The 106,083-nt window shown below is 24.7% G+C and overlaps 14 protein-coding genes across 14 annotated transcripts; 5 read left to right on the top strand and 9 right to left on the bottom strand.

The window, feature by feature from the left end:
* Positions 1-2,641: 2,641 nt before the first annotated feature.
* LOC134837882 (uncharacterized) lies at positions 2,642-15,715 on the top strand. Its single transcript, XM_063853274.1, has 16 exons — positions 2,642-2,721; positions 3,161-3,270; positions 3,331-3,585; positions 5,228-5,395; positions 5,669-5,804; positions 12,423-12,440; positions 12,499-12,613; positions 13,284-13,387; positions 13,442-13,467; positions 13,522-13,776; positions 13,833-13,934; positions 14,144-14,234; positions 14,297-14,352; positions 14,411-14,662; positions 15,301-15,468; positions 15,530-15,715. Exons 2-16 carry the CDS (start codon positions 3,181-3,183, stop codon positions 15,698-15,700), a joined length of 2,007 nt encoding a protein of 668 aa, XP_063709344.1. The 5' UTR covers positions 2,642-2,721; positions 3,161-3,180; the 3' UTR covers positions 15,701-15,715.
* LOC134827912 (glutathione S-transferase 1-1-like) lies at positions 15,691-16,934 on the bottom strand. Its single transcript, XM_063840802.1, has 4 exons — positions 16,770-16,934; positions 16,457-16,711; positions 15,960-16,127; positions 15,691-15,909 (listed from the first exon to the last, which is right to left on the bottom strand). The coding sequence occupies exons 1-4, from the start codon at positions 16,857-16,859 to the stop codon at positions 15,760-15,762; spliced, it is 663 nt and encodes a 220-aa protein (XP_063696872.1). The 5' UTR covers positions 16,860-16,934; the 3' UTR covers positions 15,691-15,759.
* Positions 16,935-18,131: 1,197 nt separating this feature from the next.
* Positions 18,132-19,350, top strand: LOC134827243 (glutathione S-transferase D6-like). The gene is made up of 4 exons (XM_063839828.1): positions 18,132-18,226; positions 18,280-18,534; positions 18,866-19,030; positions 19,086-19,350. Exons 1-4 carry the CDS (start codon positions 18,137-18,139, stop codon positions 19,230-19,232), a joined length of 657 nt encoding a protein of 218 aa, XP_063695898.1. The 5' UTR covers positions 18,132-18,136; the 3' UTR covers positions 19,233-19,350.
* Positions 19,351-25,043: 5,693 nt separating this feature from the next.
* Positions 25,044-26,525, top strand: LOC134837881 (gustatory receptor for sugar taste 64a-like). The gene is made up of 4 exons (XM_063853273.1): positions 25,044-25,832; positions 25,884-26,038; positions 26,101-26,263; positions 26,328-26,525. Exons 1-4 carry the CDS (start codon positions 25,044-25,046, stop codon positions 26,523-26,525), a joined length of 1,305 nt encoding a protein of 434 aa, XP_063709343.1.
* A 1,316-nt stretch (positions 26,526-27,841) lies between these two features.
* On the top strand, positions 27,842-28,618 carry LOC134837879 (glutathione S-transferase 1-1-like). The gene is made up of 3 exons (XM_063853270.1): positions 27,842-27,931; positions 27,983-28,405; positions 28,472-28,618. Exons 1-3 carry the CDS (start codon positions 27,842-27,844, stop codon positions 28,616-28,618), a joined length of 660 nt encoding a protein of 219 aa, XP_063709340.1.
* Positions 28,619-29,556: 938 nt separating this feature from the next.
* Positions 29,557-31,321, top strand: LOC134828018 (glutathione S-transferase 1-1-like). The gene is made up of 3 exons (XM_063840960.1): positions 29,557-29,707; positions 29,765-30,187; positions 31,175-31,321. Exons 1-3 carry the CDS (start codon positions 29,618-29,620, stop codon positions 31,319-31,321), a joined length of 660 nt encoding a protein of 219 aa, XP_063697030.1. The 5' UTR covers positions 29,557-29,617.
* Positions 31,313-32,922, bottom strand: LOC134828017 (alcohol dehydrogenase class-3). Its single transcript, XM_063840959.1, has 2 exons — positions 32,837-32,922; positions 31,313-32,490 (listed from the first exon to the last, which is right to left on the bottom strand). The coding sequence occupies exons 1-2, from the start codon at positions 32,912-32,914 to the stop codon at positions 31,375-31,377; spliced, it is 1,194 nt and encodes a 397-aa protein (XP_063697029.1). The 5' UTR covers positions 32,915-32,922; the 3' UTR covers positions 31,313-31,374.
* A 2,877-nt stretch (positions 32,923-35,799) lies between these two features.
* On the bottom strand, positions 35,800-36,605 carry LOC134834019 (glutathione S-transferase 1-1-like). Its single transcript, XM_063848535.1, has 2 exons — positions 36,045-36,605; positions 35,800-35,984 (listed from the first exon to the last, which is right to left on the bottom strand). Exons 1-2 carry the CDS (start codon positions 36,549-36,551, stop codon positions 35,850-35,852), a joined length of 642 nt encoding a protein of 213 aa, XP_063704605.1. The 5' UTR covers positions 36,552-36,605; the 3' UTR covers positions 35,800-35,849.
* A 1,316-nt stretch (positions 36,606-37,921) lies between these two features.
* Positions 37,922-40,344, bottom strand: LOC134837878 (glutathione S-transferase D4-like). The gene is made up of 3 exons (XM_063853269.1): positions 40,310-40,344; positions 38,293-38,902; positions 37,922-38,173 (listed from the first exon to the last, which is right to left on the bottom strand). The coding sequence occupies exons 1-3, from the start codon at positions 40,342-40,344 to the stop codon at positions 38,039-38,041; spliced, it is 780 nt and encodes a 259-aa protein (XP_063709339.1). The 3' UTR covers positions 37,922-38,038.
* Positions 40,345-53,067: 12,723 nt separating this feature from the next.
* LOC134837877 (odorant receptor 7a-like) lies at positions 53,068-54,195 on the bottom strand. Its single transcript, XM_063853268.1, has one exon. It carries the CDS (start codon positions 54,193-54,195, stop codon positions 53,068-53,070), a length of 1,128 nt encoding a protein of 375 aa, XP_063709338.1.
* A 1,873-nt stretch (positions 54,196-56,068) lies between these two features.
* On the bottom strand, positions 56,069-58,791 carry LOC134838060 (5'-AMP-activated protein kinase catalytic subunit alpha-2). The gene is made up of 3 exons (XM_063853505.1): positions 58,552-58,791; positions 58,340-58,483; positions 56,069-57,550 (listed from the first exon to the last, which is right to left on the bottom strand). Exons 1-3 carry the CDS (start codon positions 58,687-58,689, stop codon positions 56,231-56,233), a joined length of 1,602 nt encoding a protein of 533 aa, XP_063709575.1. The 5' UTR covers positions 58,690-58,791; the 3' UTR covers positions 56,069-56,230.
* Positions 58,792-59,538: 747 nt separating this feature from the next.
* Positions 59,539-67,471, bottom strand: LOC134837098 (tyrosine-protein phosphatase non-receptor type 23). Its single transcript, XM_063852415.1, is given in 12 exon segments — positions 59,539-59,821; positions 59,877-59,996; positions 60,053-60,237; positions 60,872-61,053; positions 61,115-61,243; positions 61,355-61,375; positions 61,447-61,590; positions 61,647-62,287; positions 62,341-62,557; positions 63,858-64,426; positions 64,428-67,221; positions 67,316-67,471. Coding segments are annotated over 12 exon segments (5,208 nt in total). The 5' UTR covers positions 67,400-67,471; the 3' UTR covers positions 59,539-59,699.
* Positions 67,472-68,330: 859 nt separating this feature from the next.
* On the bottom strand, positions 68,331-69,343 carry LOC134837875 (glutathione S-transferase D7-like). The gene is made up of 4 exons (XM_063853267.1): positions 69,254-69,343; positions 68,943-69,197; positions 68,534-68,702; positions 68,331-68,467 (listed from the first exon to the last, which is right to left on the bottom strand). Exons 1-4 carry the CDS (start codon positions 69,341-69,343, stop codon positions 68,331-68,333), a joined length of 651 nt encoding a protein of 216 aa, XP_063709337.1.
* A 4,003-nt stretch (positions 69,344-73,346) lies between these two features.
* On the bottom strand, positions 73,347-74,556 carry LOC134838449 (rhythmically expressed gene 2 protein). Its single transcript, XM_063853979.1, has one exon. It carries the CDS (start codon positions 74,493-74,495, stop codon positions 73,731-73,733), a length of 765 nt encoding a protein of 254 aa, XP_063710049.1. The 5' UTR covers positions 74,496-74,556; the 3' UTR covers positions 73,347-73,730.
* Positions 74,557-106,083: the final 31,527 nt, after the last annotated feature.

Raw genomic sequence — 106,083 nt, 5'->3', positions numbered from 1 at the left:
TTTTATTTTGTTAAGCATAAATTTTTTTAAAAAAATTATTTATATTTTATTTTGATTATTTATTTTAATTTAAAATTATTTTTTTTTATTATTAAGAAGCAAATTAAAAATATAAAAAAATAAGCGTAAAAAATTATTTTTTTTTAAATATTTTAATTTTTTTAATATAAAAATTAATAAATATAAATAAATAAAATTAAATTTTAAAAAATTATTAGTTTAATTTAATTAATAATGAAAAAATAATTAATTTAACTAATTAATTAGATTAATTTAATTTTTAATTATTTTTAATTAAAATTTATTTCAATAAAATGTAAATTTAATGATAAAATTTTTGTTTGACTAAATAACTAAAATTATAAAAATGTTAAAATATAAAAAAAAATTTAAATAATTTTTTTTATTTTTTTTCTTAAATTCTATATGATTGAAATTAAAAAAAAAAATTATTATTTTTTGTGAAATTTTCAAAATAACAATATTAAAAAATTAAGAATTATTTCTCAAAAAATTTATTTTTTTTTATGAATTTAATTATTAATTTTATTTTTGTTTATGAAATATATTTCAAATATTAACTCTTTATAAAAATTAATTAAAAAAAAATTTTTTTTAATAAAATTTTAAAATTATTTATTAAATATTTTTATGTTATATATAAAGCATGATTTTTTTCAATGAAAAAAAATTAAAAATTTTGAATATAGAATTTTAAAATTAAAATAAAAAAAAATGTTAAAGTTAGAAAAAAACATTTGAAAATTTACCTCTTTTTGACTCACAGAATAAATTTTTTCCGAGAATAATCAGACACAGAAAAGCATCTCCTGAATGAAAAAACGAAAAACGAGGGAAAAATCGTAATGAAATTCAAAATCTCACGTCTTTACTGCCGAAACAATTTACACAAAATAAGTATCTGCATGCGAATGTTGTTGTTGATGCGGTGTTACGTAACAAAGAACGAACATACCTTTTTCCAACACAACTATTTTATTTTGTCGCGCGCGCGACTAAAGCGAAAATAAACAAGCATCACGTTACCACGATGAATCTAGTCTTTATTTTATATCTCCTCGTGAGTTGTTACGGCATGGCAACAACGTCGTCGTCGTCGTCGAAGGTAAATAACTTACGAGTATAAAACACATTTATATTCAAAGCAAAAAAAAAAAAAAGCGAAGGAGCACACAAAAAAAAAATTGAGCATTGACATTTTCTGTATAAAGTCATAAGATGCCATTTATTTACGATAGAAATGCTCGGTAAATAATGATAAATAGGCAGAGTTAATGTTAAGTTGTTAAAGCCAAAGTGTGTGTACGACGAAGTGAAATAATGTCAAATGGTGTGAAGAATTTTCTTTTTTCGGTTGTGTCATAAATTCACGGAAAGGTGATGCAATAGAGCGAAGCTAATGTGACAGTCACGTGGTTACTTAAAAAAAATGAAAGGAAAAAGAAGAAGGAGAGAAATGATAAAGCGACGAAGAGGATTTAAAATATATTTTTTTGATAAAAAGATGAATGGAATGAATACAAAAGTAAGGCATTCAAAGGAAGGTAATGGAGAAGTCTGGTTGATTGTATGACGCAAAATTGAATGAAAGATGGATTTGCTTTCACTTGAAATGGTTTCTTTTGGAAATAATATAAGGTAATTTTTTTACATTTTTTTAATTTTTTTTATTAATTCGCTTTAATTTTTTTATCTTAAAATATTTATTTAAAATCAAAATAATTAAATTGAATGAATAAAATTAAATTAAATATAAATTATTTTTTTTATTTAAATTTAATTATTTAGGTATTTATTTTTTTAATTATTTTATTTATTTGAATTGAAATAACTTATTTTAACATTTTTAAGTTAATTATTATTTTATAATTTCGATTTTTTTCTATACATTAATTTAAACAATTTTGATAATTAATATTTAATTTAATTAATGATTTTTAATTTAAAAAAAGTTTAAATTAAAAAAAAATATTTAATCAAAATAACTTTTAAAAAATGTAATTTAATAAAATAAATTCAACAAATTTAATTTAATTTTATAATAAAAATATTTTTAATTTTGAAAATTAATATTGAATTAAATTAAAAGATTTCTGAATTAAAAAATAAAAAAATCAATTTGATCAAAATAATTTTAAAAAAATAAAAAAAATAATTAATTTTTATCAAATATTTGAAAATTTAATTTAATAAAATTAATTCAATAAATTTAATTTAATTTTAATAAAAATATTTTTAATTTTAAACAATTTAATAAACAAAATAATTAATAATTATTTAAAAATTAATTTTTATAAAATTATTTAATTTATTTATTTTTTTAATTATTTAATTTTGAAAAATTAAAAAAAAATATTAAACTTTTATTTTCATAAAATTATTTTTTTAAATTAAAAATAAATTATTAAATTTAACGACCATTTAGTAATAAATAATTTTGAATTTGTTTACTCACAAATCGTTACTAACGAAACTACTTAACCCTCTCTTACTTTTTTTTATTCTCTCTCATTCTCTTTCGTTACCGGCTGAATGCGTGTCATAATTAACATACACACATAAATACTATTTTTTTTTTGTTATTTTTGGGTTATTGTTAGTATTTATTAACCTTGAGAGATTTGAGAGTTGTTTAGTATTTTTGCAACTTTTGCTCCGTTCAGAAGTTTTTTTATAGAATTTTTTTTTGTGAATTAATTGGTAAATATTTCAAAAAATTTCTTAAAAATACTAAAAAGTTAAACCAAATCAATTGATTAAAAATTATTTAAAAGTGAAAACGATTGAAATTAAATTAAAATCAAACAAAAAACGAATCAAGGAGAAATATTAAAACAAATACTGATATTTTACTAAATAAATTTGCACTGAATCTCATCGTTATCGCCTAAAATCATTAAAATTTAAAGTTTGAAGCGAATGCAATGATAGAAAAGTTAATTAAATTGTGATTTGATGTCGGCTTCGGTTATGAAAATATTCCAGAAATTAATAACTTGTTTCAATTTTTCTCTTTTTTTTTAGTTTTTTTTTAATAAATGAGAGAGACAAATTTTTAAAGAGAGACTTCGTTAAAAATTTATTTTTTAAGTTTAAGTCGCTTACCTTTCAAATTTAATCCATTTCCTCTCATTCACAGATTTTTTTCGTCAAACCATCATGACTAAGTTAGTTTTGTATCATTGTGCTCCGTCACCGCCATCCCGTGCTGCCTTATTCACGATTCGTTATCTCGGATTGGAAGCTGAGGTAAGTTCATGCAAAACCGAAAATTTTTGCCATTTCATTCACGAAAAAAATCCCCCACAGGTCAAAAATATCAATTTATTCGCCAAGGAGCAACTTGAGCCGTGGTTCGTGGCAATTAATCCGCAACACACGACGCCAACGTTAGACGACAATGGCTTTTACCTTTGGGAGTCTCGTGCGATTTGCGCTTATTTGGCCAATAAATATGCACCGGGCAGCGATATTTATCCGAATGACGCCAATTTGCGTGCTGTCGTCGATCAACGACTCTATTTCGATGCAACGACGCTCTTTCCACGAACACGTCAAATTGCCGTAAGTGCCTGATGCAAAAATCGATACTTGATCAGATTACCTCGTTCATGCAGATTCTTTCAAATATTTTCTTTTTTGCCATTTTTGCTGTGATGCAAAAAATTTGAATGCCATGAAAGAAATTGAAAATTGTATCAATTTCATGTTTTGTGCATGTGTGATGGGAATGTAAGACGTCGTCGTCGTCATCATCAGCGAACAATGAAAATTCAATCTAAAAAGTGTTTGTGCATGGCAAGATATTGATCCTTCAGCTTTCTATCGATAATTTTCTTACGAGAGTTTCAGTCGATTAACAGAGGCGGGTTTAGATTTTTTTGTAAAAATTATTAATTTTCTTCATTTTGATAATTATTTCGAAATTATTTCTGAAATTATTTTTAATTTTATTTTAATTTTTTTATTTTTTCGAATTTTAAAGTAATTTCTAAAATAATTAGATTTTTGAAAAATTATTTTAAGAATTAATTTCAATTTTTTTTTTTATGAAAAATATTATTTTTTTTTAAATTTTAATTATTTTATTTAAAAGAGGAAAATTTTAAAAATTAAAATAAATTCGTTAATATTTATTTAAAAATAATTTACAAAATAAAATCATAAAAAATTATTTTAATTTTATTAATTTTTTAAAAATAAATATAAAAAAATATTTTAGGAATATTTCGAAAATTAATTTAATTTGTTGAATAATTCCATATAATTCTATAATAAGTCATATTTTTTAAAAATTTATTTTAATTTATTTAAATAAAAAATAATAATTTTTATAAAATTTTAATTTTTTATTTTATTTTTTAATTCAAATTAATATTTATTTCGATTTATTTTAAGAATAAAAAAAAATTAAAATTTAGAAAAAATAGTTCATAAAAAATTATTTTAATGTTTAAAATTAAAAAAAAAATAATTAAATTTTATTTTAAAAAATTTGCATTGAGATAATGCTCAAAATGTGCTTCAACATGATTATCTCAATAAAAAATTTTTAAATCGATTTTTTTTTTAAATTTTAATTTAAAATATTCAAATTGAAATTAAAATGTATCTTGGGACTCAATTTTTAAGAATAAGCTATTTTTTATTTTTTAATATTTTTTTTTTTAATTGAAAAATATGAAATAAAATTTTATTAAAAAAATTATGTGAAAAGCATAAAAAAAATAATGTTGATAAAAAAATCAAATTTTTTGAAGAAAAATTCAAATGTGCATTGGGTCAAAATTTTAAAATGCACATAAAAGTATAAAAAATTAAATAACTATTTAGAACAAAGTTTCAAATAGACTTAAAATTATTTTAGAAATGCATCTTGGGACTCAAATTTTGAAAAACAGCTCTATAGACATTTCAAAATGTGCATTGGGCTTTTGTGTAATTTTAAATTTTCTACTTCTCTGAAACATCAAGCCATCAACTTATCTCAAACTTTTTTTTTGTATCACTTTCTTGGCACAAATTTCCCAATACAAAGCACATCTCTCGACAATTCTTATCTCTTTTGCATCAATGCAAACTCATTTTACTCCAATTGTTACAAAACATACCTCTCAATCTGTAAAAAAACGAAGTGCTAAAATATAATGAGCTTATTTTTGGCACTTGACTTACTTACGGAATTGAAATTTTTTCTTTCTTGCAGTTTAATGCATTATTCCTCGGCGAATCGGTCATCACGGAGGAGAAGAAACGTGTTCTTTTCGAGGCATTTGCTTGGCTAAATGGCTTCCTACAAAAAACTAAATTTGTCGCTGGAGATAAGCCAACAATTGCTGACTTGAGCATCGTTGCAACAATGTCCGGAATGATTGTGAGTTCAAAATTTTTTGTTAGGATTTTTACAATTTTTATATTGACTTTGCTCTACAAAATTTGTTCCTGAGAGATAATCTCGAAAACTATACGTCTCAGAGCATATGTTTAATGGAAAAAAATGTTAGTTATAACGTGCTCGAAGTTTTTCGCGAAAAAAAATTGAAGAATTTTTTTTTGAAAAATATAAAAATTATTGTAGAAGTTAAAATGTCAAAAATGTTTTTTTTATAATTTTTTTAAATATTTTTTTTAAATAAATTTTTTTTAGCATCTTGGAGCTCCTTTGAAAGATTATCCGAACATCGAACGTTGGTGGCAAGATTGCAAATCCTTCCCCGGCTTCGAAGAAAATGATGAGGGGGCGAAATTCTTCGCTTCGAAGATTAAGGAGAAACTTACTCAAGGCTTCTGAGAGAAAATTGGAAGAAAAAAAATGGAAAAAATCGCCTCGAATAAAATTAATATCAAACATAATGCAATAATAAAAAGGAACGTTTCGTTCATTATTTTTTTCTTTTTTTTCTGAATATCCAATAATATTCAGTGTGAATCCGCACTGCGTGTGCTTTCTTTTAATACAAACATTAAATATAACTGCTACCTCCATTCGTGTATTGATCACGTCTTTTAATGAATGATAACCACTTAACTTAATGGTCTAACATCGTTTCTTTTTTCTCCGTTTTTTTTTTTAGCCAAGCACATTCACCCAGAATTAACTTTTCATGTAATGACACGACACACGAAGGAAAAAAATATAAAATGTTCCATTTCGATGTTGGATATTCGATATTTCTTCATCATCATCATCTCCATGATTTTTTCGCCTCTCACTCGCAAAACGCCTTCTTTGGCAGCAAATTCGTTGATTGTTTGTCTGTTTATCGAATTCGGCTTTTTTTTGTTGTGGTTTGCACCGAAAACACAGGATTATGAAAACAAATTGAATCCAGATGGAAGAATTTTTATGGGTTGTCAGTCAGTTATTTATAAAGATAAGAAACAATATCATTGATTAAAAGACGTGTACGGTACGGGATTCTTATATAGGGGATGAAAGGGTAAAATACTTAAGAAATTTTTTTTTTTTGCATGAGCGCTTTTTATTTTAATTTAACAATTTTGCTGAAAAAAAACAAAATATTATAATTAATATTAAAATTATTTTTTTTAAAAAAATATTGATTTATTTTAAATTTCTATTTGAAATAAATTTCATCATTAATTAATATTGATAATTTTACTTCAATAATTTTGTCGAGATAAAAAATATTTTTTAAATTAAAAAAAAAATAAATTTTAATTATTTTTTTAATTTAAAAAATCAGTTTTAAAAATTAATTGAATTATATTTTCTAAAAATATCCGGTAGATGGCGTTATATATATTTAATTAATTTATTATTTATTTAACATAAAATTTGAAGTCTGAAATAAAAATTAAATTTTAGCAAATATTTTTTTTTTTTTAATTTTTTAATCATTTTTTTAATACTTTAGAGGAAATAACTTAAAAATTTTTAAAAATTGAAATTTTAAGAATTAAGTATTTAAAAAAATCTGCAGAGGGCGCAAAATTATCTTTTAATTTAATTTAAATTTTTTAATGCACTTTTATTAATTTTGATTTAACTTGAAGAGAAATTTATTTTTGAAAGAAGACGAAAATGAAAATTATTAATTTTTTTCCAATTTCGAATCAAAAAATTAAAAAAAAAATATATACCTATTTAAAGATTTTTAATTTTTTTAAATTTTTATATTTTTAAAAATAAAAAAATTATCAAAATTAAAAAAAATCTTTTTAAAAATAAAAAAATTCAAACTTCTGATTTATATTAATTTAAATGAAAAAAATAAAATTTTATTCCATTTAAAAAAATAAATAAAATTTTTAATTTAAATTTTTCCATAAAAATCCATCAGAGGGCGCCAAAAAAGATCTTCAATGATCTTTTAAAAATTTTACGCCCTCTACCGGATTTTTTATTTTCAATAAAAAAATTATTTAAGTTTTCAAAAAAGTTCACAGACAAAAACAAAACCCACAAAAACCAAAATTTCATTTGAATCTCCTTTCAAAGGGTTGCAATTTGTTCTTGTCTTCTCCGAAAATCACAATTTTCCCGCCTAATGATGTCTGTCAAAACACTACAAATATTATTACGGTACCCGAGACGTCTCTGCATCGCTTTCGGACTGCCATAACTAATAAATAAATGATCCTACAACCTTTTTCAAGAAAGATTCTGTTTACTCGACAAAAAATGCAATATTTACACTTGATTCGTCGAAGGTTCACAATAATCCGGATTTGATCATCTCGAAGAAAAAAAGGTAAGAATTTAATCAATGAAATGGACTTTAGCTCAAAAAAAATTTTTTTTTTTCATAATTTTACTAAAAACACTAATTAGTGCATTATGTAGAAAAAATCATTCCTCAGTTTCTGCTCAAGCACGTGAAAAATTAAATGAATGACTCAACAAAAAAAAGAAAAGCCTTTTGTTAAATGTTTGTTATGCAACTTGTGGATTGAAGAGCTTACTTGCGTTCCCTTTGTGGCTTCACATATTTTTTGTTCCCTTTTTCTCTAATGTTATAACGCTGAAACACAAAGCTTGTTTACAAAACGGATATTGCTTGAATTTTTTTCTCCATTCAAAACTGGAAAAAATTTACGACAAGCTTCGTTCATTATTACAGAAAAAAATCTGCTCGAAGCGAAATATTATTTAAAGCTCTCGTAAAATCAATGTGTCCTTAAGATAGATTGAATAGATAATAATTATTGTGTCAATATGTGTGAATTACAGGAAATAAGCCGCACAGCGAGTGTCAATATCATTTTTTTTCTTGCTTTTGATTTTCAATTTCCCCCTTTTTCGAGATGAGTTTCAAAGAAAAAACGTTTTTTCGTTAAAAATTCATCTCGCGTAATTTTGTTCAACACTTTTCAAGAAACGGAGATTCTTCTTACATCATCACGACTTGTCATGAAACTTTTACGACATTCCTTAACTGAAAAAATATTGCGAAAGATCATATTCCGTTTTTTTTTTTGAACCAAAAAAAAAATAATGTGAAGGAACGTAAAATCATCAATTTTTAGAAGTTTTCCTTTTGAAGTATCATGTTTCGCGTTTTTCATGAGTTGACAGGAAATGTCGAGCACTTGATGATTGACTGTCGTCTTCTTCTTTTTTTTATATTTATTACTGGGACGAGGAGAAATTTCAGTTGCTTCATTTTTTTTTTGGTAGTTGAATTAAAATGGATTTTTTTTTGGCTTGGAGGCAAACAAGTTTAGCTTAAAATGTGAATTTTATTACGAAACAAACAAGGGAACTTGATACCCTTTTTGCTGTTATTATTCTTTAAAAGCTTCGTAATTGAAGGAAAAAAAAATATTTCGCTTCAATTTTGTTGTAATTATTTTGCAGTAAAAGTTTTCTTTGGCTCGTATCTGATTTCAATTTTTTTTAGTTTTAATTTTCTTACAGCTTCTTTAAAATTTAAAAAATGAAATTATTGAAGAAGAAACGAATTTTTTAGAAATTTAGTAGAAATTCATTGAAGAGAATTAAAAAAATTAAATTTTTTAAATAAATTTTATTTATTTTTTTTTACATTAAGAAAAATTTTAATTATTTTTTTTAAATAAAAAAAAATAAAATAAAAAATTTAAAAAAAAATAAATTTTTAAAAACTAAAAAAAAAATAATTTTAAAAAAATAAAGTTTCAAAAAATAAAATAAATTTGAATTTAATTTTTGAAAATTTTTTTAAAATTAAATTATTTTTAAATTTATTATTTTTTAAATTAATTTTTTTAATAAATTATCTTTAAATTAAATTAAATTTTCTAAATTTTCTCTATTTTAAGAAAACATAAAAAATACTTCGAAAATATTAAATAAATAATATCTGAATTAATTTAAAAAAAATAGTTTAAAATAAAAAAAAAAATAAAATAAATAAAAAATAAACTTATATCAAATTTCTAAAATTTTTTTAAATAATTTTTCAGATAAAATTAAATTAATAATTAAAAAAAAAAAAAAAAAATTAAAAAAAAATCACAACAAAAAAAATAAAAAAATAAAAAATAAAAAAAAAATTTTAATTTTTTTTATGATTTGTTCAAAATGTGTTTTTTTTTTAAATTTAATTATTTTTTCAAAATTATTTTAAAAAATTTAAATTTGAAAATTTAAAATAAAAATTTAAAAAAAATAAAAAAATATTTTAAAAATGTTGAATAAATAATAACTGAATTAATTAAAAATAATAATTGAAAATATATTTAAAATGAAAAAAAAATTAATATAAAAAAATGTGAAAAATCAATATAATTCACAATTTTCATATCCATTACATTACAAAAAAAAAAAAAAAAAAATACAGACCCATGCACTTATTTCAGTGCAACTGATTTTTATTGTTGTCTGTACATCGTCGTTAACTTGTCTACAAAGGAAATTGTCGAGAATTGCGATAAAAGTAAATGTTCCTCTATGAATGAAAAAGTTCCTTTTGTGCCACAGAATCTTACGAACCGTTGCCTCGAGCGATTTGTTAGTTGCTGTACCGTTAATGATGAACAAAGAAATTTCTCTCGTTTTTTTTTTTCATTTTTAAATGAGGCCTGCAAGAAAATAAATTTATTATGACAGAAGCACGTGTTCCAAGACAAACACCTTGATTATAAAGAAAAATAACGAATAATCTAGTCACGCTTCGGACACGATTAACTCTGTTTTAATTTCATTAGAAATGTTTTTTTTTGCATCCTTTGAAAAAAAAAATCATCACGTATTATAATTTTCTCTAAATAAAATTGATTTATGAGACGAAAAAAAATCTTACCTTCATTTAAATCCTCGAGAAATCTCTCGTTTCCGTCCTCAACAAATGAATTTTCATCTCACGTTCCTTTTTTCCAAGAAATGGTCGTTAGAGTAAACTAACTAAGATAAAGAGAGATGAATAATGATCAATAATGCCACGGAGGAGCATCGCTGAAGATAAACTTTTTTGCTGGACAACAAACTTCATGAATTTCTTCTTTTTTTGTTGATTCCGAGAAAAGGCAAACAAAAAACTTCCCTGACCGAAATACAATATTTGTCTTTGCTTTTTTATTGTTTTAGGACTTTTTTGTTCTTCTTTTGTGTTTGTTGGTCAATAAAGTTCGCCGAAAACATCGAACAAATATGGCACACAGGTGAGTTGACCTAAAAACAAAAAATAAGCAACTTCTTTAATGGGATTTTTATAATTTATGAGGAAAAAACTGTCAATATTGAAGTTTTGATGAGGTTTACTGCATTTCGTTGAAAATTTAGAAGTTTTTATGTTCAAAAAAATTTATATAATAAAAAAATATTTGAATGAATTTAAAAAAAAAAAATTTTAAAAAAAAAAAATATTATTCAAAAAAAAAAAAAAAAAAAATATTTTTTTTAAAACTATTTTTGCATTTTAAACAATTTTAAAAATTTAATAAATAAATTCTTCAATAATTAAAAATTAAAAATAAATTAAAAATTGTAAAAAAATGACAAAATACTTCAAAAGTTTTCGTAAATTAATAAATTTTTATTTTTTAAGTTTTGAGAAAAAAAATTATTTATTTTTTTTTTTTTTGATAATTTAATAAAAAAATTGAATTTTGCTTTAAAAAAAAATTTTTCAAAAAAATTAAAATATTTTTTTTTATTATTTTTGAATATAAAAAATTATAAAAATTAAATAAATTAATTCTTCAATAGTTAAAAAATTGTAAAAAAAATAAATAATTAAAATAAAATAAAAACTGACAAAATACTTAAAAAATTTTCGAAAATTAATAAAAATATTATTTTTAAATTTTTATTTTTTTTTTAATTTTTATTTTTTTATTTTTTAAGTTTTGAGAAAAAAATATTTTATTATTTTTTTTTATAATTTACAAATTTTAAAATTAATATTTTTTTTTTGTTTATTTTTTAAAAGAAAATATCAATTTTTTCACGTCACGTGGTTAAATTTAATTAAAAATTTACATTGAAGCGAAATTTTTTAATTAAACACAGTATCGAACATTCAAAATTTGCATTGGGATAAAATTGCAAAATATGCATTGGGACATAAATTTTATATTTTAACCAGAATTTTATTTTAAAATGTACTTTGGTCACGTGGTTAAAAATTAAAATGACAACTTTATAAAATAATTCTTACTTGGAGCTCATTTAGCAAAAGCAACAAAGTGCAAAAATTTCTTTGAAACGTCAAACAAGCGTATCTAAAATGAAATCTCAAGAGACTGAAAGAAAACTTCATCGAGTTCTCCGATGACGACAAACTTGTTTGCTTTGTTTTTCCGACTGAACGAGGTTCTTAACCTTCTTTTTCACACGATTATTCGCTCATTACGCTGATGAAAAAGAATCCTTATACCTTTTCTATTTCCCTTTTGTGGTTCACTCAGTAACATGCGTTCACTTTTCTCACAATTATTTCCTCTTCGTACAATTAAATTTTATGGAAATTCCTCCCGCAAGAAGCGAGCAATTTGCGCCGTCTGGCTCAGTAATTGTTAGAAAACACCACTTAATACCCGAAAGCTGAGACGGAAGAAAAAATTACAGGAAGGATACAATCATGTGTGAGAATGTAGCAAAAAAAAAAAAAAAAGAAATGGGGAGAAACCATGTAATTGCATCCATATTTTGCCATAATTAGAGAGCTCGTTTATTACTTTAATGGTAAGAGTCTTTGCTCAGAGAAATTATTCCACTTAAGTATGTTTAATTGTTATTTTATTTCTCTCTTTTTGGGCTTCTAATGCAAGAGACGCGTGTTTCAAATTCAAGTTCGGGACAAATCTTATCAACTCAAGATAAGATTATCATCGAATTATTGCGAATTTATTGAAAAAAGTTCAGTTTATTGACAAATTTTCATTAAAAATGAAGCAAAAATTGTATTTTTATTTCATATTTTTAATTTTAAATTTTAATTTTATTTCTTTTACAGTCGGAGGAGTAGCTGAAAGTAAGTTTTTTAAGTAAAAAAAAACGAGGAAATGTCATTCAAAAGAACTAAATTTCAGTCGTCAATAAGGAAAAATATAAAGAAAAGTTGATAGAAGGCATCGTTCGTGAGTTGGAGCAAAAAGGAGTGACGGGAAATGCCTTTAAATTGAATGATTTTGCAACAAATATAACGTAAGTTTTTTTTTCTGTGATTTTATAAAATAATTTTTAAAAATAAAAATTTTATTTTGTGATATTTTTAACATAAAATTTAAAAAATAAAAAAAAATCAATCAATTTTGAAAAGAAAAAAATTTTTTTTGTTTGAAATAGTTTTAAATTTGAAATTAAAAATTTTATTAATTTTGAAAATTAAAAAAATTTTTTGAATAATAAAATTTTTTTTTTAATTTAAAAAAAAAAATTAAATTATTAAATTTTAAATTAAATAAAATTTTTAAATAATTAAATAATATTTTTTGAAAATAATTTAAAAAAAATTTTTTTTTTTTTTTTAATTTTTAAAAATTTTTTTTTAAATATTTAAAAAAAATAAAATCTAAATTTTAAATAATTTTTTTAAAAATAAAAAAAATTTTTATTTTTTTTTAAATAATATTTAAATAAATATAATTTTTTTAAATAATAAAATAATAATTTTTAAAAAATTAATAAAATTAAATTTTTAAAATAAAAAAAAAATTAATAAAACCCTAAATAATAAATAAATAATTTTAATAAAAATAAATAATTAAATAATTTTAAAAAAATTATTTTTAAAAATATTTTTTAAAATAAATTAAAAATTTAAAAAAAAATTATTTAATTAAATTTTTAAAAAAATTATTTAATTTTTTTACAGCAAAGAATATCACGGGTACTTATTTGACGGAAATTGCACCTTTTACGATGGATTTGTGCCTAGAATTGAGGAAATCACAGGTCCTCATTACGAAAGTCACCTCAGTAAGTCTTAAAAACATTTTTTTCTTCAAAATTTAATTTTTTTAATTATTTTAGATTATGACAACATCAACCAAACGCATGTAAACCCCTTAAAAATCAATAAAATTTCCAAAAATTAAATAATTTCTTCACAGGCAATTCTCGGATTCAACTTCCGATTAGCAAAACTCCACACAATTTACTTCATCGAATGCGCTTTCACGGATTTAAGTGACGCAGGAACCATTGAACTCGTTTTCGACGAAGTTCATTTCAGCGTTCTTGTGATCAAAAATTTAGAAACTAACGAAATTGTGGATTCTGTAAAGTTTTACAACACGGGCTCGGATTATCAGATGGGAGTGAGAGCTCATCCGTATCACGAACACATGCAAGTTGTCGCTTCTCAGGTAATTTTTTGCTTTAAAAATTAAAATTTAAAAAAATTTATTAAAAATTTTTTTAGAAAGCGAAATACAAACCGATGATCATCGAGTCTTTTGGGCAATGGAATCCAACTTTTGAAGAATTTCTCTCAAAATCCGTGACAAAAGTGACGTTTCCTGAAGTTTGTTACAATTGCCAAGCAGAAATGTGACAAAAAACCGAAAAAATTATTGAGAAATAAATCAAAAAACTCTCTTTTTGTGCAAATTCTCTTCGTATGGCTTCGATTTTTGCTCATTAACGTTGACATTATCACTCCAGCAACACGAAACAATTAAATTTTTATATCTTTAGTTTGATTATTTCGGTCGACGAACGTTGTCGTTGTAGTCAAAACATTCATCGACCGACTTTTTTTTCGTTTTAATCGCCCGTAGCATGTCACAGAAGATGATTCCCAAACTTTGGTACATGTTAGAAGGTAATTATTTTTCACATTTTTTCTAAAATACGAAATTTTAATGCGAAAAATCGCTTTTTTAGGTCCTCCGTCACGCGCCGTACTTTTAACCATCCGCAATTTGCGATTGAATGTCAAGGTCAGTAAATTTTTATTTCGCACGTAGGCGAATTTTTGTGAATTTTTCGTGTTTGTAGTTGAAGCTGTGTCGCACATATTTGAAAGAACACTTGGATCCGCTGTTCACTCGTCGAAATCCGCTTAAAACGGTGCCATTTTTGGATGATAACGGATTTTATTTGACAGACTCGCATGCCATAACACAGTATCTGGTCGAGACAAAAGCGCCGGCGAGCACGTTAATAGGTCATTCGCCGCAACAAAAGGCAACGTTGAACGACAGACTGTACTTTGATAACCTACTGTTCCATAAAACGCGGGCCATTATTGTGAGAATTTTGATTTTTTATGATTTTTTATTTGAATTTTAATATTTTTAAAATTTTTTAAACATTATATTAAAAAAATTCAAATATAAAAAAATTTAAAAAAAATTAAAAAAAAAATATAAAAAAAATAAATTTAAATAAATTGCATTAAATTAAAATAATTAATTTATTAAATTAAATTAATAAAAAATTTTTTTAATAATTAAATTATTTAATTAAATAATTAATTTTACAAATTTTTTAAAAAAATTATTTTTTTTAAAAAAATTTCTTTTTAATTAATTTAATTTTTAAATTTTTAATAATTAATTTTTTAAAATTATTAATTATTTTTTAAAAATTATTAAATTTTTTTAAATAAAAAAAATTAAATTTTAATTTTTAATTAATTTTTTTTTGCCAATTAAAATTTTTTAAATTTTTTCATTAAAATAAATTTTAATTATTTTTTTTTTTTAATTTATTTTAATTTTCTTTAATATTCTTTTTTATTTTAAAAAATATTTTACCTAAAATTTTTTAAAAATTTATTTTTTAGTTTAATAATTTTTTATTATTTTTTTTTATTATAAAAAAATATTTTTAGTTTAATTTAATTTAATATTTTTAATTAATTAATTTTTTTTTTAATTTTTCAGGTTCCCGTTCTCCGTGGCTACACAAAAGAAGTTCCCGCAGGCAAGGCGGAGGATTTGCACGATACCTTAAGCGTTCTCGACACATATTTAAACAACGGAAAATGGGTAGCTGCTGACCATTACACAATCGCCGACTTCCATGTACTGCCAACAGTGACGAATATTCAAGTGAATTAAATTTATTTTATCGATTTCGCATTGAAAATTCAAATTTTTGAATATTTTATAGGCAATCGGCATGAAAATGGATCAATATTCGAACATTATGGAATGGTTGGAGCGATGCAAAGCTATTCCCGGCTACGACGAGAACATGGAGGGGGCAAAACTCATGGGAGAGCGCTTCGCCAAAGCACTTGAGGGCACAAACAAAGATGAATTTGTCGAGAATGTCGCTTGAAATGGACTTTATTTGAGCAAATCTTGAATAAAAATTAACTACAATCAGCGTGAAATGTTTTAAAAAGCTGTATCTCCTTCGACTTTTTCGTTAATGACATCAGCTAAAGCCTTTGCGCCGTCTTCATTTTCATCAAAACCGGGCAATTCCTTGCATTGTTCGTACCAACGTTGAATTTCGGGGTAATCTTCGATATTTACTCCCATGAACTAAAAAAAAATATTTTTTTTAAGAAAATAATTTTTTTATGAAAACTTACAAAAAGAGCAGAAATTGTAGCAATAACGGCAAAATCAGCAATACTGAGATCATCTCCTGCTACAAAATTTCTTTTCGATAAAAGATCGTTTAAATAATTCAAAGAGTCAAAAATCTTCGTTTTAGCGTTTTCTGGTACTTCAGTTGCTTCTCCAAAAACAACATCTTGCTGAAAAAAAAAATTAATTTTTTTTTATAATTTTTTTTATAATTTTTTTCTACAAATTTTTTTATATAAATTTTAAAAACTTTTTTAAAATTTTTTTTTAAAAAAAAATTTTATAAATTTTTTTTTTTAAAATTTAAAAAATTTTTAATTTTATAAAAATTTTAATTTTTTTTTTTTATAAATTTTAATTTTTTTATAAATTTTTTTTTTTAATTTTTTTTTATAATTTTTATTTTTTTTTCAAGGGATAATTTTTTTTTTTTATAATTTTAATTTTTAAAATAATTTTTTTTTATTTTTTTTTTTTTTTATTTTTTCTTAAATCTTACCATTGCAGCAATCAATCGTTGAAATAAAGTTCCCGAATCGTAATTCAATTGCTCATCAATTAGCGCTCTTTTCTTCGGATTCAAGGGATACAAAGTACTTCCGCTAATTCTCGAGTTCGCCAAATAGCACAAAATCGCTTTCGACTCTGTCAAAATGAATCCATTGTCATCCAAAACTGGCACCTGATGCTTTGGATTCACTTTCAAAAAAGATTCCTCGAGATGTTCTCCCGCAAATAAATCAATGTCGATTTTCTGTGAACGAAAAAAAATATTTTTTATTGATTTTTCACACTTCTAATTTTTTATTTACTTCAAATTCGATTTCTAAATAATGAATTAACAACAAGACGGCACGCGATGGCGGCGAACGAAAGTAGTAGTAAAGTTTAACGGGAGCCATATCCGGATTGCGGATCCCAAGGATATTGAATTTAGTATCAATTTTTACAAAGATTACAAAAAACGATTGACCTTTAATGGGTTAATGCTGAGACAAGCGCAGAAAATTGAATGGAACTATTTGCGTTATTGCATGACGGTTTTTATGAAGTTTTATTGGATAAATAATCGAAAATGTTGAATTTTTTATGGGTTTTATGCTTTTAGTTGATTTTGTATGATGGGAAATTTTCGCAGGAAATAAACATTTGTTTAGATGACGTGTGTTGATGGAAAATTTTTATTTTTTTAAGATTAATTTTTTTTTCTAAAGTTTTTTTGATTTTTAAAAAAGTTTTTTTTTTTTTAATTTTTCCAATTTTTTTTTACTTTTCAATTTTAAGCTTAAAAACCATCAAATGGACCTTCAAAATAAAAATTACGTATTTTTTACGTAAAAATTACGTAAATTTTTACGTATTTTTTATTTATCAATTTTTAAACTTGAGAACCATCCAAAAGGCGTCCAAAGACATTTTCTATGACTTTTGTTCAATTTGAAGCTTAAAAACCATCAAATGGACCTTCAAAATAAAAATTACGTATTTTTTATTTATCAATTTTTAAACTTGAGAACCATCCAAAAGGCATCCAAAGACATTTTCGTAATTTTTGATGAGTTTCAAGCTTAAAAAGAAAGTTAAAAAAATAAAGTCAATTAACTGTTAAAAATTGACTAGAAGTGATTGCAGCGCCCTCTACAGAACAATGAGAAAACTGATAGTAAAAAGACGCCTACATTTTTGAAATTTAGATCTTTTTCGTCAATAAGATCCTTTGATAATTTATTTCACTCAAAAACGCCCGCTTTGAAAACTTTCCATATTCTTTAAATAACCAATGTATTTTAAAATTCCACACGTCATCATTTAAATTTAAAATTCTCACATGAATTGATATCCTAAGTAAACTAAAAGTTGAGGTAAAAAAAAGTAAATAAATCGATTTCCATTAAACAAACATAAAATTCCAAACTGTCCTTGAATTTGATAAATTTTTCATTCACATCATCGCCTCTGTGTACATAATTTCTCCGTAGTTCATTTAACAAGTCAACTTTGTTGTATCTATCGAGTAACCATGGCGTTGAATAGAAAAATGTGTACACGTATGCGTTTATCCTTTCCGTTGAAAGGCCATTTAAATTTTATGTCTAGACTCTTCCATTCTGTTTCTATAAAGGACAATGACAACTTTAAACTCGTCTCAGTCTATTTCCGACTTTAAATTTCAACAGATATGGATCCCATCATTCTTTATCACTTTCCATTCTCGCCAGTTTCTCGTGCAGTTTTACTAACTGCACGTAGCCTTGACATTGAATTAGAGGTAATTCAAGCGAATAAATGTGACTTGCATTTTTTCAATTTTTTCGAAATTAGATCAAGGAAGTAAATTTGATTAAACGAGAGAATCTTGAGCCATGGTATCTTGAAATCAATCCGCAACATACTGTGCCTGTCATTAACGACAATGGGCATATTTTGACAGAGTCTCGAGCTATTTCGAGATATTTGGTGAACTCGAGAGCTCCGGGAAGTTCGTTATATCCTGAAGATCCGAAACTTCGTTCGATAGTTGATCAACGTTTGTGTTTCGATGAAGGAACAGTTTTTTCTCGAATGGCAAAAGTTTTTGTAAGTTGATAAATCTTTTGACTTAAGAAAAAACTTCAACTTAAGAATCTAAAATTTTTTGACTTAACTTTAAGTTGTAAAAGAAGTTGATTGTTTTTGATCTTTTAAATCAAATTTGGAAAAAAATATCTTTGGATTCTTGAAAATTTTTATAACTTAAGCTTTTCAATTTGACTTAAGTCATAAAATTTAAGCTTAAGTCATAAAACTTAAGCTTAAGTCATAAAACTTAAGCTTAAGTCATAAAACTTAAGCTTAAGTCATAAAACTTAAGCTTAAGTCATAAAACTTAAGCTTAAGTCAAAGTTAAAGTTTTTTTTTTCAAATTAAGGAAAACATCAAGAAAGGAGGAACTGAAATCACAGACGAACATATCGAAAGCATCTACGAGGTCTTTAAATGGCTCAACGACATCCTTTCTTCAAGCAAATGGATGGCTGGCGATGAAATCACAATCGCTGATACAACTTTATTGGCAACTCTTTCAACATTATTCGTAACGAACTAATTTTTCATCCAAAGTTCATAAAACCTTCTAACATTTTTTTCAGGAGCTTGGAGCCAAATTGAATGACTATCCCGAGCTTCAACGATGGTTCGATCAATGCAAAGACGAGTTACCTGGCTTTGAAGAAAATGCAAAAGCTGTCGAGGAAATTGCTAATGTCATAAAATCCAAATTAACTAAAGGCTTCTAATTTGAGATATTTCAATTGAATTGATGTTGTTTGATGATCGAAAACCATTTCTACCTCACCATTTTGCTTTTATATAGATGTTTTCGCACAAAGCTTTGAATTTTCCAATTACTTACGAATAAATAGATCTCTTGGAACACAATTCTATGTCTGTATTCCCAAACAAAGCAACATTTTGGTTTCATCTTTCGAGTATGAGTAATGGATCGACGACTAGACAGGTGATTTACATGAAATTGAAAACTTTTGAAGCTTCCCTCAAAGCGAATGGCAAAAATCAATAAACCATAGAGTGAGAAATGTTTTGATAAAAACAAACGGAGACGTCTGGTTTTGGCTTGGCTTGAATCAATCAGGAAGTAATTGAGTAGCTAAAATTAAAATTAATGACGTGTCGATGCGTGATACTTGATGAATCCCCTTCCAGTGTGACCTTGAACTTTCATTATTCGAAAATTATCGAAAAAATGATCGATTTGTCTTCTTTTATGCGATTCTTTTATACAACCCTCAGTTGTGTCTCTCAGAACAAGTGTTTCGCCGAAAATTCAATAAAAGCGATCCAATCAATCTTCTCCGCAAGTGTGTATCTCGAGCAGCAATTCAATATAATGTAACAATAACATATCGTACCCTGAGGGAGGAAAATTGTCATATCACATAAATGAATCAAGTTTTCTTATCATCGTTCTCATATCGATACGAGACGTATTACATTTTGTTGCCATTTCTCCACGGTAAACATGCTTGATGAATGTTATTACACAAAATCAACTTTGTTATGGCAGAAATCCGTCGTGTGGCATGTTGAGCTTTAGACAAACTGGAGCAAATCATCATTATATATTACACGGTTGTTTACCTTTGCAAAATATTTATCTACATACATCAAATTTCTATTCTATTAATGCAAATTATTCGGTTGTAAAACACGAATCAGTATCAACAAGGATGTTAATGACAGTTTACATGGAACAATTTTTGTTCATTGTCTTTGTGACACAATATGTAGGTCAAATTGTACCTTTTTTTGTTTATTTACAGGTAAATGTTATAATATAATTGACTGCAATTGATGGAAAGAGAATGATTGTCAATTATCGCATAATTTGGTTGATCAAAATTCTTTGTATGGGAATTTTGCGAGGAATTTCGATGGAATGCGAGTTTAACTGAAGTTTTCGACGAACTTATTAATTTTTCAATTTTTATCAAGTTAAGTATAAATTTTAAGAATTTTTTCTTTTTATTGAACTTTTTTATTTATTTTTACCGCATTTCGAAGAAAAAATGCGGTATTAAACTCGACTTGTCGTGTGTGTGTGTGTGTGTTCCGGTGTGCCCTTAAAATTTTTGTAAGTAATTCTTAGTCTTTGGGCATAAAAAAATGAAATTGAAAAAAATTTTTCCTTTGACATAGTTTTGATTTGAAAACTTTCAAAAAACTGTGTCAAAAACTATGTCAAAAACTGTGTCAAAGCCATTTTTGTCAAATTTGCTCCAAATGGATTGAACTTTTTTCAAAAACTGTGTCAAAGCCATTTTTGTCAAATCTTGCTCCAAATGGATAAAAATTTGTCAGAGAGCTCTAATTTATCATTTTTAATCATTTTTTAACTCAAAACTGCTAAAAAATTGAAACTGAAAAAAAAAATTTTCCTTTGACATAGTTTTGATTTGAAAACTAAATCAAGGCAAAAAACTGTGTCAAAAACTATGTCAAAAACTGTGTCAAAGCCATTTTTGTCAAATCTTGCTCCAAATGGATAAAAATTTGTCAGAGAGCTCTAATTTATCATTTTTAATCATTTTTTAAATCAAAACTGCTAAAAATTTGAAACTGAAAAAAAAATTTTCCTTTGACATAGTTTTGATTTGAAAACTAAATCAAGGCAAAAAACTGTGTCAAAAACTATGTCAAAAACTGTGTCAAAGCCATTTTTGTCAAATCTTGCTCCAAATGGATAAAAATTTGTCAGAGAGCTCTAATTTATCATTTTTAATCATTTTTTAACTCAAAACTGCTAAAAATTTGAAACTGAAAAAAAAAATTTTCCTTTGACATAGTTTTGATTTGAAAACTAAATCAAGGCAAAAAACTGTGTCAAAAACTATGTCAAAAACTGTGTCAAAGCCATTTTTGTCAAATCTTGCTCCAAATGGATAAAAATTTGTCAGAGAGCTCTAATTTATCATTTTTAATCATTTTTTAACTCAAAACTGCTAAAAATTTGAAACTGAAAAAAAAATTTTCCTTTGACATAGTTTTGATTTGAAAACTAAATCAAGGCAAAAAACTGTGTCAAAAACTATGTCAAAAACTGTGTCAAAGCCATTTTTGTCAAATCTTGCTCCAAATGGATAAAAATTTGTCAGAGAGCTCTAATTTATCATTTTTAATCATTTTTTAACTCAAAACTGCTAAAAATTTGAAACTGAAAAAAAAATTTTCCTTTGACATAGTTTTGATTTGAAAACTAAATCAAGGCAAAAAACTGTGTCAAAAACTATGTCAAAAACTGTGTCAAAGCCATTTTTGTCAAATCTTGCTCCAAATGGATAAAAATTTGTCAGAGAGCTCTAATTTATCATTTTTAATCATTTTTTAACTCAAAACTGCTAAAAATTTGAAACTGAATAAAAATTTTCCTTTGACATAGTTTTGATTTGAAAACTAAATCAAGGCAAAAAACTGTGTCAAAAACTGTGTCAAAGCCATTTTTGTCAAATCTTGCTCCAAATGGATAAAAATTTGTCAGAGAGCTCTAATTTATCATTTTTAATCATTTTTTAACTCAAAACTGCTAAAAATTTGAAACTGAAAAAAAAATTTTCCTTTGACATAGTTTTGATTTGAAAACTAAATCAAGGCAAAAAACTGTGTCAAAAACTATGTCAAAAACTGTGTCAAAGCCATTTTTGTCAAATCTTGCTCCAAATGGATAAAAATTTGTCAGAGAGCTCTAATTTATCATTTTTAATCATTTTTTAACTCAAAACTGCTAAAAATTTGAAACTGAAAAAAAAATTTTCCTTTGACATAGTTTTGATTTGAAAACTAAATCAAGGCAAAAAACTGTGTCAAAAACTGTGTCAAAAACTGTGTCAAAGCCATTTTTGTCAAATCTTGCTCCAAATGGATAAAAATTTGTCAGAGAGCTCTAATTTATCATTTTTAATCATTTTTTAACTCAAAACTGCTAAAAATTTGAAACTGAAAAAAAAATTTTCCTTTGACATAGTTTTGATTTGAAAACTAAATCAAGGCAAAAAACTGTGTCAAAAACTATGTCAAAAACTGTGTCAAAGCCATTTTTGTCAAATCTTGCTCCAAATGGATAAAAATTTGTCAGAGAGCTCTAATTTATCATTTTTAATCATTTTTTAACTCAAAACTGCTAAAAATTTGAAACTGAAAAAAAAACTTTGACTAAATGTGTCAAAGCCATTTTTGTCAAATCTTGCTCCAAATGGATAAAAATTTGTCAGAGAGCTCTAATTTATCATTTTTAATCATTTTTTAACTCAAAACTGAAAAAAATTGAAACTGAAAAAAAAATTTTCCTTTGACATAGTTTTGATTTGAAAACTAAATCAAGGCAAAAAACTGTGTCAAAAACTATGTCAAAAACTGTGTCAAAGCCATTTTTGTCAAATCTTGCTCCAAATGGATAAAAATTTGTCAGAGAGCTCTAATTTATCATTTTTAATCATTTTTTAACTCAAAACTGCTAAAAATTTGAAACTGAAAAAAAAATTTTCCTTTGACATAGTTTTGATTTGAAAACTAAATCAAGGCAAAAAACTGTGTCAAAAACTATGTCAAAAACTGTGTCAAAGCCATTTTTGTCAAATCTTGCTCCAAATGGATAAAAATTTGTCAGAGAGCTCTAATTTATCATTTTTAATCATTTTTTAACTCAAAACTGCTAAAAATTTGAAACTGAAAAAAAAATTTTCCTTTGACATAGTTTTGATTTGAAAACTAAATCAAGGCAAAAAACTGTGTCAAAAACTATGTCAAAAACTGTGTCAAAGCCATTTTTGTCAAATCTTGCTCCAAATGGATAAAAATTTGTCAGAGAGCTCTAATTTATCATTTTTAATCATTTTTTAACTCAAAACTGCTAAAAATTTGAAACTGAAAAAAAAATTTTCCTTTGACATAGTTTTGATTTGAAAACTAAATCAAGGCAAAAAACTGTGTCAAAAACTATGTCAAAAACTGTGTCAAAGCCATTTTTGTCAAATCTTGCTCCAAATGGATAAAAATTTGTCAGAGAGCTCTAATTTATCATTTTTAATCATTTTTTAACTCAAAACTGCTAAAAAATTGAAACTGAAAAAAAAAATTTCCTTTGACATAGTTTTGTTTTGAAAGTGTATGAAATTGCAAAAGGGTCATGAGGAGTACGAAAATGTGACTTGAGGAGTACGAAATTGTAAAATGAGGAATACAAAAAAGCGTATAACATCAAAATGCGGTATAGTATGTCGTTCTTTAGACGACTACTTTCTCTATTTTTTCTATTTTTAATTCCTTTTAGGTTTTTAAGCTCAAGTTAAAAATAAATAAATTTTTGAAGATGAATCCTTTAAAATTATATATATAAAGAAAAAGCGATATCAAATCCAAAACAAAATAATGAATTATTCTTTCGAATTTAACAATACTAAAACTTCACATTTCAATAAGATCATAAGATACAAATAATGCATCTTTGGTTTAAATTGGTAATTGCATCTTCAAATAGAAAAAAAATCAGTTTATCTTCAACGGAATTGTACAAATTTGAGCACTTGAGCACATATATCGAATATCTGAAAGGGATGAATAACTTGGTAACTTAAGAGGTTTTTTTTAAAGCACATAAATATCTTGACTACTTGAAAGGTTGTCGTATACTACTGATATGTCATAATAAAAACAAAGCTCAATGTAATAACAAGCACAAATCCAGTAAGCCTTGTCATTTTTTTGAAGATGATCCATTAACAATTTTCGGATGATGTTCGTGTATAAAAAGAACAACAATACAGAGAATAATAACCATAAACTTGCTGAAGGCAATACAAAACCTGAAACAAAAGCATAAACGAAAAAAGAATCAACTTGAAACCTTGAACAAAATAATTCGCCACAAATTAAAGTCTATTTGAGATAAAATCATAATTTTTTAAAAAGTTGAATTTAGAAATTCTCAAATAAAAAAAGAAGATTTATAATAGAATATAGCGAATTTCATATCTTTTCATAAAAAAAATTTCTTAACAAATCCCGTTGATAAGTTCGTTGAAAACTCCTTAACCTCTAATAAATTAATCAAAAAGTTAAGATTCTCAAATTAAATTTATTTTGATGACTTTGAAGTTAATTGGTAACACATGAAATTTATGTGATACACACCTTTTTGAGCATAATTGATTACCGTTTGATAGATTTGCTTTTTCAGCATGAACGATAACAAACATATTCAAGTATGTGAAAGCGATACATGTGCTTTAACTTGTGGTTGTTGAATTTAATTACAACGTCATGTATCGTGGAAAAATACCTGTGAGCGAACATCTGTTCGAATTTTCACTTTGTTTGTTCATCGTAAATTTATGAAAGGCTTTTTCTGTCTGTTTTGTACAAGAACGTTTAAAGCGCTTTGGTTCTTTTAACCTTTCCAACTACTTTAATTGTTTTCACTTTTCCACACTTTTCCTTATCAAGTTGATCATGAAATTGAGTACAAACATGATTCAAGCCTGCTTTGTAAAATAAACCGCAAATTTAGTTCAGTTTTTAATCAATCAGTGTTCGCAATGAACCTTGCCAATAAATTTAGATCTTTTGCGATTTTAGCAAAACCGAATCAAACGCAAATTTCTCGTCCTTCACGAAACTCGTTTCATCGCGTAATTTTTCCCATACTTTTCGTTACTCAATGTTTCGGTTTGTTTCCCGTTCAAGGGATTTCGGGGAGTCACACTTATCATTTGCGCTTCAAATGGCTCTCGTTTCGGACCTTTTTTAGTTTCGTCACGGCTTTGATAGGATGTTTGATGGCATTTTTAGAGGTGCAGCGATTAGAACGACAAAAAGTGTCAGCGAAAAATGTTTCGGGAGTACTTTTTATGCTCATAGCTATCATGATTGCCATCATATTTATTTTTGTAGCTAAAAAATGGCGTTTAATCATGATGTTTTGGGAGAAGAACGAAAATATCTTCTTGAAAGCACCTTATAAGCAAACAAATAAGCTGCGACGAAAGATTTCCATGAGTGCGATGACAATGTTACTCCTTGCCGGAGTCGAACATGCTTTGGCAAAGGCTTCTGCTGTGTATGGGTATGAAGCGGAGGCAGTTCATTGTAATGATACCGTTATAAATCGCTTTCGATATTACGCTACGAGGGAGTATCATCATGTTTTTACGCGATATGGGTATCATCCGGCTGTGGCGATCGCTTTTTGGACATTTTCTGTCTTTTTGACGTACGCATGGAGTTTTGTGGATTTTTTCATTATCATGATTAGCATGGGAATTGCAGAACGTTTCAGCCAAATTAACGAATTAATGAACGAAACTTACCAAAAATCCTCTTCAAAGGTAATTTTTTGGAAAATTTTTAGAAAATTCATATTTTTTAAAAATTTTCAGCTTGGAGCTCCTGATTTTTGGCGCATGATTCGAAGTCATTTCAACTCGGCTTGTGAAATTTTGGAACATGTCGACGACAATATCTCATCCATCATTATTTTATCGTGTCTCAGCAATCTCTATTTTATCTGCTTACAAGTTTTGAACATTACAGTGTAAGAATTTTCCCTTTTTTACGAAGCCAAGGACCTTTAATTCATTTTTTTTATTTCGTCAGAAAATTACCGTACATGATAAACTCCATTTATTTCTGGTTTTCATTGTTTTTCCTCATCTTTCGTACTTGTGCTGTGTTTTTGAGTGCTGCCGAGATCAACGAGCAAGCTGAGGGTCCTCTCGAAATAATACGACACTTGCCCAACTCCGTGTGGAATGTCGATGTAAATAATGTCTCTCGAGACAAGTTCAACAAAATTATTTTTTTCCTTCTTCGTAAAATTCCAGATTGAACGTCTCGCAGATCAAATTCGCACCCAAACAATCGCTTTGAGTGGCATGAAATTCTTCTTTATGACACGCCGACTGCTTTTTGGGATGATTGGCACGATTATCACTTACGAGATTGTCATGATGCAAAATGATCAGAGTTCGAAGAGTCCGTATAAAATCGACTGTTCGTTGGTTTATGATATTGAGGCATGAAAAAAAATAAGGATTTAAAGTTGTCGAGATTTTTTTTAACTTTAAATTGTTTTTTTTTTGTTTATTTTTGTCAATACGAGGTTTCTGAGAAAAACGAGGGGATTGACTAATTTGTAAATAATTTCGTACCTTTTTTGGTTCAGAAGAAAACATGAGATGTGTTTTCATTGGAAAAATTCTCGCACGTGGCAGACAATTGTCTGTTGTGGCTTCTTATGTTTTCATCAGAAATTCTTCGTTTGTGTCTCGGTAAGTTTATAATAATTCAAATTTATGATAATGGAAATTTTTGTGTATTAAATTTAAGCATTTGAATATTTTTAAAGTTAATATTTTCTAATGAAACATATTTAATTAATTGAAAATTCTTCTTAAATTGATATAAAAAAAATTTTCTGAATTTTTAAAATAAATTAAATTTAGAAAAAAAAACTAAAAAATTCTTTGATAATTTTTTTTTTTTATTAAAATTTTAAAAAATAAATAAAATTATGAAATAAAATAATTAAAATAATTTAAAAAAAAATAATTTTAAAAAAAATAAATTTGATGAAAAAAAAAGAAATAATTAATTTTAATTAATATTTAAAAATTAAAAAAAAAATAATTAAAAAAATAAAAAATTCTTTGATAATTTTTTTTATTAAAATTTAAAAAAAAATTAAATTTACAAAAAAAAATGATTAAAAAATTAAATGGGTAATGTTAAGATAAAAAGATATGTATAAGAAAATTATTTATATTTTTTTATTTTTTTTATTCATATATTTTTTTATTTTTTGATAAATTTTTTTCGATTTTTAAATATTTTAATTTTTAAAAAATTTTTTTATGAAAATTTATGTTTAACTTTTTTCTTTTATTTTTTTTCGTTTTAATAATTTTCAATGTCTAAATTCATACAAAACGTGATTTTTACTAAAACTGCCAATTTTGAAAAAATACGCCCACGTATCGCAAAGAAAAACTTCAAAGGCTTAAGCACAATCGTTCGTTAACATTTTTTTTGCATATTTACGTTTCCAAGTAAAACAAAGGGGTAGATTTTGGTACACACACGTGCTTGAACTTTTTTGTTTGTTTCTCGTTTTTCTTTCGAATTTGATTCAATCAAAAACAAATAAACCTTTAAAAAAATGATATTTTGATAAAATTCAAAACTCATGATGATATGTTACGTTTTATAGCATAATCTCCCGACTTTTTGTTGAGTAACTGATAAAAAAATATCTTTGGTTTTAATTTATTTTTTTTAAAGCCAATCAGTTGATATTTGTTCGTCTTTTGTTGAAGACTTGAAAATTTCTTGCTAAAAAATGCCTTGCACTTTGTACTATTTGCCTGAAGGACCTCCATCGAGAGCTGTCATATTGCTCATTAAATATTTGGAGTTGAATGACATTCAGGTAACTATTTTTAAAATGAAATCTTAATTTTTTATTAAAATTTCTTTTCAGCTCAAAGTTTGTAGTCCAATTACGGGCGACACTTCCGATCCAGAGTTCGTCAAAATGAATCCACAAAAAACGGTTCCTTTTCTCGACGACAACGGATTTTATTTGTCTGAATCGCGTGCCATCATGATGTATCTTATCCATTCGCGGAAACCTGAATGCAATTTACTCGGAAGATTTCCGAAAAAAATCGGGTTAATTCAACAACGAATGCATTTCGAGATGGGATCAATTTCAGGAATGGCGGCATTAATTATTCGCCCTGTACTTTTCGGGGAAACGACAGTTCCTCCTGCTGCTCCAACGGAAAAAGTTTACAATAGTTTGGCGATTGTTGATGGATTTTTGGCAAAAACAGCTTTTATTGCGGATAATGTCGTCACGATTGCGGATTTTTGTTATCTTGCGATAATAGCTTCGTTTGTCGTAAGTTATTTTTTTTTGTTCGTATTTGTGAAATTTTTTAATTATTTTTTTTATTTAATTTTTAAGCATTGTGGAATGCCGATTGAAGAAAAATTTCCAAACATTTGGAAATGGTACCAAAAATGCAAAAATTTGCCTGGATATGATATGAACGAAGAAGCATCCATGAGACTTGGAGATATGTTCAAAAGTAAACTAACCGAAGGATTCTAAATATTATATTTTCGTTAAAGCAGAAATGAAAACTTTTTGATGAAAAAAATAATTAAAAATAAAAAAAAATATTTAACAAAAAATTAAAAAAAATAAAATTTTTAAAATCAAATTAATCATTTTTAAAAATAATTTTATAATTAATTTTAAGTAAAATCAAATTTTTATAAATTAATTAATTTTATTTTTTAATACAAATAATTTTTGATGATTACAAATTCTTTAATTTTTTTTTTTTATTAAAATTTTAAAAAATAAATAAAATTTAGAAAAAATATAATTAATAAATAATAAAAAATAAATAAAAAAAAATAAAAAAATTAAATAAATAAAAAAAATAAAATAAAAATATTTTTTATTTAAATTTTTATTAATTTATTATTTATTTTATTATTTTTTATTAATTTTTTTTATTATTTTTTTTATTTTAATTTTTAAAAATTTGGTTATGAAGTCATTAAAATTATTTAAAAATTAAATAATAAAATAAATTTAATTTAATTCAAATTTTAATTAAAATTTTATTTTTTTTTTGCAAACATTTTTAATTAATTTTTTAGAATTTTATTAAGTGTTTAACTATATATTGTAAATTTAAACTAATTTAATTCATTAATTAATTAAATTAAATTTATTTTCTAATTTAATTTTTAAAAATTATTAAAAAAAAAATATTTTAAAAATATTTTTTACTTTATTACTTAAAATTTTTTAAAATTAATTTTATGTTATTTTTTTTTTATCAAAAAATATTATTTCCTAATTTTTTCTGATTCATCGATCAAAAATTTGACAATAAAAACAATTTTTGGTAAAATAAAACACATTCTTAATCTATTTTCACGTCATATGGCGTCATTATGTGCATTCACGAACGATACATAGATAAGTAACTTATCAGAGATTATAAAAAATTGATATCAGTGAAGTCAGAAATTTAGTACATATTTGTCATTTGAGCTGAAAACTGTGCAAAAATTAAATTTTCTGCAAGCAAAAATGGCTCCCGTCTTATATTACATGCCTGAAGGTCCTCCATCGCGAGCAGTTGTCATGTGCATTCGTTATTTAGAATTGCGCGACATTGAGGTTTTTATTAAAATTTTCGTTTTTTAAAAAAAAAAATTTTTTATTTTAATTTTTCAGCTAAAATTATGCCGCACTTATATGGGAGAAACATCCGAACCTGATTTCATCAAAATGAATCCACAAAAAACGGTTCCCTTTTTGGATGACAATGGCTTTTATTTGGCAGAGTCTCGTGCCATCATGCTCTATCTCGTTCATTCTCGTGCCCCTGAGAGCGTTTTGCTTGGTCGTTTTCCGAAAAAGCGTGCAATGATTCAACATCGTCTGGATTTTGAGCTGGGAACAATTGCGCCGATTGCAGGAAAAATTATTCGTGACGTCATGATGGGAGACATGACAGTAATTCCGCCTGAATTGAAGGAGAAGTTGTACAAGGCGTTGGAAATTACGAATAGTTGGCTTACGAAGACGGCTTATATTGCCGACAATTTCATCAGTATTGCGGACTTTTCTTATCTTGCAACCATATCAACATTTTTCGTAAGTCATTTATTGCCAATATTTTTTATTTGGAGATTATTTTTTTTTTGTTTTTACCGCAATTCGAAAATTTTCTAAATGTGCATTGGAATTAAAATTAAAAATTTGCATTGGAAAAAATTTTTAAATTGTGCTTTGGGTTAAAAATTCATAAAATTTAAAGAAAAAAAAATAATTTATTAAAAACTTTGAAATTTGCTTTGGTAATTTAAAAATTAAAATATTTTTTTTTTATGAATGTGCTCTGGGATAAAAACTAAAAGATTTTAATTAACTAAAAAATTAAAAAAAATGCGTATTTAATTTTAAAAAGTTAAATATTGTGCATTGGGATAAAATTGTAAAATGTACTTTAGGAGAAAATTTAAATTATTCATTGGGAGGAAAATTTTAGAAAAAGTTTTAATTTGTTCAATTTATAATGTGCTTTGGGTCAAAAATTAAAATTTTTAAATAAATGAAAAATTTTCAGTTTCAATGTATTAAAATGTTTATTCGAATAAAAATGGAAAATGTGCATCGGGTTAAATTTTTTGAATTTGCTTTGGGATAAAAATTCAAACAATTTTAATTATCTAAAAGTCAAAATGTGCATTGGGTTAAAAATTTTATAAAAATAATTAAAATTATTTCAAAATTAAAAAAAAAATTTTAAATATTTAATTTTTTTATAATTTTTTTTTAAATGTGCCATGGGAAAAAAAAAAAATTTTGAATATACTAAAAACTTTAACAATTTTAGATTTTTAATGTAAATTAGTAGAAATGTGCAATGGGATAAAAATTAAAAATGTTCTTTGGGTTAAAAATTTTAATTTAAAAATTTAAATGAATTTGTTTTCGAAATTTGCTTTGGGAAAAAATTGAATAAAAATTAAAAAAAATAATTAAATAATAAAAAAAATATTAATTAAAATATGCATTGGGCAAAAAAAATAGTTTGATTTTTTTTTTTTGAGAATTTTTAAATTTTTTCTTAATTTTTAGCACTGTGGCGTTCCAATCGAAGAAAAATTCCCAAACATCTGGGCATGGTATCAACGAAGCAAATCTCTCGCTGGCTACGAAGAAAACGAAGAAGGAGCTCGAACCTTAGGACACATGTTCAAACAAAAACTCGCAGAACCCTTTTAAATTTCATGCAAAAAAATGAACTTTTTATTGAAAAATAAAAATAAAAAATGCGATTAGTTCAACGTAACAATCGCCCGAATGCTCTTGCCAGCGTGCATCAAATCGAAAGCTTCATTAACTTTCTCCAAGGGCAACGTATGCGTAATAAACTCATCAATCATCAGCTCTCCTTTCAAATATTGATCGACTAATTTCGGAACACTTTCGACACTTTTCCATCCTCCGAAAGCAGTTCCTTTCCAAACGCGTCCCGTTACAAGTTGAAATGGGCGCGTTGCGATTTCTTGTCCTGACGCCGCAACTCCAATTATTGTCGAAACGCCCCATCCTTTGTGACAAGCTTCCAATGCGGCACGCATCGTATTGACATTTCCCACACATTCGAAGGTAAAATCGCATCCGCCGTCAGTTTTCTCGACGACAACTTCTTGAATGGGTTTTTGATGGTCTTTGGGATTAATAAAGTCAGTACATCCGAATTTCTTGGCAACTTCAAATTTATCGGGATTTACATCGATTCCAATAATTTTACTTGCTCCCGCTTTTTTACAGCCATAAATTGCCGCAAGACCCACAGCTCCAAGTCCCCAAACGCCGCAAACGCTTCCCGGCTCGACTTTTGCCGTATTTAAAGCTGCTCCGTATCCCGTCGAAATTCCGCATCCCAACAAACCAACTTTATCCAGCGGGGCTTTGTCATCAACTTTGCACAAGGAAATTTCCGCAACGACAGTATATTCGGAAAAAGTGCTCGTTCCCATGAAATGATACAAAGTCTTGCCGTTGCACGTAAAACGACTCGTTCCATCGGGCATCACTCCATTTCCCTGCGTCACGCGGATTTTTTGACACAAATTCGTCTTTGAACTTTTGCAGAATTTGCATTCGAAGCATTGCGGGATGTAAAGCGGAATAACGTGATCGCCAGGTTTGAATTTCGTAACGCCGGGACCGACACTTTCGACGATGCCAGCTCCTTCGTGTCCCAAAATGACGGGAAATTTGCCCTCGGGATCGCATCCGCCGAGAGTATAAGCGTCGGTGTGACAAACGCCCGTTGCGTGAACACGGAGACGCACTTCGCCGGCTTTTGGAGGAGCTACTTCGATAGTTTCCAAGGTAAGAGGTTGCTTTTCGGCCCATGCGACAGCGGCACGACACTTGATTACCTGAAAAATTAAGAAAAAATCGAAAAATTATTTTTTTTATTGAAAAATGAGAATGAGAGAGTAAGAAACGTCATGAAAACATGCCTTCAAAAAAAAAAATAATTAAAAAAAATTTAATCAAGTAAATTTTTAATACATAATACGCCGGAATGACCTTGAATTCGTACAAAACACACCCGAGAATCGATTATAAATTTATTTTTTGACACATTTTTGGTTCTTATCAATTTTTTTTACTCTCATAAATCCAAAATTCTTTCAAAAAATTATTTTTTTTATAGAAATTTTGTAATTTTGAACACTAAAGAAGACTTTCGTCAACAAAAATTCTCAAAAAATTACTTACTTTTCCAGCTGTTTCCATTTTTTCAGAAATATCCGGCTTTGTGATGTCTCTGATGAAGGTCTGCTTTTGTACTGACATGTAACAAAGTCCCCTCTCTTTATTTCTGTACACACTTTTCGTTGTCGTGGTCAATGATCGAGAGCAACTTACACGTTTAACGACTTCATAAACGAGAGAGAACATGATCGCGAATAAAAATTTTTTTTTTTGTTTATTTTTCGTTCGATAGATGTCACTGACGTTCTTTTAAAAACCTACTTTGATGATTGAAATTCACTTGAATATTTAATTTCATTTTTTTTTTTTAAATTTTTTTAAATTTTTATTTAATTTTTTTTTCATTTTTTTTTTAAATTTTTTTTTTAATTTTTTATTTAATTTTTTTTATATTTTTATATTTTTTTTTAATTTTTTTTTTTTTTTTTTTTTAAATTTTTTTTTTCATTTTTTTTTATTTTTTTTTTAATTTTTTTTTTTATTTTTTTTTTAATTTTACAAAAAAAAAATTAACACAAAAAAATTATTCTTATCCTATCAAAACATTTGTTATCGCATAAATATCCCTTTTTTCAGGCAATAAAATAAATAATTTGTTATTTAAATTCGAAAATTGTCTCGGCTGATTAGCAAATCTTCTGAGAAAAAGGGATAGCTACCCTGAAAAATATTTTTTTTTTTGGGATCAAGAGTTTTAATAGTTCACAAGAGAATAAATTAAGACGGAAAATTAAAGGAAAATTAAGAAAATATTCAAATGTTGTTTCTTCGAGGCTTGTAGTAGGAGCAAAAAAATAATGTTTCATGATTTTTTCTTTTTTTTATGAATAAATAATAAAGTTTTTTTTTCTGTACTAATCTTTATCTTGTTAGTGCAGGCGAGACGACGTAACGATGACAACCGACGACAAATGTAACCAAAAAGCTTGCCTTTAATAATATAAACTTTATAATCCTTTTAAGATAAATATTCTTTTTTTTATCTGGAATGGTAAAGTAAGGAGGGTAGAATTTATAAAAAAATTTATTATTTATGAAAAATTTTATATAAAAAAAATTGTCAAAATTTTAGGTAACCTTGTTTTGTTTTTTAAATATTTTTTTAAATTTAATATAATTTTTTAATTTTTTTTTTAATTATTTAAAAATTAAAAATTAGAATGATGATTTAAAAATAAAGTGTAAAAATTGAAAAATTGTATAAAATAATTTTTTTCTGATTAAAAAAATATGAAAAAAAAATTATTTAATTTTTAAATTTTATTTTTTTGATTATCAAAATATGAATTAAAAATTAATATAAATATTCAACAAATAAAAAATTAATTTAATTAATTTTTTTTTTATTTTAATTAATTTTATTATTTAATTAAAATTTTGAATTTTTTGTATTTCATGAAAAATTTTATTATTTTTTTTTTAATTTTTTTAATATTATTTTTTTTCTAATTTTTTAGAATTTCATATAGAAAAAAAATCTTCGAATCTAATATACAGAGAAAAACTTCATTAAAAATACGGAGAAAAAAAGTTATGGATTGCATAAGCTGCTTACTTAGTTACAAAGTCAACTACAGCTCTTGGTAAAAAAAAAATTCAACAAGGAAAAAAATCAAACGGACAGACTTACTTTTAACTAACATCATTAAAAAAAATCTAAAAGTATGCGGCAACAACTTCTTCCGAGAGCTTTTGAATCATTTATGCATCCCCTTCATTACTTGAAATGCAAAAAAAAAAATTAAAAAGAAGAAGCAACAAACAAAATGCAAATTAAATTTATGGAGAACACCGAGGAAACTTAATCCATGAATATTCTCTTTTTCGCCTTTTTCTTCATGAATGGAAAATTTTCGCTTCGACAGAGGAGGACTGAAGAGTGAAATGGCATCAAATGACGGTACAAGTTTCGAACAATTATCTCATTAATTGAAACAAAAGTGTTTGTGACAAACTAAGAAATTAATTTATTCACGATACAAGAGACAAACAAAAGTTGCTGTTTATTTTGGATTTTCGACAAAATTTATTTTTAGATTTGAATTTAGTGATTTGGAAGAAAAGGATTTTTGGTACAATGAACTTGTGAAATTTGACTTATTCGGTGAGTTGAAGAAAATTCATTTTAAAATTAAATTAATTAAAAAAAAAATATTTTTAATTTTAAAAATAAAATTGAATTTTTAAAAAATGTTTAAAAAAATTTAATTAGGAATTTACAAAAAAAAAAAATAATAATTTTAAAAAAAAATTAAAATCAATATAAAATTCAATTAAAGGAAATAAAAAAATAAATGAATTTTCAATAGAATTTTTTTCACTTTTAATATAATAAAATTAATAAAATAATTAATTTAATTTCATAATAAATTTAAAAATTAAGTTAAATTAAATTTTTAAAAAATTAAAAAAAATATATTTTAATGGTTAAAATTTTTTTAAAACAAAATTTAATAAAAGTGCAAAAAAATGAATAAAAATTAAATAAATTAAAATGAAAAATAAAAAATTTTAAAAAAATTAGAGAAACCTAAAAAAATCATTTTTAAAGTGAAATAAAAAAAATTATTATCATTCCAAAAGAGATTAAATTAAATTTTAATCCATCAAAACAAGTCAGTTTCTTATCAATTTATCAATAATTTTTTTTCTTGATATTATTTTTATTCTAAATTTATAAAAAAAAAATATTTTTTTTTTATAAGATAAAATTTTCAAAGAATTATTATTTAATTAAAAATTTATTAAATTAAATTAATTAATTAAAATTAATTTTTTAACGAATATTCTGAATTTTAAAACTCCTCGAAATAACATAAATATTCTCTCCAAACAACATTTCAGAGAGCGAGATAAGTTTTCATAACATTATGTTTGTGTTCAATTGAATACCGGCTTACCCACACAAAAACACAATTTAACAAGCGGAGATAAGAGACACAAATTCAAAACAGTGACGCTGCAAATTCCAAACAATTAAGAAATTAATTTATTCTGAATACAAATTTAATTCTGTTTATTGCAACTTGGGCAACACCAACTTCGAAAGCGCTATTGCTCCATCATCGCATTCCTTGAATCCCGTCAATGGTCTCATGCGATCGACCCAAGCAAGGATTTTCTTGAATTTACTGAAGTCGAATCCCAAGTGCTATGAAAAAAAATTTTTTTTATTAAAATTTAAATTTTTTCATGAGAAAAAAAATTTTACCAAAAAGCTCAAAATATTGTTGACCAAATACATGTCGGCAACAGTGACTTTATCCAAAGCGATAAAAGTCGATTTTTCCAAAAACGTTTCCATAAATCCAATCATTTCCATGACTTTGGCAAGTTGCTTGTCATCCAACTTCTTTTGACCTTCGTAGATGATCGGAGCGACCAAATGTTTGACTTCATCGAACAAATTCGAGTTGAAGAAAAGTCGTTGGTTGATCAAAGCTCGTTCTTTGACATCAGCTCCGAACAAATTCGATTTCGAGCCATATTGTTCGATCAAATAGATTCCGATGGCTTGCGAATCAATTAAAACAAGGTCACCATCAACGAGAACGGGCACCGTATGACACGGATTCATTTTCATGTAATTGGGGTCTTTGTGCTCTTCCATGTACGTTCGGCAAAGTTTCAGTTCGACATCGAGATTCAAATAACGGATGAGGAACAAGACGCCGCGAGATGGAGGTCCTTCAGGCAAATAGTACAAAGTCAAGCCCATTTTTGTTGAAATTTTTACGTGAACAGGTTTCGATCAAAGTTGAGTTGAAACTGAGAGACGTTATCGTTGGTTCTCAGTATTTATTTTGAAAAAAAAAATCTCAAATTCTCTCATTTTAAACAAATTTGTACTGCAGAGAACGAGATAAAGAGCCGTTGTTTGTTTATCATTGTCTCTGTTTGTTATGTATTTATTAAACCTCTGTTTGATTAAAAAAAAAATATCAACTGGAGACGATTTTGGAACGAGTGATTATGTAATCAACACGAATATTCTCGAAGAGTTGCTTTTAGAATTCGCAACTTGTCGTGAATATGCAACAATATTTATTTTAAAAAAAATTGAATAAACGAAAAAAAATTGAAATGAGTATATTTTTTTATTATCTATTTTAAACATATTTTTAAATTAATTTATAAATTAAAAAAAAAAGTTAATAAATTTTATGAAATTTTTAAAATTTTAAATTAAAAAAATTAAAATAAATTTTCAAAATAAATAAAATTTTAAAAAATTATTGAGTTCATACTTTTAAAGTAAATTAAATAATTAAAATTAAAATAATTAATTTAAAAAAATATTTTAATTTAAATTATAATTTTATTACTCAATTTTAAAAATTATTTTTTTAAATTAAAAAAAATAATTAATGTAAAAAATTTAGATTTTTATACCATTTTATTCATTTTATTAAAAAAATTAAAATGTTTCGAGTTAAAAAGATAATTGAAAAAAAAAACACAAAATTCAAGCAAAATTTTTAATAAAAAATATTTACCAAAATCTAAAAAAAAAAATAATTAAAAATTTTGACTTTTGAAAAATATTTTTTTTGATTTTCATTAAATTTTAAGGTTTTAGATTTTTAAAAAAATTTTAAAAAATATTTTTTTAAAGAAGTTTTCCTTTTTACTGTGGCTTTAATATTTTTTTTCGAAAAATAAAAAAAAAATTAAACTGAATTAAAAAAATACAATTAATTTTAATAATTGAAAAAAATCTTAGCTTAAATTAATTTTTTTTAATAAAAAATATTAGTTAAAAAAAATTAAAAAAAAATAAATAAAGACAAAAAAATTAAGAAAAGTTTTTAATTAAAAAAAAAATAAAAAATATTTTAATCTTTAAAAAATTAATTTTGAATTTTAAATTTTTAAAGAAAAAATTAAATATTTAAGCCTTAAAATTTAAAAATTTTTTTTTTATCAAAATTTAAAGATTTCAGGTTTTTTTTAATTTTATAAATATTTTTTTTTACTTTTTTCAACCAATTTTTTTTTAAATTTTAATAATAATTTTTTCGAAAAATAAAATAATTTTCAAAAAAAAATTTTTGAAAGCTAAATTTGAAAAAATTACTAAAAAGTGAACCAAAAACAATATAGAACATTAACGAAAAAAAATAAAACAATGAAATGCAATTTTTAATCTTATCAGATTCTTTTGAATCTACTCAGTCATTTATTGAATTGACATTTTTTTGAGATTTACTTCAATTTTGGAAGGACCAAATTGGCACAAGCGACAGCTCCTTGATCGCATTCTTGGAAGCCAGTCAAAGTCTTCATGCGAACAATCCATTCGTTGACGTGCTTGAAGGTGCTCAAGTCCATATTGAGACGCTTTTTGATAAAAAAAATTATTTTTAAATTTATAAAATTAAATTAAAATTAAAATTAAATTAAATTAAAATTTAATTAAAATTATTTAATTTATTTTTTTTTTTATTTTTAGAACTTACCATCATTGTAATAATGTTGTTAACGATGAAAAAGTCAGCGACAGTCACGTATTTGCCCGCGACAAAATCTTGATCCTTCAAGTAGATTTCCAAAAGTTCGACAGTTTCGAACAACTTTTTCAAGGTCGTTTGATCGTACTTTTGCACGGCGCCAGTGATGATCGGAGCACAGAGACTTTTGAACTCATGGAAGATCGTGGCGTTGAAGAAGAGACGTTGCAACACCAAAGCACGTTCCTTGACAGAGTTCCCAAAGAGATTTGTCTTCGTGGCATATTGTTCGATCAAGTAGACGGCAATTGCCTGCGAATCGACCAAAACTAAGCCGTTGTCCTCCAAAACGGGCACCGTATGAGCCGGATTCAACTTGAGGAAGGCGGGATCTTTGTGCTCATCTTTGTACGTGCGCACGACCTTGAGCTGCACATCGAGATTCAAGTAACGAACGAGGAACAAGACACCGCGAGATGGTGCTCCTTCGGGCATGTAGTACAAAATGGGCGACATAACTGACGACTGACTCTGTTGCGTTTCACAATTGACAGCAAACTGAGGAGAAAGTTGCTGCCGACACGGAGATTTATAGTGCCTGTCGCGATGCGCTGCGTTTCTAGAAGAATGTTTGGCGAGATAAACTTTTTTTTATTGCATAACGAAATACCGTGCATTGATTGCATCGGTTGTCCTTCAAATGTATTGTTCAAAGTTGTTCATCCTAAGAAGACGAATCATCTGTTTTTCTTAATTGCTTTTTAATGAAAATTTTTATTAAATAAAAAAAAATTAAAATATTTAAAATTATTTTAAATTTTTAAAAATTTCTTTGAAATTAGAAAAATTTTATAGGTAAAAAAATATTAAAATTAATAAAAATATTAAAAAATATAAAAAAAGTTCAAAAAAAATCTTTTAAAAAAAATATTAAAAAAAAAAATAATTAAAAAAATTATTTAAAAAAAATATTTAAAAAAATAATAAAATTATATTAATATATACATAGGTATTTGAAAATATCTCATAAAAAAATTAATAATTTTTAAAAAGCAACAGTTTTAATTTTTTTTGTTAAATTTAAAAAGCTGAAAATTTAAAGAATTATTTTTTACTTTTTTAATTTCATGAATTATTTTTTTTTTTAATTTGGATAATTATTTTAATAAAAAAATAATTTAAAATTTTCAGAAAATTTTGAACAATAAATTAAATATGTTTTTCAAAAAAAAAGTTATTCAGATTATTTGTTTCTTATAAAATACTAAATTAATTGCAAAATATTAGGAGAAATTTTTGATTTATAAATTAAAATAATTTTAAATATTTTTTTTGGAAAATTAAATTTTTTAAACTAATTTTTTTAATTAAATTTTATTTTAAAAAATTTTTTAAAATTTAAATTTAAATATAAGGTAAAATTAATTTAATTTTTTTTTTAATTCAATTTTTAATTAATTTTAAATAAATTAAATTTCAAGATTTTAATTAATTAAAAAAATTAAATTTTAAAGAATTTTGTTTTTTAAATTATTTTAAAAAAAAATATTTTTTTTAATTAATTTAATTAAATAATTTATATGAATTATTAATTTTTTTAAATTTATTTTAATTAATTTATTTATTTAATTTTTTTTATTTATTTTTAAAATTATTTTTTTTTTAAATCATGCCGATAAAGAAGAAAGTCTGACCTCTACGTGAACCGTTTTGCCGTCAACGACCGAGAAAGAAAGCTCTCGCACAAACAAACCATTAAAACAGGTGATAGTCAGAGACGATGACACACGAAATTTATTCCAATTAAATTGACATACATTCGCATACACACACAGAGAGAGAGACACACTTAATCATCGGCACATGCCAATTTCTCGATATGGGAAATAAATCATTTATGTTATAAATTTATGGCAAATATGCAGCAAAGCAACGTTTATTTAATTTCGCTGCAGTGCAGAATGTCGTCTTCCTTGAAATGACATCGCACACATATTTGTTCCTAATTATGTTTCATTAAACATGCCTTGTATCCATATCCGAGAGACCCGTCCCGAACATATTTGCACAGGTTTCGTATTAATAATGAATTTGCGAAATGTGTTACTTTGCCCGACATCCATTCGAGAAACAACATTTCAATTAATCCCCCCAGAAAATTTCACCAAAATTTAAGATTCACGATAAAATCGAGCTTTACAAGCCACAAAGCGAGCGAAAATTAAAACTCGGATTTTATTGCCTCGACTAAAGGATTTGCGGAACAGCGACGACCTTTGTCATTGGTTTACAATAAATTTATCTCTTAATCCGTGTTACGTCGGTTTTTCTTCGTACCCATCGAAGGGCATTACAGACACGACGACGAACAGCAGCAAAGGGAATTCGAGCAATTTTTCCCTCGATCTGAATGTCAATGAGCGACAAACAGACGAAGCAAAACAATAAAAGGGAAATGGCAAAGAGACGCCGGCTGACACTTTGACAGTTTGAATATTAGCTTAAAATCGTTTTGTTTGTTGGGAAATTCGAGCATATCGCCACAAATGTGCGGCTTTCGAGGCGAAGAAAGATTTTGTATCGCATTTGAGGTCTTTGACTTTGTTGGCAATATGTCGATTTGGGAAAAATTTTTTATGCAAAAAAAATTGTATCCTTTGAAAGTTTTTCATGTGTTGACATTTTAATAAATTTTTATTTAAATAAGAAAATATTTTTTTTTTATCAAAAATTAAAAAAAATAAAAAAAAAAATTTTTTGGTTATTTAATGATTTTTTTTTCATTAATTTTTAATAAATTTATTTTTGATTATTTAACTTTTTAAATTTAATTTAAATTTTATAAATGTCCAAAGAAAATTAAAATTAAATTAAATTATTAAATAATTTAAAAAAAAAAATTTTAAAAATTAAAAAAATATATTTTTTAATTTAAAAAATTTTTATTAAATTTAAAAAAAAATTATTTGAAAAAAAAAATATAATTTTTATTTCTCTTTTAATTAAAAAAGTAAATAAATAAAAAAAAAATATTAATAAAAATAAAAAAAATAAAATTAAATAAATTTGTAATAAAAAAAATATTTGAAAAAAAAAATTAATTTATTTAATAAAATAAAAATTCAATTTTTATTTAAAAATAAATAAATTTTGAATTAAAAAAATTAAAAATTAAAAAAAATTAATTTAATTTTTAATAAAAATAATTAAATAAAAAAAATATTTTTTTAAATTAAAAATTATTATTTATTTTTAATTTTAAAAAAAAAAAAAAAAAATTAAATTATTTGTTAAAGCAAAATTAAATTGATAATTAAAAAAAAATTTAAAATTATATTAAATTTAAAAAAAATTTTTTTTTTAAATAAAAATTTTTAAAAAAATTTCAATTGAAAAAAAAAAATATTTTTTAAATGAAAAATAAATTAAATTAATATTTAAAAATAATTTATAAAAATTTTTAAATTAATCATTTAAATAATTTTTCTTAAAGTAACTTAAAGAAACCTTAAGCTTACGAAAAAACGAAAAAAAAAGTTAAATTCTGTGACATTATTAAAACATATTTTTTCATTATTATACTTTCCTTTTTTATTCTTTCAATACCTGATCACAATCCCTTTGGGATATTTAAATATGGAAAATTTTTCATTTTCTTCCATTTTCCATAAATATTGAATGCGACCTGATTATCAGAGAAAGAAAAAAAAGAAGAAATAAAAACGAATGGCAATAACTTCATGCAAATAAATTTGAAAAGGAACCAGCAATAAATCAAAAATGATCATTAAACTAAAAAATTTGACACACACACAGAAAGAGAAAAAGCCATAAACCATGAAAAGTGAAAGCAAAACCGAAAAAGAGGCTGTCAGTTAATCCGAAAATCCATTTAGATTAGATTTCTGTTTTTCTTTCATTTTCCTGACTTTGAGTTTGTGACAAGCAAGCGCGAAAAAAAAAATTTCGAATTGAAAATTCCGAGTTGTTTATCATTTTGGCAAGCAACCTTGAATTTTCAAGGACATTTTTTCACCTCATATTTTCGAGAGGCAACAAAAAAATTAATAAATATGCGAGAAAGAGTTATAAATTGTGAACATTGTTTGCTTTGCTTGTGTGCCTTCCAGTTATGGCACTGAATCAAAAATTTTCGACTTTCACATAAAAAAATGTAGAAAATAGTTTATTACAGTTTGTTACACAAAAACTTATGGATGCTTGATTATTATGAGAAAATCCGGATAAAATGTAGTTTTTTTTTCACACGCATGAAAATATTCTTGGCATATTTTGCGAATGAAATTGTTTGCAGATGTTATCTTGAATTATTATCCGAATGGCACGTGTTAAGATGGAGTTATTAACTTTTTCGACATGAATTTTTAATTTTTTGGGTAAATTATTCAGATAACTGATTTTGTTGGTCAAGTACTCTGCAAAAAAATTATTTTTTAAACAATTGAGCAATTTAAAAAAAAATAAAAATTTCTGATTTTTTGATAAAAAAAAAAATATTTTTTTTTTTGTTTCTTTTGAAGCAATTTAATTTAAAAAAAATTGTTGAATGAAAAAACATTATTTTGGCATATTTTCAAAAATTCTTTTATTATTTTAAAATTTATTGATAAATCTTCAAAAAATATTTTTTTTATATTTTGCTTACATTTTTAAATTTTTAAGCAAAAAAGAAAATTTTATATGTTTAAAAAATTAAAATTTTATAAATATTTAGGTATGTAAACCAAATTAATCAATTAATTAATAAAAAAATAATTCATTAATTAATATTATCAATAATATTTTTATTATTTTTATTTATTTTCATTAATTAATATTTTCAATAACTTTTTTATTTGAAAATTTTTTTTAAAACTATTTATTTATTATTTTAATCATTATAAGAAAGACATAAAAATTTAAAAATATAATTTTGAAATAAAATTTTGAAATAAAATTTTGAAATAAAATTTGTATTTTTACTTAAAATTAATTAATTTATTTTTTAAAATTTTAACAATTTTTTTTTTAATTTTTAAAAGTTAATTAAAAAAAATATTAAAAATTAAATATTATTTTTAAAATTTTACGTATAGATTTAAAAAAAAATAAAACCAAAATAAATTACTAAATTGATGTTTTCCTCTTCAATTCCAATTAATAAATTATAAATTCCATCCGACAATTTAAATAATTATTTTTGAGGAAATAACCAAATTTTTACTTACAAACCGTAAAAAACTGTTCATTTTTGCTTAAAAATTCATAGAACAAACATGTTAAAACAAATTTTACTTTTTTTGATACTTATTTGTATCTTTTTTACCACAATTAATGCTGTAAGTTTATTTAAATATTTTTGATTAAAATAATTTTTAAAAAATATTTTAAATATTTACCTAATTTAAAAAAAATAAATAAACAAAATGAAAAAAAGTTGATTAAAATACAAAAAAAATTAAAAAAAAAAAAATTTCAGGCACAGTTTGACGTTTTCACAAAAGCAGTAAAATGCTCAGAAATCAATAAAAACATCATTACAAACCACACTTGCAAAATAAAGCTTTCAAGAGGACTTCCCGGAGGTCTTTTATTCATGGCCTTCCAAATTAATAAAATTGAAAAAATGTGGATTCATTTCGAAATGTTCTTCAAATACGGAACCATTTATCGATCATATTTGATAAAATATGAATTAGATCTTTGTGAATTTGGCAAAAAAGTGTCGGATGATAAACTTTTACAAAGATTTAAGGAAATGTTAATTGTTGGGTTTCCACAAATATTAAAAGGATGTCCTTTTGAGGTAAGAAATTAATTTTTTTCTAATTTTTTATTCATTTTTAATTTTTTTTAGAATTCGTTGGAAACAAACATGGTTGATTTGAACAAAACTATTAGTCCATTGTTGCCGCCATTTGTACCAACGGGAGTCTTCAAAGTAAATTTCAAAGCTTATCTTCCGACAAATTCAACAACAATTGTTAACATCGACATCGAATTCATGCTAAAAGCAAGAAAAGAATTTCGTGCAATAGATTTCTCAATGATGCAAATGGGATGATAGTATTTGTAATATTTTTCAATAATTCAATAAAACAGGAAAATTTAAAGAGAATTAATAACAAAAGAGAAAAACAACGGACAATGAAATAATTTTTTTATCAATAAAATAATGATCGCTTCAGGATTTTCCTTTGACAAGACACGGAAAGAAAAAAATTGTTTAAAAGGCATTTTTTGTTGTTATTAATAGAATTTTCCTTTGATCCAATTCTGTATTTTTTTAATCAAAGGCGATGTCAGTGATTGAACTGGCAAAGCAGAAAATTAAACTCAACAATGGCGATATCGATGATGCAAAACATTTGTCGTCAAAGGAAATGACAAATTAATGAAAATTACGGAAATCCATCAACTGGGGTGCAATTAAAGAGAAAGTCAATTGAGACAACGAAGACATCATTTTAATCTGTGTTTGCTCTAATTATGCCCATGTGAATTCTTGAGAAATTGAAACTTGATTACTTTGTGGAGACGCCTATTTGTTTTTAATTGAATGACGTTTTTTGATAAATTTCTTTAATGGTGAGTAAAAAATTTTTAAAATCTTTTATTAAATCAAATTTTAATTTTTTTGAAAATTTTAAACAAAATTTTGAGGTTTACTTTTAAAAACATATTAAATTTTTAATTTAATTATTTTGTTTTAATAATTTAAGTAATATTTTTTTAATTATATAAATAATTAATTAATAATATTTAATATTAATTAAAAATGGAAAAAAATTTTTTTTTAAATTTAAAAATATTTTTATTAATTTAATATTAAAAAATTAATTAAAAATTAAATTTTTTTTTTTTGCAAAATTTTTAAAATTTTAATAATTTTTTTTAATTTAATTTTATCAAAAATTAAATAAAATTTTTCGTTTTAATTTTATTTAAGAGTTAAAATTTTTAAAATTTAAGTTTAATTTTTTTAAAAAAAATTAATACAATGATTTGTTTTTAAAAATGAATATTTAATTTAAAAAAATTATATATATATTTTAAAAAAAATTAGAATTTTATATTTATATAATTATAAAAATTAATAATTTTATTTTATAAAAAAAAAATTTAAAAAAAATTAATTTAGAATTAAAAATTAATTTGATTAAAATTTTATTTTTTTTTTATTTAATTTAATTCAATTTTATTTTTTTTTAATAATTTCAATTTTTTTTTCAATTTTTCAATTTCCTTTTCTATTTTATAATATTATTATTTAAATTAATTAATTATATAATTAAAATTTATTAATTTTGATCTTTATTTTATTTTTATATGATGTTACTTGATAAAAATTATAATTCATAAAATATAAGAAAAAATAAAACACACGAATTTTCCGTATCTTTCAAAACTAAAACAAAAGTAAAAAAATAAATCAGAAATAAATTAACAAATAATTGAAAACTACCTGTCAAACTGCAACATCTGTTCCTGAAATGATTTATTTCAACATAGATTTTTTTTTTATAAATTTATTTAAAATCTCACCTTTTTCTCAAGTCAATAACCGAACTCTCCCCCATTCTCAACATTTTATGCCTTAACACGTCTCGACGCCATCAAAACTTTTCACTCCTAATCTAAACATTCAAATTTTATCCGTTATAATCCATGGCATTTACGAATTATGACAATTTAATGTCGTCATCGTCACTGGAGCCTCGACCAAACCGTTGGTTGTCGGAAGGAGAATCAAGATAAATGTCACACACAACGTCAGCCAAAAAAAAAGACAATAGCAAAAAATTATGGCAGGCAATTTGTTTTTAGAGACAGAAGCACGGTAGAGATGACAAAGATATGCAAAATGATGAGTTTCTTCTCCTTCTTCTTATTTTTTGATGGAAATGTTTTTTTGATCCATCGTAATTTTTCAACAAAAGAGGTTAATAAATTGCGAGAGGTTGTCCTCCGGATCAAGATTAAAAAGTGATTGCTCAGTTATGGTCAATTTATTTCTTGATGATTTGACAAACAATACTTTTGTGTTCGGAGCTTTTGAGCGAAATAAAGAAAAGGAAGCGAAAATAAAAGGAAACAGTAGAAAAATTTTCTACCTTTCAGTTGCAACAATCTCGTAAAAACATGATTTTTGCATTACACTGACACACTTTTCCTATTTGTTTTTCATTTTCTTGGCTGACGATTTCGCTACAAAGAACGACGAAGGAAAATCGAAGTGCATTGAGTGACTTTTTTTTCGAAAAGTTGAAATATTGTATTCGCATAAGTACCTTAACGTGCCTCTTTTCATTGAATGTTTCCATTTTTGAAATAAATACAATATATTTTTAAAGTTATTTTCTCGAAGCCAAGTTGCCGAGAAGAAAAATATTTTTGCAAAGGTAGACGAGAAAAAAAAAAAAAACAAAAGGAAATACGAGAAAAACTTCCATTGTGTTAAAATGTGCAAACAATTGGGAGTAAATTAAATTTCTTTTTTGGTCTTTCAGGTGTTGATGGCACTTTATGGACAGCAAATGAAAATTAATAATGAAACAAAAATACGGAGCAAAAGTATCGCAGATGTCCCCGAACGGAAAATGGTTTGAGTTGGTAAGCGGATTTCTGTTAATTAACGCGTTTTTAGGAGAACAAGAGATGAGCCTCAAGTCTTTTTTGAGGGCTCTTATGATAATTTTGACAGGTAGAAATTATCGCGAGATGCTTTGTAACGCAATAACTCAGGAATTACTTCACGAATCGTTTTGTGGTTTTATGAAAAGTTTTTCTATTCGATGTCAGAATGTTTACGTGCCAAAAAAATTAAAAAACTAAAAAACTAAAAAACTAAAAAACTAAAAAACTAAAAAACTAAAAAACTAAAAAACTAAAAAACTAAAAAACTAAAAAACTAAAAAACTAAAAAACTAAATAAACTAAAAAACTAAAAAACTTAATAAACTAAAAAACTAAAAAACTAAAAAACTAAAAAACTAAAAAACTAAAAAACTAAAAAACTAAAAAACTAAAAAACTAAAAAACTAAAAAACTAAAAAACTAAAAAACTAAAAAACTAAAAAACTAAAAAACTAAAAAACTAAAAAACTAAAAAACTAAAAAACTAAAAAACTAAAAAACTAAAAAACTAAAAAACTAAAAAACTAAAAAACTAAAAAACTAAAAAACTAAAAAACTAAAAAAATAAAAAACTAAAAAACTAAAAAACTAAAAAACTAAAAAACTAAAAAACTAAAAAACTAAAAAACTAAAAAACTAAAAAACTAAAAAACTAAAAAACTAAAAAACTAAAAAACTAAAAAATTAAAATTAAAATTGAAATTAAAATTAATAAATTAAAATTAATAAATTAAAATTAATAAATTAAAATTAAAATTAAAATTAAAATTAAAATTAAAATTAAAATTAAAATTAAAATTAAAATTAAAATTAAAATTAAAATTAAAATTAAAATTAAAATTAAAATTAAAATTAAAATTAAAATTAAAATTAAAATTAAAATTAAAATTAAAATTAAAATTAAAATTAAAATTAAAATTAAAATTAAAATTAAAATTAAAATTAAAATTAAAATTAAAATTAAAATTAAAATTAAAATTAAAATTAAAATTAAAATTAAAATTAAAATTAAAATTAAAATTAAAATTAAAATTAAAATTAAAATTAAAATTAAAATTAAAATTAAAATTAAAATTAAAATTAAAATTAAAATTAAAATTAAAATTAAAATTAAAATTAAAATTAAAATTAAAATTAAAATTAAAATTAAAATTAAAATTAAAATTAAAATTAAAATTAAAGTTAAAATTAAAATTAAAATTAAAATTAAAATTAAAATTAAAATTAAAATTAAAATTAAAATTAAAATTAAAATTAAAATTAAAATTAAAATTAAAATTAAAATTAAAATTAAAATTAAAATTAAAATTAAAATTAAAATTAAAATTATAATTAAAGTTCAATGAAACTCCTTGAAATATTTCTTTTCATATTTTTTTTTTCGATCAACTACTTACACAAAAAAAAACTTTTTCCATGCCAAATTTTTTTATAATAAAATTCTCAATTTAAATATTCAAAAGAAAACATCAACAAGAAACTCGTCTCAACTCTTTAATATAGAACATAATAACAAAACTAACTTTGTTAAAAAGAAATAATTTTTTTTTTGCATCATACATGTTTGCACTTCATTACATTGAAATTTATCAACATGAGCGCATTCATTCTTTTACTACAAAAAAAAAAAAATCTTTTTAATTTTATCTCGTAATTTATTTTATTATTTGCAATTTTTTAAATGACTTATTTTCTAATTATCTCACTTTTTATGAAGTCTTTTCAAGCACAGATCCACAAAACTACACATCAAAAGGGAAAACTTTTTCATCTAACATGCAATTTTATTACAAAAATTCATGGAAGCTGTTACTGTTACTACTAACAAAAGGCTTTGTAACGTTTTTTAAAAAAAAAAAAAAATGCAGACTGAAAGTTTTATACAGAAATTCTGTAATACTTTTTCACACGACATTAACAAGGTGCAAGTTTTATGTGAGAAATTTAGCACACTTCATCCCAAATGTGAAGCCGTGTAACGAAAAAGTTCCCGTGTAATACAATTTGATTTTAAAAAGTTTTTAAATGTGTGCGAGAGATTCTTCTTATCTCCCATTTTTGCTCTTTTGAAAACTTTTTTAAATGTTCCAAGCAAAAAAATGAGCAAAATTGAGCTCACAATTAGTTTCACAATATCAAAAGTTGCGAAATATTTGCTCCTCAGTCGAAAAGAGAGAGACAGCAGCGACAAACGCCGCATAAAGCAAAGAAGATTATCCCATTTGACAAATGATTGATTAAGGAAATAAAACATTTTGGTCGTTCCGTTCCCGCTTTTTCGAGCAAATACATTTGTCGGGACTTATCTTCTCGCTGTCGTTCGAAAAATTCGTCACAATTTGCCACAACGACAAATTTTCTGTTGGCGGACAATATTTTTTTATGTAAAATATTTTCATTTCAATTTGAGGCTATTGAAGCGCAGACAAAAGAAAAACGAGAGACAAAGGACATGAATGACATTGAATCGATTAAATGTTGTCTCTACTCGCCAATTATTTCATTATCGTTCTGCTTCTCGTTCTTGTTCTCTTCAGTGTTTGATGTAATAATATTTTTTCTGTTGTGGGTAGCAAAATAATAAAATTTCCTTTATCTCTAAATATTTTTATGGGCAATAAAGTCAAATTGGTTATAATTAAATGCAAAGCGGTTGTATGGAGAAGTGACTGTCATTTCCGATGGTTGTAAAAGAACCAATTAGAATATTTTTTTCAACATTTTTTCAAGCGGAATGAAAAAAAAGCCAATTAAACGAAATTTATTTTAGGGAAGTTGAATTAAATTGATTTAAATGGATGATTTTTGAAGTATTTAATTAATTATTTATTTTTTTCTTTTTTTTCAAGATCGTCAACAAAAAGTTCTGTTAGAAGGTAAAATTAAATGAAATGTCAATATTTTTATTTAGAAGATTTTTTTTAGTTTTCTTTTTAAATTAATCAAATTAAATATTGAAATTAAATTTAAAAAAAAAAAAATTAAAAAAAATAATTTATTAAATTTAAATTAAATTAAATTAAATATTGAAATTAAATTTATTTATTTAAAATAAAAAAATAATTTATTAAATTTAAAAAAAATTAAAATATATTAAATAAAAAAAAATAATTCATTAAATTTCTATTGAATGAAATTAAATATTAAAATTAAAATTTATTAAAAAATAATTGAAAAAATTTTAATTAAATTAAATTAAATATTGAAATTAAAATTTATTAAAAAAATTTTAAAAAAATAATTTATTAAATTTTAAATAAATTAAATTAAATATTGAAATTAAAATTTATTAAAAAAAATAATTTATTAAATTTTAATTAAATTAAATTAAATATTGAAATTAAAATTTATTAAAAAAATTAAAAAAAATAATTTATTTAATTTTAATTAAATTAAATTAAATATTGAAATTAAAATTTATTTGAAAAAAAAATAAATTTATAAACTTTTTTTAAAATTTAATTTAAATTATTTCGAGAGGACAATTTAAAAATAATTTTTTTTATTAAATTCAGGAATTTTTGAAGCTATAATATTAAAGCTTTGCTAAAAAAAATAAATAGAGCAAAAAACGCATTTGTCCCAAATTTCATTCCTCCGATAAGCAGACGAACACTAAATGAGGAAATACCTGACATTTTTAATAAATTTTTTCCTCTAACCCGTATTTTCTCTTGCTCTCTAAATTATTTACTTCAACAGACTCCGAAGCATGTAACGTCACACAGTAGAAAAATATCTGCAGTCAGTAGCGTTGCAATATCCAAAGAGCGAGAGACAGCAAGAAATATATAATTTAAAAAAAAATTATCATTTAAAATTCCAAGTCACGTTGCCCTATATCGGCTATCCTCGACGCGACGTACAGGGGAGTCTCATAACCACACAATTCTTTTCTCACTTTTTTCCGTTTCCTCCATACATAAATCCTTGTTGTTTCGTGTGCGAATGCTCGTACGACTTCATCTAATTATCACGTTGTTGTCACATTGAATAGACTTTTGTACATTTACCGTCGCACTTTTTTATCTGTGAAAGACTAAAAGTGAGTGTTTTTTGTGCGACAGCCTCCATAATAATAATAAAAGATTTTTGCAATTGCATTCGTGGGCAAGGCATCGCAGGATACATGGAAGAAAAATTATGTTGGGAAAATACGCAGACAATGAACTCGCAGTGAACGTAGATGAAGGAGTATGTGGGACAATTTATTATTGTAGCTTAGAATGTCGCTTATTTCAAGAAATGTAAAGAGCATAAAAAGGGAAAATATATCGGTTAATGGAGAGAAGCGAGGAAAATGTAGGTCAAGCACTCTCGATGGGCAGTCGATAGAAAGATTTTTCATGTATCAGAATTAATTTGAACTTTGTGGGTTGGCAATGTAAATATTTTACAACGAAATTATTCCGATCGAGTGAATTTATTTTCGAAAAGGGTTTTAAGTTTAACTTCACAAATCATTTTTTTTTAATTTGGACTTTAAAAATTTTAAGATAATTCAAAACGTTATGAAATTTAACTACCTTGAGTTCGAAAAAAATATTTTTTGAACCAAAATTTTTATTCAAAATTATTTTTAATTTTTTTTATCAAATTGTGATTTAATTGATTATTTTATTTGATTTTATTTAAATTTCATTTTAATTTTAATTTAATTTTGTTTAAAAAAAATTAAAGAATTAAATTATTATTTAATGGTTTTTAATGAGAATTTCGCATCAAAAAATATTTTTGTCAATTTTTTTTTGTTTAAATAAAATAAAATTAAATAATATTAAATATAAAAATTAATGAAAGATAAATAAATAAAAAATAATTAATTGATTGAAAATTTATTTTTAATTAAATTAATTATTTTTTTTTAATTAATTTATTTTTCATTAATTTTTGTATTTTATTTAAAAAAATTGAATTCGAAAAAAAATTTTTTTTGATGCTAAATTCTTATTAAAATTTATTTTTTTCATCAAATTATAATTTAATTAAAATAAAAAAATAAATTTAAATAATTAATTAAAATATAATTTGATAAAAAAATATTTTTAATGAGAATTTTGAATCAAAAAAAATTTTTTTTTTTCGAATTCAATTTTTTTAATAAAATAAAACTAAATAATATTAAATATCTTTTTAAAAAAATATAAACATTAATGAAAAAATTAATAAATAAAAAACAATAAATTGGTTGAAATTTTATTTTTGAATTTAATTAATTTATTTTTTTTATTTAATTATTTTTTCGTTAATTTTATTTTAATTTCATTTAAAAAATTAAATAAAATATAAAATTTTCCAAAAATTCAATATCACTCCTTGTCATTAACAAAATGCTCTTCATCTAATTTAAATGTACAAAAATAAAGCAATTATTGCCAAATTTCCTTTTTTTTTGTGCCTTCCAAAATGTCAAAAACACTCATTAAAATCATTAGCATTTATTGAGTCATTTAATGTTTTTTTTTTAAATAGCAAATGACCAACAATTTTTGAATTAACAAAACAAAATTTCGGATAAAAACGAAAAACTTGATCAATAAGAATAAAATTTTGTTCCATAAAATTTTATTGAACTACTTCAAAGCAACGTTTTCGGTGTTAGAATCTACATTTGGTTTGCATATCACGACAACAATAAACAACGATAGAAAGTAAAATTTTGTTTAGAACAATTTTCGCGCATTTTTCTCCAACTCTAAAGGCAAAAAGCGTGAATGGGGATAAAAGAGGGGAAATATTTCTCCTCTTATAGCATCTACCGGGCGTCGATCAGCTGATTTTGTGTGGGAAAAATTGTAAACAAAGATCTTGATGTCTCTTTTCTACGTTTTGCCGGCAAAAATTGTGCGCGTGCTTGAGAATTTGCTGTCTTTCTTTACTGTTGAAGAAGAAAAAGGATGAAAAATAGAACTTTGTGTAAAAGAGAAATTTGATGATTTTTAAAAACGAAAAATAATTTCTATAAAGAAAATAATTTTTAAAAGTTTTTTTTTAGGGAAAAGGAAATCTTACATTTTTTAAACTTCCATTTCTATTAAAAACATCAAATACGAATAAATTGATTTGTAGATCTGGAAAAAAAAATTAAATTAAAAGTTTCAGTAAAAATTTGAAAATCGCCATCTTGCTAATTCAAATTTAAAATTTTTACAGGTTTTTAAGACTTACTTTTGTAAATGTTTCCAAATTCAATGGAAGTAATCCGCCATAAGTCAACAATTTCGGGTTTTGAGCCGCTTGTAAAAATACGATCATTAATTTTTTCTCATTTTCAGACAAAAGATACCACTGAATATCATAGATGGCGTTAATAAGTTGATCAGACTTGATCTCAACTGCAACTCCATAAAGGCACGGGATCATGAGAAGGTAAGAATTTATCAAAACTGACAAATATCCGATTATCCAAACCTCCTTGGCGCATACGAATAATGTTATGACAAGCATTACCGAGTAGAAAAACATGCTGTTGCCAAGTTCAAAATTGTAAATGTTTTCAAAATTTGTCAAGAATTTGATCAAGTTTTGATGTAACTTCAATATTTCAGAAAATTTGACTTTTTTTCTGAAAGTTTCTCGACAAGGATCTTCTACTGTACTTAATTGTTCATCAATTTTCTTCAACTTGATCATAATTTGGTCAATTTGGAAACAAGCACATAACGTGAACAAAAGTTGAGCATGCAAAAATCCAATTAAAGCTGGAAGTGTCAAAAATATTTGCATATTTTGGTAAAAATAATTCACCCAAAATCCATTTTTAGTCGATCCATCAATGCCGGGTATGAAAAACCCAAAGGTAAGTTGGTATGTTCCTTTTATAACCAAAAATAAGCAAGGAAAAATAGTTGCACAGAAACCACAGCCAAGTGTTATCGATGTTCCAATGCCTCCAAGAATTTTTGAAACTCTGCCATACTTGAGGTACATTTCACGTTCATCCGATTCATCATCAACATCAAAATTAAAAGCCAATAAGACTTGTTTGAGCTGTTGAATGTCCGTTAAATGCGTATAAACATTCACAACCCTTCCGATGCACAAAAATCCATAGCCATAAGTAACCATGCAAAAACAGGTACTTTTCAGATTCTCCGAAACCAGATAAATGTCGATGCCGTTTATGACAAGATACGAAAAAATGTTCAAGTTGATGATCCATGTCAAAAAATTTGGTTGGAAATCGTCGTCTAAAAAGTTGTAACCAACCATTCGCATGGGAATGTTCACAAAAATTTCAATATAGTCCAAAAAGTCTTGATTTATATTTTCCATGTTGGGGTTTTGTGTTGCTTCTTTAACTTGCAGAGCTTAACTGATGGAAATTTAAAAAAAATTGTATAAAGTTCTGGAATCTTTAACATGAAAAATCCGCCCGTTTGTGGAATCAGGGTTGGACTTTTACAGAATTCGTGGCTTCTGGTTAAGGAAAGTAGAGCAACCTCGGGAACATTGCTTTGGATAAAATATTTTGTTGCTTATATGTTGCTATGTCAAAGGAAACTTTTTTTTTCAGTTTAAATTTTTTTGCAGTTTTGAGTTACAAAATGATTAAAAATGATAAATTAGAGTCCTCTGACAAATTTTTATCCGTTTGGAGCAAGATTTGACAAAAATTGCTTTGACACAGTTTTTGACACAGTTTTTTTGCTCTTGATTTAGTTTTCAAAACAAAACTATGTCAAAGAAAAAATTTTTTTTCAGTTTCAATTTTTTGCAGTTTTGAGTTATAAAATGATTAAAAATGTTAAATTAGAGCCCTCTGACAAATTTCAATCCATTTGGAGCAAGATTTGACAAAAATTGCTTTGACACAGTTTTTGACACAGTTTTTTTGCTCTTGATTTAGTTTTTAAAACAAAACTATGTCAAAGAAATTTTTTTTTTTCAGTTTCAATTTTTTTGCAGTTTTGAGTTATAAAATGATTAAAAATGATAAATTAGAGCCCTCTGACAAATTTCTATCCATTTGGAGCAAGATTTGACAAAAATTGCTTTGACAAAGTTTTTGACACAGTTTTTTTGCTCTTGATTTAGTTTTTAAAACAAAACTATGTCAAAGAAAAAATTTTTTTTCAGTTTCAATTTTTTTGTAGTTTTGGGTTATAAAATGATTAAAAATGATAAATTAGAGCCCTCTGACAAATTTTTATCCGTTTGGAGCAAGATTTGACAAAAATTGCTTTGACACAGTTTTTGACACAGTTTTTTGCTCTTGATTTAGTTTTTAAAACAAAACTATGTCAAAGAAAAAATTTTTTTTCAGTTTCAATTTTTTTGCAGTTTTGAGTTATAAAATGATTAAAAATGATAAATTAGAGCCCTCTGACAAATTTTTATCCGTTTGGAGCAAGATTTGACAAAAATTGCTTTGACACAGTTTTTGACACAGTTTTTTTGCTCTTGATTTAGTTTTTAAAACAAAACTATGTCAAAGAAAAAATTTTTTTTCAGTTTCAATTTTTTTGCAGTTTTGAGTTATAAAATGATTAAAAATGATAAATTAGAGTCCTCTGACAAATTTTTATCCATTTGACAAAAATTGAGCTCGAAAATTGATAACTCGAAATAATTGATGAAAAATAGAGCAAATTCAATATGTAATGTTTAAAAAAATAAATTTAGCTATTCTTATATAATTTTAATATTTCAATTAATTCAAACCAAAAAAAAATTAATTATTTTTGTATTTAAAAAAAATTATCAGGGCTTAAACTAAAGCAAAAGCAATAGCAAAAGCAAAAAAAAGCAATATAGAAGCACATTATTTTCTAAAAGTTTTTATGGTTTTTTATATAAAAAATGAAAAAAATAATCTAAAATAATTTACTTTATTCACATTTAAGGATATTATACACAAAAATTGGGCAAAAAATATGGCAAGCAAAAGCAAAAGTCGAAAGCAGTTTAAGCCCTGAAAATTATGAATAATAATTTGAAATGTTCTCATATTTTAAAACATTTTAATGTTTATGAAAAATTTTAAGCTTCGAGTCCTACAATTTTTTTTTTATCAATTTTACAAAAAAAAAAAATCTATTGTTAATATTGTTTCGTGTAAGAATTAAAAAATATGAAAAAAAAAAATTTTTTTTTAAACTGCTTTTTTAACTTTTATACGAATTAAAGAGACGAAAAGATTATTTTTTTAAACATTTTTATTTATTCAAAACACCATAAAGCTCCAATGATCTTCGGAAAATCATCAAAACACGAGATTGTTTCAAGACATAAAAATCTAATTCAAGTGATAAAATATAAGCCTTTCTACATAAAATTAACAAGAATACTCGTTCCGAAATGTTTAAATTTAGCGTGCAAGTTGAATAATTAGTGCGGCACACATCTCAAAGAACTCCATGGTATGATGCCCGGGTTGTTGTTGCATCAAATTAATGCCCGACATCGATCCGCTTGTAGGCGGCGTCAAACTATCCAAAATCACGTCGTCACTTTGTTCCGCCTCGTCATTCGTCAATGACTTAAAATCCAGTAAATAGCTCTTCGCATCGACTTGATACAATTGCAGCGACATTTTGACGTAATGTTCGAGCCGTTTGTTGAGTTTTCGCACGTGAACGTGATACGGGTTGACAATTTTCCATTCAAAGTCGAGCGCTTTCATGGCACGATAAACTTCGAGCATGATGTCGTTCGGTTTGCTCTGCGAACGGATGCCCAAATGCCATTTTGCGCGTTTAATGGGCGTTCCGCGATGACGTTCGATCGTCGCAGTTGCCGTGGTTGACGTTGCCAAGCCTCGTTCACGAAGCGGCGCGATGCGTTCTGGATGCGGTTTGAAGGAATTTTCTTTCCCCTCGGATTTTTCGACGACAGTTTGTTGCGGAATGTTCGCCGGCGGGCTTCCCGCGACGTAAAAATCCTTAATTTCCGCTTTTGCTGCCTCGTCAATGCGTTTGTTGTCGACAATCAAGTGATACGCGATGGTAAGTTGATCATGTGGATCGCCGCTGAGCAAAGCGCCATGCACTTCGACAGGTTTTACGTTAAATTTCTCGCAAACTTCTTCGACAGCGGCTGTGTCGATAACGCTACTGTCATGCTCGACGGGCGACGGGAACAAATACGACGGCAAATCCTTTTGGAACCACTCGTGCTTCTTAATTTCCTCGATTGTGGCACGTTTCAAGGGGTCTACTTGCAACATTTGACACAAAAGACTCACGACATCCTTCTTCAAGTATTCGGGAATGGGAAAAACGCCAGATTTGATTTTGCGGAAGAGCGTTGGCACGTGTTCGTCGTCGAAAGGCAACGTTCCGCACAGCAAAGCGTACAAAATTACGCCGCAAGACCAAATATCGACTTCAGGTCCGGCATATAATTTGCCGGAAATGACTTCGGGCGCTGCGTAATTGGGCGATCCGCAAGAAGTTCGCAAAAATTCGCCATCCATCATCATGTTTGAGAGACCAAAGTCGGCAATTTTTACGTACATGTTTTGATCAAGCAGCAAATTCTCGGGTTTCAAATCTCGATGTACGATCATGTGACGATGACAGTAGTCGACGCCTGAGATAATTTGTTGGAAAAATCTGCGAGCTTCGTGTTCTTGCAATTTTCCGTGTTTTACGATGTAATCGAATAATTCGCCGCCGCTTACATATTCCTAAAAAAAATTAAATTACTTATTAAATAATTGTAAATTAAATAAAAAAATACTTAAAAATTAAATTATTAAAAAAATATAAGAATTTAAATTTAAAATTTTAAATAAAATTTTTAAATATTTTTTTTAAATAATTTTTTAAAATAAGTTTTTAATAAAATTTTAAATAATTAAATAATTTTTAAATTTTTTTTAATTAAATTTTATTTTTTAATTTTTTGAAATATTTAAAACAAAAAAAAAATTAAATTAAATAATTTTTTTAAAATAAATTTAAAAAAAAAATCTTATGAACAAGAAAAATATTCATGAAAAATGAGAAATTGAAAAAAAATTTTTTTTTTGTTATTTTTTTACAAAAAATTAAAAAAATTTTAAATTTATTTTTTTTTTTTCAAAAAAGTGTTTTTATAATTTAATTTTAAAATTAATTTTTTTATTCAAAAAAATAGTATAAATAATTAATTATTATTTTTTATTTTTTAATAAAATTATAGAATTAAAATTATATTAATTTATAAATTAAAATTTATTAAAATAATTAATTTTTAAATAATTTTTTTTTTATATTTTTTTTCAAAATTAATTTTCCTTAAGTTTTTATATATTTTTTTAAATTTATCAATTTTATTTTTTTTTCTTTTAAAAAATACGTACTAAAATGTAAATTTCTTATGAACAAGAAAATTTTTTACAAAACATGAAAAATAAAAAAAATATTTTTTCGAGAAAAAAAAGTTTAAAATAAATTTCGAGCGTTCTAAAAAACATAAAAACTCAAAAATTTACCATAATCATGAAAATATCCGTCGGCGTGGAAATGACTTGATACAACTTGATAATGTGCGGATGCCGGAAGAGTTTCAAATTCTGAATTTCTCGTCGAATCTTTCCAACGACATCCAAACTCTTGATCTTTTGTCGGTTCAAAATCTGCAAAATTCAAAGAGAAATTAACAAGGAAGTGACTAAAACGGGTTTTAAATGCACAAAGAAATTACCTTTATAGCGACCTTGTGTCCTGTGAGTTGATGTGTTCCAATTTTTACTTTGCCAAATGTGCCAATGCCGAGAGTTGGTCCGAGATAATAATTGCCAATTTTTATGCCATTGTTCGTGGAAACTGTGTTGGATGCCATTTTGGGCGTTAATTTGCGTGAAAATTTGGTTAAATTTGCGTTTTTCTCTGCAGTCAATTATCGTATTTTCATTTTATTACGTTTTATTATGATTCGGATGTGCGTTCGTGTGAAGTGAATTTGGAAAAAATGCGATAATGAGTGTTGTTTTTGTCTGTCTTGACATTTTTATTTAAAAAAATTATTAAAATTTGATTTTTTGTTGATAAAAACATGAAAAAAATATTAAAGAGTTAAAAAAATTCAAATAAAAAATTTGAAATAAATTTAAATGACGAGAAAAATATTTTTTTATATGAAAACATTAAGAAATTGAATGCACATAAGTCAAAATTACACTTTCGATGACTTTTATGCACTTTTCGATCTCGATATGGTTCGAGAACGGATTATTTTTTAAATAAACCCAATGTAAAATTCAATTTTTTATAAACGAAAAAAATATTTAAAAGTTGCTAAAATTAATTAAATTTAATTTTTTGAAGAAATTCAATTCAAAAATAATTTTTATTTAAATTTTAAAAGGAAAAATTAATTTTTAAAATTTTTTTATCCATTTTTTAACAGAAATTTTTTTTAAATCATAAAATATTTATTTTTTCAAATTTTTTTATAATATTTAAAATATTTTTTAATATTTTTATTTTTTTAATTAAAATAAAATTTATAAATTAATAAAAATAATTTTAAAATTAATTTAAGAATAATTGGAAATAAAAAAATATTTTTTTTTTAATTTTTTTAAATGTTAATTTATTTATTTATATTTTTTTATAATATTATGCATGAAACTATCTAAGATTATGTGTGAATATAACAATAATAATAATATAATTCAATACCAGAATATAATTTTTGCATATAATAATTAATTTTTTTATAATTTAAATCAGCTAAAAGCATTCTTGTCGTATAAAAAATACAAAGATCTTCCATAAAAACGAGTCTTTTTTCACAATTCATGCTAAATTTCAGTCATTTCCGTTGCTAACGTAGGAATTTAAATGCGTTTATTTCTTCATCTTCCACAATGGATCCAAATCTTTGAATGGATCGTTCGCCGTAGCTTGTTCCTTCTCAATCGCTTCTTGTTGCTGAGCTGTTTTCATCTGATATGACGTCATTATGCCGCCTAAAAAATAATTTTTTTTTTATTAAAATTTCATGAAAAAAATATTTTTTTTTACGTTTATTAAGAATGCTATGTCCATTATTTAAAACAATCTGTAAGGATTCTTGCAGAACCGAAACGTCTCTTAATGCTCCTTTGCGTTGCGAGCAAATTCTGAACCAAACGTCAACGACATCTGTGGGATAATTTTTTTTAGTTTTTTGATATTTTTGGTTGAAAAATGAAACTTACTGATTAAAATGGGTCTTTTAGTACTTGTAGCGAGAATTGCAGCAATTGCTAAAGTTACCAAACCACTGCGATCAGATCCCGTCAAACAATGAATTGCCAAAGCAGATGATTGACGTTTGTCTTGATTTTGTTGCTTGTAGCTTGTGATGATATTTTGCGCAATTCCAAGAATGTGATTTGCTGAACTGTGAACGGATGTAAAGAAAATAAATAATTTTATTAAAAAAAAAAGAATTAAAATTAAAAAAAAATAATATTTCTTTTTCTATTTTAATTTATTTATAAAACAATTAAAAAATTAAAAATAATTTTTTAAAATTCAATTTCAATTAAAGTTATAATTATTTTTTCATTAAAATTGACATTAAATTATTTTTTTAAGAAATGATTTAAAAAAAAAATTTTTTTTTATAAAATATTCAGACAGTTTTTTTTTAAATTATTTTTTTATACAATAAAAATTTAATTATTTATTTTAAATAAAATTTTAAGAATTAAATTTAAAAATTTTTTTATTTAAATAAAAATTTAAAATAAATTTCAATAATTTTAAAACAAAATTTGAAATTAAATAATTTTTTAAGAATTAATTTTATTTTTTTTTTCATTTTTTCTTTAATATTAAGATTTAATTTTAATTAATTTTTTTAATAAAATTAAAATTATTTAATAAATATTTTTTAATTTAATAAAATTTTAAGAATTTTTTAAAAATAATTTGTTTCAAAAAAAAAATATTTAAAATTTTTTATATAAAAAAAAATTAATTGAAAACAAAATAAAAAATTTTAATAAAATTTTTAACGAAATAAAACTCACTTTTTAATCCATGCTTTAATTTGCAACAACGAAACATACAGAATTTTATCCTGTCCATGTAAGGAAACTTTTACACTTCGCTCAAAGCAGTGACTTAAATCGAATTGTTTGATCAGAGTAACATCATAATCGCCATAAGTTAATGTCTGATTTAATTCTTGAGGCCAATAAACATCCAAAATCTAAAAAAATAGTTAAAAAATTAAAATTTTGATTTCAAACGAAAATTTTTCAATAATTTACCTCCGGAGGCGGATGCAAACACACAACAGTATTCAAATTTTCTGTCCAAATCATGCTCCAAAAGTCATTCACGGTATTCGGCATTGGCGTTTGCGCCAAAATAAATGTTGGAAATCCAGCTCCAAGATCCTAAAATAAAAAATTTAAATTTTTTTCATGAAATTTTTTTTCAAATAATTTTTTAAACAAATTGCAACTAAATTTGTGGATTTGTCATTTTTTTTCGGGGATTTGACTTACCACATTCTTATCCTTATCAAACTACGTGCAAAGTTTGTCAAAAGAAAAGCGAAAAAAATAAGTGATTCGTGTTCAAACGTCACATTACTTACTTTTACATATCCGGCATTGATGTAATCGTCAGTTGGAGTGCCCAAGGAGACTCTTGCATGATCATAAGGAATCGAATCGATCGAACGATTTTTCTCGGGGAACAATCGAGCGACATTTACGACGCGTTTTGACTCGTCTTTCACCTAAAAAACGAAAATTTTTAGAAAAAATCATTAAAATATCGAAAAATTTTTCTTACCAAAGCATCTTGGAGCTCTTTCCATTTTCCATCCAAAGGCGTATTTCCGTTCAACGTCTTAATATTCGACGTTTCGATGAATTTTTCAAGTCTTTCTACCTCTTTGTGAAACCATTTCAGCATTTTTGGATCGTCAAAGGCGTCTTTGTACTTCGAAACGACTCCATCAGCAGTTTTTCCTCCGGGAATTATCGCTCCTTCTTCATTTCGCAACGAAGCACTTTCCCAATCGAAATTCGGATCGATCGAACTCACGTCGGAACAGATGGAAATGTTGTCAACACTCGCTTTGCGATCGATTGGCGTCATTGAAATCGGTCCCGAAGAGATATTTTCCGAATTTTGCTTTGCAGGAGATGCGGATTTCACACTCAATTCGGATAATTGATCGTCTTGTTTAGCGGGAAGAGGTTGGAGCGTGGGAATTATTGTCGGAGCAGCCAATGAAGTGTTGATGGAAAAGTCAATATCCGACAAGAGATCAAAATTTTCGGATTTTACGGGAGGAATTGTTGCTTGCGGAACGGGATTTTGAGGCGGAATTGAAGCTGTTTGAGGGTTTTGTGTTGGAATGGGATTCGTTGGAGGAGTTGATTGCCATTGTTGTTGGTTATTTTGTTCTTGTGACGTCATTGAAGGGCCTAAAAATCAAAAATTTTAATTTTTTTGTAAATTTTTTGAGGAAAATTATTACCTTGAGTTTGTCCTGTGCACGTCAAAGTTCCAGATTTGTCGGTTGAATTCATGTAAGTCATATAATTATTCGCATAATTAGTTTGGGGATAGTATGAAGGGGTTTGATGTGATGATGGAGATGATGAATGATCGGGATGTGTGCCATATTGGACTGTGTAATAGGGTAATGTACCTGTGTTTGTTGGAGGTGTTGGTTGAATTGGAGTTGCATCGTACTGAAAAAAAATAAAATTATTTATTGATTTTAATCCTTAAAAATTAAAAAAAAAATTAAATTATTTTAAAAAATATTTTTTAGTGAAGTTTTTGACTCAAGGTCTTTTTACTAAAATGAAAAATCGATTTTTTCAAAAAAAAAAAAAAAAAATAATAATAAAAAAAAATTAAAATAAAAAAAAAATATTTTTTTAGAAACAGTTTTATTTTTTTTTAATGAAATTATTTTTTTTTGTTTTATATTTTTCAAAAAAAAAAAAATAATAATAATTAAATTCATTAAAAATATAAAAATTCTTTTTATTTTTTTTTTAATTTTTATACGCGATAAATTCAATTTATTTTTGATATCTTTTTTTACTTTCAAAAAATAATTAATTTTAAAATATTAAAAAAATTAAATATTCATTAAATATAAATTTAAATTTTTAAATACGACAATTTTAAAATAATTTAATTACAAATTTTTATTTGGTAATTTTGTAGGATTTGCAAAGCAGATGAAAATTTTATTATATTTTTTATATTTAAGATTTTTTCGAAGAAAAAAAAAATAAATTAGTTTTTAGATTTTTTTATTTTTAAATTAATTTCTTAAAGTTTAAGTAAAATTTAATTTAAAATTAAATTCAATATATTTTTAGAAAAAATAACATATTATTTGAAAAAAAAATTTAATCAACAAATTTTATAAAATTATGAATTTTTATCAATATTTTGTGTTTAATAATTAAAAATTAATAATTTTATTTTATTTTTCTTTAGAAAAATCAAAAAATATTTTTAAACAATTTTTACCAATCACATAAATTTTTCTTTTATTCGTTTTTTTTTGATTAAATAAAATATTAAAGGTTAATTTTTGAAAAATTCTTGTTTACTTTTATTTTTTTTTTTGAAATTAAAAATTTTAAATAAAAAATTTTTGATTTTTAATATTTTTTTTAAATTCATCAAATTTTTTAAAATAATTAAAATTTAATTCAAATTAAATATTTTTTTAATAAATAAAAATTATTAATATAAACATTTTCGTTTTAAAAATGTCAAAACTTTTCCTTTTTTGTTAGGAATTTTAATCAAAATTTAAAAATTTTATAAATGAAAAATTAAATTTAATTTATTTTTTTTGAAAAAATTTAAAAAAATTATTTAAAAAAAAAACTAAAATTTAAATTTTATTTTTTTTAACCAATAAAAATTTTTTAAAAAAAAAAAAAATAATTTTAGAAAAAATTTCAAACAAAATAATTCAATTTAATTAGGAGCAAAGTAAATTTCTTCAAATATTTCACTTACTTGACTAACAAACGACTGCCCATTAACTCCTGAACTCTTACTATCCGTCGTATTTCCCCCCGGATTCGTATTTGCCATACCTGTCGACATCGAATTCGTACTTAAACTTGAATACTGATTCCCATAACTACTAAAACTCGTATTCGCATAACCTCCTGTTGCTGTATTCTGCTGATAAATCCCCGTATTTGACGTTTGCGGCTCAAAAGGCTTCATTTCCGACGGATTCAATCCCGTTTCTTTAATAACTCCTTGAATTCCCATGTACATCGGGTCTGTTGGATGAGACGTCAGCGAATAATTCGACGGAGTACTCGTAACAATTGCCGGTTGAGCCGCTGTCGTTGTTGAAATCGTCGCTGCTGTGTAACTTTGAGTTATTTGAGACGCCGTTAAGGGATTTGAAACCCCTGGATATCCCGAAAATTGATTGAAACCCGAATTGGTAGTGTTTGTAACAGCTGTTGATCCATAATTTTGTCCGTAAATGGGAGCTTGAGGAGTTGTATTCGTCGAAAATTGTTGATTTTGATTGAAATTATGTAAATTTTGCCCGTATCCAGCATTAAAAGTTCACTCCCGGGACATTTCCTGATGAAATTTGTGACGGTCCCACACTCACAGGAGTTGTTTGACCTTGACTTAAGTTCATCTGCCCAAACTGTTGAACGTAATTTTGATTATTTCCGCCGTAATTATATCCAGAATAGACATTTTTAGTCTGATCCGTAACACTTGAAGACGTAATTTGCTGCTGCGGAGGCGTCTGATACGTCATTTGACCAGTTTGGGCGTAATACGGCGGTTGATACATCGGATTCACGTAACCTTGAGCACTCGAGACGCTATTTGGAGCACTATATTGAGGCACTTGCGGCGCAACTACTTGATTATTGCTTGAATACTGCTGCGGGGGCATCGAATATTGAGGAAAATTTTGAAATTGGGAGTAATTTTGGTCAAATTGTTGTTTCATTTGAGGTTGATAAGCCTTGTTATAGTCAATTTGTCCTTGATTTGCGTAAATATTCATCGATAAGTCACTTTTAGAGTCAATTACTGATTCGCTTCCTAATGGATTCGGTCGAACTTGAGGCAAATAATTCACTTGGGTCGGATTTTCGTTCATTTGTTGATGTTTACTCGCCGAAAATCCGCTGTTTAGGTAATCTTTTAGCTTGGCACGACCTCCTGTGGTTGAAATTGCGGGAAAATCCTGTCTTGGCATCATCGATGGTTGAACGGCGGGTTGCGGAACACTCGGCATGTGTTGTTTAACCTTCGCCTGTATCCTTTGTTGACGTTCCTCGTCTTGAACATCTCTCGCAGCTTTCACTCTCGACATCAATTTTTGCACATTTCCATGTAATTTTTTATAAAATTCAAGTCCTTTCGCGGATTTTCCCAATAAATCCTCGTAAACGTCAAAACTCGCTCCTAATCCGTTAAAAAATTGTTCCCGCCGGATTTTTGTCTCGTTAATCGTTTTTATCACATTCGCACATCGCGCATATGTGTCCGTGACGGCTTTTAAAATATTTCCTTGGGCATTCATATTTTGCTCTAAAAGGGCGACAATTTTTTCATGCTTCGCCAATTCTTGTTCGAATAATTTTTCGATTTTTTTGTCGCCCCATGCGATCACTTTTGAGGTTATGTCGTCGCTGTTGATCGATTCGCGAAGTTGATGCAGGAGTTGGTCTCGTTGCGCCTTCATTTCGTCAACTTTTTGAAAGAGGACTTGGAGATCTCGTAACGCAGCTTCATCCGTTTCAGGCGAAAGTACGGGAACTGCTTTGCGAATGTCACTTAAAGGTTGCGATAAAATTTTTAAATTTTGCACATGGAGTCCCATCGCTTTCCGCAAGGTGTCGTTACTTTCGCCCGCTTTGTTGTGAGCTTCCAAATATTTTTGAAATTCGCGCGTTAATTCTTGCATGTGACCTCCGGGAGCGCGATGTCCCATCGTTTTTTGATAAAATTCTTCCTGTTTTTCTTCTTCGCCCAGTTGATTTTTGATCTCTTTTAACATACCTTCGACCTCGACCCATGTCTCGGCGAGACTCGACATCGACTGAACCAAGTCCGGGATGGCGTTTGGTTTGGCATTTAACGCCGCACAGCGATCTACGAGGGTTTGGGGGAGTTTATCGGATTGCAAGGCGGTTATTTGATAATTATTTATCGTATCAACGTTCAATGACGACATAAAAGACGCCAATTCATCGTCTTTTTGTTCGATTTTTGCAGCAATTTTGCGTAAAATGTTCGCTTTTTCCTCGCTATAGACGCTACTCGACTCATGAGCTTTCATTGGAACGAGTCTGTGGAAAATATCGTCGCCCATGAGCTCGGAATCGGTGAAACTGAAGCTTATTCCGTTCACTAAATTCGCTCCTTGTACCGCCGAAAGGTCTTTAAGCTCGGGTTTTGGGGCGTGATAGATGAAATCATTGTCTTTGACCGCATTTTCGTACTTTGCGGTTATCACTTCGATCGTAAAAGTCAAAGCTTCGGTCACGATTTCGATATTTTCGATGCCTTTCGACTCCTTTAGAGCTTCTTTAATTTTTTCGTCAGCAGCTTTGTACAAAGTGACACATTCCCCCGCCCATTTTGTCTGATTTGGGTCGTCTTTTTGTCTTCCAGCGTCTTCCGAGGACTGTCCCTGATATAAATACAAAATTGCCGAGAGATATAAAATTTTAAATTTCACAAAGCGTTTCCATGATTTGAAAGTTTTGCCTCCGACGACGTCGGAAACGCTCTCGCCATCGACTGTCGTGAGCAAAACTGCCATTGCCGAGTTGTAATAACTGACAATTTGTGCCGTTACTTTCGCCACAGTCACAGCCTTGCGATTATCCGCTAAACTTTTCTCCAAAATGCATTCTTGCGCTTGGCCAAAGGCGATATTTTGCATCAAAGTCAGTAATTCGCCTGTGAGTTCGTGTCGCATACTTGCGGGATACGTTTCTCGGATGTAGCCGAAAATCCAGCCGGCGCATTGGAAATGCGTGCAAGCGACTTTCATACTTTCGGGCGAGGTGCGGGACTCTTCGCTGCCGAGTTGCATGTGCAAAGCTGCGACGTTGTACAACATGACGCAAATTTCGTATCGCAATGAGGAACTTTGCCATACGGTAGGCGAATGGATTTCGCGCCAACTGAAACTCAGCACGGGATTTTCGTCGCCCAGCGGAAAACGATTGCCGATGGAGTGAATTTGGCAGATGTAGCGTTTCATGACGGCGAGTCCGTCTAAATCTTCGCTCGCACGAACTGCCTTGTTGCGGAGCATCTCGAGTTCGTAGATTTCTTTGCTGTACGAGTCGGGATTTTCGCCGTAACATTCGCCAATGTACTGAAAGAAAAAATTTAAAAACAAGGAAAATGAGTCATCTGATTTTTTTTTCGATGTTAATTTAATTACAGACACAAAAAAGAAATTTGTTTACCTGTTTTAGGCCCGTGAAAGAGGATTTTTCCGTATTTTCTTTGCGCGGAAACGAGAGCATTGGTAACCGCGGAACAGCTTCCATGGTTGTGTTTTGTTAAGAATCCTTGCTTCCGGGAGTTTTTTTGAATTTATTCGCAGGAATTTGGAAATTTATTGTGATTTGATGTTTTAATGACGTTTTGTTGTCCCAATGCACACGTGATCCATTTACGATAATCCCAATGTGCAAAAAATAATTTACGTCAATGAGGGAGAAATTGAATTTGAATTTAATGTTCGTTTTTGTGGTGAGTTTTTTTTAATTTATTAAATTTTTATTTTATTTTTCATGTTATAAAAAATGTTATAAAAATACAAAAAAAAAATAGATAAAAAATTTTTGATTAATTTCAATGTAAAGAATTTATAATTTTTTTTTTAAATTAAATTTTAAATAATTTTTTTTTTTGAAAATAATTAATTAGGTAAAAAAATTTGAAACATCGAAATAATTTAAGAAATAAAATTTAAAGAAAATTAATAATTAATTTTTACTGATAATAATTATCAAAAAGAACTGAATAGCTAAAATTTAAAAAAATAAATAAATTAAAAAAAAAATAAAAAAAATAAAAATAAAATAAAAAAAAAATAAAAATAAAATTAAATAAAAAAAAAATAAAATAAAAAATAAAAATAATAAAAAAAAATAATTACAAAAGAATTAAAAAAAATAAAAAAATTGAGTGAAAAAAAAAAAAAATTTTATTTTTTTTGTTAAATAAAAAGTAAAAAATTTAATTTAAAAATATGTTTCAATATTTGAAAAAAATTCTTAAATATTTTTTTTAATATTTATAATAAAATAATTTTATTAAAATTTATTTATTTTAATATTTTTTTTATATCAAAATTTTAAAATGAAGAAAAATTAAAATTTTTCAGAAATTTTTATTAATTATTTTTTTTTTGCATACAAACATCAATAAAGTTAAATTTTGAGACCGAAATATTTTTTTTTTATTTTTGATAAATTAAAATCCTTTAGTTAATTTACTTTTCAAAAAGTTAGTATATCCTTCAACAGCTTTTGCATTTTCTTCAAAGCCAGGTAACTTTTCTTTGCATTGATCGAACCATCTTTGAAGTTTAGGATATTTATCCAATTTAGCTCCAAGACCCTAAAAAGTAAAAAATAAAATTCTTAATGAATTTTAATGAAAATTTTTTAAGAAACTTACAAATAATGTTGAAAGAGTAGCCAACATAGTTGTATCAGCAATCGTTACATTATCACCCGCCATCCATTTACTTTTAGAAAGAATGTCGTCAAGCCATTTAAAAGCTTCGTAGATACTGTCGATATTTTCTTTTTTAATTTCTGTTTCTCCTTTATAGATATCTCCCTGAATTTTGAAAAAGAAAAAAATTAAATAATTAAAATTAATAAATTTAAAAAATTAAAAAATACAAAATGAAAAAAATTAAAAATGAAATAAAAAAAAATAAAATAATTTTAATTAAAAAAAAAAAAAAAAAAATTTAAATCAATTCACCAAAAAATAAATTGTGTGTTGTAAAAAAAAAAAAAAAATCCAACTAAAAAAATATTAAATTTTGAATAAAAAATATTTTTATAAACTTACAAGAATTTTTGCCATTCGAGCAAAAACTGTAGTAGCATCAAAACTCAAACGTTGATCAACTATTGAACGAAGTTTCGGATCATTTGGATACATTGCACTTCCCGGAGCTCTCGAGTTTACCAAATATTGCGAAATAGCTCGAGATTCTGTCAAAATATGACCATTGTCGTTAATGACAGGTACTGCATGTTGAGGATTGATTGCAAGAAACCATGGCTTCATTTGCTCTCCTGTCACCAAATTTACTTCTTTAATCTAAAAAAAATATAAAATTATACTTGATAATGAAAAAAATGAATTAAAAAAATTACCTCTAATTGAATGTTAAGACTTCTCGCAGTAAGAAGTGCTCCTCGAGAATTCGGCGAGAAAGGAAAATGATAAAAAATTATCGGATTCATATCTGATGAGTTTTGAAGTCGAGAATAGACTAAGACAAATTTTGAGTAAACGTTGTTCTTTTATATGACAACGAAGAGTATTCAAATTTTTTCTTGCAATGTCATGGTTACTTGATTGAAACCACAAAACAATTTTTTTACTGACCTATCGCAATGGATTTGTCTATCGTACTTATCTAAAAGGCGATATATGAAATCAAAATTAATTTCAAGGTCAACATTTTTAACGCGTAAAATGTCAAAAAAAGTGTCTTAGATAAGATGGTCAAATTTTCCATTTGATATCAAATATAAATAAATTTAATTTTTAATTAATTTAAAGTTTAAAAAAGTTTTTGACAAAATTCCGTTAAAATTTCCCGTTAAAATGACGACTTTTAATTTTTTTTTGAAAATCGATATATTGACTTTTCTCTGAAATTTGGTAAGAAACTACATTAATATATAATTTATAATTCGTGGGAAAAATTTTTAAATTTTTAATCATAAGATTTTCAAATAAGGCTGAAAAATATAAAAAAAAATAAATAAATAAATAAAATTATTTAATAACAAAAATGAAATAAAAATTCAAAAACAAAAATTAAAACTATGAAATTAAAAAAAAATTTTTTTAAAGCTTCAATAATTTTTTATTCATTATAAAAAAAAGAATATGAAAAAAATAATTTAAAATTATGAAGAAAATTTTTTCTAACCTTACTTTAATTTTTTAGTTGAATGTAAAAAAAATATAATTTTATTAAATTTACAAGAAAAAATTCAAATAAACAACAATTTTCATTAAAATTTAATTATTCCAACTCAACCTCGTTTGTTATGAAAAATCAACGAATCATCAACCACAAAATGCAAATTTGCGCACAAATAAATTAATTTGGCAAATGCAAAAAAAAAGAGAAAACTTTTCTGACATGCCTAATTAGTTTATTTGATAATAACCAAAAGACTTTTTGTTTGCCTTTCTTATTATTATTTTATGAACGTTTTAATTGCTCTTCCAAACAACTAACTAGCTTGGAAATGTTTCTTTTGCGTGCAATTTCATTCCGTTGGAATAATAAATAAATAATATAATAAAAGATTTAAAAAGCAAACAATTTTTTTTTGAATAAATCTTCAACGAAATCCTCGTTTATGAAGAAAATTCGCAAAAAGAAAATATAAAACAATTATTCTCTTAAGGATTTTGCAAAAAAATAAAAAGTTAGATAATTTTTTGTTCAAGATTTTGTCTTAAAAGATAACCTGAAAAAAAACTTTCGTCATAATAGAATTTTGGTGTTCTTGTTCAGGACCTATCTGAAGATAGATATCAGTGATAAAGGCCAATGAGAAACTTCTAATGCAAGTTTTTTTCTCTTGTTTCTTTGATAAACATCTAAATTATCTATTGTTTTATTTTAAAAGCTATTTCCTCGACCTACATAAGTGCATGAAAAATAATCAAAAAAGTTTTTCATTTAATTTGGGCTGTACGACAAAAAAAAAATAATAAGAAAGAAATCCGGAAAACGTTATTTAACGACACATGCTTTTTCTTCTTTGTTGTTGTTGTTTCGGAAAAAAAGTGTTTCATGCAAATTTCATGTGCTTCCTTTCTTTTTCTTCCTCTTTCGCTCTTAATTTTCTTGTAAATGAAATTGCTGCTTTGTTTTAATAATAATGTTAAGTGCGTGTGTGTGTGTATGTAGTAGAAAAAGTACCCAAACAAATGAAATCTCTTGTTAAATGCATGAATAAAATATAAACGAAAGACAAAAGAAACTCTTACGTTTAAGTGTTTTATTGTTACTTTCTCCCAACTCTTCTTGTTTGTGTTTTGCATCTAAATTTTGGGACAAAGGGAAGTGTGTGGATAGTTGTTATTATTTTCCGTCAAGAGGAACTTCATGGAAAACTTGTAAGTAATATAGTTTTGTTATTTTGTGACCTAAAGGGAGATTTTGAAACAAGTACACTTGATACGGTTGCAAAAGTTGCATGAAAACTGATTAAGAGGCTTGATGAAATCTATCAAAGATGTTTTTGGGTACAGGGAGTTTCACAAGTAACTTGAATTGATTATTTGAGTAATTGTGGTTAATGTAGCATCTTGTTATAAACCTCAAGTTTGTTGGATATTGCAAATATTTGCTTTGATTTGATGGTCAGACAAATCGTTTGTGATCAATTTGAGTTAATTAGTCAAAGGATAATGGAAACTCAAGGTAATTATTTTGTAAATTTACATTTGAATTTGTAATTTTTCAGATTAATTGAGCAGAATCTTGTCTTACAGAAGCTGTATTACAAACAATTCTAATGACATCATCTTCGATATATAAACTGCTTATTCATGGCAAAAGTAAGTTCCTATAGTTGAGCTTTTATATACTAATGTTTTTTTTCGTAGATACTGAGAATATGAAAATAGATGTAAATATTTAATATCAAAAAAGAATATTGATTTTACAATAGCTTGGGTCAAATTTGAAGAAAAAAACAAATTTTATAATTTTTTATTCGTGAAAAAATTTGATCAGTATGGAATTTTTAACATGTTTACGGCGCCGTCGGAACTATAAGCTAATTTCTTCTCATGTTCTCATACCGATTTATTCTTCAACAATCAAAAAGTTGTTAAGAATGTCTAATTTCTTGATGAAGGAAAGGATACCTTCTGACGTGATTTTTTCTATTCTTCTTTTTCTTTCTTAAAACATTAAGCAGAAAGTCGAACATTATAGTAATATTTCATATTTTAGTAATAGAGTTAAAGAGAAAGATATTTAGTGTTAAAGGTAGAATTGAGGCGGATTTATTCATCAGAGTTCATTCATTCAGGAGTATTCTTTGTATCTGTTGTGGCGTATTAAGGTAATTTTCACTTCCCGAACAAAGTGTCGCGTGTGGTCTATCTTCCCGATGTCAATGGGCAGTTCGTTAAACAATCATGAGCCAAGTGAAGACATTTGTCATTAATTACATGAAAAAAAATCACAATGATTTTTAAGGTACCTAAATTTTCAAATTGATTAGTTATAATTTTCAAAAATAAATATTAAATCCTTACTTACTTTGAGAACAAAAAATACATGTTACTTACTAATACTATTAAATTTTTTTAAATGTCAAAGGAAAAATTTAAATTAATTTGAATTAACGACCTTATTAATGTTTTTTGAATATTTTTATACGGCAAATAGGTCTGAATTAAACTGAAGAATTTTTAAATACGATATAATTTTTCTGATTTAAATTCGTATTTAAAAATTCTTCAGTTTAATTCAGACCTTTTTCCCGTATAAAAATATTATAATTTTTCAAACCAATTATAACCGAATATGCATTTTTTGTAGTAGAGTTGAAATAATTTCATTAAACTTTAAACACATTAATTACTTTAATTGAAACACCCTGTACAAAACTCTCCATGATCTTTTAAAACGTTAAAATATTCTTCTGATTGTGGTGTTGTGTCGTAATGAGAGATTGAACAACAACTCAAAGAAATTTATTTGTATTTTATTACATGCTCAAAGGCACATCAAAACTTTTCTCTTTCCTTTCTCTTCATAACACTTCATCTTCATTGCATGTCTTGTGTGTGCAATTTTCAGCAAGAAAAGAATTTATCTTGCATTTTTCTCCTGTATTTTCTTTCGAGATCCTTCAATGTGTGTGTATTTGTTACAGTAAATGCGATACTTTGCTTGTACTTTACATCCCTTTAGTAGTTTCTTACTTGTGGCACTTTTTTCTTATTCTTATTTCGTTTTGCGAGAACGACGATGATGATGATGACGATGTCAAGGAAAACTTCTTTCTTTATTAACATCCTTCTTCGACACACTTTGTTAAACAATATTCAGTGGGTTTTGTAGAGGTGCCTTTAAAAATGTGTGCAATTTGTATCGTTGATTGTCGTTTCCCGCTCGTTTCTTTCTCGCATGATGATGATAAATTTTTATGCAAAAAAAAAAAATTACAAGCAAAAGTTTTATGAATTTTTATTCGAACATTGTTAGAGTACTCTATAACATACTCTCGAGGAGAAAATTCTACAAGAACATCTTCAAGTATTTATTATGCAATTTCCGTGTTTTACGCTTCCAGAACACTAATCTATGATGTTCTTCACTCCGCCGCAACGGAAGAAAAAAGTTCATTTTAACTTTTTTTCGTTTTTGATGTGGCTGCTGAATTAAAACAAGACTGCATTAATTATATGCTCTTGAACTTTTTCTCTCGTGGCATGTAAAAAAACGTAGTTTTGAAGAGGAAAACTTTTGTCGGAAGTCAATGAGTGTGAAATTGAAAGTAACACCACGCATTTAACGAGGTCTTATGGTAAATTAAAAACTTTTTATTCTTAAAGAAATTCCTCAAATAAAGTAATTTTGAACTATAAAGCGATATTTTTGGTCTCTAATGCTTCCAAAAATTCCCCGAGTGAATTATAAATCGGGCATTGAATCCAACTTTCTTTTTCTTTCATTCCTTCTGTCGGTCTGATAATCACTCCAGACCATCCTGCTTCATTTGCTCCCTTACAATCCAATCCAATTTCATTTCCAATGTGCAAAGCTTGATATTGCATCGGAAGTTCATAGCATTTGAACAAAGCCCTGTCAAAAATTTCCTTCTCCGGTTTCATTCGTCCTGCTTCGTATGAGGTAACAACAAAGTCAATTCCCGAAAATTTCATGTTTTTCAAAATTTTACTTAAACGAGGATCGAAATTGCTGATGACTCCAATTTCTTTCCTTGCTTTCCTGATTTTTTCGATAATTTCATCAGCATGATCGATTTTTGTCCAACACTCGGCTGTCTCGTATTGTTCGATGAGTTTATGGGCAACGTTATTGACGAGATTTTGATTCAATTCAACTGTTGAAGAGTCGTTTATGGTATTCATTACTAACATTCGCCACCATCCGAACCAATCTATGGACGAATTACAGCCAAAATTTGGATATTTTCGAGACATAAGTCGGAAATTTTTCCGAAATGATTTGGCAAGCGCATCTTCTGAGAGAGTTTTGATCCCGAAGGTTTCTGCTGTCTCGAGATATTGCACCGCTGGAGGCTTGCTGAACTTCAGGAGAGTGCCTGTGACGTCGAAAGTCACTAATTTGAAGCGTCTCAAGTTGTTGCTGAGAAAAGACATTTCTTTTTACAACAATTTTTTTGTACTTTAGTTCAATTAATTTTTAATTCTTTAATTTTAACTTCAATTAATTTAAATTAATTTTTTAAAATTTTTTTTTCAAGTGATTACAAAACAATAACAAACTTCATTGTTTTGATAAACTAAAAATAAACAAAAAGCCGACTCGTTTGACATTTTCGTCAAGCAATTTGGTGCGCATGCGCATTAAAATCCAATTTAAAACAAAGTCCGTTTGTTTTTTCACCTGTTGCTTTTTTTGAAGAAAATATTAAGAAAATGTCAAAACCAGTTTCCGATGAAAGAAAGAACAATCAAATCACACAGGATACAAACCCGACAACAAAACAAAAAAAAATCACCTGTCAATACCTTCCTTCCAATTAATAGCCAATCTTTGTAAGTTTTCTACAATCAAATCCGGAACCTTTAGACAACCTTCGATTAAGATATTTTCCGTTTCGATGCTCATACGAGAAAACAGTGAAATGGGCAGAGGAATGTCCCTTGACAAACTTACAAGTTTTTTCACTTCCTGTCGGTTGTCCTCCTGTTTCGGACCCAATTTGAATAAAATTTGGTCCCTTTTCAAATGAGAAATAGGTTTGTTGAATTAGAAAATGAAGTTTATTGTGTTATGTTTTTTTTGTTAAATTTTATTTGTAAAAGTTTAAAAAAATTTTTTTGTTGATAAAATTTTAATAAAAAAAAATAAAATAAAAATTTAAAAAAAAATAAAAAAAAAATTTAAATTAATAAAATCATTAGAATATTTTAAGAAAATTAATAAAAAAAATGTAAAAAAATTAATTTGAAGAAAAAATTGGGTAAAATAAAAAAATATATATAGATTAATAAAATTAAATCAATTTTAATTTAATTAAATTGTAAAAAATAATAAATAAATTTAAAAAAGTAAAATAAAATAAAAATGTAAAAAAAAATAAAAATTTCAAAAAAAAAAAAAAATAATAGAGCTTTAAATGAAACAAATTGATAAAAATATAAATTAAATATAAAATAAATATATTGTTTAGAGAAATAAACAAAAACGAAAAATTGTAAAAAAAAAAATATTTTTTTTAATAAAAAAAAAAATAAAATAAAAATATAAAAAAATAAAATTATGAAAAAGAAAAAAATTAATTAATTATAAAAAATAATTTGAAAAAAAAATAAAATAAAAAATAAAAATAATTAAAATAAAAATTAATTAAAATTAATTTACGAAAATATATTTTTTTAAATGTAAAAATTGGAAATTAAAGTTAAAAAAAATAAATTTTGAAATTGAGAATTAAAAAATTCTAAAAAATAATCTAAAATTTCTCAAAAAAAATTTTTTTTTATTTTCATTAAAATTCACAAAATACAATTTAGCATAAAAAAACCAAAATAATAAAAAAAAAATGAAAATCAACCGTAAATTGGATAGCATGTTCAAGAGAAATATGTCCAAACATTCCATATATAATTTTCTTAAAAATTATAATATTTTTATCTGAGCGACTTGTCCCTCCGTGTCTTTTTTTTATATTTTCATCTTCATCGTAAAATGCTTACAACGAACCGCAGGCCATTTTACGGACATTTTCCGCATTTATTTACCACTTCCTTGCCTTGTTATGTGCGTGAATAAAAATAAATCATCTCATTGATGACAGATTGTTGTCCGTTCTCTTTATGCCAAAGATGGGGAGGTACGACGAATATTTCCTGTGGGTTCAAATGAATGAAGAAAAGAAATAAAATTTTATGAGAAATTCTTTTCATCATAAATAAAAATTTTTAGTAATAATAATGTGATAATGCTTGGATGGCTTTTACAAAAAAAAAATATTTTGATAAAAAAAAATTTTTTTCGGTGCGATAATAAAATAAGGTAATTATGATGTTTGTCATGTCCAATTTGGATAACAAACAAAAAAAGGCAGAGAGAGAGAGATTAACTGAAAGTATTTTGACACTGCTTTCACATTAAATATTTTAAGGAAAAAATCCTGTCCAAACAATTGCCTCGAGGAATTTAAAAGAGACACAAAAATAATCGAAAAAATTTTCCATTGTTATCAAAAAGTCGTTTATGTTACATGAAATTACAATTCAACGAATATGAAAATAGAAAAGAGAGGATTAAATAAATTAATAACAATAGAAGAAATTAGTATTTATCCGAAAGTAGGAGCTTCATGTTACTTAAACATGTAACACAAAACGGAAGATGAGACAGCATTGTTTGCTTTTCATATTTGTGAAATTAAATAATTATTAAGACAGACAACAATGGGAGATGATGATTATAAAAAGCTACTTAAAAGTTACACATTAAACACACATTTTGTAGCGTATAACGAGAATTATATTGTTATTAGAAAAATAAAGAAAAAAAATGAAATGAAAAAACTTTTCAGACTAATTTTTCACGAGAATATTAGAAAAAAAACTCGTTTACAATATGAAGAAAATGACAGGATTTAAAAATTAAAAGTCATTAGGGAAATTAAAATCAACATAAAGAATAATCGGTTATTGACCTATCTAAAGAAAAATAAAAAAAATGGCGGGAAAGAGACTATTAAAATTAATGTTCCTTGGACTATAAGAATTTATGCACAATTTAAAAGATTTATGGGAAAAAAATTTCGGGGAATTTATTATATTGAATTTCAAGTTTTTTTCTTACATGCTTTTTTCATTGAGATTTTCTATTGAATCTTTAGTTTATTTTTATATAAAAAAGTGAGGTTAAGTTTATAAAATTTGAGTTTCTTGAAGAATTTTTAGATTTAATTATTTTTCTCTCTTATTGTAATTTTTAAAAATGCAAAGAATAAATAAATTCATGATCATCAATACTATTTTTCTCCAAAAATAAGATGTATTTATGATCAGCTGATCCATTTTAGTTTTACATTCGGCGGAAAATAGTACCTTTTGATCAATATAAGCCAAAACAAGTACAGTTTTTCGTCAAAAAAAAGAAGTTCAGTATATAAAAAATTGCACAAGCAAGTTCAGAGGAAATAAACATTTAATTCAATTAAAAATTCTCGTAGCCAAAAATTCGGAAGCCAAATGGATCTTTTTGTTGTAGGGTTATAGATAAACACGTTCAAATAATATCTTTTTTATAAATTTTGGTTTAAAAAAAAATCTTAAACTAAAAAAAAATAATTGAAAAAGATTTGAAAAAAAAAACTCGTTGATCTTTGCTACTGTATTCTTCAAAAAACAAACCACAAAAATCATAAAAGATCTTTCCATGGTTTGTTTTTGATGAAAAACCTTACATAGTACTCAACAAAAGCAAAAAAAATCTCAAACAGGAAGAAAAATCCTAAAAATAGCTCTTCATTCACAGAAACCTTCAAAGATTGCTTAAAGATTAATTCGAAGACTTCCGCTTAAGTCACTATAAGACGCCAAGCAACTCAAGACAATTATCTCAATTTCAATCGCATTAACTTTTTCCTTCAAAATGGCTTCGTATCCAATTTTTAACGTCAACAAAGCGACGCACACATAAAATATTCATCAAAATACAATGGCATCACGGAAGATATGGGAGAGAAAAGTTAATCTTTTCCTATATTATTACTTTTTATAGATCTTTCAGATAAGCTCTATTACATCGGTTCATTATTTCATACACAAAAGCATCTCGTATCTTGAAAATATAGAAAAAAAAATTACTGAGGATTTTTTTTTTGTAATATTGGCAACATGTGTTCGAACCTCTTCTACAAAAAAAGTCAGATAATTAAAAAAAAGAAAATTTTATATATTCATAAAAGCAGCTTTCTGAAAATCATGTTATTGCGATTTTTTTAATTTAAATTTTTTAATAAAAAAAAAATAAAACAAGAAATTAGAACGGAATAGTAATCATCATTCTCGGTTTCGTTAAATCTAAATCATCATAAAATGTGGAAAAAAGTAAACTTTTTTTCATGATGAAAGCCTCATAAAACGACATTCCCCAGACGGATGACAAACAGAAAAAAATGTTTAAAATGTAGACAATTTTGTGTTCAGTTTCTATCTCCCATAAAAATGTCATAAAAAATATTTTTAACTGCTTTCTCAAGTAAACTCGCCAAATAACGAAAAAAAATCCAAAAGATAAGTGATTCATCATCATCATTTTTGATAGTGTTAACATGTAAAAAACAGGTCATGCAACTTGCATTTCAATTATTTTCTGCTCATTTTTTCCCTTCGTCATTGTCACATTTTTACGAGAATGATGATGATGATGATCCGACAAAAAACGTATGTTGAATCTGGTAAAAATCTTCCGTCGACATAAATTTTTGGCTGGCAGACAAAAACCTAAATATGCAATTTTGTGTTTGTGGCGGAGGTTTTCTCCATTTACTCCCTCAGAAACGGAAAATATAAGAAAGAAGGACGCTGTTTATAACACACAATGCAATGTCTGCTACTTACTTACTCTATCAGACAATATGTGTGGCAAGGAATTTATAACGATATCCTAAATCTTTGAAATTATTTATGACAAGTGAAATATGTGTGCATGGCATACGGCAGAGAGGCGGAAACGAAATATTTGGGAAGATGTTTGAAATTTGATTTGAATTTATGGCTGGCAACAGTATTTTTTATGGATTTAAAAGGGAATGTACCGAGTTCAACGACTTTGGCGGGCATAAAATGCGCATTTTTCAAGATTTAATGTTGGGTTTTTTGACCATTTACGGTGCTTTAATGGAAAATGGACAAAAAAATGGATTGAAGTTGATGCAATGATGAAGACGATTTTTTAAAGTTTTTTTTATGAAACATTTTTAAAAGAAAATTTAATTCTTTAAATCAAAAAGAATTTTTCAGATGAAAAAAAAAAATTTTTTTTAAATTTTTGAATCAAATTAATAAATAAAAAAAAATAAATAAAAAAATCGTAATTAAAAATTAAAATAAAAAATAAATTAATGAATTATTAAAATTTTTTCATTAATTTTAAAAATTATTTAATTTTTTTTTATTTTAATATCATAAAAAATAAAATAAATTTAAATTTGAAACTTTGATACAAAAAAAAATTATTTTAAAATAAAAAAAATAAAAATTAAATTAAATTTAAATTAATTTAAAATTAATTAATTATCTTTAAATTTGAAAAAAATTAATATTAAAAATTTAAATAAAAGAAAAAAATATTAAAGTTATTTGAATTTTTTTAATTCATTTTTTTTATTTTAAAAATATAAAAAAAATATTTAAAATAAAAAATATAAAAATTAATTTTTCTTAAAAGCTGAAAAAAATTAATACTAAAAAAAATTATTTTGATTCCTCATAAAAATAAACGGAAAATTCAAATTTAAACCGAGTCCCAGTGCAAATTTCAAAAATCTAATGATGCAGAAATGTTTGTCTCGTCGAGACGCACAACATAAAAAGTAATAATTATAATTAAAATAAAATTTTTTTTTGTTTTAAAATGTTTTAAAACAATTTTTAAAAAATATTTTTAATTTTAATTTTTTTTTTAATTTTAAATTAAATTTTATTTTTTTTGTAAATTATAAAATTTCTTGTAATATTTATAAATTTTAATTTGGATAAATAATATAAATTTTAAAAGTTTTATTTTTTTTTAAATTTTTCCTTAATTTTAATTTATTTTTTTTTTACTTTTAAATTCAAATAAAAATATCATTTAAACATAAAAATTTTTTTAATAATTTTTATTAAGAATTTTTTTTATCAACTTCATTTTCATAACTGTATCAACCTAAAAACCCAAGAAAATTCAAAATTTGGTAAGAAAACAATAATTTTCTACCCCAATTCACATTAAAACTTAAACAAAACGCATTTTCTTGTATTAAAAAGTCCCTTTTCCTGCATTTAACTTCCCTTTTTGTCTCATTTCAGTAAAAAAAACTTACCAATTTCTTACCATTTTCCTTCGGGTTACATAAAGTATAAATAGGTCATGTAACGAGACATCATCTCCCGCCCGTTTTGCTGGCCCGCTTCCAATTACAAGGATGGAAAATTTTCCCGTTATTTAGTTTATGGCAAATATCGGTGGGTTATTTGCATCTTACGAACTTTATGTGCACAATCTCATTTCACTTTATCATTCATATTATTTGTAATCTGAGATTAGGTCATAAACTCGACAACTTTATTGTCCTTCTATGCTGCTGCCAGCCACAACAATGCAAAAAGAAATTACTCGTTACTTCGGTGCAAGAAAACAATCAAGAGTTCGGAAAATTGTTCATTTTAAAGTTTCACGTGACAGACACGGAAGAATTTTCACAGTAAAATGCCAGAGGAATGTCTATTGTCTTACCTCTTCACGTCTTGCGAAAATCCAGACATATTTTTGCCGTATCAAATTTGCATCAGTTATTCGTTACGACGCACGGATACGGATGAGCGCCATTCTTGACTTAATCAACGGATAAACGGTTGTAATATGGGAACGTCTTGCAATGCATTCCGCTGTTCAAATACATCAAAAGCCAGTTTATCATTGAATAAATATGTATTTTATGGTGCACGAGTCGGTTGCAAGTCGCTTTCCTTGATAAATTGTGATTAATGGGGATATTGGAGTTATTTGCATTTTTGCCTCGGTTTCGCCTTTCGCTGCATTTGATGCCACGAACGATTTCTTATTCTTTGTCGTCTCATTTAAATGTGCGGGAGATGCGCTGCTGACTGCAATTTATTAATGATATAAGAGTTTTATTACGGACTAAATCAGGTCAAATATCTGTTTTGTATTTCTGCTTCAAGTGAGCAATGTCATCTCCGTAAAGTGACACACGCTCGCGAGATAAATGCAACCACTTCACTTTAATTAAAATCGTAGCTCATTGTTGGCTGTTTTGCGTTGGAAATTGTGTTAAAATTAATTAGCTTGGAAGTTGGGAAGGACTTTCTCTTTGTACCTGATTCAAAGTAATTAACTTTGCTTCAAAGGAAATAGTTTTGAAGAGTTATCAGAGATGTAATTAAATTTCGAAAAACTCACCTTTGATAATTTTTTATTACCTCTTGTTGATGAAATAACCTTCCAGGATTTAAAACTAACCTCAAAAGATCCAAAACTTGCTTTCGAAAGTTTTAAATTAATTTTAAAAGATCTAAAATGTATACTTTAAGATCTAAAACTAACCTCTAAATAATTTATATTCCCCTCCTGGATCTATAAATTAATTTTTTTAGATCAAAAGAAGCATTTAGAAGATCTAAGTTGATCTTTTTAGATCTTAAATTCATCTTTTTTAATTTTAGATCTCTAAAGATTGTCTAAAGTTGAATATGAGATCTGAAAAGATCAAGTTAGATCTTCTAATTTCTTCTATTGATCTAAAAAGCTCCAAAATTTTTCTTTTGGTACTTTAAGTTCAATATTGAAGATCTGTAGGTTTTTTTAAATTTACTTTTAAAGATCTTGAATTAATTTCTGAAGATCTATATTTAAAGATCTTCATAAATTAATTCAAGATCTTTAAAAGATCTACAAAGATCCTTATTGATCTCTTTGGATCTCAGCTCATTACATTTAAAGATCCAAAGTTAAAACTGAAGTACAAAAACTAACCTCAATAGATTATTAATTGTCATTTAAACATTTTTTTAAAGTTCTCATAATTTTTTCTTATGTAAATTCAACATTTAAATTTTAAATTGATCTTTAAAGATCTCAAATCAAGCTCAAAAACTAACCTCAAACTCTAACTTTCATTCAAGTCATTGAGGTGAGTTTTTGATCATCAAAGCTTCATTTGAGATCTTTAAAGATCAATTTAAAAGTCGAATTTACATAAGAAAAAATATAGAGATCCTTAAAATAAATTTTTAAATGACAATTTATGATCTAATGAGGTTAGTTTTTGATCTTCAGTTTGAACTTTGGATCTCTAAATGTGAATTTGAGATCCAAACAGATCAATAAAGATCTTCGAAGATCTTCTAAAGATTTTAAATTAATTTCTGAATATCTTTAAATAAAGATCTTCAGAAAGAAATTCAAGATCTTCAAATAAAGAAAAGTAAAGATCTTCAGTAGTGAATTGAGAAATTAATTATAATTTTTAAGATCAAAAATTGACTTATAGTTCTTAAAATCTAAAGATCTTGAAAGATCTCGAACTCATCATTTTGGATCTAAAATTCATCTTTAAACTATTTTGAGGTAAGTTTCAACAAAAATGAAGTTTTTAATCAAAATTTCATATTTTTTCTCTTCTAATCCATCTCTGTTAATTTTTTGAACGCCGTGAATCTTTCCATCCATCGTTGTTCCTTCATTTGCTATCATTATTAACGACAGTTATTTGCAATAAATTCTATGACTAGCTACAGCAAAACTTTTGCTTGTCTTCTCTCTTCACACAGATAAGATACCTGAAGCGAAAAAAACTTACAAAGTCAACAAAGTTCAGTAACCTTAATTGAAATGTAAAACTTTTTCTCCTACTAAATTTTTCCATATTTAAATCGAAATGTGCATAAATCATGTTTTTCATCACCTTTACCTTCGTAGTTCCCATTCGCTCACGACTCGTCTTTTTTTTGCTTGTTTGTAACTTTTTTGTTTCTCTCTCTGTGTTTGTGTCTGCCTCTAAATTAAAAAGTTAAACGGAGAATAGTGGCGTTGATGACAGCCTAAAAAAAAAACGCTACCTTTGCCATAAGTCGTGTTGTTTGCTGGTTGTCTGTCTCCGAAGTAGTAGCAGATGTAGGTTTGACGTGATGATGTGTGTTTTTAACATTCAAGAATTAGTAGAAGGTCCTCTTCATTATAATTTGACGTCGTCATGAGGGAAAAATATCTCGTCAAAGTTTAATGAACTTTTTTTTTTCCCCGAAAATTTGCGCAAAAAATGCGAGAGAGAGACAACAGCCGTCGCTTCATGCATGATCAAGTCATCATCACGCGCTCATAAATGTTTACCCTCAATTTACTTTCCAACAACAAAACGACGTAGTTTCACAGACATGTCAAAAGCAGCACATTAACTCGCTTGATTGCCAAAAATCTAGTCTGAAAATATTTTTTTTACGAAATTTATGAGGGTTCAAGGTTACAAATTTGCCAAAGTTTTATCGTAACGCCGCCCTTCCAACATTTTTCGCTCATTCTCGCGGGTGTAACAAAATCTAATCTGCACAAGAAAAATGTGTTATGAAAATGGAAACAAGAAAAATGCATTCATCATCATTCATTTTTAGTCCGGATAACTTGTGCTTTGGGCAAGTTACAAAAAAAAAATTTTTTTCATGGAAATTGCTTTCTTCAAAAAGTTTGTTATTGAAAAATATTTTCAAATATCTAAAAGGTCAGTTTTCTCCAAGGAAAACCCCGAAAAAATTTTCGTAAATAATTTTTCATCAAAATTCGGAAAAAGTCTTCACTTCTCTTCATTTCGTCAATTACTGACTTCAAACACGGCACAGTACAGGATTTTATGCAAAAATTTCTTTCGTTGAGTTTGCGTCGAAAATCGTGGAAAAAGTAGCTTCCAGTAGCTTTCAGCATCCGGAGGGGAAATCGCTAAATTATGTAATGTGTGTAATATTAAGTAAGGTCCCGATATGAATAAATGCATAAAAATAGATGGAATGTGTGCGTACGTGTGTAATGAAGATAAAATCAAGTTCTATTAGTAGAGGAGAGGCTGTTGTTGTATTTATCTGTTATTTGTATTACTATTAAGCCTCGACTCGGCAATATAAATGGCTCACATAAATAGTTTTCCCATAATTTTTTATCATTTGCTTTTATCTCGATCGCAGGGCTGTTAAGAAAAAAAATTTCGAGCAAAAGTTAATATTTTTCCTTTTGCTCAATAAAAAAAATAATTAAAAAAATTAATTATTTAAAAAAATGATCAATTTAAATAAATTTAATTATTTAATTTAAAAATTTAATTAATTAAAAAAAAAAAATTTTAATTTAAAAATTAAAATAATTAATTTATTTAAAAATTTAATTAATTAAAAAAATAGTAATAAATTTAATTAATTTAAAAAAATTATTTAATTTAAAATATTAAAAAATAGTTCATTGAAAAAAAAATGATTATTCAAAAAAATGTATAAGTATAAAAAATTTTATTACTTTAAAAAATTTAATTAATTTAAAAAATTCAAAAAATTAAAAAAAAAATTTTTTTTCATTAACATTTAAAATTTTTAAAGATTTGAGCCAAAACATTCATCATTTAATTTTTTCGATTTTTTTATTGATTTTGAAGATGAATTTCAAAAATTAAAGAAAATATTTTAATTTTGTACCAAAATTTTTTTCATTTAAATCGATTAAAAATTTAATTTTATTATTTTCAGTGAAAAATGATCAATTTAGTAAAGAAAAATGTTCATCTTTCCTAATTTTTAAAATGGATGTTTAAAAAATTTAAAATCCTAAATAAAAAAAAAAAATAATTTTTTACACTGCAAGATATTAAAACATTAAATAGTAAACATTTCAAACTAAATTGGTTTATGAAACAAAAATTTATTATAAATTTTTAATTAATTTAATTAATTTTTAATTAATTTAATAAAATTAATAATTATTTTTTAATTAATTTTAATCAAAATTATTTTTTATTTATTTTTTTTTTTAAATTAAGTAAATAAAAATAAAAAAAAATCAAGAAAAAATTGAAGATAAAAATTCAAGTTGAAAAATTTTTTTTTATCCCTGTTTTATTCGCTTTTCGAAAATTTCGTTACTTTTGTTCCTTTTAGGCACATTTAGAACGGAACGAACGTGTCAGACGCATCTCGCCTTTTATGTAATAATTTTAAGGTGTCATCATCATCAACATCATCTCTCCTTGAAACGAAGCAAGAAAAAATGTCACATGTAACATTAAGAACTATTAAAGTGGTGTCTTTGATCATTTTTCATCTTGTTACGTCGACGACAAGCAATGATACAACTACTTCTCCTTCCTTTCTTTGCCATATCTTGGTGAAAATTTCATGATTATCCTCGACCGTGAAACCCTTTTTTTCTCGTATTAATGTTAACATCTCCAAACCGTATGAGAATTTTCACAGAAACGACAAACAGGATAAATTACTGATAAGATGCGGAAGTGGGATGTCATCGCTCATGAATGTTACGTAATGCCCATTAAATGGAGAGAATTGTTTATTCATCCGATGGTTAAAATGGAGACGAATGGTTTTTTATTCTATTCACATGCGGGATGTGAAAAAAAATTGCACATATCATGTCACTTTTTGGATTAAACGCGAATTAATGACATGCAACTTTTTTGTGTCTATAAAAAGTAACGAGATGATTAAATAAATAAATTTTTGTTTTTTTAAGCAGGTAGAAAAATTGTGAAAAATTGATTTCTCACAAATTTATTCACAAATATTTAGAGTTATTTTTTAATTTAATTTTTATTTATTTTATTTTTTTTTTAATATTTTTTTTTAGCAATTTTTTAATTTAAATTTTTATTTTAATAAAAAAAAAATAAAATTTAAAAATTATCAAAAATCAATAAAATATTTTGTATTATGTTAAAAATAAAAGTTTTGAACAATTTTGTCTGAATAAGAAAAAAATATGTAAAAAATTTCATTAAAAATTAATAAAAATTAAAATCAAAAAAGACTCCTAATTTTTTTTTATTAGATAGCATTATTATTTTAATTTTTACATTTTTATATGTTTACTAAAATGTTAAAACTATTTAAAAAGTGAATTTTGCAAAAAAAAAAAAAAAATAATTTTGATCATAATAAAAAAAAAATCAAATTTTTGTTTAAAATTTTAAAAAATTATAGAAAAAAATCAAATTTAAAAAATTAAATTAAATAAAATTTAGATTAAAATTTAAATTAAATTTACCTAATTAAATTTAATTTTTTGAAATTTATCTCAAAAAAATCAGTAAAAAAATAATTTAAAAAAATTTATATTAAACAATATTAATTAAAAATAATTTAAAAAAATATATTTTTCTTCCAAATAATTAAAAAAAAAAAATAAAATAATAAAAAAATGAATATAAATTTCTTTCGTATAATTAAATTTATTTTTTTTATTTAATTTATTACAAAAAAAATAAAATTCGACGTGAATTTTAAAAATTAAGCTAAAAAATTTTATTTTAATTTTCAACCAATTTTTTCTCATCAAATTTTATCGCAAAAAAAATCCAAAATTGCAAAACACAAATTCTTCACATCACTGTTGATTTTTCGATGACACTCTATATTTATTTATTTAAACTTGCAACTGCCCTTAATCGAGAGATAAATGAATCAGCACAAAAAAAACGAGTTGATTCAAATTTGATTGGCAAAGTAATTTGTTCATTTTTAATCGATTAAACATGAAAATTGATCTGACTTGTTTTTTGATGCGGTAAGTGATTCCAGCCACATGTCACAGGGCAATTATCATCGCCAGACTTTTTGGGTATATAAAATGTTGCGAATAACTTCATTTATTCAGTTATCACTCTCGGATTCGTTTTGATCTGTTTCAGTGAAAAAATTCAAAAATGAAATCTTTTTTTGCATTCGTCGTACTTTTAGTCATCGCTTCTGCAGTAAGTTTAATTTTTTTTTTTAAATTCAGCTTAGAATTTTTTTTTTAGTTGGCAATCGATGCTGAATACGTCATTCCGCCCCAATTTGAAGCCGAAGCCGAAGCTTTGATGAAAAAATTTGAAGATGCAAAAGTCCCCAAGTTACCTGATGGAAGCTGTTATGACGTTTGCAAAGCCCCGGAAGCCCTCAAAGCCGAAGGTTTGGCTTTCGCGACAAAAGTTAATGCAGCTGGCGGCAAAATTCCGATGCCCAAATGCTAAAAAATCGATTGAATTTTATCAGTTTCAAATTTTGAACCAATAAAAAAAATCGTAATTTGCATAATTTGATATTCAAACAAAATTTTTCCAATATAAATTCAAGCCTATCAATTTTCTATCATATCTCTTGCTCCCTTCTCTCGTTGAAAATGAATATCGAATGCCGTCGACCAAACCAACACACATAGATGGATAGGCGCATAAAGTGTTGATATTATGGTGAGGTTATGCAAAAGACCACACTAATCTATGTTTTGTTGCTTGCTTGCGAGCTGCTGCCGTTGTTGTTGCTGCTGCCATTATTTTATTGAAGTCGAGTTCGTTCGATTTTTTTTTAGTTTTGGGTTTTATATTAGAATATTTAACACCGACTGACATCCATATGCAAAACTAGATTAGTAACACGCGCGTCACATGACAAACGGCGAACGTAATAATAACGAAATATATTTTTTTTGCGGGAAAACCAAAAGTGCATCACACATTGCAACAACTCGATGCACAATTGTTATAGTTAATGGTTGGTTGGAGGGTAATGACGTGTGTGCTTTTCCGATGATTTTTTGTCCATTTGGGAGATCGTTTGCTCTTGAGGATGGATTTTTGTTGGGAAATTGCTTGATTGGAAGGATTTTTTTTTATTTTTTGATAAATTGGGTAACAAGTCAATTTGTGCATAAATAACGAAGCAATTATTTTTTTTTGCTTTTAAAAATTTTTTTAAATGAAAAAAATTATTAAGATATAAAATATAGTAAAATTAAAAAAAAAATGTTTTAAATTTCCTTTGAATTAAATTTACTTTTGCATTATAAAAAATATTTTTTTTAACAAATTAAATAATTTTTAAAATTGAAAATAAATTATTTTAATATATTTAATAGTTTTTATTATTTTTTTTAATATTAATTAATTTTTTAAAAATTAGTTTTAATTAAAATCTTAAATTAAAAAAATAAAATTAAGTTAAAAAAAATATTAATTGCTTGATTTAATGAAAATTTATTTTTGATTTAAATTAATTAAATTTTATTTAAAAAGCTTAATTAAGAAAAATATTTTAAAAATATAAAATTTTTAAAATAAATTTATTTAATTAATTTGAAATAAATTTTGAGAAACTTATTAAAATTATTTTTAAAAAATGTAGTTTATTTAATTTTTTCATATCAAATTATTAGTCTTAGAAGTTTTTATTTTTTTGAGAGTTCGAAGATTTTTCACCTTTTTACCAAATTTCAATCGCATATTTCAAAACGAACAATTTATTATTTTTTTTGTAAATTTTATGGTATTTTATTTATTTTATTTAATTAAATTATTGATTTAAAATTTATATTTATAAACTATTTTTTAAAAAAATTAAATAAAATAAAAAAATCTAAAAGTTATTTATTAAAATTATTTTTATTATTTTTAAATTTTGCTTTAAAAAATAATCTCTTACATGAATTTCAATTTATTATTTACATATTTATTTCATTTTATTTAATTTAATTAATTTTTTAATTGAAGATTTTAATTAAAATTAATTTTTAAAAAAATAAATAATATAAAAAAAGTATTAAATATAATTAAAATAATTTATTTTCATTTTTGAAAATTATTTTATTTATTAAAAAATATATTTTAAATTGCAAAAATAATTTTGCTTAAAAAAATATTTCTTACATAAAATTCAATTTATGGACAAAAAATAATACATTTTTTTAATAATTTATTTTTTTTTATTATTTTTTATTTTTTTATAATTATTTTTTTTACAATTTTAATATTTTTAAATTTACGAATGATAATTTTTGTTAAAAAAATTTAATATAAGCGAAAAAAATTAAACTTACAAAAGAAAATAAAATTATTGAAAATCCATCTTGAACTGCTGCCAAGAAAAATCCCCTTTATTATCTCATTTCCTTTATCTTTATCAATATGCATTTCATTAATTCAACATTTTTTTTTTCTTTCTACCGTTTCGATTCGGACTGTCTTTGAACCAAATTTCCATAAATTTTAAATTTATATGCATTTCTCTTCGTTTTTCCTTCGTTTTTTTTGTGCTCTAATGAAGTGTAAATTAAAATGGATTGATTTGAAAAATTCATGAAGATTGCAATTAAAACAGAGACTTTCTCCTTTTGTGTCGTCTTCACTCGAAATTGGCGAAATAGGCGGCGGAATGACAATTTAAACAGTCTTATGTCTAATTACGGCGGTAATTTTAAATCGATTGTCGCCATTTGAATAAATTAAATGACTTTTTAATGATCGTTCTGTGTTTATTTTATGGTTCTTCTTTGTTTTACTTACTTTTTACCGTTAAATTAAAAATAAATGAAAATTTTCCCAAAAAATAAAAAAAAAAATTCACGGAATTGATTACTTTTGCTCACAAATCCCCTTTCAAATAAATTATTTATTCCCATATTGGTTGCGAATTCCATTTATTCACATTTGACCCGTATTATTTCATTATTCGGCAAAAATAAATATAATTTTACGCGGAAAAAAAAATCTAATCAGTGAAAATTGAACCAAAAAATATTTTGTAAACATAACTGAAAAATATTCCCGCGCGTATTTGATTTGCTGCTGCTGCATTCTCGTTTTGTTTGAATTTCTGTAATTTTAATGTTATTTGTTCAAAGGCTAACACGCGTCGTTTTAATTTAAACATTTCCACGCGTAAACCGAATTTTACATGCTGAGCAAATACTATAAGCCAACAAGCCAATTAGTAATTCAAGCGTTAAATATGTAAGCTCGAGTCGGGTATGATGTGTTTACATCAACGTTCAAGTTTGCGTTTTGCTTATTTGTGCGGAAATTATTTTAAATCAAGTATTTGCATGCGACGCACATTTGTCAAATTTGAGTGTTTCATTAAAAAATTACGCGAAAAGTGATAACAATCGTTCATTCACGTTGGTCATGGTCCCTTGATAAACGATTTTTTCATTATTCGGTTTGATTAATGTTCAGTTGAGATTTTTGTCGCATTTTGTTTGTAATTTTTTTTGTACAAATATTGATTTAATGTAAGCAAACAAGCATTTCGGGATGTTACAATTTTTAATTTGTGGTAACTTTTTCCGGGTTTTACAATTTATTTTATTTTATTATTTTTTTTAACGGAAATTTGTTCAATTTCCTTTTTTACAAATTTAAAAAATTAAAAATTATTAAAATTAATTAAAAAATTAAATTTATTTAAAATTTTAATATTAAACTAATTTAAATTTTTTTAAAAAATAATTTTTTCAATTTAAAGTTTTGAAATAAATTTAAAAAAATTAATAAATTAAAATTTAATTTAAAAAAAAAATAAATTTTAATTTAATAAATTTAATTAATTAATTAATTAAATAAATTTTAATTTTTGAAAAAATTATTAATAAAATTTATAAATTAATTTAATTAAAAAAAAATTAATTATAAAAATTTAATTTTTAATTTTTTAAGATTTTTTATTTTAAAAATTTATTTAATTAAAAAAATTAATTAAATTAATTTAATTGAAAAATAAAATTTTTATAATTTCTTTAAAAACTAAAATAAAAAAGTTTTTTTTATTAAAAAATTTTTTAATTTTTTATTTTAATTATTTTTTTTCTTATTTTTTTTTATTTTTTTTTTTGAATTTTATTCAAAAATTAAATTAATTATTTTTTTTTTAAATTATTTAAAATTTTTTTATTATTTGAAATTTAATAATCAATAAAAAATATTTTCTTCAATTAACAGAATTTAATTAAAACAAAGAGCTTAATTAATTTTAATTTTTACAGTTCGTTGAAAATAAACAAATTAAAATAAACAAAGGAAATAACTTTAAATTCTACGAAACTCGACCACAAAATAATTAAAAATTTTAATTTTACGTTCGAATCTCTTTTGAAGTTAATTCTCTCGTCACAATTTAACGACATTTTTATTGGAAAATTGTCTCATTAAAGTGTTTCGCTCATTAAATTATCACAAAACTTCTTTTGTTTAGCAATTTTCTCTCTTTAAATGACGTGACAATGGAAGAAAAGTCCGAATTTATTACGATACACAAAAAGTATCAAAAAAGCAAAACAATGTAATTAATTTGAAAGTTTATTGCTCAGAAAATGTTTATCGTCTGACGCAAAATTGAGTTCGACGACGCACACAATCCAGAGAACCTAATAGGGCTTAAAACAATAATAACTCAATGGTTAGCCACATCATGAAAATACACATAATTATTTTTTCATCAATTCCAGACAAGTCTTTTGGCTGCAAATGTTCATTATTTTATGATACATATGAGAATTTTTTCTCAATTTTCTTGTTTTTTCTTGTGTGTGAACGTCAAGTCTTATAAGGGGATAAAATATAATAAAAAAAAAGCCACAAAAATGTTTGAAGGACAGCTCGCAGACTAAGAGAAGGTAAAATAATATTAAAAAGACATTTATTAACCGCAGAAGGAAAGCAATAAACTGGCGGAAAAATTATGGGATTTTAATAGGTACTCCTTTTTCTTCCCTTTTTTGAGCTCTTCATGTCGTTTTCAGCCAATTCACTCAAAAAATATAAATAAATAATAAATAAATAATAATAGAAAATGTTAAAAGGTTTCAAAATAAAAATGGTAAAAATTAAACAAAAATAATTAATTCATAAAATTTATTTATTTTAAATAAATAAATAAATTTTGGATAAATTAATTAAATTTTAAAATTTAAAAAAAATAAAATAAAATTTTAATAAATTATTAAAATTAACGCAAATAATTTAAATTTATTTTTTTTTAAATTAATTTTAATTAAATTTTAAATTTTTAAATTTAATTGATAATTTTAATTTTTTAAAATTTATTTTAATTTTTAATTTAATTTTTTTAATTAAATTTTAATAATTTTTTGAAACCACGTGGTTAATTATTTTTAGCATTATCAATTATTCTTAAGAAAATTTAATTTTCACAGCAACATGTAAATTTTAAATATTTTGTCAATACAAATTAAAACTTTCATTCAGTAAAATTTTTTGACTTTTTGAACATTTCGAAAATTTAAACCACGTGACTTTTTTATATTTTTATATTAATTAATTATTTTTTTTTTAATTTTAATTAAACTTTAAATAATTTATTTAATTTATAATTTATTAATTAGTTTTTTTTTGTTTTTTGTAAAATTTTATTTTTGCTCCTTTTTTAAAATTTTAATCTATTAAAATAAAAATAAAAGTTCAAACAAAAAATCAAACAATTTAAATAATATTACTTTTAATTTAATTTTTAATCATTAATACTTTTTTTCTATTTTTTTTTAAATCAACAGAATGACGTCCAAAATATAAAAAAACAATTTTTCTTTAAAATACGTTAGAGGATCTTGAAAAAGGTAAGTCATCGACTGTCGAACGAAAAAAAAATCTTTACAAGGAAAGAAGAAAAATAAAAAAAAAACATAAAAAGTTGTTTTGAAATTTCGGTCATGTTTACAAAATTGCTCAGTAACTGCGTGGTTACAACTAATTAATGTAATTATTTTACAAAACAACAATTTTCCCGACGAAATTTATACATTTATTCCCGTGTACTTACCCATAATTTCCATTGTTTGTCTCGCGTTTGCTTTGTTTGGCGCGCTACAATTTTGTACGAATTTTGTAATGACGAGCATGTTTTTAATTAAATTTCTTTTCATACAAATGCGCTTTTGTTTTGTGCGGGCGTGACATTAAAAGTTAAATGACTACGAGAAATTTTAATGGAAATTGTGAGAACGCCTGGTTTTTTGTAATTTTCTTTTTTTTTGTAAAATATTTGCTGATTGCCGTTTTTTTATTTAACTTTACAAACAAAAATTTTCCACTCCAATAAATAAACAAATTTTATGCTCAAACACAACTTTTGTATCAATTGATAGATCAAACATCGTGCATCGTCAAATGTTGGAAGCTACATGAAAAATATTGTAAAACAACAAAAAAAGATGAAAAACTTTTGTGTTTGACATCTATCGTCAAACAACTTGAAATGCAATTCAATTTAGACAATCTGTGTGGTTTGTGTTTCAATTTTTCTACCCAAAACTTAAACAATGGAATTGTTTCTGTCACACAATGACAACAATGAACGAAGTGAAGTGTGTAACTCAACCAACGCCGCCGCATTGATTGTTTGTCAAAAGTTGAAACAAGAAACTGCTGGTTTAGATTTTAACTCGGAGTTGCTTGAATTAGTGAAAAAAAATATTTTGTTATGTTAGAAAATTATTTTAAGGATTAAAAAATTTAAAAATTTTTATTTTAAATTAAAATTTAAAAAATAAAATAAAATAATTAAATATTTCAGCTCATTATTAAAAAAAAAATTAAAATAAATAAATAAAAAAAATAAATTGAAAAAAAAAAATTAATTAAATTTATTTTTAAAAATTTAAATTTATTTTAAAAAAAAAATTTAAATTTAAATTAAATTAATTTAATTATTTTTTTAAATGTAATTTGAATTTTATTTATTTTTAATTAATTGAATAAATTTTTTAATTTAATTAAAATTTTATTTTTTTTTATTTTAAAATTAATTTAATTATTTTTTTTTTAATTTAATTTTTTAAAATTTATTTTTTAATTAATTTTATTTGAATATATTTTAAAGATTTTAATTTTTATTAAAATTAATTTAAAATTATATTTTTATTTAAAAAATTAATTTTAATTTAAATTAAATTAATTAAATTTTAAATTAATTTAATTAATTTTTTTTTTTTTCAATTAAATATTATTTTTTTTAAATTTTTTTCAAATTAAAAATTGCACCAAAACCAAAATATAAAAAATAAAGCATACCACAAAAATGCAACACAAAGAGACCGATTTTCGCATACCCGACTTGCATTGCATTTCATGTCAACAACTTCGATGGTAAGTCAAGAAGAGATGATTGATTCGAATTGTTTCGCACCACATCACACGAAATGTTGAAACGACGTCTGCTCTTATACTAAAATGTTCATAAATAAAGTCATTATCGAAGTAAATTAAGAAGTGTCACTCGAGAAATATTTCAAAACTCTCTTCATATTTTCTTGTCGCAGAAGAAAATTCTTTGAAGAGTAACACGAGCAAAAATTCTTCATGAAAGTAATAAATTTCAGACGAACTCGTCATCTTTGTTTTTTGCCTGTGACAAAGTCAATTCTTGTAAAAAGGGAATTTTTGTGAAAATTTTCAAGAGTTGTTTATATTATTTTTTTTAATGAAGGAATTTGACTCGAAAGTTTATGACGATCATTTTCCAAGAGGATTTAAAGGACTTGAAAATATGTTTGTTACAATTTTTGATGTTGGTCTAAATAACAAGAAGGAAAATATATGGAGACCAGATGTTCGGTCAACCACAAGAAGAAGCATTTTGAATGAGAGAGAAAATTTACTTCAATTTTTGTTTAAAATGTCTTTTCGTTAATTTCAGGGATGGAAAATATTTATGAGATTTTATTTAGTAAAATCAATAAAAAAAAATTTTTAATATTTTTTTTAAAATTAATTTCTTGATTAGATCCGCCTTTATTTATTTAAAAAAAAATTTTAAATTTTAAGTTTTAAAATTTTCCATCAGAGGGCGTCTTAAGATCTTATAAAAGCCGCCATTTTGGATCTTAAAGATCTAAAAAAATTAAAACGTATTTTTTTATGAAAATTTGTATTTTAAAAATTTTCTTCTTCAAAATCTTCACAATTTTGCTGCATCCCAGCTAATCTCTTGTCGAACAACAAGAAAGTTGTCACACAAAACATACCAAGACACAAACAAACAAATTTGTTGGCTTAAAAGGTGTGATCATTTACGCAAATTTGCTCATCTTCTTCCTTTGGCACGAGGAACAAACTTCCTTAATTGCTCGAAAATGTATACAACTTCTCCTCAATTAATTGATTTCTCAGTGTTTAAATAAATTATGAGTGTAATGAGAAGCAATCCCTTTGAGAATTTGTTTTTTGTCTTGAACAATTCCCAAGAAGAGTCAAGACAAAAAAAACGCTGAAAGGACGATCCCTTTTTTGTATAAATAATATACGAAAAAGAAAAAAAATCTCAAGAAGACTTTGGAGATTCGGCAGCAAGAACGAGATAAGAAAAACAAGAAAAAAAAAGTTTTACTCACTTTTTCTGATTGTTTATCGCATAATAAAAAGGCAAAGTTTACCACTTAAACTCTTTTGTTAAGGTTACTTTATGAATAAATAAACAACTTATCTTCTCAAAATAAAGTGTTTGACTTCATTCATTCTCGTCTTTGTTGTTCCTGTTGCTCTTGCCACTCACATGCATGTTTGCTGTCAGGAAGATTCTTTATTTTTGTTTTATTATTAATGACTTTTACTTTTGTTACTTGGGATACATTTTAATTAATCAGCCGTTATAACTATATAAAATAATTCAGAGTTAAAAATTAATTAACGGGAAATTATTTCTTTCGTTTTTCTTAATTAAAATTTAAAAAAAAAATTTAATGAATTTTTATGAATAATTAAAATGTTTTTATATTAAATTAAATTTTAGATTGATAAAAATAAATTTAATTTAATTTTTATTTTAATTTTAATACAAATTTAATTTTTTAATTTTATATTTTAAATAATTCAAATTATTTATTTTAAGTTAAAAATAAGTTTAAAATCATTAAAAAAATAAATATTTTTTATTAATTTATTTAAAATATTTAAATAAAAAAATGATTGAATAAAAATATCAAAAAAAATGAAATAAAATAAAATAAAATTTATTTTTTTTTTAATTTTTCATGATTAAATTAAAGAAAATATTTAGTTGAATTTCATAAAGAATTAAATTGATTTTTTTTTTTGATTAAATAAAAAAATAAAATAAAATTTTACATTGAATAGAAAATATTTTTATTATTTAAAATTATTTTTTAAAATAAAAAAAATTAAAAAAATAATATTTAAAATAAATAGAATTTTTTTTAAAATTTTTTGTTTCAAATTATTCACAAAAAATATTAAAAATAATTTTAAAAAATAAATGAAATTTATTTTTCAATAAAAAAAATTTAAGAAATAATTAAAGAAAAAATAAATTTAAAAATTTATCCATTAAAAAAATAATATTTTTTTTTTAATAATAATTATTATTTTTTCAAACAAGCAAAAAATTAATTAATTCCCAAAAATAAAAAAAATAATAAATTAAAATTAATTATTATTTTTAACTCAAAAATTAATTTTTACCCTAACCTGTCAAAAAATTAAAAAAAAATTATGACGAAAGCTGCCAAAAAATATTTCATCCATGACACCAAACCGCTTTATTTACCCATAAAAACCCCAAACTTTGGATCATTTATTTTATTTAAAAGTTTCATATTTTTTTTTGTTTTTCATCTTTCTGAAACCCATGAGAACATCACAAGACGAAAAAAACAACACAAAAAAACTTCTCCACAAAATCCTCTTAAAATTATTGTGGTTTTACGGCATCCATTGCATGCATCCAAGCATCGCATCTTCGTGACATTGCATTGGAGAGGAGATTCGTTGCAAGCGGTGACAATGTTTTATTATAGTTTTTATTGTTATTATTCAGCAGAATCTTCGCTTAAATCGCTTTTTGTTCTCGCAGCGAAAAAAACGTCTGGCAACAAACACACCTCCAACAAATAAAAAAATCGCATTAATTTTTATTATTAAAAGTGTTTTTGAGAAGAAGAAATTTCACAAAAGAAAAGTGAAAAAGGTGAAATTTCGATTTTGATGATAAACAACAATAAATAACGTGTTTGCGTGCGCTTGCAACTCGCCATGCGAAAGAGAGAAAAGTTTCATGAAAATTTTTAAATAATAACGGATTTTATACACTTTGAAAACAAATAAATCTTTCAGCATTTAAAAAGTTTCATCTTCTTCCTTTTCTTCTCCCCCAGCAACCGAACACGCAAACAAATCCGGAAAATAACAACACACAGTAATATAAATAATGCTCGGCAACAACACAAAAACGGATTTCAAACTTTTTGGACAAATGACAATTTGTATTTGACAAAAACTAATGAGTTTAAGAGAGCAACTAATTAATCCTTGTTCTACATTTTTTGTGCCAATGGAAAGTTTTTTTGTGTAATGAAATCCAACCAGCGTCGTTTTGTACAAAAATACAAGATGAATAGTCCTTTTGTCACAGCAATTATATTTTGTGTTTGGTGCATTTTAAGTTTTTTAATTGCTTGCGGATGCTTTTTTCTTTTATTTTTTTATTAGTTTTTGTTTTTTCTTGTTTTTTAGTTCAAAACGAGCCAAATTGTGGAACAACGCTTTTTTATAAAATAAAACAAAAAAAAAAAAAAAATTATAATTAAAATTCAACAACAAAAGAGAGAAATAAGTAATTTGCCTCCCCGTATTTAATGACATTTCTCGCAATTGGACTCGTAAAATTTTTTATGGAACAAGAATAAAAATGTTCAATTTAGTAGCAGAAAAATCTCGGGCAGAATTTTGTCAGCCAAAGATTTTTTTTTATTGTGTGACGTAAAATGTACGACGTTTTGTTATGTAGTTTCTTATGTGACGCCTAATTTGATGTGAAAACTTCATGTATCGCAGTTTAAATTTTTTTTTTTATTTTCGCTTTTCTTTATTAAAAATCGAGATATAAGGTAAGTACATATTTTCAAAATAAATAATTTTTGAAGTAATAATAATTTTTTCACTATTTTTCGAATTTTTTAGCTAAAATAAATAACATTCAAAATTTATTTAATTATAAAAAAAATAAATAAAAAATAATAAATTGATTAATTTTGACTAAAAATTAAAAAAAAAAAATAATCAATTAAATAATATCATATAAAAAAAATTATTCGAAATTAAAATATTCTTTTTTTTCTGAAATTTTCTAAATAATTTAGATATAATTAAATAATAAAATTTTTTATTATTTTTTTTTGTCAAAATTAATTAATGATTTTTTTAAAAAAATTAATTTTAATTAATTAAATAGGAAAATTTTTTAAAATAATTTAAATATTCATAAAAATAATAATACCAAAAATAAATAATAATTAAAAAAAATAGATAAAATATTATTTAATTTATTTTTTTAATTAAATTATTTTTAATTGAAAATTAATTATTTTTAATTTTATTTATTAAATGTTTCATAATTTTCATTAAAAAAAAAGAAAATAATATTAATTAATTTAATTTTTTTTTAATTACTTATTTTTATTATTGTCATTATTTTTTTTTAAATTTTTTTAACTAAATTATTTTTAAAAAAATTCTCAAAAAAATTTTTAATTTATTTTATTAAATTTGGAAAAACAATTTTGTAATTTTTTTAATTTTTTTTAATAAAATGCGAAACATAAATTTCTTACAAATTTTCAACAAGATTGTAGGCAGATACTTGTCATTTTTGTGTCACACACACACGTTGCCATCGTCGCCGCACCAAAAGTTATTGAGACAACAACGAAATATTTCATGTTCATCACATACATGAATCATTTTACCTTGTAATGTTTTAGGTGTCGTCGTTGTAATAAAATGACATCCAGAACTTACGAGCTTCGTTTTTTACTTTGGAGCGCATTTTCTCTAATTTTTCTTCAAAACTTTTTCAATAAAATTTTTAAATTCTAAAAAAAATATTTTTTTTTTATTAATTTAATTTTTTTTTTGTAAAAATTTTTTTGTTTGTAATTTTTTTTATTTTTTCACTAAATATATTAACTTTTCGTCGTTGTCTCTGTGGCAAAAAGCAGCTATAAAAATTACATGACAACTCAGCTCGAAGCAAAATTGTTGTTGTTGATGTTGCAACAAACAAACAAACAAAAAAAATCTGTGGTTTTTCACATTTGAACTAAAAAAGCAACTTCTGACAACTGAAAAGGCGACAAAACTTGACTTTAAGCTTGTTTTCTTTAAATTTTCAACAAATCTCTCGAAAAAAAGTTGTTTGCTTCAAATTTTTTTCACATGCTCCGATGATGTGAGGCAGATGTTTATGACTTATGTAACCGATTAATTTTTCTTTTCTCACGTAAACTGGGAATATTCCTGTCATGTCTCACTTGTGCGAATTGCATTTCTGAAGGAAATGGCTCATAAATCATCGGATAAACCGTTTTTCTTTGTATTGACTCACTTTTCGCTTTGGGATTGACCTTTTCAACCTGATTTATATTATTTTTCGTTTTTTTTCTCGCATTTGACAGAGGAGGGAGGAAAATGTAATGACCTACATCTCTTTCACACAAATTCTCATGACGATCGTTGTTGATGGCGCACAAGATGCCATGGAAACTGACCGCCGTGTAAAAATTACTTTTTATTGCAATTTACGACGTTTTTTGTATGTTTTGTAAGACTAACGTACATTTTGTTGCACTTGACTCGGAATTGCTGTTTCTCTGTGGATGATGATGAAAAATGTTGTTTTCTAACTTTTTTTTTACAAAAAAAAAAATGAAATGATGGAACGATAAAATGAAAAATTAATTGTTTCTGACTTGTTTGTGAAATTGAAAAATTTTTTGATGATTTGAAGCTGATTGAAAAAAAAAAATAAAAAAATTTAAAATAATCAAAAAAAAAAATAATAATAATAATAACTGATAGGATATTTTTATCAAAAAAATATTTATTTAAAATTTTAATTTAATTAATTTAAAAAAAAATAATTTTAAAAAATTATATTAAAAAAATAAAATAAAAAATATTGAATAAAAAAATATTAAAATTAATTAATTTAATTTATAAATTAATAAAAATAATAAATTGTAAAATTAAAAAAAAAAAATATTAATCAAATTGTATAAAAATTTTAAAAATTATTTAAAAAATCTTAAAAAAAAAATATTAATTTAATTGTATAAAATTAAAAAAAAAAAAAAACAATTTAAATTATTATAAATAAAAATTAAAATTTGAAAGAAAAATAAAAAAAAATCTTAAACTAATTTTAAAAAATTAATTCAACAAATATTTTCATTTTAAATCAATAACAATTGACAAAATGTGAAAATTACCCATAATCGAGATGTTGATTGCTTTTCCTTTAATTAATTGTCTACAACTTCTTCTTTGTGCGTCATTTGATCAAATCGAAACACAATAACAACAAATAAAACACGCACAGCACCGAAAGTTTGTCAGATACATTTCAATCAACTATCAAACGTGTATCGCAGACTACTAAATTATAATAATAATAATTGTTCATCATCGCACTGTAACAATATAATTTCTCCATTGAATTGACGTGAAGCGTGCTTGCTCGATGAGAGAACTTTAGAACAATACATAACGATTCGGATGTTGATGATGATTATTATTAGCAATAGTTGCCTCTTTAAATTTGCTCAAAGGCATTCACGAGTGTTGATGTGTGAAATTTTCAGAAGCACACACAGACAATCGCAGACATAATACCCAATTAATTCTGTTTGCTTTTAATTTTGAATCATCATCGTCATTCATTCATTTGTCAGCAAATATTAAATTAGCTGATTTCGCTTGTGACTTGAAGTTTCTCTTTAATTTTTTTTATGTGCAAAATTGTTTATTGTTAAAATTTTAAAATTTTTTTATGATATTTTGAATTCAAAAAAATTTTCAAAATATTTAAAATTTTTAATTTTATTTGAATTTATTTAAAAATATTAAAAAATTTTTAAATTTCTTTTTAAAATAGAATAAATATTTTTTTAAATATTAAAAAATTAAAAAAAAATATTTTGTTTATTTAAAAAAAATTAAAAAATATATTATTCTAAATTACTAAATATTCTAATTATTTTAAAAATATTAAATTTTTAAATAATTTTAAAAAATAAATTAAAATTTTATTTTGGATTTTTTTATTATTTTGGATAATTTTAAAAAATAAATTATTTTTCCTTTATTTAAATTTTAAAAATTAATGTTTTTTTTTCATTTCTTAAATTTTTTTTATTTATTATTTATTTTATCACGAATAAAAAATAAAATAAAAAAAAAATATTTTTTTTCAATGTTTAATTTAATTTAATTTTTTTTTTTTCAATTATTAACTAAATTAATTTTTTTTTCTTATTTTTTTTAACTAAAAAATATTTTTTTTTTTTTAATTTTTTTAAATAAATAAAAATAATAATTTTTAATTTAAATAATTTTATTTAAAAAAATATATTTTAATAAAAATAATTAAAATTAATAATTTGTTTTAAATTTAAATTAAATAAAAAAAATAAATAAATTTATTAAATTACTTTTGAAAAAAACTTACCAATTCAAAGTTATTTTTGCTTTAAAATCGAACAATGCCAGCAGTTTAAAATGAAAATTTCCGAATGATTTTTCGCACTTGTCACATCGCTACGTTTCAATAATAAATAATAATAACATTAATCAGTTTAGATGTGAGCAAATGAACGTCGTCGCTGGACACTCGTTCGTTGTTGTTTTTTCGCTTTCCCGCGTGACATGACAGGCAATTCAGATATAAAACCGATTTGACGTGCAATCAAATGCGAAACGATGTGCGATGTCATTGTCAAGTAAATGTTAATTTTCAAAATGGAACAATAATAATTTGCGGTGCTTCTGGCGTCAAAACGGGAACAATAGCTTTATTGAATGAATTTCCATGTGATTTGCTGACAACGAAAATAATTAAAAATTTTTTTTTCAATAATTTTCTAAAAAAAAAAAATATTGAATAAATATTCAACCAACTTCATAATCAGAAGGGCAACAATGCAAAAGTTTTGTTAAAAGCCCATAGAAAAAAAAATAATAATAAACTCCCAACAAACACTTACTCACATGAAAAAATTCAATTTCCTGCTTACCTTACCGCTCATGTGTGTGTGAAGGTGATTGAAACATAATGCAGACAGAAATTTTTTTTTGTATTATTTTTTTTAGCATGAAGGGGAAGAAACATCAGGACGTAGGTTGAATGTAGATGATTCGATTTACCATAAATATGAGCACGATGTTACTATAACTATATTATTATTTATTGATAGACGATACAGATTCAATCCGGCAGTCGAAACATTATTATTATAATAAAAAAAAATATGAATTTAGCAGAAGAAAGGAAATTCCTGCCCGCCAGATGTAGGAAAGGAAAGGCGAGAAAAAAGGATGAGATTAGAAAATTTTGCTATTTCATAGTTTTCTTTTTTTATCTTAAAAGGTAAGTAAGTAAAAGGAGTGAATTGCAGAAATTTTGTTTCAAGGTTGAAAATTCATTGAAAAAAAATCTTTTATTTAAAACTTTCTTGAGAAAAAGAGTTTTTGTATAGCCTTGAATTTTGTTGAATAATTTTGTAAAAGCAACAAGGTGAGAGTAATTTTTCATCTTTTCTTACTTTTCGATTTTTTTGGACTGAGTTTTGATATATAGCATATAGTTGGTTTGAAAGTTTTTCAAAGTAGAATTTTTTATTTTACGCAAATTTAATTTTTTTTTTTTAATTTATTTTATAGAAAATTATTTTTTTTTAAAACCAAATTTTTAAATTAATTTGATTTAATTTTTTTTCATTTAAGAGTTGATAAAAATAAATGAACAAAAAAAATCTGAATAAAAATATAAAAAATCAACAAAATGATATTTTGTTAGGATTAACAAAAAAAAAAATATGTGAGAAATATCTTATGAAAAAAATTAAAATTTTTGAAAATAAAAATTGATGCGAATATTTGAACAACGAATTAATATTTTATTTTAATTTAAAATAATATTTTTATTAATTTAAAATTCATAAAAGAAATTTTCACATTAATTCAATTTTCAATTTTTTATATATTTTTTCATAATATTTTATTTTTAAACTAAAATAAAAAAAAATCATATATTTTATTTATTTTCGTATTTTATTAAATTAAAATTGATTAAAAAAAATAAATAAATAAAATAAAAAATATTTTTTTTATTTAATTTTTTTTATTTTAAAATTTATTTAAATTTCAATTTTTTATTTAAAAAAATGTTTTAAAACATTAAAATTTAAATTGAAAAAAAATGCTATGTGAATATATGAAAATTAATAAATTATTTTTATTTTTTTTTTCAAATTTTATTTAATTGTTAAAAAAAATAATATTTAATTTATTTTTTTTACTTTTTTGTTAAAAAAATATCTTTATAAGTTGAACTTGTGAAGAAATTTTTCGATTTGAAAAAATAAATCAATTTAAATAAAAATTTAAATTATAAAATATTTTTTAAAAAATTAAAGTAAATTCAAAATTTTAATTTTTTTGAAATATTTTTGCATTTTTCGAATTTTTAATGAATTTTAAAAAAGAATAAAAATTTAAATCTTAAAAAACAGCTAATTTTCACAAACCGCAACTCTCATCTCTCTGTAAAACTCCTTTTTATTCAATAATAATGTTAAAAGCCAATAAAAATAAATAGATAATGCTGATGATGTTCATGTTAACTCCCTTTAAAAAATAATGTGTAAATGTGTTTTGTTGCTTGCTCGCAATGTTAAATGTTCCATATAGCCCAGCTCCGAATGCAGTGATAATGGCAAACTGTTATTGTCAAGGTTTTCCGTATAAATTTTCATTACGCTGCCCGACAATTTTCTTCACTCTTTCTCGCTCTCACACGAACTTTGCGCCCGACGATCCGCCTTCACTTCAAAATTATTGCGTTAAAATACAGAGCAAAACTGGAGCAAAAGAGCAACATTATTACTGCTTGCAACTGAAACTGTACCAACATCATCGGATATCTGGAACAACGATGGAATGGAACAAAAGTCCATACACGGAATTAAATTATTTAGATAAATGTTGCACAAATGTAACGAAAACTCGTCTGTGGTCTGGTTACGGCATCCTCTTAATATCTTTGTGTGCGTTAAATTACGTCTGTTGTCGTTATCTCGCATGGAATTCAGGAAATATTTGAACTAAAACTTGAATTTCGGGACAAAACAAAAATCTTGAACGAAATTTTACTCGAAAAAAAAAATGTTTTTTCGACTTGCTCGAATGAACCGAAATGATTACGATAACAAAAATTGTAAAATTATATGAATATGCATTGTTGTCTCTCGCATTGAAACCCAGTTATTTGCATAAAAAATGAGCGAGAGACACACATTCGGTGCAACGATGACTCCGTTCGGTTCGGGGGTTCACCATTTATTATGCTGCGGGAATTCAACATGCATGCATGAGTTATCGTTTAGCCGAAAATAAATATTGCACGCTGTCGAACGAACGAAAAAAGAGGAAATATTTTACGTTATGATTATAAAGCACATATATTATTATTATTTCGTGTATTTTCGTGTCTACACATAAAAAAAGTCAATAATAATGCAAAAAAAAAATGTGTGGAATTGAAACACGTTCGCCTGATATTTTATTTAAAATAAAATAAAATATTTTGTGTTGGGATTTTTGATTCCGCAAAAAATTCATAAAAATCTACTTGATCGTTTACGAATGCATGAGTTGGCTTACAACACATTTTTTTTTTGTTCCGTACCTTCTCATTATTTTTGGTGAATAATTCGGAAGAGTATTTACTTTTACACACACAAAAATATAAAAACCTCTAAAACAAAACCGGAAGAATTTTTTGTCACGATTCGGGAATAAAAAAATAAAATAATTGGAAGGCAGGTCCCTTTGCAACAAAAATGTAAAAAAATAAAAAAAACAAAAAATTTATGATGATGGTCATTAATTTGAATGAATAAAAAAATTTTTGTACAAATTTACAAAAAAAAAAAAAATAAAAAATTGTGAAATTATTTGAATTACAAAGATTATTTAATTGACTGAAAATTAAAATTTACAATAACTTTTACTCTTTAATTTATTTTTTTTTTTGAATTTTCATTTGATTTTTATAATTATTGATTATTAAAAATTTAATCTTCGATTTTTTTCAGTTCAGTTCAACAAAGAAAAATATCATAAAAAAATGGTTTTTGTGAAAAAATCTCATGATTGCATTTTATTTTTTTTTTCTTTATTAAAATTTTATTTAATGTAAAAATTTTAATATATATATATTTTAAATTTTTATTTTTTTAAGGAAATTTCAATAATTATTAAATTAAATATTAAATTTCTCATTAATAAAAAATAATTTTTAAATTTAAATAAAAATTAAAAAAAAATAAATGAAATTAAATATTTTTATTTTAATTTAAAATAATTATTTAAAAAAATATTAAAAGTAATTTTAAAAGAATAAAAATAATTAAAAAAAAAATAAAATAATTAAATAAAAAAAATAATTAAAAAAAATATATATAAAAAAAAAAATTAAAAAAAAAAAAATAAAAATATTTAATTTTATTTATTATTTTTTTTTGTTAATGAGAAATTTAATATTTATTTAATAAAAAATATAAAAATTTTTTTTAAAAAATTATAATAAAATTTAAAAATATATTAAAATTTTTACATTTAATAAAATTTTAATAAGAAAAAAATATAAAAATGCGATCAAGAAACGAAAACAATTTTGTTATGATATTTTTTTTACCATTTTGAACTGAATTGAGTAAACAATTTTTGTTTTAATATTTAAACGCCTTAATAACGATTCTATAAATCCATGAAAATAGCGCGGTTTTCATGACTACGCCTGATTTTTTTTTTGCGTTTCTCGAAAATTTTTACCTTCAAGCTACTTATACATCATTAATTTTAATGAATTCCGTTGATTTCGCTTCAGTTGACTGAACAACATTCGCAAGGTCTTCTTTCATGAG

This window comes from Culicoides brevitarsis, chromosome 1 (assembly GCF_036172545.1).
Source record: "Culicoides brevitarsis isolate CSIRO-B50_1 chromosome 1, AGI_CSIRO_Cbre_v1, whole genome shotgun sequence".
In the NCBI taxonomy this organism is placed as follows: Eukaryota; Metazoa; Arthropoda; class Insecta; order Diptera; family Ceratopogonidae; genus Culicoides; species Culicoides brevitarsis.
The sequence above is the reverse complement of the archived record's forward strand: the minus strand, read 5'-3'. Positions and strand labels throughout refer to the sequence as shown.

Bases quoted from the DNA above. Each gene is read 5' to 3' on its own strand.
- LOC134838060 (XM_063853505.1), bottom strand. From the start codon at position 58,689: ATGGCATCCAACACAGTTTCCACGAACAATGGCATAAAAATTGGCAAT. The intron at 58,484-58,551 runs GTAATTTCTTTG...TGAATTTTGCAG, and splicing joins GACACAAGGTCGCTATAAAG to ATTTTGAACCGACAAAAGAT. The intron at 57,551-58,339 runs GTAAATTTTTGA...AATTTTTTTTAG, and splicing joins CGGATATTTTCATGATTATG to GAATATGTAAGCGGCGGCGA.
- LOC134827243 (XM_063839828.1), top strand. From the start codon at position 18,137: ATGGATCCCATCATTCTTTATCACTTTCCATTCTCGCCAGTTTCTCGT. The intron at 18,227-18,279 runs GTAATTCAAGCG...TTTCGAAATTAG, and splicing joins GCCTTGACATTGAATTAGAG to ATCAAGGAAGTAAATTTGAT. The intron at 19,031-19,085 runs GTAACGAACTAA...CATTTTTTTCAG, and splicing joins CAACTCTTTCAACATTATTC to GAGCTTGGAGCCAAATTGAA.
- LOC134828017 (XM_063840959.1), bottom strand. From the start codon at position 32,914: ATGTCAGTACAAAAGCAGACCTTCATCAGAGACATCACAAAGCCGGAT. The intron at 32,491-32,836 runs GTAAGTAATTTT...TTAATTTTTCAG, and splicing joins AAATGGAAACAGCTGGAAAA to GTAATCAAGTGTCGTGCCGC.
- LOC134828018 (XM_063840960.1), top strand. From the start codon at position 29,618: ATGGCTCCCGTCTTATATTACATGCCTGAAGGTCCTCCATCGCGAGCA. The intron at 29,708-29,764 runs GTTTTTATTAAA...TTAATTTTTCAG, and splicing joins TAGAATTGCGCGACATTGAG to CTAAAATTATGCCGCACTTA. The intron at 30,188-31,174 runs GTAAGTCATTTA...CTTAATTTTTAG, and splicing joins CAACCATATCAACATTTTTC to CACTGTGGCGTTCCAATCGA.
- LOC134837878 (XM_063853269.1), bottom strand. From the start codon at position 40,344: ATGTTCGGGACGGGTCTCTCGGATATGGATACAAG. The intron at 38,903-40,309 runs GCATGTTTAATG...ACATTCTTCTAG, and splicing joins CTCTCGGATATGGATACAAG to AAACGCAGCGCATCGCGACA. The intron at 38,174-38,292 runs GTAAGTTCTAAA...TTTATCAAAAAG, and splicing joins ACAACATTATTACAATGATG to CGTCTCAATATGGACTTGAG.
- LOC134837879 (XM_063853270.1), top strand. From the start codon at position 27,842: ATGCCTTGCACTTTGTACTATTTGCCTGAAGGACCTCCATCGAGAGCT. The intron at 27,932-27,982 runs GTAACTATTTTT...ATTTCTTTTCAG, and splicing joins TGGAGTTGAATGACATTCAG to CTCAAAGTTTGTAGTCCAAT. The intron at 28,406-28,471 runs GTAAGTTATTTT...TTAATTTTTAAG, and splicing joins CGATAATAGCTTCGTTTGTC to CATTGTGGAATGCCGATTGA.
- LOC134837882 (XM_063853274.1), top strand. From the start codon at position 3,181: ATGACTAAGTTAGTTTTGTATCATTGTGCTCCGTCACCGCCATCCCGT. The intron at 12,614-13,283 runs GTAAGTTTTTTT...ATTTTTTTACAG, and splicing joins GATTTTGCAACAAATATAAC to CAAAGAATATCACGGGTACT. The intron at 14,353-14,410 runs GTCAGTAAATTT...TCGTGTTTGTAG, and splicing joins ATTTGCGATTGAATGTCAAG to TTGAAGCTGTGTCGCACATA.
- LOC134837881 (XM_063853273.1), top strand. From the start codon at position 25,044: ATGAACCTTGCCAATAAATTTAGATCTTTTGCGATTTTAGCAAAACCG. The intron at 25,833-25,883 runs GTAATTTTTTGG...AAAAATTTTCAG, and splicing joins ACCAAAAATCCTCTTCAAAG to CTTGGAGCTCCTGATTTTTG. The intron at 26,264-26,327 runs GTAAATAATGTC...GTAAAATTCCAG, and splicing joins ACTCCGTGTGGAATGTCGAT to ATTGAACGTCTCGCAGATCA.
- LOC134827912 (XM_063840802.1), bottom strand. From the start codon at position 16,859: ATGGCTCCCGTTAAACTTTACTACTACTTTCGTTCGCCGCCATCGCGT. The intron at 16,712-16,769 runs GTAAATAAAAAA...TTTCGTTCACAG, and splicing joins ATTTAGAAATCGAATTTGAA to AAAATCGACATTGATTTATT. The intron at 15,910-15,959 runs GTAAGTTTTCAT...ATTTTTTTTTAG, and splicing joins CTACAATTTCTGCTCTTTTT to TTCATGGGAGTAAATATCGA.
- LOC134834019 (XM_063848535.1), bottom strand. From the start codon at position 36,551: ATGGGCTTGACTTTGTACTATTTGCCTGAAGGACCTCCATCTCGCGGC. The intron at 35,985-36,044 runs GTAAAATTTTTT...TTTTTTTCATAG, and splicing joins ACAATATTTTGAGCTTTTTG to CACTTGGGATTCGACTTCAG.
- LOC134837875 (XM_063853267.1), bottom strand. From the start codon at position 69,343: ATGAATCCGATAATTTTTTATCATTTTCCTTTCTCGCCGAATTCTCGA. The intron at 68,703-68,942 runs GTAAGTTTATAA...TTCAAAATTCAG, and splicing joins CTCGAATGGCAAAAATTCTT to GGAGATATCTATAAAGGAGA. The intron at 68,468-68,533 runs GTTTCTTAAAAA...AGGGTCTTGGAG, and splicing joins TCTTTCAACATTATTTGTAA to CTAAATTGGATAAATATCCT.
- LOC134837877 (XM_063853268.1), bottom strand. From the start codon at position 54,195: ATGGAAAATATAAATCAAGACTTTTTGGACTATATTGAAATTTTTGTG.
- LOC134838449 (XM_063853979.1), bottom strand. From the start codon at position 74,495: ATGTCTTTTCTCAGCAACAACTTGAGACGCTTCAAATTAGTGACTTTC.